This window comes from Hemitrygon akajei, unplaced genomic scaffold (genome assembly GCF_048418815.1).
Source record: "Hemitrygon akajei unplaced genomic scaffold, sHemAka1.3 Scf000092, whole genome shotgun sequence".
Classification (NCBI taxonomy): Eukaryota; Metazoa; Chordata; class Chondrichthyes; order Myliobatiformes; family Dasyatidae; genus Hemitrygon; species Hemitrygon akajei.
The window spans coordinates 758115-894193 of record NW_027331978.1 but is presented as its reverse complement, the minus strand read 5'-3'; the positions used below and the strand labels follow the sequence as shown (position 1 = coordinate 894193).

Sequence of the window (136079 nt, the reverse complement as noted above, 5' to 3'; positions counted from 1 at the left end):
AAATTCTGAAATGACTGGTTGGTTCGCACAGCTGTCAAAAGGGGTTAGAGTGAATTTTTGTATTATTTCAGGTTCTTGTCACAATCATAGAACATTTCAACACAAAAACAGGCCCTTTGGGCCATCTAGTTTGTGCTGAACTATTTAAACAGCCCACTCCCACACCTCCAGGTACCAACACAAACCTCTTAAATGTTGAAATCGAGCACGCATGCACCACTTGTGCTGGCTGCTCATTCCACAGCCGGATAACCGTCTGAGTGAAGAAGTGTCCCCTCATGTTCCCCTTAACATTTCACCTTTCACCCTTAACCCATGGCCTCTGGTTGTCGTCCCCCCCCAATCTTCATGGAAAAAGCCAGCTTGCATTAACACTATCTGTGCTTCTCTATCACAATCAAATCTCCACTCAATCTTCTGCATTCCAAGGAATAAAGTCCTGATTTGTTGAATCTTTCCTTATAACCCAAGTCCTCCAGACATGGCAACATCCTTGTGAATTTTCTCTGAAATCTCTGAACTTCTTTTACATCTTTCCTGTAGGTAGGTGACCAAAACTGCACACAATACTCCAAATTAGGCCTCACCAATGTCTTCTAGGAGTCAACATAACATCCATCTATTGTTATCAGTACTTTGGTTCATGAAGGGCAATGGGCTGAAATCATTCTTCCCATCCCTATCTACCTGTGATACCACTTTCAGTGAATTAAGGACTTGTATTCCCAGGTCCCTTTCTTCTACAACACTCCTCCATGCCCGACCAGTCACTGTGAAAGACCTCCCTTGGTAGGTCATACCAAAGTGCAACAACTCACACTGGTCTGCATTAAATTCCATTTTCCATTTCTAAAACCATTTTCCCACCTAGTCCAGATCACACTGCAAGCCATGATAGTCCTCTTGCAGTCCGCTAAACCTCCAGTCTTGTTTTCATCCACAAATTTGCTGATACAGTTAACTACACTATCATCCAGATTACTGATATAGATGACAAACAACAACAGATCCAGCACTGATCCCTGTGGCAACCACTAGTCACAGGTTTCCAGTCAGAGAGGCAACCATCTGCTACCACACTCTGGCTTCTCCCAAAGACAGTGTCTCATCCGATTTACTGTCTCATCTTGAATGCTGAGTGACTGAACCTTCTTGACCAAGCTCCCATATGAGACTTTGTCAAATGCCTTGCTAAAGTCCATGTAGACAACATCCACTGCCTTGCCTTCATCCACTTTCCTGATAACTTCCTCGAGAGACTCTATAAGATTGGCGAGAGCCATGCTGTCTATCCTTTATCAGTCCACACCTATCCAAATACTTACAGTATATACTTGGTTCCTGCACACACAGTCCAATAACTTTCCCAGTTCTGATGTCAAGCTCACCAACATATAATTTCCTAGTTTATTTTTACAGCCTTTCTAGAACAGCAGAATAATCTGTCCTCCAATCCTCCAGTACCTCACCTGTCACTAAGGATGATTTAAATATCTGTGCTTAGGCCCCAATAATTTCTGCACTTGTCTTCCGCAGGGTCCTAGTGAACAACTTGTCAGGCCCTGGGGATTGATCCACACTAATTTGCCTCAAGACAGCAAACCCCTCCACCTCTGTAATCTGTACAGGGTCCATGAAGTTGATGTGGCTTTGCCTCACTTCTATAGACTCTGTGTTCATCTCTTGAGTAAATACGGATGCAAAAAAAATCTCCCTAAGTCTATGTTATCCCTTCATATGGATTACCATTCTGATCTTCCAGAGAATTATTTTTTTCCCTTGCAATCTTTTTGCTCTGAACAAGTCTGCAGAATCCCTGAGGATTCTCCTTCACCTTGTCTGCTGGGGCAACCTCATGCCTTTATTTCTTTCATAAGTGTTCACCTGAATTTCCTGTATTTCATAAGTACCCCATTTGTTCCTATCTGCCTGTACCTGGTATGCACCTCCTTTTTATTGATCTGGGAGAGGAAAGCCAAAGGGGTGATAGATCTGCATGGTGGGAGGTGGGGGTAAAGAGGGTTAAACTAAAGTTGCAGGGGGAATGGGAGCCTGAATGGTAGTGGAGAGGTTGTGGAGACAGATGTTGTTCAGGCCTCAGACAAAGTCAGGAATGAAAAAGTTGAGCATGGTGCAGTGAATATGCTGAGCCCTGTATATTTCAATACAAGGAGCAGCGTAGGAAAGGTGGATGTGTTCAGGGCATGGATCAACACCTGGAATTAAGATACTAGGATCTGGCAACTGTGGATTGGGACAGGCTGCTTTATGTCAAAGGCGTGCTTGGTAAATGGGAGGCCTTCAAAGCGAAATTTTGAAAGTAGTAAGCGGGTATGTCAGAATAAAAGGTAAAGATAGAAACTGTAGGGAAACTTGGATTGCAAGAGATATTGAGACCCTGGTAAAACACAAAATGGAATTGCATAACAGGGATAGGCAGTCAGTTTCTTATGGAGTATAAGAAATGCAAGAGAACACATAAGAAATAAATCAGGATGGCTAAAAGAAGGCATGAGGTCGCTGTCACAGAAAAGGTGAAGGATAATCCTCAGGGATTCTAGTGATAGATTAAGAGCAAAAGGATTGCAAGGCACAAAGTTGGTCCTCTGGAAGACCGGAATGGCAATCCACGTGTGGAAACAAAGCAGATGGGGGAGATCTTAAATATTTTTCCATCTCTATTTACTCAGGAGATGGACAAAGGGTCTATGGGAGTGTGGAAAAGCGGCATTAACCATTTCAACCCTGGGGGAAAAAACACTCCTCTGGCCACTCACACGCTCAATACCCCTCATCATTTTATACACCAAAAAATGTCTCTAAATATAAACAAGGAAATTATACATTGCACAGTCTACTTTCCACGATTCAGTACATTTACATGGACAGGTGTGTAAAAAGGGCCCAAAGAATATCAGGGACAAACAGGCCCAATTCACCACAACCACAAACTGTTCCTGCTGCTACCATCCAGGAAACGGTACCACAGCAAAAGGACCAAAAGGCTCCAGGACATCATTTTCCACCAGGTCATCAGACTGATTAATTCATGCTGATATAATTGCATTTCGATGTTATATTGACTGTCCTATTTGCAAACTATCTATTATAAATTACTATAAATTACACATTGCACATTTAGATGATGTAAGGTGAATATTTCTACTCCTCATGTTTATGAAATATTTATCTAATAAAGTCAATTCAATTCACCATCTCCACTATCTGTTCTGGCATTCTGGCTCCCATTCCCCCTACAACTTATTTTAACCACATCACCCCCTCCCCTGCTCACTACCACTAGCAAGCCTTACCACTAGGATATTCCTCCCCTCTTGTTCTGTTCCTCTAACTAATGAATCTGACTTTCCTCTGCCAGGTAACACCCCCCAACAGCTTCTAAAGTGGTCCACCTGTTGTTGTGGGGGATGGCCACTAGAGTACTCTGCGATGGATATTTAACCTCATTCCCCTTCCTGACTCTCACCCAGTTTCCTGTGTCCGGCACCTTGGGTGTAACTCACCTCTCTTCATGTTATATCTATCACCCCCTCCAACTGCTGGATGATCTGGAATTCACCCATTTCAAGTTGCAGCTCATTGAAGTGCAGGGTTACAAGCTGCACATCTTGTAGGTGAGGGTATCAGGGACACTGGAGGTCTCCCCTCCTTCCCTCCAATACCCCTCTAATTTGTAATAATCTCCCCTCTAATTTGTAATAACCAGTGTGCAGATAAATCTTGTACTGTGCATTTTTTACCCAGTGACAATATGTGCACAGTGACACACTAGCAAATCACGTTCTGATCTCCTCTGGGTTCGATCCAGTTTATCTGCACTCTCACACAACCTACGTAGCAGGCCTGTAATGGGTAATGAAGGATTTTCTCCAAAACTTTTGCACATTGTCCACAGGTGGTTTCATTGCTAAATTACGCTTTAAAAAGTCAGATTTCCAAATATCACTCCACTTCTTCCCACTTGCAAACTCTCCAGCAACTTTTGCATCACCACAATGCACGCAGGCATCACCAGTTTCTGTATTCTACATAAATATTCCCCCTGAACCCTCCCCCAATGACTGACGGTGGTGAACTCATTGAATGAAATCCCAATGAGTATGAAGGGAAGGGCAGTTCTCTGTCTCACTGGAGTCTGGCACATTTGTGATGTGAAAGCTACTTGTTTCCCAGGGCAAAGGTGTTTGATATCATTATATACCCAGAGAGAATGGGACAAAACATGTTCTCACCGGTAGAAAAGTCCAGAGCAAGAGGAGGTAGAGGAAGCAACACACACAAAATACTGGAGGAGCTCAGCAGGCCAGGCAGCATCTACGGAAAAGAGTACTAATGCCGATTTTCTCAACTGCTGATGTAAAAGATTTTGTTCCCTTTCTCCGAGTTCCTAATCCTTGCATTTAGATAGCTGGAGCTCAGCTCTGTCTGAGAGATCCATCGGTTCCCATTCCCTCATCAACCGGAAGCTCCCCGGGTCCTGAATACGGATCGTGGGGCTGAGAGAGAGGGAAGAGGGCAGGACTGTCCCGGGTTTGCTGGTCACGGTGACCGGATTTCAAAGGAATTATCCCGAAGTCGGTGTTTAAGATAAAAACACGGAGAAACGCTCTTACCTGCAACCGACATTTTCAAGGCCTTCAGTGTACTGCGCGCATGCATGAAACTCAGGGACGTCCTCAGCCTGACGCCTGCGCATTTCATCGGTGCTTCAGCGCCGGCAAAATTCTTAATGCATGGCCCTCTGGGTAATCACGGTGCCATTAACCATTTCTGCAAGCACCGGTTCAATGTCCATACCTCATTTTTTTTATAGTGTGTATAGAAAAACCTGCAGCTGTTTTAACGCAGAAAGCGGCTCCTATAAGCAATATACTCAATATCAATGAGTATCTAATGCCAAAGTAAAATGCAGATATAAAACACAGGAGATTCTGCAGTTGCTGGAAATACAGAGACGCACACACACAAAACGCTGGAGGAACTCTGCAATTCAGAGAGCAACTAAGCAGCGGAGTACACAGGCTAGGCATGCTGAAGGGGCTCTGCCTAAACGTTTTCTATTTATTCCTCTCCAAAATTTCTGCCTGATCTGTTGATTTCCACCTGTGTTTTGCAGAAATTAACCACCTTTTTTTTCGATCAACCAGTTTCCAAATGCTTCTAATCTTTCACTTTTGACCACATCCTGCTGGTCTTATTCATCCTCCTCCTCTGGACCCCATCTCTCTCTGGAGCCCCTGACTCAGGCTGGCAAATCTTCAGTTTCTGACTCTGCACCATCGAAGATTCACTCGCTAGTCTGCTGTCAGACTTTAGAGGTGCATTGTGTTACGAGACCGCAGGTTCGTTTACTGTGAGTGTCGCTTTAAGTGCCTGAGTGAGGCGGGGCTGTGACATCAGACACACGGAGAGAGAGAGAGAGAACGTCACAACCACAGTGAGCTCATCGTCTTATTCAGCCCGGAGAAAATCATGCAGGAAATTCATGCAGGTGTATAAGATGATGAGAGGCATTGGTCGTGTGGATAGCCAGAGGCTTTTTCCCCAGGGCTGAAACAGCTAACACGAGGGGGAATAGGTTTAAGCTGCTTGGAAGTAGGTACAGAGGAGATGTCAGAGCTAAGATTTTTAAGCAAAGAGTGGTGTGTGTGTGGAATGCACCGCCAGTGACGGTGGTAGAGGCGGATACAATAGGGTCTTTTAAGTGACTCTCAGATAGGTACATGGAGCTTAGGAAAATAGGTGGCTATGTGGCAGGGTAATTCTAAGCAGCTTCTAGAGTAAGATACATGGTCGGCACAGCAATGTGGGACAAAGCATCTGTAATGTGTTGTGAATTTATATGTTTCCATGAAATTCACGGGAAATCTCCTATCCCATGGAGTGGTGACTATTTGCAACCTGTCATCTCAGGGAGAGTGAGAGGGGAATGGCAGGGGTAGATTTTCATATTACTGATATGGAACAGAAACATGGGCAGGAACCAGATGGGCTGAGTGGCCTTTCTAGTGTACATTGTGAGTGTGGTAGAGACAGTTAGTACCTGAGACACAGGACTTGATACAGAATTGATTTATCTTTCACAGATCCACAATATTAAACACCAGTCTAGTTTAAGGCTAACATCAGCAGAACGGACTCCTCCAATGCTCAGTCCTGGGTGTGCTGAGCAGCCGCAAGAACTGCAGAATCTGACAGTAACAGTCCCTTATGAACCTGCAGCTGCCTTCAGTCACCATGATGGTTAAACTTTTAACACGGAGATGATTTGAACTTCCTCCCTGATGTTGGAGCACTCAGACCGAAGATGTAGGGGAGAAGGAAAAAAGAGATAATAAAGTTGTTTGCACCATTAGGGATAAACAGAGAGAAAGGGGTGGAAAGTTTCTTGAATGCATCTATTTTAATGCTAGGAGCAAGGTAAGAAAGGTAGATGAGCTTAGAGTATGGATTGATAATTGGAAATATGATGTTGTATCTATTAGTGAAACATGGTTGCAGGAGGGGTGTGATTGGCAAATAAATATTCCTGGATTTCGTTGCTTCTGGTGTGATAGAATCAGAAGGGCAAGAGGGGGAGGTATTGCAATGCTTGTCCGAGAAAATATTACAGCGGTGCTTTGAAAGGATAGATTACAGGGCTGATTTCGGGAGCCTATTTGGGTGGAATTGAGGAATGGGAAAGGTATAGTAACACTTATAGGGGTATATTATAAACCACCTAATTGGGAGCGAGAATTGGAGGAGCAAATTTGTAAGGAGATAGCAGATATTTGTAGTAAGCACAAGGTTGTGATTGTGGGAGATTTTAATTTTCCACTCATAGAAACATAGAAAATCGGTGCAGGAAAAGGCCATTAGGCCCTTCAAGCCTGCACCGGCATTCAGTATGATAATGCCTGATCATCCAACTCAGAACCCTGTACCTGCTTTCTCTCCATACCCCTGATCCCTTTAGCCACGAGGGCCATATCTAACTCCCTCTTAAATATAGCCAATGAACTGGCCTCAACTGCTTCCTGTGGCAGAGAATTCCACAGATTCTCCACTCTCTGTGTGAAGAAGTTTTTCCTCATCTATGTCCTAAAAGGCTTCCCCTTTATCCTTAAACTGTGACCCCTCGTTCTGGACTTCCCCAACATCGGAAACAATCTTCCTGCATCTAGCCTGTCCAATCCCTTTAGAATTTTATACATTTCAATAACATCCCCCCTCAATCTTCTAAATTCCAGTGAGTGTAAACCTAGTCAACCCAGTCTTTCTTCATATGAAAGTCCTGCCATCCCAGGAATCAATCTGTTGAACCTTCTTTGTACTCCCTCTATGGCAAGAATGTCTTTACTCAGATTAGGGGACCAAAACTGCATACAGTACTCCGGCTGTGGTCTCACCAGGGCCTTGTACAACAGCAGTAGAACCTCCCTGCTCCTGTACTCAAATCCTCTTGCTACGAATGCCAACATACCATTTGCCTTTTTCGTTGCCTGCTGTACCTGCATGCCCACTTTCAATGACTGGTGTACAATAACTCCCAGGTCTCATTGCGCCTCCCCTTTTCCTAATCGGCCATTCAGATAATAATCTGTTTTCCTGTTCTTGCAACCAAAGTGAATAACCTCACATTTATCCACATTAAATTGCATCTGCCATGAACTTGCCTACTCACCTAAACTATCCAAGTCACCCTGCATCCTCTTAGCATCCTCAAAGCTAACACTGCCGCCCAGCTTCGTGTCATCCACAAACTTGGAGATGCTGCATTTAATTCCCTCGTCTAAATCATTAATATATATTGTAAACAACTGGGGCCCCAGCACTGAGCCTTGCAGTACCCCACTAGTGACTGCCTGCCAATCTGAAAAGGTCCCGCTTATTCCCACTCTTTGCTTCCTGTTTACCAACCAATTCTCTATCCACCTCAATACCATACCCCCAATACTGTGTGCTTTAAGTTTCCACACTAATCTCCTGTGTGGGACCTTGTCAAAAGACTTTTGAAAATCCAAATATACCACATCCACTTGTTCTCCCCTATCCATTCTACTAGTTACATCCTCAAAAAATTCTATAAGATTCGCCAGACATGATTTTCCTTTCACAAATCCATGCTGACGTTGTCCGATTATTTCACCTCTTTCCAAATGTGCTGTTATCACATCTTTCACAACCAACTCTAGCATTTTCCCCACCACCGATGTCAGGCTAACCGGTCTATAATTCCCCGGTTTCTCTCTCCCTCATTTTTAAAAAAAGTGAGGTCACATTAGCCACCCTCCAATCCTCAGGAACTAATCCAGAATCTAAGGAGTTTTGAAAAATTATCACTAATACATCCACTATTTCTTGGGCTAATTTCTTAAGCACTCTGGGATGCAGACCATCTTGCCCTGGGGATTTATCTCCCTTTAATCCCTTCAATTTACCTAACACCACTTCCCTACTAACATGTATTTCCCTCAGTTCCTCCATCTCACTAGACCCTCGGTCCTCTACTATTTCCGGAAGGTTATTTATGTCCTCCTTAGTGAAGACAGAACTGAAGTAGTTATTGAATTGGTCTGCCATGTCCTTGTTCCCTATGACCAATTCACCTGTTTCTAACTGTAAGGGACCTACATTTGTCTTAACCAATCTTTTTCTTTTCACTTATCTATAAAAGCTTTTACAGTCAGTTTTTATGTTCCCTGCCAGCTTTCTCTCATAACCTTTTTTCCCTTTCCTAATTAATCCCATTGTCCACCTCTGCTGGACTCTGAATTTCTCCCAGTCCTCAGGTGTGCCACTTTTTCTGGCTAATTTGTATGTTTCTTCTTTGGACTTGATACTATCTTTAGTTTCCCCGTCAGCCACGGGTGCACTACCTTCCCTGGTTTATTCTTTTGCCAAACTGGGATGAACACTTGTTGTAGTTCATCCATGCAATCTTTAAATGCTTGCCATTGCATATGAATGTTGAGGAACCAACTGGAGAGCAGGCCATTCCACATTGGGTATTGAGCAAAGAGGAAGTGTTAGTTAGCAATCTTGTCGTGCGAGGCCCCTTGGGTAAGAGTGACCATAATATGGTGGAATTCTTCATTAAGGAGAGCGACATAGTTAATTCAGAAACAAAGGTTCTGAACTAAAAGAAGGGTAACTTTGAAAGTATGAGACGTGAATTAGCTAAGATAGACTGGCAAATGATACTTAAAGAGTTGACGGTGGATTTGCAATGGCAAGCATTTAAAGATCGCATAGATGAACTACAATTGTTCATCCCAGTTTGGCAAAAGAATAAACCAGAGAAGGTAGTGAACCCGTGGCTGACAAGGGAAATTAGGGATAGTATCAAGTCCAAAGAAGAAACATATAAATTAGCAAAAAAAAGCAGCACACCTGAGGACTGGGAGAAATTCAGAGACCAGCAGAGGAGGACAAAGGGCTGAATTAGGAAAGGGAAAAAAGATTATGAGGGAAAGCTGGCAGGGAACATAAAAACTGACTGTAAGAGCTTTTACAGACATGTGAAAAGAAAAAGATTGGTCAAGACAAATGTAAGTCAAGACAAAAGCCAGAAACAGGTGAATTGATCATAGGGAACAAAGACATGGCAGACCAATTGAATAACTACTTTGGTTCTGTCTTCACGAAGGAGGACATAAATAACCCTCTGGAAATAGTAAGGGACCGAGGGTCTAGTGAGATGGAGGAACTGAGGGTAATACATGTTAGTAGGGAAGTGGTGTTAGGTAAATTGAAGGAATTAAAGGCAGATAAATCCCGAGGGCCAGATGGTCTGCATCCCAGAGTAGCCCAAGAAATAGTGGATGCATTAGTGATAATTTTTCAAAACTCCTTAGATTTTGGATTAGTTCCTGAGGATTGGAGGGTGGCTAATGTAACCCTACTTTTTAAAAACGGAGGGGGAGAAAAACCGGGGAATTATAGACCGGTTAGTCTGTCGTCGGTGTTGGGGAAAATGCTAGAGTCGGTTATCAAAGATGTGATAACAGCACATTTGGAAAGAGGTGAAATCATCGGACAAAGTCAGCATGGATTTGTGAAAGGAAATATGGACTTCAGCAAGGCCTTTGACAAAGTTCCACATGGAAGGTTAGTTAAGAAGATTCAGTCGTTAGGTATTAGTGCTGGAGTAATAAAATGGATTCAACAGTGGCTAGATGGGAGATGCCAGAGAGTAGTGGTGGATAATTGTTTATCGGGATGGAGGCCGGTGACTAGCGGGGTGCCTCAGGGATCTGTTTTGGGCCCAATGTTGTTTGTAATATACATAAATGATCTGGATGATGGGGTGGTAAATTGGATTAGTAAGTATGCTGATGATACTAAGGTAGGAGGTGTTGTGGATAATGAGGTGGGTTTTCAAAGCTTGCAGGGAGATTTATGCCGGTTAGAAGAATGGGCTGAACGTTGGCAGATGGAGTTTAATGCTGAGAAGTGTGAGGTTCTACATTTTGGCAGGAATAATCCAAATAGAACATACAGGGTAAATGGTAGGGCATTGAGGAATGCAGTGGAACAGAGAGATCTAGGAATAACAGTGCATAGTTCCCTGAAGGTGGAGTCTCATGTAGATAGGGTGGTGAAGAAGGCTTTTGGAACGCTGGCCTTTATAAATCAGAGCATTGAGTACAGAAGTTGGGATGTAATGTTAAAATTGTACAAGGCATTGGTAAGGCCAAATTTGGAATATTGTGTACAGTTCTGGTCACCGAATTATAGGAAAGATATCAATAAATTAGAGAGAGTGCAGAGACGATTTACTAGGATGTTACCAGGGTTTCAGCACTTAAGTTACAGAGAAAGGTTGAACAAGTTAGGTCTCTATTCATTGGAGCGTAGAAGGTTGAGGGGGGATTTGATCGAGGTATTTAAAATGTTGAGAGGGATAGATAGAGTTGACGTGAATAGGCTGTTTCCATTGAGAGTAGGGGAGATTCAAACGAGAGGACATGATTTGAGAGTTAGGGGGCAAAAGTTTAAGGGAAACACGAGGGGGTATTTCTTTACTCAGAGAGTGATAGCTGTGTGGAATGAGCTTCCTGTAGAAGTAGTAGAGGCCAGATCAGTTGTGTCATTTAAGGTAAAATTGGATAGGTATATGGATAGGAAAGGAGTGGAGGGTTATGGGCTGAGTGCGGGTAGGTGGGACTAGGTGAGATTAAGAGTTCGGCACGGACTAGGAGGGCCGGAATGGCCTGTTTCCGTGCTGTGATTGTTATATGGTTATATGGAAAGTCATGTCTGACGAATCTTATAGAATTTTTTGAAGATGTAACCAGTAGAGTGGATAGGGGAGAGCCAGTAGATGTGGTATATTTAGATTTTCAAAAGGCTTTTGACAAGGTCCCACACAGGAGATTAGTGTGTAAACTTAAAGCACACAGTATTGGGGGTATGGTATTGATGTGGATAGAGAATTGGTTGGCAGACAGGAAGCAAAGAGTGGGAGTAAACGGGACCTTTTCAGAATGGCAGGCAGTGACTAGTGGGGTACCGCAAGACTCAGTGCTGGGACCACAGCTGTTTACAATATATATTAATGATTTAATGAGGGAATTAAATGTAGCATCTCCAAGTTTGCGGATGACACGAAGCTGGGCAGCGGTGTTAGCTGTGAGGAGGATGCTAAGAGGATGCAGGGTGACTTGGATAGGTTAGGTGAGTGGGCAAATTCATGGCAGATGCAATTTAATGTGGATAAATATGAGGTTATCCATTTTGGTTGCAAGAACAGGAAAAGGGGAGGTGCAACGAGACCTGGGTGTCATTGTACACCAGTCATTGAAGGGAGGCATGCAGGTACAGCAGGTGGTGAAAAAGGCGAAAGGTATGCCAGCATTCATAGCAAAAATATTTGAGTACAGGAGCAGGGAGGTTCCTCTGCAGTTGTACAAGGCCTTGGTGAGACCGCACCTAGAGTATTGTGTGCAGTTTTGGTCCCCTAATCTGAGGAAAGACATTCTTGCCATAGAGGGAGTACAAAGAAGGTTCAACAGATTGATTCCTAGGATGGCAGGACTTTCATATGAAGAAAGACTGGATCGACAAGGCTTATACTCACTGGAATTTAGAAGATTGATGGGGGATCTTATTGAAACGTATAAAATTCTGAAGGGATTGGACAGGCTAGATGCAGGAAGATTGTTTCCGATGTTGGGAGAGTCCAGAACGAGGGGGTCACAGTTTAAGGATAAAGGGGAAGACTTTTAGGACCAAGATGAGGAAAAACCTCTTCACACAGAGAGTGGAGAATCTGTGGAATTCTCTGCCACAGGAAACAGTTGAGGCCAGTTCATTGGCTATATTTAAGAAGGAGTTAGATATGGCCCTTGTGGCTAAAGGGATCGGGGGTATGGAGAGAAAGCAGATACAGGATTCTGAGTTGGATGATCAGCCACGATCATACTGAATGGCGGTGCAGGCTCGAAGGGCCGAATGGCCTACTCCTGCACCTATTTTCTATGTTTCTGTCCACCGTCAACCCTTTAAATATCATTTGCCAGTCTGTCTTAGCTAATTCACGTCTCATATCTTCAAAGTTGCCCTTCTTTAAGTTCAGAACATTTGGTTCTGAATTAACTATGTCACTCTCCATCTTAATGAAGAATTCCACCATATTATGGTCACTCTTACACAAGGGGCCTCACATGACAAGATTATTAACTAACCCTTCCTCATTGCTCAATACCCAGTCTAGAATGGCCTGCTCTCTAGTTGGTTCCTCGACATGTTGGTTCAGAAAACCATCCCGCACACATTCTAAGAAATCCTCTTCCTCAGCACCCGTACCAATTTGGTTCACCCAATCTATATGTAGATTGAAATCACCCATTATAACTGCTGTTCCTTTTTTGCACGCATTTCTAATTTCCTGTTTAATGCCATCCACAACTTCACTACTACTCTTAGGTGGCCTGTACACAAATCCCACCAGCATTTTATGCCCCTTAGTGTTATGCAGCTCTCCCCATATCGATTCCACATCCTCCAGGCTAATGTCCTTCCTTTCTATTGCGTTAATCTCTTCTCTAACCAGCAACGCTACCCCACCTCCTTTTCTTTCCTGTTTATCCCTCCTGAATATTGAATATCCCTGGATGTTGAGCTCCTATCCTTGGTCACCCTGGAGCCTTGTCTCTGTGATTCCAACTATATCATATTCATTAATAACTATCTGCACATTCAATTCATCCACCTTATTACGAATGCTCCTTGCATTGACACACAAAGCCTTCAGGCTTGTTTTTACAACACTCTTAGCCCTTATACAATTATGTTGAAAAGTGGCCCTTTTTGATTTTTGTCCCTGGATTTGACTGCCTGCCACTTTTACTTTTCACCTTACTACTTTTTGCTTCTACTCTCATTTTGCACCCCTCTGTCTCTCTGCACTTGTTCCCATCCCCCTGCCACATTAGTTTAAATCCTCCTGAACAGCAGTAGCAAACGCTCCCCCAGGACTAGGAGGAGGGACAGCCCTCAGTGATTCCTGTGTATGCTCCCTGGAAGCCTCAAGAAATGATGATGATCATGAATCAGGCCCCAGATAGAAAAGAAAAACCAGCTCAGTTTGCTCAGTGTGTCCACAGTACTACACAAATGTTTAATGTGACTCCACAAGATTTATTCGGTCTCTGCTGCATGATTCTCTCAGCTGATGAAGGGCAGAAATGGAAGGCAGAATTGAGATACCAAACCTATCAGGAGTTACAGGTGGGAAACCATAATGAGAATGAACAGACAGACCAGATCATTCAAGCCTTGGAAAGGGCTCTCCAGCAACCTGTGAACATCACTAAAGTACCTGAATGCAAAACTAAGCCTGGGGAATCGGGACCAGACTATTGGGAGCGATTTGTGGCCTGCTACGGCACCTTCGCAGGAGACCAAGCCTTTAATGATGGGAATCTGTCCCCCCAGTTCAATGCCCTACTGCTCCAATGCTTACAAACTAAGTTAGCCAACATGATTAAAACAAATAAAATGGATTGGCCAGAGAATGACCGAAATCGAATGCGACGAGCTTTGACATATCATTAGGACCCAACTTTCGAATCTCGATCAAACCTGAAGGGAGCTAATATTAAAGGTGAATATGCTCAGCGGGAAGAAGGACGCGAGCGGGTTATATCTGAGGAACAGAAATGGGAACAAAAACCTGCCAAGGGACAGGTGGGGACAACAACCCGTTTAGAAACTGATGAGAAGATGCTTCCAACCATGAGTGCCAACCCTCAGGAAGAGCCCAATGTAATATTGCAAGTTGCTGGAAATCCAGTTCCGTTTATGATTGATATGAGGGCAACCACAACACTCTCGATCAGGAAATAGTATCGGAAAAGGAATTCCAGCTATCAGACGCTACAATCACTCTATTTGTGTTCGAAGGCACGGAACGTACGTATTCACGTACCCAGCCACTGCAGGTGGAATTCCAGGGGAAGCAGTGTGAGGTTTCATTTACTGTCACCACCAGTTGGAGTTGTAATCTCATAGGGAGAGACTTGCTCTGTCCGTTGGAAGTCGAGATTCTATGCACGGACAAGGATAGCACGCTGGAACTGCGAACAACTGATAGCTTCCTCTGACCACCCAGTGGTGGGCACTTTATCTGGACTCCAGTACATTTGAACCCCTTCTGCCAGCGGCCGACTCTCATGTGACTCTGTGCTATGACCCTACGTGGTGCTCAACTGAGGAAAGCTAATATTATGCACCCCTCAGGGGACAGAAATTCCCAGTCATGGTGATTGGAGAGGTTAAAGGAAGAGACGGTATTGCATTTCTTGCTGAAGTTCCAGATTTCTTTTGGCGAAGGACAGGATTGGTGGTTCCCCATACCACCTTCAGGGTTTGCCCTGGGTTCAAGCCAAAGAGCCCAGGGCTCCTTGCCTACACCCTGACGAAACAGGCCTCCAGCACCGAGGGAGACTGGCAAGACTTTGCCGTGGGCCAACTCCGATACTGGAAGGAGTCTGAGGTGAAAACAGGACATCTGGTAAGACATTCCCTTAATAGTGACCGAACCCAAGACGTTGTACCCCATCTCTGGCAACTTCAGTCCATGAAGTCAGCCCTCCTGTCTGGATCACTGTGAAAGAAGGACAGACTCTCCCATCCATTCTGCAATACTCCCTCTAGCCTGTCCGGATCACTGTGAAAGAAGGACAGACTCTACCATCCATTCTGCAATACCCCCTCTAGCCCGTCCGGATCACTGTGAAAGAAGGACAGACTCTCCCATCCATTCTGCAATACCCCCTCGAGCCCGTCCGGATCACTGTGAAAGAAGGACAGACTCTCCCATCCATTCTGCAATACCCCCTCGAGCCTGTCCGGATCACTGTGAAAGAAGGACAGACTCTCCCATCCATTCTGCAATACCCCCTCTAGCCCGTCCGGATCACTGTGAAAGAAGGACAGACTCTCCCATCCTTTCCACAATACCCCCTCTAGCCTGTCTGGATCACTGTGAAAGATGGACAGACTCTCCCATCCATTCTGCAATACCCGCTCTAGCCCGTCCGGATCACTGTGAAAGAAGGGCAGACTCTCCCATCCATTCTGTAATACCCCCTCTAGCCTGAGGCAACGTTTTATGAGGATGGAAACTCTTTTGTGGATCCAGCAGGAAAACGATATCCTGGCTATGCGATAGTGACGGACAGTGAAGTAATTGAGCAGGCATCTTTTGAAGCAGCTGTCTCCACCCAGAAGGCTGAGCTGTTTGCTCTGACTCGTGCCTGTATCCCAGCAACAGACTAAAGTGGGAACATTTACACAGACTCCCGTTATGCATTTGGAATGGTACATGACTACGGGGCTCTCTGGGAACGTGGGGATTCCTGACTTCCTCTGGCCACCCCATTAGTAATGTCACCTTTGTAAAGAACTTACACACCACTCTACAGCCACCTCGAGTTTTGTTCTTCTCAGGGGGGACGCCTCTGAGGAGGAGTGAAAACTGTGGTCCCAGATGGGGTGCCAGAAAGACCCCAACCTAGGTTTTTGGATCACCCCAGTGGGACAGGTTTGGGTTCCTACACAGTTTTTACCAATATTGGTTGATTATATACATAATTGTACACACCTGGGAAAGGAGGGAATGGTTGGTATCCTGTACCCTGCACACCGGGTATGACTCCCTTGACAGGTGGATCTTTTTCGTGTCTACAAGTTGATTTTATTGAGTTGCCTAGAGTACATTGCTATAGATACTGCTTAGTTATTATAGATGTGTTTAGTAGATGGATTGAAGCTATTCCAACTACCATTAATACTGCTGTGACTGTTGTGAAGGAATTATTAAGGGAAATAATTCCCAGGTACAAGCCAGAGATGCTGAGTTCAACAATGGCTCACACTTTATGGTGAAAGTAAATGAAGGAGTATGTAACAAAGTAGCTATCAAGCAACAATTCCACTGTGTACACCACCCACGGGCTGCTGGCAGAGTGGAAAATGCCAACGGCACTCTGAAGAGTAAACTGGCCAGACTAACAGCAGAGACTGGACTCACTTGGTTGAAGGTCCGACCATTAGCCCGATTCCACATGAGGGTTACCCCTCAGGAGAAAACAGGGCTGTCACCAGCTGAAATCATTTCTGGATGGCCCATGAGGACACCCTGGGAACAAAGTCTCAGGATTAAAGGCAAAGTGAATAAGAATAAGGAACCTTGGTTCTCGATGGATATTGGAACTCTGACAAAGAAGAGAGAGATGTATGACATGTATAAGAAACAGGGAGCAAAGAAGGTACTTGAGGAGTATAAAAAGTGCAAACAAATACCTAAGGAAGAAATCAGGAGGGCTGAAAGAAGACATGAGGTAGCATTGGCAGTCAAGGTGAAGGATAGTAAGAGCTTCCACAGGTATAGTAATAGCAAAAGAATAGTTATGGGATAAAATTGGTCCTCTTGAAGATCAGAGCAGTTGGCTATGTATGGAACCAAAAGAAATTGGGGAGACGTTAAATGTTTTTTTTGCGTCAGAATTTACTAAGGAAACTGGCATAGAGTCAATGGAAATGAGGCAAACAAGTATTGAGGTCATGGAACCTATACAGATAGAAGAGGAGGAGGTGCTTGCTACCTTGAGGCGAGTAGATAAATCTCCAGGACCTGACAGGGTATTCCCTCGGACCTTGAAGGAGACAAGTGTTGAAATTGCAGGGGCCCTGGCAGATATATTTAAATGTCGTTATCTATGGGTGAGGTGCCAGATGATTGGAGGATAGCGCATGGGATGTTAGTTAGGAAGCTTCAGTCACTAGGTATACATGGTGAGGTAGTAAATTTGATTGGGAATTGAGAATGGGAGAAGTCAGAGAGTGGTAGTGGATGATTGCTTCTCTGAGTGGAGGCCTGTGACTAGTGGTGTGCCACAGGGATCAGTGCTGGGTCCATTGTTATTTGTCATCTATATCAATGATCTGGATGATAATTTGGTAAATTGGATCAGCAAATTTGTTGATGATACAAAGATTGGAGGTGAGGTGGACAGTGAGGAAGGTTTTCAAAGCTTGCAGAGGGATCTGGACCAGCTGGAAAAATGGGCTGAAAAATGGCAGATGTAGTTTAATACAGACAAGTGTGAGGTGTTGCACTTCGGAAGGAAAAACCAAGGTAGAACATACAAGGTAAATGGCAGGGAACTGAGGAGTGCACTAGAACAGAGGGATCTAGGAATACTGATAGAAAATTCCCTAAAAGTGGCATCACAGGTAGATAGGGTAGTAAAGAGAGCTTTTGGTTCATTGGCCTTTATAAATCAAAGTACTGATTATAAGAGTTGGAATGTTATGGTGAGGTTGTATAAGGTATTAGTGAGGCCAAATTTGGAGTATTGTGTGCAGTTTTGGTCACCAAATTACAGGAAGGATATTAATAAGGTTGAAAGAGTGCACAGAAGGTTTACAAGGATGTTGCCGGGACTTAAGAAACTGAGTTACAGAGAAAGGTGGAATAGGTTGGAACTTCATTCTTAGGAGTGTAGAAGAATGAGGGGAGACTTGATAGAGGTATATAAAATTATGATGGGTATAGACAGAGTGAATGCAAGCAGGCTTTTTCCACTGAGGCTAGGGGAGAGAAAAAAAAACCCAGAGGACATGGGTTAAGGGTGAAGGACAAAAAGTTTAAAGGGAATATTGCGGGGGGGAAGCTTCTTCACAACTGGGTCTGACTGGTACTGGCATAACTGGTTCTTCTGGGCACATTCAGTCTCACTCCCAACTATTTCCTACCTTCCTTTGTACAGGTATGTAATGTCTAAAGGACCAGTGTTTGAGTAAATGAGACCCACCAAACTTTCTCCTGACTGACTCACTGGAATCTCTGAGTCAGATGGGTTCTCTCCAGTTGATGCTCTCAATCCTCGGGCTGGTTCACTTGTTGCTGATCCCTCGTCTTCAGTCGTGCTTTGCCTCCAGTTGGGGTTTTTCTTCCAATAAACCTCTCAGCGCAGGTCTAACTTTAACCAGAGAGATAATGAAGCACATTAACAATGAAAAGGAGAACCAAACATTTCTGCTTAATGTTACTAAGAACAAAACTCACTGAAATTTAAACACTGAAGGCAGATGTAATGACCTCAGTAAACAATATTTTATTGTCCCTCACATGTCACAAAACGATATGGGATAAGAAGGAGCCATCATTCAGTCAGGAACAGAATTATGTGATTCAATCCATCTGGTCTGCCCACCACTCAACCACTCAACCAGGGCTGATTTTTATTCCAACATCATATTCCTGCCTTCCTCCTGTAACCCTGAAGCTACTCAGCAATCATCAGGATATTAATCTTCACAAATATACCCAAATGGCAGCCTCAAACAAATTCTGCGGCAACAAATTCCACATATCAGACATCTTTTTTTAAAAAAAATTTTTATTAGTTTTTCAAAACATTTTACAAAATTAAAAACCCCAAATCCCAATGAGGAGCATTAATACAGTGCAATATTAAGCATACAATAACAATATGCTACAAAGGAAGAGACTTTAACAAAAAAGCACCTAAATTAAAGACAAGTGAGCTTAGTGTCCTCCCCAAGCCCCACAACACAAGGAAAAAACAACAACAACACCAGACCAACCACCACACAGTATAAAGAGTATAAGTCCGGACAGTCAAACTCCCAGACTGTGAATACACTTAGCAACAGAGGATAATAATGCCTGCTACCAGAAAAAAAAGAGGGAGCTGAAAGCAAGGGACCAAAAAGAAGAAAAAAAAAGAAAAAAAAACCCTAGTCAAGAGGAAGGTTATGAAAGTACTCGATAAAAGGTCCCCAGACCTTATGGAACTTTAGATCCGAATTAAGAACTGAATAATGAATTTTTTCGAGGTCGAAGCAGGCTATAATGTCGTTAAGCCATTGATATCAGACATCTTTTGGCCAAAAGAAAATGTTCATCTCAGTTTTAAAGGGAAGCATCTTTATTCTGAGACCGTGCTGTCAGATCACAGACTCTCTGTCTAATAGAAACATCCACTCCATGTCCACTGTATCCAGGCTTTTCAACATTTGGTAGGTTTACTTAACCATACATCCCCCCACCACCCCCACCGCCCCTCTGAACTCCATTGAGCACAGGTCCAGAACCATCAAATGCTCCTCACACATGACGCCGATCATTCCTGAGATTATTCTTGTAAGCCTTGTTAGCAACAACTGCACTGAACACATTTCCAGGAATAACAGTCAAATCGCTTCCAGGATAATTTACAGGGAAAAGTTGCACTTCCTTTACTGTTATACTATCACTCCATTTCCAGGTTAAAACAGGTCTATTTCAGGAAATTTGTGTACAGATCCTCTCTTGAACGTACTGGACCGGCCGCCGTCGCTGGGCTATGAACGTGCAGGAGTAATGTGTGGCTAAATGCCTTGCTGAAGGACACAACAGGCTGCGGGGAGCTGAGGCTCGAACCATTCTCCCCCTAGACTTCCCAGTCCCTCGGTAAAGATGGCAGTGAAATCAAAGATCCCCACAACCTGGGACGTTCTCCTTTCTCACCCACCCCAGTCCGGGAGAAGACAACAGCCATAAAGCTCCAGGACAAATGTGAGGAGCCTCAGGAAGTGAGGCGAGTTCGGGGAAGTTAATGGTACTCAGTGGGCAAAATCACACCATGTGATCTGCGTCACAAAGCGGAGGGCGGGGCGAATCTGCGGCACACAGCCTCACGTGACCTGTCGGCGGGACTACTATTTCAATTCTGCGGAAACAGACAGCCTGGGCTCCTGGTTTGGATCGTTCAATGCAGATTAAGTGAAGTCGACACATTTCTGACGAGCCCAGATAGTTGGGAAACAAATGAATTCCTGGCCCACCGTTCAGGGCTCACGGCCAACCTCGGATCTCCCCGCTCGGGAGCGGTCTCAATACTTACCGATGGGAAAGTGATATCTTCGGCCCGCAGACAGTGATCCCGACGGAAGAGACGAAAGTCTTTCACGAACACACAGCCGACCCACTTCCGCTCTGAGCGGAGAGGAAAACACCGTCCACCCGGAGACTGTGACCGTGCGCGAAGAGATGTTACATCATCTGGAGGCGGGGCCTCGGAAACAGACGCGCAGATGCTGCCCATCTGCAGTTAAATGGGAGGGGCAAACGGGATCACGTGTCATTATTGGTGACACAGCCCCTCCCCTCCCCCACCCAAGCAGAGACTCCAGCTACTCATTAGTCTGTAGAAAGAAGCAAACTTGCCGCTCACATCTCCTCTCACCTTAAATGTATTAGACATTTCAACCCCCAGGAAAAATATATCGTCTGTCCACTCTATCTATTCCTCTCGTAATCTTATAAACGTCCATCCAGTCTCACCCCAGCCTGCGCCGCTCTGGAGAAAACAACACAAGTTTGTCCAGCCTCTCGTTATAGCTCATGCCCTCTAATCCAAGCAGTGTCCTGGTAAACCTCTTCTGCGCCCTCTCCAAAGCCCCGACATCCTTCCGAGAATGGGGGCGACCAGAACTGTATGAAACACTCCAGATGTGGTCTAACTAGTTTTATAAAACTCTGTTACGAAGTGTAACGTTTTAGAAACGAACCAGCAGTAATGGAGTTCGCACTGGAGTTTGGTTTTGATGGTTAAAACCATTCTCTTTATTAGGATCTACTTATAGTAACTTAATGAAATAAAGGAAAGTTAACAGTGTTATGTGTATATATGTGTAAATATAATTCCCAAACTATCGAGCGTGAGGGAACAAAGCTCAGAGTCTTGAGATGGTAAAGTAGGAATGTTCAGTAATCCACGGAATAAATGATGGGAGAGAGATATTTGTAATCCAGGGTGAAACGTAGAGAAAAGGCCGTTACTTCAAAATAACCGCCGACGACGTTCTTATCCGTTGAATCCGTCACAAACGAGTTATCAGCGAAAGTGACCTGTCACAGGAATACCGTCTTCCAGGGGTTACCACACAGCATACCCAGGCAAGGGTTAACACAAGATATTCCACAATCCACTCCTATGGATTATACGAAGTTACAGCCACACACGTTCGTTGTGGTTCCGTGTACTGATGATCAACCCACTCTTGTGGGCAGAGGAGAGTTCCAAGCCTCAGCTGCGACTAACTGAAGCGATCAGCTTTTCCAGTCTCTCTCTTTCTCTCTTTAGACTGGCTGACTGCCTGTCTGCAGATCGCTCTCTCTCTCTTATGGTTCAGTCCACAGTCAGCGCTGTCAGCCTGTGACTGACGTCATAGTCCCGCCTCCTTGGAGTCTGAGATTTCTCTGATCATCGACACTGTTCAGGGTTTTGCATTTAACAGTGTACTGTCTCATACATTCGACCTACCGAGCTGCCAAGATGATCATCACTAATCAAATCTCACTGAGATTTCTCAGGTCCTGTTGAATTTATTGCCAAGTGCACAAGTACGATTCTCTGTCAGTAACAATCTATAAATATGTTTTACGTCATTAACAATATATAAAATACATTGTGTCATGATCAATATTAAAATGTGCATTTTGTGTCAACAACAGACTTGGAAATGTTGAATTTGATACCTGTCTCCATTCCTTCTCTAATCCACAACCAGCTCCTGTGTTTTTGTCACAATGTGGGAGAGGTAGTTTTCTTGACCCCACTGTGTCGGGGTGATGACTTCTTCTCTGTCGGCTGTCTCGTTATTATTTGAGATTAGGCCAGTCCGTGTAGTGTCGTCAGCAAATTTAATTAGCAGATTGGAGCTGTGGGTGGCGACACAAGTCATGGGTGCAGGGAGTAAAGTAAGGGGCAAGAAGCCAACCCTTTGGGGTATGTGTGCTGAGGGTCAGTGAGAGAGAGAGGTGCGCGAGCCCATACTTACCACCTGCCGGCGATCTGACAGGAAGTCCAGGATTCAGCTACACAAGGCAGGGTGAAGGCCGGGGTCTCTGAGCTTTTTGTCGATACTTCACGCCTTCGTATGGCTACTGCTCTGTCCATGACTGCAAGGAACTGCAGAGAACATCTGAGAAACAAGCCTCCCCTCCATGGACTCTTCCTATACTTCCCCTCCCTCGGAAAAGCAGGTCATGTACTCAAAGATCCTCACAGCCTGGACATTCTTGCTGCAAACCCGCTCCCCCATCGTGGAAGAGATACAAAAGCCTTACCCGGCTCAAGGACGGCTTCCTGTCTGTGGTTATAAGCCAAATGAATGATAAAATGGACTCGACCTCACAATGTAACTCGACGTGACCCTGCACCATATGTCTATCTGCACTGCGCTATCTCTGCAGCTATAATGCTTTGTTACATGTTGTTTTGTCATTTTTATTTTTAGAATCTTTTTTACTAGTACATAATCTTCTACAGCTATAGAATGAAACAAGACTTCAATAGATTAATATGTATAAAATTAATGAAGCTGAAGAAAAAACTAATCGTAAAATATGAATATGGAAAATATATATAGGAAAAAGAAGGAAAAAGGAACCCCATCTAACTAGGGGGGAAACCCACTAACTACAAAAAAGGGGAAAAACCCATTAAGAATCAACCCCCCTGAGCAATACGTTTAACCATCATCTAAATATAAAAATAGAATCATTAACCGCCATTTCATATTTATAAAAAAATAAAATTGGAAGGAAACCATATAGCATAATTCAAATTAAATGATAATATTTGGGGAAAAAAACCCATCTTCTCTCAAAATCGAATCGAGGATCAAAACTTCTACTTCTAATTTTTTCAAACTAAGACATAACATTCCTTGAGAAAACCATTCAATTAATGTAGGGGAAGAAATATCTTTCCATTTTAATAAAATAGCCCTTCTTGTCAGTAGCGTAACAAATCCAATTACTTGTTGATCTGAAGATGAAATACCCTGAATCTGATATGGAGCTATTCCAAATAGAACAGTCAACCTATTAGATAGTAAATTAATATTCAGAGCTTTAGAACTTGTTGAAAATAAAGACTTCCAAAACGATTTTAATGATGAACATGACCAGAACATATGTGACAATGCAGCTACTTCAGTTTTATATATATCACAGCATTTGTCTGTACTAGAAATATTTTAGATGGTTAATAATATTTATAATTATTGTTAAATAATAACGGTGAACAATTTTAAATTGAATTGGCACATATAGAAGAAGAATTTCTGTTTTTCAAAACTCGAAGCCAATCTTCATTAACAAAGGTCATATTAAGTTCTCTCTCCCAATCTTGTTTAATCTTTAGTGATAGGTTCGCTTTTTGTAACAAAAATAAGTTATACATTCTGCTAATGGAAACTTTCTCGAAGGGATTCAATTTCAAAATGGTATCGAACAAATCAGATTCTTGTAAATATGGAAACTTAGGTAAACATTGTTTAAAAAATGTCGAAACTGAACATATTGCAAAAAATGTGTATGAGTGAGAGAAAATTTGTTAATTAACTCTTCAAAGGTCATCAATCGACCATCACAAAATAAATCTGTAAAAGAATGGATCCCTTTATTTTTCCATAGGAGAAAAATGGGGACAGTTGTTGAAGGTTTAAATGAAATGTTTCGATACAAAAAACTGGACAACTAAATTGTTTCAAATTTAAAAAAAATTACGAAACTGAACCCAAATCGGTAGGGCTTGTTTAATAAACGGGTAAGGATATAAATTTGGAATTTTAAAGAGCTGTAAAGGTAATGGAGCTCCTAATATTGAAGTTAAATGAAATTGTTTAACAGCTTTTAATTCCAAATCAACCCATAATGTTTTTTGGTTCTTATCAAGCCAATATAACCAAAAACATAATTCTCTAATATTCACAGCCCAATAAAACAGTCTTAAATTAGAAAGTGCAAGTCCAGCATCTTTTTTTAGGTTTTTGTAAAAGATACTTATTAATTCTTGGTCTCTTATTGTTCCAAATAAAGGAAGACATAAGAGAGTCAATTTGATTGAAATTTTTTATAGTTAAAAAGATATGTATACCAAACAAGGCAGTAAGGGGATTTGGGTCAAATTGGACCCTAAAAAGTTGTGAAAAGATATGGAATACTTCCCTCCAAAACTTTTCATTTGTAGGGCAAAACCAAAACATATGAATTAAAGAGGCATCCGCAGAGTTGCATTTATTACAAAGTGGAGAAACATTCAGATAAAAACTGGACAGCTTCTGTTTAGAAATGTAAGCTCTATGAACCACTTTAAATTGTCGAAGAGAATGACGAGCACAGAAAGATGATTTATTAACCCGTTTAAGAATTTTATTCCATCTATCATCAGAAATCTGACAATTTAGGTCATCCACCCAAGCTTTTTTTATTTCATCTAAACAGTCTTGTCTAGAATCAATCATCAAGTTATAGATACCGGTAATAGAACCATTAACAAAAGGTGTTAAATTTAAAATATGGAAATATGGAAACTTAGGTAAATATTGCTGTTAAAAATGTCCAAACTGAACATATTGCTGAAAATGTGTATGAGCAAGAGAAAATTTGTTAAATAACTCTTCAAAGGTCATCAGTCGACAATCACAAAATAAATCTGTAAAAGATTGGATCCCTTTATTTTCCATAGGAGAAAAATAGGGTCAGTTGTTGAAGGTTTAGATGAAAAGTTTCGATATGAAAAACTAGACAACTTAAATTGTTTAATTTTTTTTTTAAAAACGAAACTGAACACAAATCCGTAGGGATTGTTTAATAACCGGGTAAAGAGTTAAATTTGGAATTTTACTGAGCTGTATAGGTAATGGAGCTCCTAAAATTGAAGTTAAATAAAGTTGTTTAACAGCTTTTAATTCCAAATCAACCCATAATGATTTTTGGTTCTTACCAAGCCAATATAACCAAAAACATAATTGTCTAATACTCACAGCCCAATTAAATTCACAGTCTTAAATTAGGAAGTGCAAGTCCACCATCTTTTTTAGATTTGTGTAAATGATACTTATTAATTCTTGGTCTCTTATTGTTCCAAATAAAGGAAGAAATAAGAGTGTCAATTTGATCGATTTTTTTTTAGTTAAAAAGATATGTATATTTTCGAAAATATATAAAGATCTAGGTAAAATCATCATTTTCACAGCATGAATACCACCTATTAAAGAAAAAGTAAGTGGATTCCATCTAGAAAATAGTTGTTTCATGGAGTCCATTAAAGGAACTACGTTCGCTTTATAGAGATCTTTATATTTTTTAGTAATTATAATAGCTAGATATCTAAAAGTATTAACAATTCTAAAAGGAATACCATCATATATACTAACATGGACATTTAATGGAAACAATTCGCTTTTATTCAAGTTAAGTTTATATCCTGAAAATGTACCAAAATATTGAAGTGCTTCCAAAACATTAGGAATTGATTCCTCAAGACTTGAAATAAAAACCAAAAGATCATTTGCATAAAGAGAAATCTTATGTATGGTTCCATTCATAGAGATACCATGAATACTTTTAGCTTCACGGAGTGTTATAGCTAAAGGCTCCAATACAAGATTAAACAGTAAAGGGCTTAAAAGACATCCCTGTCTAGTGCCACGAGAAAGTGAGAAAAAAGAAGAGCTGCAGTTATTAGTAATGACAAGCTCAAGGGCGGCTTTCTGTCTGTGTTTATAAGCCAAATGAATGATAAAATGGACTCGACCTCACAATATAACTGGACGTGACCCTGCACCATATGTCTATCTGCACTGCACTTTCTCTGCAGCCATAATGCTTTGTTACAGTTATTGTTCTGTCGTATATCAGCTCAATGTACTGTTGTAATGTATCGATCTGTGTGGATGGTACGTCAGGCAAAGTTATCACTGTAGCTCAGTACATGATGATAATAAACAAATTCCCCATTTTAATTGTGTGGAAATATTAGACAGACTGAGTTACTGCTCTGGAACCACCGAAGGAAACTGAACTGTTTTCATTTCTGTACTGAACTGAACTGTTGTCCAGCCCTTCGTTATAGCTCGTGCTCTCTAATCCAGGCAGTGTCCTGGGAAACCTCTTCTGCGCCCTCTCCAAAGCCCCGCCATCCTTCCGAGAATGGGGGCGACCAGAACTGTATGAAACACTCCAGATGTGGGCTAACTAGTTTTATAAAACTGTGTTACGAACTGAAACGTTTTAGAAACGAACCAGCAGCAATAGAGTTCACACTGGAGTCTGGTTTTGATGGTTAAAACACTCTGTTTATTAGTATCTACTTATAATATAGTAACTTAACGAAATAAAGGAAAGTTAGCAGTGTTAAGTGTATATATGTGTAAATGTAATTCCCAGACTATCGAGCCTGAGGGAACAAAGCTTAGAGTCTTGAGATGGTAAAGTAGGAAAGTTCAGTAATCCACGGAATAAATGATGGGAGAGAGATATTTGTAATCCAGGGTGAAACATAGAGAAAAGGCCGTTACTTCAAAATAACCGTCGACGAAGTTCTTATCCGTTGAATTTGTCCACATACGAGTTATCAGCGAAAGTGACCTGTCACAGGAATACCGTCTTCCAGGGGTTACCACACAACATACCCAGGCAAGGGTTAACACAAGATATTCCACATTCCACTCCTATGGATTATACGAAGTGACAGCCACACACATTCGTTGTGGATCCATGTACCGATGATCAACCCACTCTTGTGGGCATAGCAGAGTTCCAAGCCTCAGCTGCGACTAACTGAAGGGATCAGCTTTTCCAGTCTCTCTCTCTCTCTATAGACTGGCCCACTGCCTGTCTGCAGATCGCTCTCTCTCTTATGGTTCAGTCCACAGTCAGCGCTGTCAGCCTGTGACTGACGTCATAGTCCAGCCTCCTCACGCCGCCGCTCTTAAAGAAACAGTCACAGTACGACCGCAGGCTCGTAACAGCCGCAACACAACTTCCCGACTTTTGAACTCAATGCATCAACTAATAAAGACAACCATGCCATTTGCCTTCTTTAACCACCCGATCAATCTGTGCAGTCTCTTTCAGGGAGCGATGAACCTGGAGGCTAAGATCCCTCTGATCATCAACACTGTTCAGGGTTTTGCATTTAACAGTGTACTGTCTCATACATTCGACCTACCGAGCTGCCAAGATGATCATCACTAATCAAAGCTCACTGAGATTTCTCAGGTCCTGTTGAATTTATTGCCAAGTGCACAAGTACGGGAAGGTACAGGTACAGAGAAACATTGACTTGTGGCAGCATCACAGGCAAGTACATTCAGTTAACTCACAGAACACAAATTATAAGATTCTCTGTCAGTAACAATCTATAAATATGTTTTATGTGATTAACGATATTTAAAATACATTGTGTCATGATCAATATTAAAATGTGCATTTGTGTCAATAACAGACTTGGAAATGTTGAATTTGGTCCCTGTCTCCATTCCTTCTGTAATCCACAACCAGCTCCTGTGTTTTTGTCACAATGAGGGAGAGGTTGTTTTTTTGACACCACTGTGTCGGGGTGATGACTTCTTCTCTGTCGGCTGCCTCGTTATTATTTGAGATTCGGCCGATCAATGGAGTGTTGTCAGCAAATCTAATTAGCAGATTGGAACCCGCCACTGCAGCCCCACAGTGCGCTATGTACTGATTGCAAAGCTACGAAATTGCATGTGAATAGCCTCCCCTCCCCCAACTCCACTCTTTCTTTCTGCCTCAGCAGCAGACTGGGACATCTTACATCTCGCCGCCTCCGTCAGGACATTAAACTGTGAACAACTGTGGTCAGGGACTGATCTCTGGGGTACTCCAAACGCTACCTCCTTCCAGTCTGAAAACGACCCACTCATCCAGACACACACTACCGGCAGTTTATCATCTCCAACGAAAAAGCCTAATCACCTACTCCTGAGGTTCAATACCATTGCCGACTCTGAGTTTACCACCGTCAAATGCCAGGAGGGACATAATAATCAGAAAGTCTTTTGTCACAGCCGTGTAAGTAAAATGTGATCTCAGTAGGTGTGTGGCGCATGCTCAGAATGCGAAGGAGACAGACAAACTGAGCCAAGTCACAGACTGATGAAGGGGAGGAATGATCCATTTTGATACAGAGAGGGAAGCAGAGAGTTTGATGTTGTGCCTGATTCCGGAACTGTGGCCAGTTAGAAGATGAAGTCTTGTCCCCCCAAATTATTTTGAGTTGTGACAGTGTTTTTCACAGAAGACACCATAGAAGCTAAAATTATCTGAACTGAAATGTTGTCCTTCACCCACTGACGTGGTTTTTAAACTTTTAACAGTTTAGAAAAGTCAAAGGATTTGAGTATGGGAATCACAAACACGTTAGTTGCTTTGTGATTGCTCGTTAGTTCCGCTGTATCTGTCAGTTCACCAGCGCTTGAATGCCGCCGATCCTTGAATGTGGAGGCGGAGATGCTGGAGAAGACAGCACCCCACTCGCTACAAGGAGAACCCGATCACGTGTCCATGTCCGTGATCTGATTGGATTAATCGCCATGACGTTATAGCAGTGAGATGTCATTCACTGGCTCTCATTTTGGAAGGGATTCAGTCGGCCATCGCAGATACACCAACAGCTTCGCACTGGGAAGCGGCCGATCACCTGCTCCATTTGTGCGAAGAGACTCATTCAGTTAACCCACCTTGTGATGCTCCGGTGAGTTCACAATAAATAGAGGCCACATTTCTGTCCGGAGTGAGCAAAGAGTTTTATTCAATCATCCCAGCTGCTGCAACACCAGCAACTTCACATCAGGGAGGAAGTTCAAATCAGCTCCGTGTTAAATGTTTAACCATCACGGTGACTGAAGGCAGCTGCAGGTTCATGAGGGACTGTTACTGTCAGATTCTGCAGTTCTTGCGGCTGCTCATCGCACCCAGGACTGAACCCTGGTCACTGAGCATTGGAGGAGTCTGTTCTGCTGATGTTAGCCTTAAACTAGACTGGCGTTTAATATTGTGGAGCTGTGAAAGATAAATCAGTTCTGTATCAAATCCCGTGTCTCAGGTACTTACTGTCTCTACCGCTCTCACATTGTACACTAGAGAGACCACTCGGCCCATCTGGTCCCTGCCCAAGTTTCTGTTTCCCTCTCACTCGCCTCTGTGGGATAGGAGATTTCCCTTGAATTTCATAAAATCACAGAAATCTATAACATATTTCCGATGCTTTGGCACAGAATGTTGTGCCGACCATGTAACTTACTCTAGAAACTGCTTAGAATTACCCTACCGCATAGCCACCTATTTTCCTAAGCCCCATGTACCTATCTAAGAGTCTCTTAAAAGACCCTATTGTATCCGCCTCTACCACCATCGCTGGCGGTGCATTCCACACACACACCACTCTTTGCTTAAACAAAATTAGCTCTGACATCTCCTCTGTACTGACTTCCAAGCAACTTAAACCTATTCCCCGTCATGTTAGTCGTTTCTGCCCCGGGAAAAAGCCTCTGGCTATCCACAGGACCAATGCCTCTCATCATCTTATACACCTGCATGAATTCCCTGCATGATTTTCTCCAGGCTGAATTAGACGATGAGCTCACTGTGGTTTTGACGTTCTTCAGGGCTCTGGACGAAGTTGGTTAAACTCCTTCTTCCCTGCTCTTTTCAACATTTTGGGTCATTTTCACCAATTTTAAAGGACTGTGCCTCAGACAGCTGGGTTGTTGCAATTGTTACGTACCAGCAGCAACAGATCACTAACGGAGTCTGGTTTCGATGTTAAACCACTATCTTTATTAGTATCTACTCCAAATATAAAAGATTAAACGAAATAAACAGAAGTTAACAGTGTTGTGCGTAGATATAGCTCCCAAACTATCAAGCTTGGGAAACAATGCTTAAAGTCTTATGATGGTAAAGTAGAAAAGTTCAGTGATCCACGGAATAAGTGAGTGAGAGGAGAGATTTGTAAATCCACACGAACATGTAGAGAGAAAGCAATTACGAAGAATTCCACACACATTCCACGCTGGGTAAACGAAATAACAGCCGCCGAAGATCTTATCCGTCGATTAGTTCCGAAATCCACTTAGAAATATCACCAGGTGACAGTGACAGGAATATCGTCTTCAAGTGATTACCACAGAACACCCCGATTCCAGGTAAGGGCCAACAAAAGTGATACCACAGGATACTCCAGCAAATCCACACGTATGGATGATACGAAGTGACAGTCACACATCCGTTGTGCACTGCGTGTCGATGATCAGATCAACCCAACCATTTGGGCATGGAAGAGTTGCAGCCTATAGCAGTCACACGCTGAAGTTCCAACAGCTTGTCTCCCTCTCCCGCTCCCGCTCCCTCAGGCTGCCGCAGCTTGTGTCTGACGTCACAGCCCCGCCTCACTCAGCCACTTAAAGCGACACTCACAGTAAACGAACCTGCGGTCTCGTAACACAATGCACCTCTAACGTCTGACAGCAGACTAGCGAGTGAATCTTCGATGGTGCAGAGTCAGAAACCGAAGAGTTGCCAGCCTGAGTCAGGGCTTTGGGGCTCCAGTGACAGATGGGGTCTAGAGTTTACGAGGAGGAGGAGGAATCAGACCAGCAGGATATGACTACAAAAGAAACATCAGAAACATTTGGAAACTGGTTGACTTGAAAAAAAGGTGGTTAATTTCTGCAAAATACTAGTGGAAATCAACAGATGAGGCAGAAAATGTGAAGAGGAATAAATAGACAATGTTTAGGCCGAGCCCCTTCAGCATGCCTAGACTGTGTACTCCTCTGCTTAGTTGCTGCCTGAACTGCAGAGTTCCTCCAGCATTTTGTGTGTGTGCGTCTTTGTATTTCCAACAACTGCAGAATCTCCTGTGTTTTTTAACTGCATTTTACTTTGGCATTAGATACACGTTGGTATTGAGTATATTGTTTATGGGAGCCGCTTTCTGCGTTAAAACAGCTGCTGATTTTTCTATACACACGAAAAAAAAATGAGGTATGGACAATGAACCGGTGCTTGCAGAAATGTTTAATGGCACCCTAATTACCCATAATGCGTTGCGTTAAAAATTTCGCCGGCACAAAAGCACCGATGAAATGCGCAGGCGTCAGGCTGATGACGTTCCCGAGTATCACGCATGCGCGCAGTACCCTGCAGGCCTTGAAAATGTCGGGCGCAGGTAAGATCGATTCTCTCCGATTTTATATTAAACACCGACTTCAGGACGATTCCTGTGAAATCCAGTCACGGTGGCCAGCAATCCCGGAACAGTCCTGCTCTCTTCCCTCTCTCTCAGACCCACGATCCGTACACGGGCCCCGGGGAGCTACCGGCTGATGAGGGAATGGGAACCGATGGATCTCTCAGACAGAGCTGAGCTCCAGCTATCTAAATGCAAGGATTAGGAACTCAGAGGAAGGGAACAAAATCTTTTACATCAGCCGTAGAGAAGATTACCTTTGTTCTACCTCCAATCAGTAACAAGAGAAAATCTGCAGATGCTGGAAATCCAAGCAACACACACAAAATGCCGGCGGAACTCAGCATTAGTACTCTTTTCCATAGATGCTGCCTGGCCTGCTGAGTTCCTCCAGTATTTTGTGTGTGTGTTGTTTGTTGTACCTCCTCCTGTTCTGAACTTTTCTACAGGTGAGAACATGTTTTGACCCATTCTTTCTGGGTACATGATAATATCAAAAACCTTTGCCCTTGGCAACAAGTAACTTTCACATCACAAATGTGCCAGATTCCAGTGAGACAGACTACTGCCCTTCCCTTCATATACATTGGCATTGCATTCACTGAGTTCACCACCGTCAGTCACCTGGAGAGGGTTCAGGGGAAATATTTATGTACAACACAGAAACTGCTGTTACCTGTCTGTATTGTGGTGATGCAAAAGTTGCTGGAGAATTTGCAAATGGGAAGAAGTGGAGTGAAATTTGGAAATCTGACTTTTTAAAGCATCATTTAGCAAACAAGTCACATATGGACAGTGTGCAAAAGCTCTGGCGAGAAAATCCTTCATAACCCGCTATAGGCCTGCTACATAGGTTGTGTGAGAGTGCAGATGAACTCGATAGAACCTAGAGGAGATCAAAGTTTTTATCGACAGTGATTTGCTAGCTGTGAAAATGAATACCTCTCTATATAAAATTCACTGTGCATATGTTGTCACTGGGTAAAAAAAATACACAGTACATGGTTTATGTGCACACTTGTCATTACAAATTGGAGGTGTCATTGGTGGGAAGGTGGGGAGACCTCCGGTGTCCCTGATGCCCTCACCTACAAGATGTGCATTCAGCTGCAGCTTGTAACCCGGCACTTTAAGGAGTTGGAACTTGAAATGGATGAATTCTGGATCATCCAGGAGTTGGAGGGGGTGATAGATATGACATGAAGAGAGGTGAGTTACACACAAGGTACAGGACACAGGGAACTGGGTGAGAGTCAGGAAGGGAAATGAGGTTAAATAGCCATCACAGAGTACTCTTGTTGCTATCCCACACAACAACAGGTGGAACACTTTAGAAAGTATTGGGGTGGATTACCTGGCAGAGGAAAGTCAAAGGAGTGATAGGGGATTCATTAGTTAGGGGAACAGAACAGGAAGGGGACTAATATCCTAGTGGTAAGGCTGCGAGAGCAAGTGTGGTGGAGGGGGGGTGCTGATGTGGTTAAAATGATTTGTAGGAGGAATGGGAGCCAGAATGACAGGACAGATAGTGGAGAGGGTGATTTGAATTGAATTGACCTTCTTACATACATATACATGAGGAGTAGAAGTCTTTACGTTACATCTCCATCTAAATGTGCAATGTGTTATTTATAGTCATTTATAATAAATAGTTTGTGCCTAGAACAGTCAGTATAACATAGATATGCAATTGTATTAGCATGAATTAATCAGTCTGAGGGCCTGGTAGAAGATGATGTCCTGGAGCCTGTTGGTCCTTTTGCTGTGGTACCGTTTCCTGGATGGTGGCAGTAGGAACAGTTTGTGGTTGTGGTGAATTGGGTCCCCAATATCTTTTGGGCCCTTTTTCCACACCTGTCTCTGTAAATGTCCTGAATAGTGGGAAGTTCACATCTACAGATGCGCTGGGCTGTCCACACCACTCTCTGCAGAGTCCTGCAATTGAGGGAAGTACAGTTCCCATACCAGGCAGTGATGCAGCCAGTCAGGATGCTCTCAATTGTGTCCCTGTAGAAAGTCCTCAGGATTTTGGGCCCCATTCCCAACCTCTTCAATTATCTGAGGTGAAAGAGGTGCTGCTGTGCTCTTTTCACAACACAGTCGGTATGTACAGACCATGTGAGATGCTTGGTGATGTTTATGCCGAGGATCTTAAAGCTGTTCACCCTCTCAGCCCCAGATCCTTTGATGTCAACAGGGGTTAGCCTGTCTCCATTCCTCCTGCAGTCCGCAATCAGCTCCTTTGTTTTTGTGACAATGAGGGAGAGTTTGTTTTCTTTACACCAGTCAGATCTTGTTCAGACCTCAGATAGAGTCAGCAATCAAATGGTTGAGCATGGTGCAATGAATGTGCTGAGCTGTGTATATCACAATGCACGAAGCATCATAGGAAAGCCCGATGAGCTCAGGACAGGGAATTATGATATTGTAGACATTATAGAAGCTTGTTTACACCCAACAGTCTGAGGGATTTAGAGATATTTGTAGAGAGATTGCAGACCATGCCAAGAAACAAAGGATGTTCCAGTAAGTGATTTTAACTTTCCATTTATTGACTGGGACTCCCATACTGTAAAAGGATTAGATGAGGTAAAGTTTGTCAAATGTGCCCTTAATCAGTACGTAGAATTCCTGATGTAGAAGTGTGCAATAAGCTGTTAGGAAATGATCCAGGGTGGTGACAGAATTTGTGATCATAATGCCATGAGATTCAAAGTAAATATGGAAAAAGAGAGGTCTGGACCACGGGTTGAGATTCTAAATTGGAGAAAGGTCAATTTTGATAGTATCAAAAAGGATCTGACAAGTGTGGTTTGGGACAGGTTGTCTCCTGGCAAAGGAGTACCTGTAAGTGGGAGGCCTTCAGAGGTGAATTTTTGAGGATGTAGAGTTTGTATGTGCCTGCCAAAATGAAAGTTGAAAGGTAACTGGTCCAGGAAACCTTGCTTTTGAAGAGAAATTGAAGCCTCGTATATTTTGTTCCTCTAAATGCCTCAGACTGTTGGGTGCTACTGAGACCCATTAATGACTACAAGTCATGGTTCCTTGCACTGAGCTCATCTGACTTTTTTTGTTGTCTTCTTTTGGTTTCTCAAAGCTTCCGAATAGTTTTTGTTCTTTTGTTTGCCCTCTCTTTGACATTTATGTTGGTTTTGGCTTCTCATTTTAGCCACAGTTGTGTCCTCCTGTCTTTCTAATGCTTCCACTTCTGTAGCATCACTCAGGTCCCAAATTGCTCCAGAAACTCCAGCCACTGCTGCTTAATTGTCACTCCTACCCTTTCCCTTCCAAACAAGTTTGGCCAACTTCTCTGCCATAGAAACATGGAGAAGTTCAGTAAAGAAACAGGCTATTTGTCCCATCTAGTCAATGCCAAAAAAGCATTTAAACTTGCAGTGCGATCTGGACCAGCTGGCAAAATGGTTTGAGAAATGGAAAAAGGAATTTAATGCAGACAAGTGTGAGTTGTTGCACTTTGGTCTGATTTACCAAGGGAGGTCTTTCACAGTGACTGGTCGGGCACGGAGGAGTGTTGTAGAATAAAGGGACCTCTTGTAGAAGAAAGTCCTTAATTTACTGAAAGTGGTATCACAGTTAGATAGAGATGGAAGGTAAGATTTTAGCCCAATGGCCTTCATGAACAAAAGTACTGACAACAATAGATGGATGTTATGTTGACTTATAGAAGATATTGGTGAGGCCTAATTTGGAGTACTAAGTGCAGTTTTGGTCACCAACCTACAGGAAAGATGTAAGGACTTAGAAAGAGTTCAGAGAAAATTCACAAGGATGTTGCCAGGTCTGGAGTACTTGGGTTATAAGGAAAGATTGAACAGGTCAGGTCTTTATTCCTTGGACTGTAGGAGATTGAGGGGAGATTTGATTGTGATAGAGGGGCATAGATAGTGTAAATGCAAGCTGGCTTTTACCACTGAGATGGGGTGGGAGTACAACCAGAGGCCATGGGTTAAGGGTGAAAGGTGAAATGCTAAGGTGAACATGAGGGGAAACTTCTTCACACAAACGGTCATCCGGGTGTGGAATGAGCAGCAAGCACAAGTGGTGCATGCAAGCTCGATTTCAACATTTCAGAGGTTCATGTAGGTACCTGCATGGTAGGGGTATGGGAGTGGGCAGGTTAAATAGTTCAGCACAGACTAGATGGCCCAAAGGGCATGTTTCTGTGTTGTAATTTTCTACAAGAATGTGAAATACTATAAAAAATCACTCTGTCTTTTTAACAGCTGTGCGGACCAACCATTCACCTCAACAGGAATTTTTTATATGGCATTAAATCTGTGGCACTTTAAGTTAATAATACATAAAAGAAAATTCCAGATGCACATCAAGAAAGGCGAATTGCGTGAGACTGTTTCAGTTACTGTGGGGCCAGGCACCCATGCAGCTCAGCAGGAACAGGGAATAATAACAATGGAGAGAGTCCAACTCAGCCAAGGTACAAATTGCAGATGGCAGAAATGCCCCATTCTTATAGAGACAGGAAGAGCATCGGGGAATTGATGGTCATTCCAGATACCAGCAATCTGCCCAGTCAGAAGATGATTTCTCTGCACAACTTGGATAGAACCTCACTGTAATAGTGTGATACCAGTTCAAACCTTGGCAACTCAAGTAATCTCATCTGAAATGTTGTCCTAAACCCATTGATGGATTTCGTAAATCTTTTTACAGGTTCAAAACAAGAAGGAGTTTGTCTCCAGGAAGTTCAAACACGGCACACCAGTTTTGTTGTCTCTGTCCAGATATTTAAGAAGTGGAGCAAGGGATTCAATCGACCATCCTTCCTGCTCAGACTGTGGGGAGGGATTCACTCGGTCATTTGACCAACTGGCAACCCGTCATTTTATACAGGAGAAAGGCTGTTCACCTGCTCAAACAGTGGGAATGGATTCACTCGGTTATCACAATTGAAGGTACATCAGCAAGTTCACACTAGGCAAGGCCATTCACCTGTTCTGTGTGTGAGAAAGGATTCAGTCATTCTTCCCACCTGTGGACACACCAGTCAGTTCACTCTGGGCAAAGGCTGGTGATCTGCTGAATTTCTGGGAAAGGATTCACTCAGTCATCTGACCTAATGGCACACCAGTGGGTTCACACTGGGGAGAGGCCGTTCACCTGCTCAGAATGGGGGATAGGATTCACTGACTCTTCCACCTTACAGAGTCATCAGCGAGTTCACACTGGGGAGAAGCCGTTCACCTGCTCAGAATGTGGGAAGGGATTCACTCAGTCATCCAGCCTACGGAGACATCAGCGAGTTCACACTGGGGAGAAGCCGTTCACCTGCTTAGAATGTGGGAAGAGATTCACTCAGTCATCCCACCTACGGAGACATCAGCGAGTTCACACTGGTGAGAAGTCGTTCACTGGCTCAGAATGTGGGAAGAAATTCACTGAGTCATCCACCTTACTGGTACATCAGCGAGTTCACACTGGGGAGAAGCCATTCACCTGCTCAGAATGTGGGAAGGGATTTACTCAGTCATCCAGCCTACGGAGACATCAGCGAGTTCACACTGGGGAGAAGCCGTTCACCTGCTCAGAATGTGGGAAGGGATTCACTCAGTCATCCCACCTGCATATTCATCAGCGAGTTCACACTGGGGAGAAGCCATTCACCTGCTCAGAATGTGGGAAGAGATTCACTCATTCATCCAATCTACATAGTCATCAGCGAGTTCACACTGGGGAGAAGCCGTTCACCTGCTCAGAATGTGGGAAAGGATTCACTGAGTCATCCACCTTACTGGTACACCAGCGAGTTCACACTGGGGAGAAGCCGTTCACCTGCTCAGAATGTGGGAAAGGATTCACTCAGTCATCCCACCTGCATATTCATCAGCGAGTTCACACTGGGGAGAGGCCATTCACCTGCTCAGAGTGTGGGAAGGGATTCATTCGGTCATCCCAACTACTGGCACACCAGCAAGTTCACACGGGGGAGTGGCCTTTCACCTGCTCAGAATGTGGGAATGGATTCACTGACTCTTCCACCTTACAGAGTCATCAGCGAGTTCACACTGGGGAGAAGCCGTTCACCTGCTCAGAATGTGGGAAGGGATTCACTCAGTCATCCAGCCTACAGAGACATCAGCGAGTTCACACTGGGGAGAAGCCGTTCACCTGCTCAGAATGTGGGAAGAGATTCACTCAGTCATCCCACCTACGGAGACATCAGCGAGTTCACACTGGGGAGAAGCCGTTCACCGGCTCAGAATGTGGGAAGGGATTCAGTCAGTCATCCCACCTACTGGAACACCAGTCAGTTCACACTGGGGAGAAGCCGTTCACCTGCTCAGAATGTGGGAAAGGATTCACTGAGTCATCCACCTTACTGGTACACCAGCGAGTTCACACTGGGGAGAAGCCATTCACGTGCTCAGAATGTGGGAGGAGATTCACTCATTCATCCAATCTACATAGTCATCAGCGAGTTCACACTGGGGAGAAGCCATTCACCTGCTCAGAATGTGGGAAGAGATTCACTCGGTCATCCCACCTACTGGCACACCAGTCAGTTCACACTGGGGAGAGGCTGTTCACCTGCTCAGACTGTGGAAAGGGATTCACTCAGTCATCCCAACTACTGGAACACAAGTCAGTTCATATTGGGGAGTGGCCATTGTTATGAATCCCTAGGTTTCGTTTGATATGGACTGTCATTTTAAGAGAGATTAAGAAGGTGAATCAGTCTGACTTGCTGCTTGTTTACATTGCTCGCAGCTTGTTTAGTTTTAACTGAGGACACAGACACTCAGAGTCAGATGGAGACGGATGAAAAATGGAAGGATTGAAAGCAGGGAACTAGTGGCCAAAGGTCACTGTTTAGAACTTTCCTTTGCCAACAAGGGTGGGTTAATGATCCATTCACCGTACATCGAATGTATGGTTGTCACCTCATTTAACCCATAGGAGTGGATCTGATTTGGGATATCCTGTCGAGACCACTTATGTGTTAACCCTTGCCTGGGTGTGATGTGGTCATTCATTTGAAGATGATACCCTTCATGACAAGTCACTTTCGGTGATAATTCGTATGTAGATTTGTAAAGATCACAGATAAAATCTACAGCAACTGTTTTCTCATTTTAACACTATGGAACCTGGAGAACAGACAGACAGACAGATGTACTTTATTGATCCTGAGGGAAATTGAGTTTCGTTACAGTCGCACCAACCAAGAATATTGTAGAAATATAGCAATATAAAACCATCAATAATTAAATAATAATAAGTTAATCTTTGCAAGTGGAAATAAGTCCAGGACCAGCCTATTGGCTCAGGGTGTCTGACACTCTGAGGGAAGATTAGAAAAGTTTGATGGCCACAGGCAGGAATGACTTCCTGTGATGCTCAGTGTTAGATCTCGGTGGAATGAGTCTCTGGCTGAATGTACTCCTGTGCCTAACTAGTACATTATGGATTGGATGGGATTCATTGTCCAAGATGGCATGCAACTTGGACAGCATTATCTTTTCCGACACCACCGTCGGAGAGTTCAGTTCCACCCCCACAACATCACTGGCCTTACGAATGAGTTTGTTGATTCTGTTGGTGTCTGCTACCCTCAGCCTGCTGCCCCAGCACACAACAGCAAACATGATAGCGCTGGTCACCACAGCCTCGTAGAACATCCTCAGCATCGTCTGGTAGATGTCAAAGGACCTCAGTCTCCTCAGGAAATAGAAACGGCTCTAACCCTTCTTGTAAACAGCCTGAGTGTTCTTTGAGCAGTCCAGTTTATTGTCAATTCGTATCCCCAGGTATTTGTAATCTTCCACCATGTCCACACTGACCCCTTGGATGGAAACAGGGGTCACTGGTGCCTTAGCCCTCCTCAGGTCCACCACCAGCTCCTTAGTCTTTTTCACATTAAGCTGCAGATGATTCTGCTCGTACCATGTGACAAGATTTCCACCATAGCTCTGTACTCAGCCTCATCTCCCTTGCTGTTTGACATAACTGCCTTCTCTCGACATTTACCCTGAATTACAAATAACTCTCTCATCACCTATTTTGTGGATGAACTGAACTTTCATACTTTACCATCTGAAGACTCCAAGCCTTATTTTCCCCGAGCTCAATAGTTTGGGAGTTATATTTACACACATATATACACATAACACTGTTAATCTTTGTTTAACTTGTTTAAGTAAACCTAGTGAGCTTGAGCTCCAGTACAAGTGAGAAAAATTAAAGCTGGAGTCTGCGGAAAGGCAGAGGCAGTTTGAGGCTAGAGAGGCAGAAAAACAGACAGAAAATTGTCTCAAAGTGTAATAAAGGGGAAGGCTTAGCATGCCTATTCTGCTTTGACAGTTGCTGAAGCAGCTGATTATTTATTTATTTATGCTGACCCAATCATCACCACTGGGCTATAAACGTGCAGGAGCAGTGTGTGGTTCAGTGCTTTGCTCAAGGACACACACACTGCCTTGGCTGAGGCTCAAAATCATGACCTTCAGATCGCTAGTTCAACACTTTAACCAGCTGGCCACGCACCACACATTATGACCTAGTGAAGCAGGCTGTGCTCAAAGCTTATGAGTTGGTCCCAGAAGCATACAGGCAAAAGTTTAGAAATTTGAAGACATCTGTGAACCAGACTTATATGGAATTTGCTTATGAGAAATTTGTGTGTATTGCCCACTGGTGCACATATAAAAATGTAAATGATGATTTTAACAGCTTGAAAGAGTTGGTTTTAATTGAAGAATTCAAAAAGTGCGTCCCTGATTACATAAAGACGTATTTAGATGGAAATGATGCTGCCACTATGCAGGAGTCTGCTAGATCAGCAGATCAGTTTGCTTTAACTCATAAGGTTATGTTTACCCTGAATAAGAGTTTCGAAAAGAGTAGCAGGGATAACCAGGGTAAACCAGAAATTAATGCTGGGATTTGTCACACTTGTCAAGTTTTGACTAAACCTAATCAGGTCATCCCAGTGCCCCACTCCGGCCTATACCTGCATTCGGTGAACCCTTTTCCAAAGTTATAGTGGATTGTGTTGGCTCATTGCCAAAGACTAAAGCTGGCCATCAGTATCTGCTAACTATTATGTGTACTGCATCCAGATTCCCAGAGGCAATGCCTCTCAGAAATATTAAAGCTAAAAATGTGTCGAAGGCTCTTAACAATTTTTTTTTTACTTTATTCGATTTGCCTCAAGAAATCCAGTCTGATCAAGGAAGTAATTTTAAATCTGGATTATTCCAGCGGGTAGTTTATGAACTGGGAGCAAAACAAATTACATCGTCTACATACCATCCAGAATCACAAGGGGCTTTAGAAAGATTTCACTCTACCCCCAAAACAATGATTAAGACATACTGTGTTGAAAATGGAAACGACTAGGATGAAGGAATACATTTGCTTTTGTTCACAGTAAGAGAGTCGGTTCAGGAATCATTGGGCTTTACTCCATTTGAACTTGTATTTGGTCGCAGAGTGAGGTGAGCTTTGACCTTGTAAAAGGAGCGGTGGATTGATGGGGATGTACATGTTAACTTGTCAGACTATGTTTTAAAGTTCAAAAATAAACTACACCAATTCTGTAGTCTAGCGAGACAAAACTTAAAGATTTCTCAAAACAAAATGAAGTGTTAGTTTGATAAGCAGGGTTGCGAAAGAAAATACCGGGTGAGGGATATGTTGACGAATCCACTTCAGGTGAAATTCAATAGACCGTATGAAATAGTCTCTCAATTTAATGATGTGAATTATGTTATTACAACACACGACCGAAGTAAACTAACACAGCTGGTACACATAAATATGATAAAGCCTTATTTTGACAATCAGGCACGATATGTGTGTGTTGTTGTCAAAATATATGAATCTGGCAACCCTGAGAATGAAACAATTGACTCGTCAGAGACTTTTCACAAGCCAAACGTGGTCCCAGTTAGACTAATGAACTCCGTTGTTCCAGAAAATATTGATCTGCAGCCAAAGCAACAACAACAGCTGAAGAAATTAATTCGGAAGTTTAAAGATTTATTTGGGGAGGAAGCATTAAGAAGAGGGACGCCTCACGTCTTAATAAGCTGGTAAGGAAGGCGGGCTCTGTCGTGGGCAAAGTACTGGAGAGTTTAACATCGGTAGCTGAGCGCAGGGCGCTGAGTAGGCTACGGTCAATTATGGAAAACTCTGAACATCCTCTACATAGCACCATCCAGAGACAGAGAAGCAGTTTCAGCGACAGGTTACTATCGATGCAATGCTCCTCAGACAGGATGAAGAGGTCAATACTCCCCAATGCCATTAGGCTTTACAATTCTACCGCCAGGACTTAAGAACTTTTTAAAAGCTATTAATGCTTTTTGAGATAGTGATTTAGATGCATATCATATTTTTTTTTACTGAGTTAAGTATTGTATGTAATTAGTTTTGCTACAACAAGTGTATGGGACATTGGAAAAAAAATTGAATTTCCCCATGGGGATGAATAAAGTATCTATCTATCTATCTATCTATCTATCTATCTATCTATCTATCTATCTATCTATCTATCTATCTATCTATCTATCTATCTATCTATCTATCTATCTATCTATCTATCTATCTATCTATCTAACCACGGTCTCAGTACATGACACAGATATTGGTCAAGCCAAACTGATTAAACAACACTCATATCGCATGTACGTAGAAAATGTAAATTGGCTGAACAATTGATGTAAGTGTGGAAACAGATTCAGTAGGTCTTAGAGGCACTGATTATGGGAAGGTAAATGCAGTAGCAAAAACAAATGCCTATCCGATCGCTAGGATAGATGATTGCATCGATAAGGTTGGAATAGCTAATTTCTTACAAAGATTGATCTGTTGATGGGGTATTGGTGTGTTCCATTGACGGACAGAGGTAGAGAAATTTCTGCATTTGTGACACCATCTGGGTTGTATGAATACAATGTTTTACCTTTTGGAAAGAAAAATGCTCCAGGAACATTCCAGAGAATGATTGATTTTGAATTTCGAGGGTTAGAACACACAGATGCCTATATTGATGACTGAGTCACAGGGAGTGATACTTGGGAAGAGCATATCTCTGCAGTAGAGAAGCTGTTTGACAGGCTTTCCCAGGGCAGCCTTACAGTTAACTTGGCTAAGAGTGAATTTGGCCATGCCACTGTGACCTGTCTTGGCTATGTTGTAGGTCAATGCAAGTTGGCTCCTGTTCGGGCAAAAGTCCAAGCAATTTCTCAAGTTCCTATTCTGACTGCTAAGAAGGCTCTTAGAAGGTTTCTGGGAATGAATGGATATTATCGTAAGTTCTGTAAGAACTTTGCTGCTGTCGCTCTTCCTCTGACTAATCTCCTGAAGAAGGGTGAAAAGTTTGTCTGGACTGAACCTTGTCAGGAGGCATTTGATCGATTGAAAGTTATTATTTGAGATTAGGCCAATCAATGTAGTATTCTCAGCAAATTTAATTAGCAGATTGGAGCTGTGGGTGGCAACACGAGTCATGGGTGCACAGAAAGTAAATGACAGGGCCAAAGAGACAACCCTGTGGGTTGTGTGTCCTGTGGGTCAGCGAGACAGAGGAGATGGAGCCCACTGTTACCACCTGCCGGCGATCGGACAGGAAGTCCAGGATCCAGCTGCACAAGGCAGGGTGAAGGCCGAGGTCTCTGAGCTCCTTGTCGATACTTCATGCCTTTGTATGGCTACTGCTCTGCCCATGACTGCAAGGAACTGTAGAGAACATCAGAGAAACAAGCCTCCACTCCATGGACTCTTCCTACACTTCCCCTCCCTCGGAAAAGCAGGCCATGTACACAACGAACCACATAACCTGGACATACTTGCTGCAAATCCGCTCCCACATTGGCAGAGAGATACAAAAGCCTTAAAGGTGTACCTGGTGTACAACCAGGCTGAAGGATGGCTTCCTGTCTGTGGTTATAAGCCAAATGAATGATAAAATGGACTCGGCCTCACAATGTAACTCAACGTGACCCTGCACCATATGTCTATCTGAACTGTACTTTCTCTGCAGCCATAATGCTTTGTTACAGTTATTTTTTTTGTTGAATATGAGCTCAATATACTGTTGTAATGTATCGATCTGTGTGGATGGTACATCAGGCAAGATTTTCACTGTAGCTCAGTACGTGATGATAACAAACAAATTCCCCACTTTAATTGTGTGGAAATATTAGACAGACTGAGCTTCTGCTCCGGAACCACAGAAGGAAACTGTACTGTTGTCATTTCTATGGAAAGCAAATATATGGAAAATGCTTCAATCTCGCATTACGATCTGCGGTAACTGGGATCAGGTGACCGGTGGTGGGTCTCCCATATCAAGATCAGAATCAAGTTTAATAGCACCGGCATATGTCATGAAATTCGTTGTCCCTGCGGTAGCAGTAGAACCTAATTCTTAACAAAAGATTTTAACAATTGTGATTTAAAATAAATATATATATACATATATATATAGTACAAAAATAGAAAAAAATAAAAATGTAATAACGTATTCTAATTGTGTAAATGTAATAAACTATTTTAATTGTGAGGAACTATGTGATCCGGATCTCACTTCGTTGTCTGAAGGGGACAAAGGTGAAGCTACATGTACACATAGAGCAGTGACCCGCAAATGCTGCAGATCTGCAGAAAAACGTGAACAGGAAACGGGATCAGGTGACGGGTGGAGGGACTCCCACCTGAACCGGTGACTCTGCTCCTCTCCCCTCACACACTGCCCGACCCATCCGCCGCATTCCCCACATTATTCCATATTTACACCAGATACATGTCTACTTTTCCACACCATATCTACCCCGATCCCTTTTCCTCCACCCTCAGGTCACAGAGTCACAGGCTCGATTCCCATCCCCTTTTTCAGAGACTGGGATCCCTGGTTCAACCGGTAATGATGTTGTGCATTTCAATGTGTTCACCTCTCAGTCCTCGACTCTCTAAATGACATTTAGAGTTATCACATTTGATCTTTCTTCAGGTTATGACCCCACCTCTCGAGAGATCAGTCAGGTGAATCTTCATTGCACTCTCTATAACAAATACTCTCTAACCTCTTTGTTCATCCTCTATGGAATTAATTTCCACCTTCTGCAGCCCCGTGTTGCCCCCACCATTCACCTCCCACCCCTGTCACTATTTTCACCTTCCACCTCCCCCCTCACCTGGATCCACCTCTCACTCCCCAGCTCTTGCCCCATCCTCACCCCTCACCTCTTTTCTCTGACTATTTCCCGTCCACTCTCAGTCCAGAGGGAGGATCTCGGCCCGAAATGTTGACGGTCCATTTCCCTCCACAGATGCTGCCCGACCCACTGAGTTCCTCCGGCAGTTTGTTCTTTGGTCTGTATAAACCGTGTTAGTATGGGGAGCGGGATTTTACACCATATTGCAGGGTTAGGGTTAATGGACTTTTCAGTGAGACAACAACATTAATCACGGGTTTCATCACTGAATCCAGTGTTGTGAGATGTAAAGTCCCCTGTTATGTGTCCGGCTGTGCCGTGTTGTTGGTGGAGTGGGCAGCGTGGTGTTTGTCTCGATTCGGGTCACAACACCAGAATTGCCAGCGGGGTCCACACACAGTGTATTAGTCAACAGAAAACCTCTCGTCCCTGCAGTCTTTGTCTCCTGGTAAACTCAACACCCTGACAGTGTGGACCATAGATACCCCTTCCTCTCAGAGTCAGGGGATCATTCAGACAGCTGAATGCTGAGAGGAATTATATTTATTGGTCATTAAAGTTCACCCAGATTCGTTTGGACGGATTTGATGTGGAGTTCGGGGTGTCACAGTGAAAGGGCCGGACGGCCGAACTCTCTCCGTTGTCCAAACATCCTTCTAGGTGAGGCGACACTTCACCTGTGAATCTTCCGGGGTCGCCCGTTGTGTCCGCTGCTCCCGATGCGGCCGCCTCCACACTGGTGACACCGGCTGCTCCGCAGTTGTGCGGGGTAGGGGTGTTTTTAACGGGTGTCGATATTTTTCTACCCTTTTGTGCGGGAGGGGTGGGTTTTGGGGGTTGATGATCGGGATGCCGTCCTTTTTGATGCGGGAGGTGGGGAGGGAGTTTCATTTTTTTTTCTCTCTGAACGACTTTCATACTCTTTCTTAGTTTCGTGGTTCTCTGGAGAAGAAAAAAGAACTCAGCGTTATTTATGAATACCTGCTTTGATAATAACTTAACCTTTGAACTATCCACTCCGAGCGGGACTTCCCGATGTCCAAACATTTCAATTCCAATTCCAATTCCCGTTCCGACGTGTCATCCCATCCCTTGCCAAGATGAGGCGACCCTCAGGATCCAGGATCAGCAACTTATATTCCGTCTGGGTGCCCCCACCCAACCTGATGGCATGAATATCAATTTCCCCTTCCGGTGAACAAATTTACCTCACACCCCTCCCTCCCACTCCCTCTCATCCTGTCTGTCTTTGTACGTCCTCTCACCTGCTTATCACTTCACTCTGGGTCCACTGCTGCATTCCTTTCTCAATATATTGAAGTGTACCTGTCAGTGTCGATACTCAAATATCCTCACACGTCAGGTGTTACATGGTTCGAACTTTGTACATCCTGTTTAGTGTTTAAATATATAAAAAGTTAAAGAAGCTTGAATCTTTACATAAATTATTATCACAACTATACGAATAGAAAATATTGTATTTTGGAAGTGACAAATGTTAACGGGAGGAGAGCAACCATCTGGGAGATTTGGAAATGCATTTAATCTCGTTCATTGCCTCACTAAATTACTCTTTTTCCTATCAACACAAAGAGAACAAGAGCCTCTTTTCAATCAACTACAGTTAGTGGAGCGAGGCCAAGGATTTAATCAGCCACTAATTATATGGAATGACGTAAAACTAGCTTGTAGCCTAGAATTTTTTTTTTCCATTTGGCTCCCAAAACAAAACTAAATTTATCCAGGTGTAGAAGAGGATCTTGGATGATTACCTTGAATATTTCATCAAAATCAGGCCGAAGATGAGCGAGCAGTGAATTTTTCTTTCATTATTTTCGACGCTTAAACATAGCTTTCGATGTTCATTCCGTGCTTAATATAGCTCCTTCCTGGTATCCAATGGTACAAATTGGAAAGAGCGGAAAAATGCTTGCATTTGTGTACAGGTATTTCCTAGCTTCCTTGGACAACGGGTCGAGCGAGAAGGAATTTCACAAATACCTAAATTAAAAACAGTCACAGCTCCAGGATTTCACCAAAAACGATCAAATATCCTAATGTTATTAGTGGTATTTGTCCCCACCAGCCAACACCCCCGCTTCCGTAAAATTCCCTCTATTTAATATCCGGGGTTGTTAAATTCCGTACTTGCTTATTTTGACTTTTTTACAGAGGTGTCGGCGGGGCTCTCCGGTGAGCTCTGGTAGCACTGCAGCCCTGAATGTATGAGACAGTACAGTGTTAAATGCAAAACCCTGAACAGTGTCGATGATCAGAGGGATCTTAGACTCCAAGTTCATCTCTCCCTGAAAGAGACTGCACAGATTGATCGGGTCGATAAGAAGGCAAATGGCACGGTTGTCTTTATTAGTTGAAGCACTGAGTTCAAAAGTCATGAAGTTGTGTTGCAGCTTTGTAAAACTAGTTAGACCACATCTGGAGTGTTTCATACAGTTCTGGTCGCCCCCATTCTCGGAAGGATGTCGGGGCTTTGGAGAGGGCGCAGAAGAGGTTTACCAGGACACTGCCTGGATTAGAGGGCATGAGCTATAACAAGAGGCTGGACAAACTTGTGTTGTTTTCTCCAGAGCGGCGCAGGCTGGGGTGAGACTGGATGGACGTTTTTCAGATTACGAGAGGAATAGATAGAGTGGACAGACGATATATTTTTCCAGGGTTTTGAAATGTCGAATACATTTAAGGTGAGAGGAGGTGTGAGGGGCGTCTGTTTATTTCCACAGAATGCTGGGGAGCTGGAGTCTATGCCTGGGATGTTAGACCCCACCGGTCACGTGATCCCATTTGCCCCTCCCATTTAACCGCAGATGTAACGATCTCTTTGTGCATGTTCACAATCTCCAGATGGGCGGTCACGCATCCTCCATGTTGTGTTGGGAAATCTGATGTTGGCCAGCGAGTCCCGTTAACTTCCCCCGAACTCGCCTCGTTTCCTGAGGCTCCTCACATTTGTCATGGAGCGTTATGGCTGTTGTGTCTTCTCCCGGACTGGGGTGGGTGATAAAGGAGAACGTCCCAGGTTGTGGGGATCTTTGATTTCACTGCCTGCTTTACCGAGGGACTGGGAAGTCTAGGGGGGAGAATGGTTTCTGTGATGTGCTGATCTGGATCCAAAGGTCTCTACAGATCCTGACAGTCACGGGCAGAGTAGTTACCATGCAAAGCGTGAAGTGTCCGGAATGGAAACTTCCTGTGGTGTGTTGATAAAATTTTGGTGAGGGTCAAAGTATATCTGGCAAAGTTCTTGTTATTTTTGCTAATTCTGTCATTTTAGAATCTTTTGTACAATAGTATGTACTATTCATTCAGTACCTATGTGTTGCTGGAGGACCATCAGTGATCGTCCTTGATCCCTTCTCCCAACTGGTTCCATCTGCTCATCTTGTTCAACCTCTGTCCAGTCTCCTCACACCCCCCAACCCCGCTTCAGTGATATACATCAACCATCTGGGTCATCCTCAGTCCGCCTTGTATCCCACTTCCTCAATGTTATATATCAGCAAAATGATGATGATGAGAGGCATTAATCGTGTAGATAGTCAGCGGCTTTTCCTCAGGGCTAAAATGGCTGCCACAGAGGGCACTGGTTTAATGTGCTTGGGAGCAGGTACAGAGGAGATGTCCTGGGTAAGTTTTTTACTCAGAGTTGTGAGTGTGTGGAATGTGCTGCAGGCTGCTGGCGGATACGATAGGGTCTTTTACGAGACTACTGGATAGGTACATGGAGCTTAGAAAAATAGAGGGCTATGGGTAACCCTCGTAAATTCTAATTTAGGGACATGCTCAGCACAATTTTGTGGGCCGAAGGGCCTGTATTATGCTGTAGGTTTTCTATGTTTATTTTTTTCTTTTACCCCATTTTTGTGGAATCAACAACCAGAGAGGACTGGTTTAAGGTGAGAGAGGATTGAGTTAATAGTGATCCCAGGGGAAAACTATTAATCCACTCTCCCTTCCGTTTCATTGTTTAACTAACACGATGAGTGCACTCTCAGGTTGGAGGAGCAACAACTCATATTACATCCGGGTAGTTTACACCTCAATGGTATGAACATCGATATCTTTAACTTCTATCTCCACGTTTTCATTTCATCAACCCACATGCCAGTCTCTTCCATTCTGTCTCTTCACTTCTCTCTTCTCCACTGAGGATCGTCTCCCTCTGGTTTCCCTTTACTTTCCCATTGTCCGCTCTCCTCTCCTATCAGATTCCTCCTTTTCAGTCCTTTGCATTTTCCACCAACCACCTCACAGCGTCTCACTTCATCTCCCACCTCCCCCACCCACTCACCTTCACTCTTATCTGGCTTCACCTATCACCTACCAGCTTGGACTCTTTCCACTCCCCACACCATCTTATTCTGGCTCCTCCCCACTTCCAGTCCTGATGAAGGGTCTCAGCAGGAAATCTCTCTTTGGCTTTACCCCCTCTATAGAAGCTACCAGACCTCCTGACTTCCTCCAACATTTTGTGTCTGTTACTCTGCATCTCCAACATCTGCAGAATCTCATTGGGACAGAGAGCAGAATGCAGAGACTACATCGGGTCTCAGTAATGTCGAGGAGGCCACACCTGGAAAACTGAAAACAGTAGATGACCCCAACAAGCACGATGTTGAAAAGTTGCCTCATATGGAAGGACTGTTTAGGACCCTGACTAGTGGTGAGGAGAGTGGTTTGGGGCATCTCTGGCACTTCATCCACTTGCAGTTGGCTTCCAGCCCCTACACCCCTTCTTATCGCTGTAAACCTCTCCCTTTTGTGGACAACACTGCCACTTGGTGGTGATTTACCACAATAACAGGACCCCCTGATTTGTGGACTCCATTGTCACCAGGTGGCGCTCTGTCGCAATAACGCTGAGAGACAGAAATGTGACGCTGCAGCCTGCTGAAATGTTTCTTCAAGATTCAGGGTTGTTTAATTCCATTTCCAGCAGACACGTGTAAATGAGGTCGACATAATTATTACTCCGGCTCCAATACAGCACAAAAACACAATAGTAACAACATATATCCACAGCTTATATACTGTGCATGGATTGATTGTATGTTCATAAAGTGACGCTCGGCATAGGATGCCTGCATATAAGATGACAGACAGGAAATGATAAAGTAGAGGTGTTTGGTGTTGTGGAAGTATGGGTAAGTGGGCAGAGATATTTATCAGCCTTACTGCTTGGGAAAAGGAGCTGTCCCAGAGGCTGGTAGTCCTGGTGAGGACGCTGCGTATCTACCCCCGATGGGAGTGAGACAAATAGTCCATGAGTGTGATGGGTGAAGGTAGATTGTGAAAATTAGGTTGGTGCTTGATCTCAAGAGAGGGAATTTGGAAAATACCAATGAGATGCCTTTTAGATCATCTTGGAATTGTGTAGCCGGCTGGTGGCGTAGTGGCATCAGTGGCGGGAGGTCCTGAGTTTGAATCCAGCCGGCACCCATCTGTGCTGGGTTAAGAGCTGGTGATCTCTTTAAAAAAAATCTCACCCGGCAGAAGGCAAATACAACAATGGCAAGCCTTTGCTGTAACTAGCCTAGCACACGATTTCCCAATACGTCAGAGGAAATCGCCTGCTAAGTTGAAAATTCCGGATGTGACCTACCTTCCCTTTGCAATTGTGCCCACTAGGGAAAAGTTAATTCTGGAATGAACCAAATTTGATTGGGGAGCTTTTGGTAAAGGGAGCATGTGGATACAGTGATAATAACATGACTGAATTCACCCTTCACTTTGAGAGGGGAAAGGTAAAACAAGATGCATCATTATTAGTGGAGTGAGGGGAACTACGGAGGCACTGGAGAAGAGCTTAGCAAAGTTGATTGGAAGGGGACACTAGCAGGGATGATGGCAGAATAGCAATGGCTGGAGTTGCTCCACTTGACAGCCTCAGGATTGAAGAGAAACAAATCATGTTCCACCTACGTAGCTCCAACCTGAAGGCATGAATATCGATTTCTCCTTCCAGTAAAAAAAATCACAGCCCATTGCCTTTCCTTCTACTTACTCCCGAATAACGTAACTTTACACATTCTGACCACTGACATTTGAGACTTTCATATTCCTGCCAGTGCCTTCCACAGATAAGAGTGAGTACAATACTTATTCAGTTCATCAGCCATCACCTTTCACCCTCACCCCATTATTCCCTCTCCAGCATCATTCTCCAGTGGTTTGATATCCATTTCTGTCTCTCTTTTACACAATATGTACCTGAAATTAAAAATGGTATCCTCTTTAATATTACTGGCTAGCTAATCTATTCCTTCTTAATGGTTTTGGTTGCATTCTGTTCATTTTTAGAACTTTCCAATTCTCTAACTGCCTAGTAATTTTTGTTCTGTGCCCTCTTTGGTCTTTATGTTGTCTTTGGTTTCTCTTAGCAGCTACGGTTTTGTCACCTTACCTTTAGAATACTACTTCCTCTTTGTGATGTGTATATCCCGTCACTTCCAGATTGCTTCCAGAAATTCCAGCCATTGCTGCTCTGTTTTCATCCCTGCCCGTGTTCTTTCCAAATCAATTTTGACCAATTTTTCTCTCAGGCCTCTCTAATTCTCTTTTTATTCATATCTGACTTTAGTTTCTCCTTCTCTAATGTCGGGGTGAATTTGATCAGATTAAGATCACTTGTCCCGAAGGGTTCCTTGAACTCATGTGACCTAATTAATTCCGGTTCATTACAACACCCAATCCAGAATAGCTGATCCCCAAGTGGGCTCAACCACGAGCTGCTCTAAAAAAAAAGCATCTTGTAGGCATTCTAGGAATTCCTCCTCTTGAGACCAACACCATCCTGATTTTCCTAATCACCTGCATGGCAATCCCCCATGACTATTGTAACATTGCCCGTTTGGCACTCATTTTCTATCTCTCATTGTAATTTGTGGACCATATACTTACTACTGTTTTGGGGTCACTATACAATTCCCATCAAGGATTTTTTTGTACATTTGCTGTTCCTTAATTCTACCCACAGATTCCACACTGCCCAACCCTATGCCACCTTTTATCTAATGATTTTATTTAATATTTTACCAACAGAGCCACATAACCCCACGGCCGGCTTGTTATTTCACTAAACATATAAATATCTGGGAAACAGGAAGACCTGCAGATGCAAGAAATCGAGAGAAATTCACACAAAGTGCTGGAGAAGCTCAGCAGGTCAGGCAGCATCTATGGATGGGAATCAACATTTCCGGCCATGACCCTTCACCGGGACTCTTGATAACCACGTATCTGGAAAATCAACAAGCAAAAGCAACAGAAAGTAGTGCAATATAGGGAAAACCTTTGACAAAATTTATTTCAAGGCTTTAAAAAACTGCCAAACAGAGCTCAATAGTTAACAAATACAACAAAGGCAATAAACACTTCCATCAATACCGACATTGACTTTTTTAACTGAAAATATCTTAGTCCCATTTCAATCAGTAAAATTTACAAAGATAAGTAAGAACTGAAATGACAAGATTAGAAAAGACTATTTACACTCAAACCCACTGAGATTAACACTACCTTGGACAGAAGGAGGAAGAGCACATGAGAAAAAAATCACATAAGACCATAAGACAAAGGAGCAGATTCGGCCATTTGGCCCATCGAGTCTGCTCCACCATTTCATCATGAGTGGATCCAATCTGCCCTTTAGTCCCATTCCCCCACCTTCTCACCATAACCTTTGATGACTTGACTACTCAGATACCTATCAATCTCTGCCTTAAACACACCCAATGACTTGGCCTCCACTGCTGCCCGTGGCAACAAATTCCACAGATTCACCACCCTCTGACTCAAAAATTCTCTTCGCATCTCTGTTCTGAATGGGCGCCCTGTAAACCTTAAGTCATGCCCTCTTGTATTAGACTCCCTCAGTCACTCTTGAAATTGCATTCATCAACGGGGATGGACAAATATCCAGCCTACAGGTTATTGAGACTTTCCCCCCAGTGTGAACCCAGTCGTGTGTTACAAGGTTAGATGACTGAGTGAATGCCTTCCCATATTCACAGCAGTTGAACGGCCTCTCCACAGGGGAACACAATGATGCAGCCTTGGTGGAGAGGGTTGAGAGAATCTCTTCCCAATGTTTGAGCGGACGATCGGCCTCTAAGTGGTGTGAACTCCCTGGTGTTTTAATAGATGACATGATCGTGTGAATGCCTTCCCACATTCACAGGTCTACGGCTTCTCCCGAGTAGAACTCACTTGTGTGCCAGCAGATTAGATGACAGAGTGAATCCCTTCTCACAATCTGAGCGGGTGAAATCCCTCTCTGCAGTGTGAACTGACTGGTGAGTCACTAGGTGAGATGATTTGGTGACTCCCTTTCCACAGTCTGAGTAGGTGAACAGCTTCTCCCCAGTGTGAACCCGCTGGTGACTCTGTAGGTTAGATGACTGAGTGAATCTCTTCCCACAGTCTGAGCAGGTGAACAGCTTCTCCCCAGTGTGAACTTGCTGGTGTCTCTGTAGGTTAGATGACTGAGTGAATCTCTTCCCACAGACTGAACAGGTGAAGTCCCTCACTGCAGTGTGAACTGACTGGTGAGTCAGTAGGTGAGATGATGTGGAGAATCTCTTCCCACAGTCTGAGCCACACAACCCCATCAGTTCCAATATCCAGATCACTGACAAACCATGTGAGAAGTAGCGGACCGTATACTGACCCCTGAAGACCACAAGTCACTGCTGGCCAACCAGAAAAGGCCCCTTTTATTCCCACTTGCTGCCTCTTGGCTGTCAGCCATTCCTCTATCCATGCCAGTATTACTTCGGATTTTTATCCTGTTAAGCAGTTTCATGTGTGACACCTTATCAGATGCCTTCTGAAAATCCAAGTAAATGATATCCACCGCCTCTCGTTTGTCCATCCTGCTTATGACTTCCTCGAAGATCTGTAACAGACTTGTCAGGCAAGATTTCCCTGTACAGAACCTATGCTGGCTTTGACTTATTATATCATTAGTCTCCTAGTACCCCCAAAACTTCATCTGTTATCAAGTGATTCTTGACGTGTCATGACCGATGCATCTGTTATCTCTCCAGCAACCTCTCTCAGGACTCTGGGATGTAGTCCATCTGGTCCAGGTGACTTATCCACTTTAAGAACCTGAGTTGGCCTAGCACGTTTTCCTTTGTAATAGCAATGGCACTCACTCCTGCTCCCTGACACTCACGGATCTCTGGCACACTGGTAGTGTCTTCCACAGACAAGACGGATGCAAAGTACCTATCAAATTCATCTACCATCTCTTCCCCATTTGTACCCCATGAGCATCATTTTCCAGTGGTCCAATATCAACTCTCGCCTCCCTTTCGTATATTTTATAACTGGTTTATATTATTGTATAGTTTGTTGTCATATTTCACCTTTCCGCTTACAGCTTTTATTTTAAATTTGCCTGTTGTTGGATGTTAAAAGGTACCCAATTATCCAACCTACTACTCACTTTTGCTACCTTATATGCTTTTATACAGTCCTTAACTTCCTTTGTCAGCCACGACAGCCTAGCCCCGCTGTTTGAGAACTACGTCTGTGGGACATATCTATCCTGCACATTATGAACTATTCCCAGAAACGTCAGCCATTTATGCTCTGGCGTCTTCTCCACCTGCATCCTCCAATCCACCTGGTGAATCACCTTTCTCACGCCTCTGTAATTCCCTTTCATTCCTTTGTGATACTACACATGTGACCTGTGCTTCTCCCTCACAAATTGCAGTAGGAATTCAATCATATTATGATCACTGCCTTCTAATGGTTCATTTACATTAACCTCCATAATAAGATCTGGGTTATTACACAACACCCAATGTAAGATAGCAGTTCCCCGAGTAGGCTCAACCATCAGCTGCTCTAAAAAGCCATTTCGTTTGCATTCAATACATCCCCTCTTTTGCGATCTCACGCCAATCTGACTTTCCCAATCCTCCTGCAGATTGAAGTCACCCACTACAGCTGTGTCATTAAATTTATTACATAAATGCCAAACATTCAGCTGTACCTGGGGCAGAAGTGAGGATACATGCTTTTACCAAGGAGAGAAGGTTTTTTTGAAGCTGAAAGGCCTGAAGGTTGATAAGACACCGCAGAGTTCAGAAAGAGGTAGCTGAAGAGATTGTGAAGGCATTAGAGTCATAAAACACTACAACACAGGAAAATGCCATTCGGCCAGTCTAGTCCGTGCTAAAGCATTAATCTTCCGAGTTCCAACAACTTCCACCTGGACCATAGCCCTCCATATGCTTCTCATCCAGTGACCTAAGCAAACTTCTCTTAAAGATGACAATCGTCCCTGCCACTTGCTCTGGCAGCTCGGTGCACACTCTCCCCGCCTCTGAATGAAGAAGTTCCCCCCTTTGTTTTCTCTTCAAGTGATGAGTAATGATCTATCAGAAATCACTAGATTTTGGAACGGTTCTGGTGGACCAGAAATTTGCAAATGTCACTCCACTCTTTAAGAAGAGAGGGGGCACAAGAAAGAAAATTATTGGACAGTTAGTCTGACCTTAGTGGTCAGGAAGATGTTATAGTGTACTAAGAGTGTGTTTTTTTGGGTACTGTAATTGGGGAAACATGATGAAGTAGGCCAAAGTCAGCCGGATTGTTTCGAGGAAATCTTGACTGACAAATCTCTTGGAATACTTTGCGGAAATAACAGGCAAGATAGATAAAGCAGAGGCAGTGTATGTTGTTTGCTTGGATTTTCAGATGATCTTCAACAAGGTACCCCATGCAAGGCTTATTGAGAAAGTAAGGAAGCACGGGATCCAAGGGCACATTGCTTTGTGCATCCAGAACTGGCTCGCCCACAGAAGACAAAGAGTGGTTGTAGACTGGTCATATTCTGCATGGAGGTCGGTGATCAGTGGTCTGCCTCAGGGATCGGTTCTGGGTCCCCTACCCTTAGTGACTTTTATAAATGACCTGGATGAGGAAGTGGAGGTACGGGTTAGTAAATTTGCTGATGACACAAAGGTTGGGTTAGGTTGCAGGGGGATATTGATCGTCTGCAAACCTGGGCTGAGAAGTGGCAAATGGAGTTCAACCCAAAGAAGTGTGATGTGGTTCATTTGCTTCGGTCAAATATGATAGAATATAGCAGTGTGGAGGAACAGAGGGATCTTGGGGACGGAGTCCATAGGAGACTCAAAGCTGCTATGTAGGTTGACTCTGTGGTTAAGAAGCCATACTGTGCATTGGCCTTAATCAACCGCAGGCTTGAGTTTAAAAGCCGAGATGTAATGTTGCAGATATATAGGACTTTGGTCAGACCCCACTTGGAGTACTGTGCTCAGTTCTGGTCGCCAAACTACAGGAAGGATGTGGAAGCCATAGAAAGGGTGCTGAGGAGATTTACGAGGATGTTGTTTGGATAGGGGAGCATGCCTTTTGAGAATAGGTTGAGAGAACACAGTCTTTTCTCCTTGGAGTGATGATGAGAGGTGACCTGATAGAGGTGTTCAAGAAAATTAGAGACATTGATCGTGTGGATAGTTAGAGGCTTTTTCCCAGGGCTGAAATTGCTAGCACGAAAGGACATAGTTTGAAGATGCTTGGAAGTAGGTACAGAGGAGATGTCAGGGGTAAGTTTTTTTACACAGAGAATGGTGAGTGCTTGGAATGGGCTGCCGGCAATGGTGGTGGAGGCGGACACGATAGGGTCTTTTAAGAGACACCTGGATAGGTGGATAGGTACACGGAGCTGAGAAAAATAGAGAACTGTAGGTAACCCTTGGCATTTCTAGAGCAAGGACATGTTCGGCATCGCTTTGTGAGCCAAAGGGCCTGTAACGTGCTGCAGGTTTTCTATGTTTCTAAGGTGCTGCACGTGAGGCTGCTGAACAGGATCACAGCTCATGGAATTACAGGAAAGAAACTTGTACTGACAAGGGAGAAAGAGTCAGAATAATGTGGGCAATTCTGTTTTGCTGTCGGTAACTAATGCTGTTCTGCAGGGGTCAGTATTGAGACCGCATCGTTTCATGTTAAATCTGAATGATATGGATGATGGAATTGATACCTTGGTGACGAACATTGCAGTTGATACAAAGATAGGTAAGGGACAGGTAGTTTAGAGCAAAGCGGGAGTCTGCAGAAGGACTTCGATAGGTCTGGAGAATGCCAGCAAAGTAGCAGTTGAAATACAGTGTATGCAAGTCATGTATATTTGGTAGAAGTAATTGGCGTAGAAAAAAAAGATGGGAGAAACTTGAAAAAATTAGAGGTGCATAAGTGCTTGTGAGTCCTTGAGCAAGAGGCGCTAAAGGTTTGCTTGCAGATGGAGTTGATTAAGGATGACAACTGCAATGTTAGCAATATAAGAGCAAGGATGCGATACTATAGCTTTATAACGCATTGGGCAGATCACTGTTGGTGTATGGTGAGCAGATTCTGACCTGTACTTCCGACTTATTATCTGAGCAAAGGATCTGCTTGTATTGGAATGAGTCCGGAGAAGTTTCAAAGAATGATTCCAAGAAGACCAAGAGTGGATGACCTGGATGAGGAAGTACGCGGGAAGGGATTCACTCAGTCATCCAACCAACAGAAATTTATCAATATCCACTGCTGCTGATTTCCACACACAAATAAATCAAAAGGGATATGCCCAATGAAATAGATAATTAATCGATCAATAGCCCCCAAACAACACGGCCCAGCCCGGCACATAACAGGGGACTTTACATCTCACAACACTGGATTCAGTAATGAAACCCGTGATAAATGTTGTTGTCCCTCTGAAATCATAAGAAACGCACATTAAGGTACATTTAAATGCGAGCGCATCCCACAGGTGACATCACACAGACCCCCCTCGTGCCTGACGTCACGCATGGGCTTCCCACCCCGGGATCTGCCCTTACGTGCACAGCGTCTTACGTCATCCATGCGCTGCTGAGCTCGGGCTTTATCAGTTTAATAGCTGGGCTAATAATCGCGTGACCAGCCCTCCCCCACCGCTGTCAACAGAGGATTCAGGAGCTGCGCTATTCCCATTGGTGCAAAGCGATGTCAATCACTTGTTACCACCAGTCGCAGAGGTGGACAAGTCCAGAGGGCGTTATCCCCGCTGAGTTCGCCTCCGGCTCCGGCCTCAAACTCCACATCACAGCGGAGTAAATGTCCGTTTTTTGATTTATTTCCATTTCCCTCCAAGGGAAGTTGGGGCTTTTGTGAAGCGTCTTCTGCGGCCGGAGTCTGATGTGTCGCCGAGAGGTTGCAGGAGACCGCTCGGCCCGTCGGTATGATGCTAGTTCCCTGGGGAGGGAGCGGAGGGATTTTATTGAAAGGAAAACGATGGTGTGAGAGGGGGCGGACAGGATGTTTGTCCCGGTGGAAATCTGTGGAAATGTCTGAGCCCACACTGGTGGCGAGCAGAGGGATTCATGTTGGGGGGGGGGGGGGAACACCGGCAGACAGTTGACCTGCAAGTGGGGCCAATGACATGGGTAGGAGGTGAGTGGTTGGGGCAACACGGGGCTGCGGAAGATGGACATTTTTTGCACAGAGGATTAACAAAGTGGTTAGAGAGTATTTGTTATAGAGAGTGCAATGAAGTTTCAATAGACTGATCCCTGAAATGGTTGGGTCATCATATAAAGAAAAATCAAATGTGATAACCCTTTCAGTTAGAGAATCGAGGACGGAGAGGTGAACACATTGAAATGCACATCATTACCGGTTGAAACAGGGATCCCAGTCTCTGAAAAAGGGGGTGGATGCCTGTATTTTATAGTAAAACCCCTATTGGTTTACCTTTACCTCCTCTCCCAGTTTTATGCTTGCCCTGGTCCTTCACACCCCCTTACCTGCTTAAGATTCAGCCCAGTAGCAACAGTCAGCAATTCATTCTTTTTGGCTTTTTCTGATGCCTCAGGGGTTGGCACTTCTAGAAATTTATAAATGTCCATTGCTGCTGATTTCCACACACAAATAAATCAAAAGGGATTTCCCCAATCAAATCGATAATTCATCGATTAATAGCCCCCAAATTTGTTCATATCCCAGACGCACGCCCCAAATTTTTTATGAACCATCATGCTTTAGAAACAAGCCAGCAGCAATAGACTACACCTGGAGTCTGGTTTTGATGTTAAATCTATCTTTATTAGAATCTACTTGTAATCTTGCAACTTAAACAAGATAAACAGAAGTTAACAGTGTTAAGTTTATAAATGTGTGTAAATATAACTCCCAAACTATTGAGCTTGGGGGAAACAAGGCTTGGAGTCTTGAGATGGTAAAGTATGAAAGTTCAGTTCAACCACAGAATAGGTGATGAGAGAGAGATTTGTAATCCAGGGTAAATGGCGAGAGCATGCAAATATGTAGAATTCCACAGGTTCTACGGTGGTAAAACGAGAGAACAGTCGCTGTAGATTTTATCCATCATTGTTCCAAATCCACATACAAATTCTCACCGAAAGTGACTTGTCATAAGGTGTATCGTCTTCAAGTGAACTACCACACCACAACCAGGCAAGGGTTAACACATAAGGGGTCTCCACAGGATACACCAAATCAGATCCACTCCTATGGATCAAACAAGGTGACAACCACACATTCGATGTACGGTGAATCGATAATTAACCCACCCTTGTGGGCAAAGGAAAGTTCCAAACAGTGACCCTTGGCCACTAGTTCCCTGGTTTCAATCCTTCCATTTTTCCTCCTTCATCTCTATCTGTCTCTGAGTGTCTGTGTCCTCGGTTAAAACTAAACAAGCTGCGAGTGATGTAAACAAGCTGCAAGTCAGACTGATTCACCTTCTTAATCTCTCTCTCTTAAAATGACAGTCCACAGCAAACGAAACCCAGGGATTCATAACAACGGCCAGTCCCCACTGTGAACTGACTCATATGCCAGTAGTTGTGATGACTGAGTGAATCCTATCCCACAGTCTAAGCAGGTGAATGGCTTCTCCCCAGTGTGAACTCGCTGATGATTCTGTAGGTTGGATGACTGAGTGAATCCCTTCCCACAGACTGAGCAGGTGAATGGCCTCTCCCCAGTGTGAACTCGCTGATGATTCTGTAGGTTGGATGACTGAGTGAATCCCTTCCCACAGACTGAGCAGGTGAATGGCCTCTCCCCAGTGTGAACTCGCTGGTGTCTCTGTAGGTGGGATGACAGTATGAATCCCTTCCCACAGACTGAGCAGGTGAATGGCTTCTCCCCAGTGTGAACTAGCTGATGTACCAGTAGGTTGGCTGACTGAGTGAAGCCCTTCCCACAGTCTGAGCAGGTGAATGGCCTCTCCCCAGTGTGAACTCGCTGATGTACCAGTAGGCTGGATGACTGAGTGAATCCCTTCCCACATTCTGAGCAGGTGAATGGCTTCTCCCCAGTGTGAACTCGCTGATGACTCTGTAGGTGGGATGACAGTATGAATCCCTTCCCACATTCTGAGCATGTGAATGGCTTCTCCCCAGTGTGAACTCGCAGATGTACCAGTAGGTTGGATGACTGAGTGAAGCCCTTCCCACAGTCTGGGCAGGTGAATGGCCTCTCCCCAGTGTGAACTCGCTGATGTACCAGTAGGTTGGATGACCGGGTGAATCCCTTCCCACAGACTGAGCAGGTGAATGGCTTCTCCCCAGTGTGAACTCGCTGATGAATCTGTAGGTTGGATGACTGAGTGAATCCCTTCCCACAGACTGAGCAGGTGAATGGCCTCTCCCCAGTGTGAACTCGCTGATGTTCCAGTAGGGTGGATGACTGAGTGAATCCCTTCCCGTAGACTGTGCAGGTGAATGGCTGCCCCCTGGTGTGAACACGTTGTTGTGCCATTAGGTCAGATGACCGAGAAAATCGCTTCCCCGAAATTCAGCAGATGACCAGCCTCTGCCCAGTGTAGTGTGATCTGACTGGTGTGTCCACAGGTGGGAAGACAGACTGAATCCTTTCTCACACACAGAACAGATGAATGGCCTTGCCCAGTGTGATCTTGCTGATGTACCTTCAGTTGAAATGACCGAGTGAATCCATTCCCACTGTCTGAGCAGGTGAACGGCCTTTCTCCTGTGTAAAATGCCGGGCTTGCTAGTTGTTCAAATGACCAAGTGAATCCCTCCCCACAGTCTGAGCAGGAAGGATGGCAATTGAATCCCTCGCTCCACTTCTTAAATATCCAGACAGAGACATCAAAACTGGCGTGCCGTGTTTGAGATTCCTGGAGACGAATTCCTTCTCATTTTTAACCTGTAAAAGATTTACAAAATCCATCAATGGATGTAGGACAACATTTCAAATGAGATTACTTGAGTTGCCAAGGTTTGATTTGGTATCGCACTGTTACAGTGAAGTTAAACCCAAGTTGGAAGAGAAATCATCTCCTGACTGGGCAGAGTGCTGGTATCTGGAATGACCATCAATCCCCATATGTGTTTCAAGTTCCAACTCCTTAAAGTGCAGGGTTACAAGCTGCAGCTGGATGCATTTCTTGTAAGTGAGGGCATCAGGGACACTACAGGTCTCCCCATCTTCCCTCCAATACCCCCTCTAATTTGTAATAACCAGTGTGTACATAAGTCTTGCACTGTGCATTTTTTTTTACCCAGTGACAAGATGTGCACAGTGATTTTTTTATAGAGAGGTATTCATTTTCACAGTGAGCAAATCACTGTCAACAGGAACTTTGATCTCCTCTGGGTTCGATCCAGTTCATCTGCACACTCACACAACCTATGTAGCTGGCCTGTAATGAGTAATGAAGGATTTTCTCACCAAGGTTTTTGCATATTGTCCATATGTGGTTTACTTGTTAAGTTATGCTTTAAAATGTCAGATTTCCAAATATCACTTCACTTCTTCCCACTTGCAAATTCTCCAGCAACTTTTGCAACACCAGAATACACACAAGTATCACCAGTTTCTATATTCCCCTGAAGCCTCCCCCAATGACTGACAGTGGTGAACTCAGTGATGGCAATTCCAATGAATATGAAGGGAAGGGCAGTAGTCTGTCTCACTGGAGTCTGGCACATGTGTAATGTGAAAGCTATTTGCTGCCCAGGGCAAAGGTGTTTGATATCATTATGTACTCAGAGAGAATGGGTCAAAACATGCTCTCACGGGTAGAAAAGTCCAGAACAAGAGGAGGTAGAACAAGCAACAGACACAAAATGCTGGAGAAACTCAGCAGGCCAGGCAGCATCTATGGAAAAGAGTACTAATGCTGAATTTCGCCGGCATTTTGTGAGTGTGTTGCTTGGATTTCCAGCATCTTCAGATTTTCTCTTATTAGTGATTGGAGGTAGAACAAAGGTGATTTTCTCAACTGGTGATGTAAAAGATTTTGTTCCCTTTCTCTCAGTTCCTAATCCTTGCCTTTATTATAGCTGGAGCTCAGCTCTGTCTGAAAGATCCATCGGTTCCCATTCACTCTGCAGCCGGAAGCTCCCCAGGGCCCGTGTACGGATCGTGGTGCTGAGAGACAGGGACGAGAGCAGGACTGTCCCGGGATTGTTGGCCACGGTGTCCGGATTTCACAGGAATTGTTGTGAATTCAGTGTTTAAGATAAAAACACGGAGAATCGTTCTTACCAGCACCTGACATTTTCAAGGCCTTCTGTGTACTGCGCGCATGCGTGATACTTGGGGACGTCCTCAGCCTGACGCCGGCGCATTTCATCGGCACTTCAGCACCAGCAAAATTCTTAACGCATGGCCCTATGGGTAATCACGGTGCCATTAACCATTTCCGCAAGCACCGGTTCAATGTCCATACCTCATTCTTTTCGTGTGTATAGAAAAAAATTTGCAGCCGTTTTAACGCAGAAAGCGGCTCCCATAAGCCATATACTCAATATCAACGTGTATCTAATGCCAAAGTAAAATGCAGATATAAAACACAGGAGATTCTGCAGTTGCTGGAAATACAGACACACACACACAAAACGCTGGAGGAACTCTGCAATTCAGAGAGCAACTAAGAAGCAGTGTATACAGGCTAGGCATGCAGAAGGGGCTCGGCCTAAATATTGTCTTTTTATTCCTCTCCACATTTGCTGCGTGAAATTAACCACCTTTTTTTCGGTCAACCAGTTTACAAATGTTTCTGACCTTTCTTTTGTAGCCACATCCTGCTGGTCTGATTCCTCCTCCTCCTGGTAAACTCTGGACCCCATCTCTCTCTGGAGCCCCAAAGCCCTGACTCAGGCTGGCAACACTTTGGTTTCTGATTCTGCACCATCGAAGTTTCACTCGCTGGTCTGCTGTCAGACTTTAGAGGTGCATTGTGTTACGAGACCGCAGGTTCGCTTACTGTGAGTGTCGCTTTAAGTGCCTGAGTGAGGCGGGGCTGTCACGTCAAAAACAAGGGGGGGGAGGGGAGGGGAGGGGAGAGAGAGAGAGAGAGAGAGAGAGAGAGAGAGAGAGAGAGAGAGAGAGAGAGAGAGAGAGAGAGAGAGAGAGAGAGAGAGAGAGAGAGAGAGAGAACGTCAAAACCACAGTGAGCTCATCGTCTTATTCACCCTGCAGAACATCATACAGGTGTATAAGATGATGAGAGGCATTGGTCGTGTGGATTGCCAGAGGCTTTTTCCCAGGGCTGAAACGGCTAACACGAGGGGGAATAGGTTTAAGCTGCTTGGAAGTAGGTACAGAGGAGATGTCAGAGCTAACTTTTTTAAGCAAAGAGTGGTGTGTGTGTGGAATGAATTGCCAGCGACGTTGGTAGAGGCGGATACAGTAGGGTCTTTTGAGAGACTCTCAGATAGGTACATGGAGCTTAGGAAAATAGGTGGCTATGTGGTAGAGTAATTCTAAGCAGCTTCTAGAGTAAGATACATGGGCCGCACAGCAAAGTGGGACAAAGCATCTGTAATGTGTTGTGCATTTATATGTTTCCATGAAATTCACAGGAAATCTCCTATCCCACGGAGTGGTGACTAGTTGCAACCTGTCATCTCCGGGAGAGTGAGAGGGGAATGGCAGGGATAGATTTTGATATACGGATATGGAACAGAAACATGGGCAGGAACCAGATGGGCTGAGTGGCCTTTCTAGTGTACATTGTGAGTGTGGTAGAGACAGTAAGTACCTGAGACACGGGATTTGATACAGAACTGATTTATCGTTCACAGATCCACAATATTAAATGCCAGTCTAGTTTAAGACTAACATCAGCAGAACAGACTCCTCCAAGGCTCAGTGACCAGGGTTCAGTCCTGGGTGCGATGAGCAGCCGCAAGAACTGCAGAATCTGACAGTAACAGTCCCTCATGAATCTGCAGCTGCCTTCAGTCACCGTGATGGTTAAACATTTAACACAGAGCTGATTGGAACTTCCTCCCTGATGTAGGAGCACGCAGACCGAAGATGTAGGGGAGAAGGGAAAAAAATAGATAATAAAGTTGTTTGCACCATTAGGGATAAACAGAGAAGAAGAGGTGGAAAGTTTCTTGAATGCATCTATTTTAATGCTAGGAGCATTGTAAGAAAGGTGGATGAGCTTAGAGTATGGATTGATAACTGGAAATATGATGTTGCATCTATTAGTGAAACATGGTTGCAGGAGGGGTGTGATTGGCAACTAAATATTCCTGGATTTCGTTGCTTCTGGTGTGATAGAATCAGAAGGGCAAGAGGGGAAGGTATTGCAATGCTTGTCCGAGAAAATATTACAGCGGTGCTTTGACAGGATAGAGTACAGGGCTCATTTAGGGAGCCTATTTGGGTGGAATTGAGGAATGGGGAAGGTATAGTAACACTTATAGGGGTGTATTATAAACCACCTAATTGGGAGCGAGAATTGGAGGAGCAAATTTGTAAGGAGATAGCAGATATTTGTAGTAAGCACAATGTTGTGATTGTGGGAGATTTTAATTTTCCACACATAGAAACATAGAAAATAGGTGCAGGAGTAGGCCATTAGGCCCTTCAAGCCTGCACCGCCATTCAGTATGATCATGGCTGATCATCCAACTCAGAACTCTGTACCTGCTTTCTCTCCATACCCCCGATCCCTTTAGCCACAAGGGCCATATCTAACTCCCTCTTAAATATAGCCAATGAACCGGCCTCAACTGTTTCCTGTGGCAGAGAATTCCACAGGTTCACCACTCTGTGTGTGAAGAAGTTTTTCCTCATCTTGGTCCTAAAAGGCTTCGCCTTTATCCTTAAACTGTGACCCCTCGTTCTGGACTCCCCCAGCATCGGAAACAATCTTCCTGCATCTAGCCTGTCCAATCCCTTTAGAATTTTATACGTTTCAATAAGATCCCCCCTCAATCTTCTAAATTCCAGCGAGTATAAGCCTAGTCGATCCAGTCTTTCTTCATATGAAAGTCCTGCCATCCCAGGAATTAATCTGTTGAACCTTCTTTGTACTCCCTCTATGGCAAGAATGTCTTTCCTCAGATTAGGGAACCAAAACTGCAAACAGTACGCCAGCTGTGGCCTCACCACGGCCTTGTACAACAGCAGTAGAACCACCATGCTCCTGTACTCAAATCCTCTTGCTACGAATGCCAACATACCATTTGCTTTTTTCACTGCCTGCTGTACCTGCATGCCCACTTTCAATGACTGGTATACAATGACAGCCAGGTCTCGTTGCACCTCCCCTTTTCCTAATCGGCCATTCAAATAATAATCTGTTTTCCTGTTCTTGCAACCAAAGTGAATAACCTTACATTTATCCACATTAAATTGCATCTGCCATGAATTTGCCTACTCACCTAACCTATCCAAGTCACCCTGCATCCTCTTAGCTTCCTCACAGCTAACACTGCCGCCCAGCTTCGTGTCATCCGCAAACTTGGAGACACTGCATTTAATTCCCTCGTCTAAATCATTAATATATATTGTAAACAACTGGGTTCCCAGCACTGAGCCTTGCGGTACCCCACTGGTGACTGCCTGCCAATCTGAAAAGGTCCTGTTTACTCCCACTCTTTGCTTCCTGTTTGCCAACCAATTCTCTATCCACATCAATACCATACCCCCAATACCGTGTGCTTTAAGTTTGCACACTAATCTCCTGTGTGGGACCTTGACAAAAGCCTTTTGAAAATCCAAATATACCACATCCACTTGTTCTCCCCTATCCATTCTACTAGTTACATCCTCAAAAGATTCTGTAAGATTCGCCAGACATGATTTTCCTTTCACAAATCCATGCTGATGTTGTCCGATTATTTCACCTCTTTCCAAATGTGCTGTTATCACATCTTTCACAACCAACTCTAGCATTTTCCCCACCACCGATGTCAGGCTAACCAGTCTATAATTCCCCGGTTTCTCAATCCCTCCTTTTTAAAAAAAGTGAGGTTACATTAGCCACCCTCCAATCCTCAGGAACTAATCCAGAATCTAAGGAGTTTTGAAAAATTATCACTAATGCATCCACTATTTCTTGGGCTACTCTGGGATGCAGACCATCTGGCCCTGGGGATTTATCTGCCTTTCATCCCTTCAATTTACCTAACACCACTTCCCTACTAACATGTAATACCCTCAGTTCCTCCATCTCACTAGACCCTCGGTCCTCTACTATTTCCGGAAGATTATTTATGTCCTCCTTAGTGAAGACAGTCGTTATTCAATTGGTCTGCCATGTCCTTGTTCCCTATGATCAATTCACCTGTTTCTAACTGTAAGTGACCTATATTTGTCTTAACCAATTTTTTTCTTTTCACTTATCTATAAAAGCTTTTACAGTCAGTTTTTATGTTCCCTGCCAGCTTTCTCTCATAATCTTTTTTCCCTTTCCTAATTAATCCCATTGTCCTCCTCTGCTGGACTCTGAATTTCTCCCAGTCCTCAGTTGTGCCACTTATTCTGGCTAATTTGTATGTTTCTTCTTTTGACTTGATACTATCCCTAATTTCCCTTGTCAGACACGGGTGCACTACCTTTCCTGGTTTATTCTTTTGCCAAACTGGGGTGAACACTTGTTGTAGTTCATCCATGCAATCTTAAAATACTTGCCATTGCATAGGAATGTTGAGGAACTAACCAGAGAGCAGGCCATTCTACATTGGGTATTGAGCAATGAGGAAGGGTTAGTTAGCAATCTTGTCGTGCGAGGCCCCTTGGGTAAGAGTGACCATAATATGGTGGAATTCTTCATTAAGATGGAGAGTGACATAGTTAATTCAGAAACAAAGGTTCTGAACTTAAAGAAGGGTAACTTTGAAGGTATGAGATGTGAATTAGCTAAGATAGACTGGCAAATGATACTTAAAGGGTTGACGGTGGATTTGCAATGGCAAGCACTTATAGATCACATGGATGAACTACAAAAATTGTTCATCCCAGTTTGGCAAAAGAATAAACCAGGGAAGGTAGTGCACCCGTGGCTGACAAGGGAAATTAGGGATAGTATCAAGTCCAAAGAAGAAACATATAAATTAGCAAAAAAAGCGGCACACCTGAGGACTGGGAGAAATTCAGAGACCAGCAGAGGAGTTCAAAGGGCTTAATTAGGAAAGGGAATAAAGATTATGAGAGAAAGCTGGCAGGGAACATAAAAACTGACTGTAAAAGCTTTTACAGATATGGGAATAGAAAAAGATTGGTCAAGACAAATATAAGGACCTTTACAGTCAGAAACAGGTGAATTGATCAAAGACATGGCAGACAAATTGAATAACTGCTTTGGTTCTGTTTAAGGAGGACTTAAATAATCCTCCGGAAATAGTAAGGGACCGAGGGTCTAGTGAGATGGAGGAATTGAGGTAAATACATGTTAGTAGGGAAGTGGTGTTAGGTAAATTGAAGGGATTAAAGGCAATTAAATCCACAGGGCCAAATAGTCTGCATCCCAGTGTAGCCCAAGAAATAGTGGATGCATTAGATAAATAGATAGATAGATAGATAGATAGATAGATAGATAGATAGATAGATAGATAGATAGATAGATAGATAGATTGATAGATAGATAGATAGATAGATAGATAGATAGATAGATAGATAGATAGATAGATAGATAGATAGATAGATAGATAGATAGATAGATAGATAGATAGATACTTTATTCATCCCCATGGGGAAATTCAACATTTTTTTCCAATGTCCCATACACTTGTTGTAGCAAAACTAATTACATACAATACTTAACTCAGTAAAAATATGATATGCATCTAGATCACTCTCTCAAAAAGCATTAATAATAGCTTTTGAAAAGTTCTTAAGTAGTTTACTTAAATACATTAAATACAATCAACCCCGGCACTTTAACATATCTTACTCCTGGCGGTTGAATTGTAAAGCCTAATGGCATTGGGGAGTATTGACCTCTTCATCCTGTCTGAGGAGCATTGCATCGATAGCAACCTGTCGCTGAAACTGCTTCTCTGTCTCTGGATGGTGCTATGTAGAGGATGTTCAGGGTTTTCCATAATTGACCGTAGCCTACTCAGCGCCCTTCGCTCAGCTACCGATGTTATACTCTCCAGTACTTTGCCCACGACAGAGCCCGCCTTCCTTACCAGCTTATTAAGACGTGAGGCGTCCCTCTTCTTAATGCTGCCTCCCCAACACGCCACCACAAAGAAGAGGGTGCTCTCCACAACTGACCTATAGAACATCTTCAGCATCTCACTACAGACATTGAATGACGCCAACCTTCTAAGGAAGTACAGTCGACTCTGTGCCTTCCTGCACAAGGCACTCCAGTTGGCAGTCCAGTCTAGCTTCTCGTCTAACTGTACTCCCAGATACTTGTAGGTCTTAACCTGCTCCACACATTCTCCATTAATGATCACTGGCTCCATATGAGGCCTATATCTCCTAAAGTCCACCACCATCTCCTTGGTCTTGGTGATATTGAGACGCAGGTAGTTTGAGTTGCACCATAACACAAAGTCCTGTATCAGTTTCCTATACTCCTCCTCCTGTCCATTCCTGACACACCCCACTATGGCCGTGTCATCAGCGAACTTCTGCACATGGCAGGACTCCGAGTTGTATTGGAAGTCTGATGTGTACAGGGTGAACAGGACCGGAGAGAGCACGGTCCCCTGCGGCGCTCCTATGCTGCTGACCACCGTGTCAGACCTACAGTCTCCCAACCGCACATACTGAGGTCTATCTGTCTAGTAGACCACTATCCAATCCACCATGTGAGAGTCTACTCCCATCTCCGTTAGTTTGTGCCTTAAGATCTTGGGCTGGATGGTGTTAAAGGCACTAGAGAAGTCCAGGAATGTAATCCTCACAGCACCACTGACCCCATCTAGGTGAGAGAGGGATTTGTGCAGCAAATACGTGATAGCATCCTCCACTCCCACCTTCTCCTTATACGCAAACTGAAGAGGATCCCGGGCGTGCCTGGTTTGTGGCCTCAGATTAGTGATAATTTTTCAAAACTCCTTAGATTCTGGATTGGTTCCTGAGGATTGGAGGGTGGCTAATGTAACCCCACTTTTTAAAAAATGAGGGAGAGAGAAACTGGGGTATTATAGACCGGTTAGTCTGATGTCAGTTGTGGGGAAAATGCTGGAGTTGGTTATCAAAGATTTGATAACAGCACATTTGGAAAGAGGTGAAATCATCGGACAAAGTCAGCATGGATTTGTGAAAGGAAAGTCTTGTCTGACGAATCTGTTAAGTACCCGTGAGACGTGACAGTGGTACCCTTGTCACGTGACTGGGGTTGAAGTTATACTGGACTTGAGGTAATGGTGGAGTGATGTCATTTTCCCGCCAGTAGAGGTCATGTGTCAGGTTTTTTTTTACAGGGTATAAAAGGAAGACCCACCCTGTCAGGTGGGGCAGTTCGTGGCTAGATTTGCCAAGATGACTTCATGTCACTGCGTGATTTAATGTGATGACGCAGTTTAGTTGAAAAATGAAGTTTTATCTAATGCCTAAAGTTTAAAAGGTCATTGCCAGCGATTTCTTTGCTGGTGGAGAGTGAAGATAAGAATTTGGAAGATAAAGATCGAGGAGAATCGATTTTCGACGGTGGAAAGTTCGACCTTGTGTGATCCTCATTCGGAAGGATTTTGTTGACTGTTCTCGTGTTAATCTCCGCTGGGATAGCGGGAGATTGAGAATAGTGTGGAAGGAAGGTCAGTGCCTTTAAGCCGTTATATTTCATAAAATTCTTCGTGGGAAAGTTCGACGCCGGGGATAGAAGGACAACGACGTGGAAGAGAATTTAAATCGCCTTAAAAAGTCTCTCCTTTTAAATGGACTGTGAGCTTTTGAACTTTCGGCATACCGCTTTAAAGAACTATTTTTTTTTCAATACCGCTTTAAGAACTGTTTGAACTGCAACGCTATTAAGAACTGTGAATCTGCCGCACAGCAGCTGAATTCCGGTTAAGCTAATGTTTGTTTACTTTTGGGGGTTTTGTTTTCAGTGTTTAATAAACGTGTTATTTGTTATAAAAACCCTTGCCTAACTCATATATATTTATTGTTGCCTGAATACGTAACATAAATATGGGGGCTGCGTCCGGGATTGGATCGTTTGAGTTTAAATGCTTGTTAACTTTTGAATCGGTGTTTTGGTAACGGGGAATGCTCGATTCTGTTGTTTGATTGGCTTGTGAGTGGTATTCGGCAACGATGAATATTGATGAGTTTCTGGATTTGCCAGCCACGGATTTGTTAGCGAAGGCGAAAAAAACTGAAGTATCTGAGATTGCTAATAGATTGCAACTTAAAAGTATTTTGAAGACTACATCAAAGGTTGTAATACAGAGAAAAATCGCATCACACTTTGTGGCTTCGGGTGATTTTGATGAATCGATTTTAGAATCGTTTCCAATAAGTAATCTGGAGATACAGTTGCAAATTGAACAAATGAAGTTGGATCAAAGTAAAGCAGAATTGGAGCTTTATAAATTGGAAGCTGAACAGAAAGAGAGAGAGTTTGAATATGCAATGGCGAATTTAAGGTCTGGGAATCAGTCTTCTGATTCTAAAAAACCGTTTGTTGCTAGCCAAGAAATTAAATTGGTCCCTCCGTTTAGTGAAACAGAAGTGGAAAGATATTTTCAACATTTTGAAACTATTGCTCGGATATCAGACTGGCCGAAAGATAAATGGTCAGTGTTGTTACAGAGTGTAATAAAAGCCAAAGCACAGCAAGTTTACACAGCTTTAACTGCTGCGCAAGCATTAGATTATGATATTGTGAAAACAAATATTCTCAAAGCGTACGAATTAGTCCCAGAAGATTATAGGGAAAGATTCAGGAGTTTGAAAAAGTCTGTGGAAAAGACTTATGTGGAATTTGCCTATGATAAAGCTATGTGTTTTGAGAGATGGGTTTCTTCTAAAAATGTAAATGGGGACTATGATACATTGAGAGAGCTGATTTTAATGGAGGAATTTAAAAAAAGCATTCCTGTTGAAGTAAGGACCTACTTAAATGAGAGGGATACTGATAAATTGCAGGACTGTGCTAGATTAGCTGATGAGTATGTTTTAATCCATAAGAATAAATTTCCTCAGGGTAGAATTTTTAAGAGGAAAAATAATATGGAGACTCAAGGTAAATCAGAAATTAAATCAGAGGTTAATGAGAGAGGTAAGGAGGAAGGAAAACCTGTGAAGGAAAGACAGTTTGGTCTTATTTGTAACTATTGTAAGAAGCCTGGCCATGTAATAGCTAACTGTTTCAAATTGAAAAAGAAAGAGAAGGAAGCAGTTCCAGATGCTTGTGTGCAACATACTGAAGCACCTGTAAAGTTACAGGGTTTGGTAAACACAAATGAGGATTTGTTAGAGTCTGACCAAGTTAGAAAGGGATATGATCATTTTATAACTGAAGATCCTTGAAAGAAGGATCTACTCTGGTGCCAATAAAAATCCTTAGGGATACTGGAGCTTCTCAATCACTGATGTTAGACAATATTTTGAAGTTTAATGAAGAGAGTGATACTGGTGAGGTGAATTACATAAGAGGTGTTGGAAGTGCTTTTATGCCTGTACATTTACATAAAGTAAATTTAAAGTCAGGGTAGTTACAGGATTTGTTAAAGTAGGATTACAGCATAGCTTACCTGTGAAGGGTATTTCTTTCTTGTTAGGTAATGACTTGGCAGGTGGAGAAGTTTTTCCTGAAGTGCATTTGACAATGGAGTCAGAGGAACCAGAGATGAATTCTAACACAGATTCTTCCTGTGTTGTGACTAGAGCTATGGCTAAAAAAATTGATGTGCAGAATGAGGTTGTTACTCATGACTGTTCAACTCAGGATTCGAGTTTTGAGGATGTGTCAGAGACTTTCTTACCTTCGTTGTTTGAACAAGATTCTGGGAGTAAGTCTGACTATGAAGATTTATCTCTGTCTCGGAAGGAGATGATAGCAGAGCAGAATAGATATCCTGAGATTATAAAATTAAGGGAACAAGCTTTACTAGGTAGTGAAATTGAGAAGGTGTCAGTAGGATATTACTTGGAAAAAGGAGTGTTGATGAGGAAGTGGAGGTCGCCTACAATTCCTGCAAGTAAGGAATGGAATGTTGTTTATCAGGTGGTTGTTCCTAAAGTTTATCGGAATGAGATTTTGACTTTAACTCATAGTGTGCCTTTAGGTGGACATCAAGGGGTAAGGAAAACAGTGGACAAGATTTTAAAACATTTTTACTGGCCTGGTCTAAGAAAAGATGTGGCGATGTTTTGTAAGACGTGCCATACTTGTCAAATTGTGGGTAAACCAAATCAGGTTACACCAGTAGCTCCATTACAACCTATTCCAGCATTCGGTGAACCGTTTTCTAAAGTTATTGTAGATTGTGTTGGTCCATTACCAAAGACAAAAACTGGTTATCAGTATTTGTTGACTATCATGTGCACTTCGTCTAGGTTTCCAGAGGCAGTACCACTTAGGAATATAAAAGCTAAAACTGTGACGAAGGCTCTTATAAAATTCTTTACTTATTTTGGATTGCCTAAGGAAATACAAACTGATCAAGGCAGTAATTTTATGTCTGGATTGTTTCAACAGATAGTTTAGAAATTGGGAGCTAAGCAAATCACTTCGTCTGCATACCATCCAGAATCGCAAGGTGCCTTGGAGAGGTTTCATTCTACCCTCAAGAATATGATTAGGACATATTGTATGGAAAATGAAAGTGACTGGGATGAGAGTATAAATTACTTTTATTTGCAGTAAGGGAATCGGTACAGGAATCTTTAGGTTTTAGTCCATTTGAACTTGTGTTTGGGCATAGAGTTAGAGGACCTTTAGCTTTATTGAAAGAACAGTGGATTAGTAAGGAGGTACACACTAATTTGTTGGACTATGTTTTGAAATTTAAGGACAGGTTACATAAAGCTTGTAGCTTAGCCAAGGAAAATTTAAAGTTGGCTCAGGAGAAAATGAAAACTTGGTATGATAAAGAAGCTAGGATGAGGATGTTTAAGCCTGGAGATAAGGTGTTGGTTCTTTTCCCAGTGCAGACAAATCCTTTACAAGCTAGATTTCATGGTCCTTATGAAATTGTGTCTAGAATCAATGATGTGGATTACGTAATAAAAACTCCAGATCGTAGAAGGTCAACACAACTTTGCCACATAAATATGATTAAACCATATTTTGGGAAACAATCTGATACTGTGACTGTTGTGGTTAGTGAGAATGAGTTTGATTTAACTGGGAACATGATAGATGGTTCATCTGACTTTCATTCTAAATCTAACATTGTTTCTGTTAGGTTACCTAATTCGACCATTCTGGAAAATATGGATGAGAAATTAGCACATTTACAGCTAGAGCGGAAACATCAGATGAAGGAATTGATTTTTAAGTATAAGGATTTGTTTCCAGATGTTCCGAGAAGGACTACTATAGCTTCACATGATGTAGATGTTGGAGATGCCAAACCTATTAAACAACATCCATATAGGATGAACATGGGAAAATGTGAACTTGCTGAGAAAGAAATTGAATACATGTTAGAGAATGATATTATTAGACATTCTAACTCGAATTGGAGTTCGCCATGTGTTATGGTGCCAAAACCTGATGGTAGTATTAGGTTTTGTATGGACTATAGGAAGGTGAATGCTGTAACGAAAACAGATGCATATCCAATTCCTAGAGTAGATGATTGTGTAGATAAGGTTGGAAAAGCAAAGTTCCTTACAAAGATTGATTTATTGAAAGGGTATTGGTGTGTTCCATTAACGGACAGAGGTAGAGAGATTTCTGCATTTGTAACTCCATCTGGGTTATATGAGTATAATGTTCTTCCATTTGGGATGAAGAATGCCCCAGGTACTTTCCAGAGGATGATTAATTCTGTGATTCAGGGATTGAAACATACTGATGCTTATATTGATGATTTAGTGACAGGAAATTATACTTGGGAAGCACACATAATTGCGGTGGAGAAATTGTTTGAAAAGCTTTCAAAAGCTAACTTGACTATTAATTTAGCCAAGAGTGAATTTGCACATGCCACTGTGACTTACCTTGGTTATTTTGTAGGTCAAGGTAAGGTAGCTCCTGTTCAGGCAAAAGTTCAGGCAATTTTAGAGATTCCCACTCCGACGGGAAAAAAAACTCTCAGAAGATTTTTGGGAATGGTAGGATATTATCGAAAATTTTGTAAGAATTTTGCTAATGTTGCCCTTCCATTAACTAACCTTCTGCAGAAGAATGTGAAGTTTGTGTGGACAGTGCCTTGTCAGGAAGCATTTGAAAAATTGAAAACAATGATATGTCAACAACCTGTGCTTAAGGCACCTGACTTTGGAAAACCTTTTTCATTAGCTGTAGATGCTAGTGATGAGGCTGCGGGAGCAGTATTGATGCAAAGGAATGAGGGTGATGAGGTTGATCATCCAGTAGCATACTTTTCTAAGAAATTTAATAAGTATCAAAGAAACTATTCAACAATAGAGAAAGAATTGTTATCTCTTGTTTTAGCTTTGGAATATTTTGAGGTATATGTTGGTACAACTCAAAAACCACTTATTGTTTACACTGAACATAATCCGTTAGTTTTTCTGAGTAAGATGAAAAACAAAAACAGAAGATTATTAAATTGGGGTTTGATGTTACAAGAGTACAATATTGTGATAACTCACGTTAAAGGTAAAGATAATGTGGTTGCAGATTGTCTATCTCGATGTTGAATGTACAATGGAATTTTTTTTTGGAGTGGTTTTTTTAATTGTAACACTCCTACTGTATTGTATATTGTGTATGTTATTTAATTTATACATTTGTTTTTCTTGTAAGTAATTGTTAAAATTTTTGTTCTTGTAAGACCAAAAATGTATTTTTTTGGAGGGAGGTGTTACGTACCCGTGACACGTGACAGTGGTACCCTTGTCACGTGACTGGGGTTGAAGTTATACTGGACTTGAGGTAATGGTCTTGTGATGGTGGAGTGATGTCATTTTCCCGCCAGTAGAGGTCATGTGGCAGGTTTTTTTTACAGGGTATAAAAGGAAGACCCACCCTGTCAGGTGGGGCAGTTTGTGGCTGGATTTGCCAAGATGACTTCATGTCACTGCGTGATTTAATGTGATGACGCAGTTTAGTTGAAAAATGAAGTTTTATCTAATGCCTAAAGTTTAAAAGGTCATTGCCAGCGGTTTCTTTGCTGGTGGAGAGTGAAGATAAGAATTTGGAAGATAAAGATCGAGGAGAATCGATTTTCGACAGTGGAAAGTTCGACCTTGTGTGATCCTCATTCGGAATGATTTTGTTGACTTTTCTCGTGTTAATCTCCACTGGGATAGCGGGAGATTGAGAATAGTGTGGAAGGAAGGTCAGTGCCTTTAAGCCATTATATTTCATAAAATTCTTCGTGGGAAAGTTCGACGCCGGGGATAGAAGGACAACGACGTGGAAGAGAATTTAAATCGCCTTAAAAAGTCTCTCCTTTTAAATGGACTGTGAGCTTTTGAACTTTCGGCATACCGCTTTAAAGAACTGTTTTTTTTCAATACCGCTTTAAGAACTGTTTGAACTGCAACGCTATTAAGAACTGTGAATCTGCCGCACAGCAGCTGAATTCCGGTTAAGCTAATGTTTGTTTACTTTTGGGGGGTTTGTTTTCAGTGTTTAATAAACGTGTTATTTGTTATAAAAACCCTTGCCTAACTCATATATATTTATTGTTGCCTGAATACGTAACAAATCTTATAGAATTTTTTGAAGATGTAACTAGTAGAGTGGATAGGGGAGAGCCAGTAGATGTGGTATATTTAGATTTTCAAAAGGCTATTGACAAGGTCCCACACAGGAGATTAGTGTGTAAACTTAAACACATGGTATTGGGGGTATGGTATTGATGTGAATAGAGAATTGGTTGGCAGACAGGAAGCAAAGAGTGGGAGTAAACGGGACCTTTTCTGAATGGCAGGCAGTGACTAGTAGGGTACCGCAAGGCTCAGTGCTGGCACATCAGTTGTTTACAATATATATTAATGATTTAGATGAGGAGATATATGACAGAAGAAAAACGAAGACAACTTGTTAATAAAAAACTACAATATAATACACTCCAGACATATCGTACAGAAAAAGTAATTATGAGAACTAAACAGAAATATTACAAATTAGGTGAAAGATCACATAAAATTCTTGCTTGGCAGTTGAAAACAGAACAGGCTTCTAAAACAATAAATGCAATTAGAACAAGTGTAAATAAGATTACTTATAAACCTTTAGAAATTAATGAAACTTTAAAAAAAAATTTTACTGAACTATATCAATCAGAATCACAAAATAAGATTGCTGAGATAGATAATTTTTTATCACAAATAACCCTTCCAAAATTAAATTTGGAAGAACAGAAATGATTAGATAGGCCCTTTATATTAAAAGAGGTTGAAGAAGCTTTAGGATCACTTCAGAGTAATAAATCTCCAGGAGAAGATGGTTTTCCTCCTGAATTTTATAAAAAATTTAAAGATTTATTAATTCCTCCTTTTATGGAATTAATATACCAAGTGGAAAGAATGCATAAACTCCCACAATCTTTTTTAACAGCGATCATAACTGTATTGCCAAAAAAAGATAGGGATCCTTTAAAACCAACATCATATAGGCCTATTTCTTTGTTGAATACAGATTATAAAATAATCGCAAAAATTTTATCTAATGGAATATCTAAATATTTACCAAAATTAATACATATGGATCAAACAGGTTCTATTAAAAACAGACAATCAATGGATAATATAACCCGGTTACTTTGTATAATTCATTTGGCACAAAAAAGAGAGGAAATGAGTGTGGCAGTTGCTTTGGATGCAGAAAAAGCATTTGATAGATTGGAATGGGATTTTTTATTTAAGGTATTGGAAAAATATGAGTTAGAAAAATCTTTTATACAATGGATTAAAACCTTAAATACTAATCCTCAAGCTAAAGTAGCTACAAATGGTCAGATTTCAACACCATTTTGCTTAACGAGGTCAACAGGACGAGGCTGCCCATTATCACCTGCTTTATTTGTATTGGCAATAGAACCATTAGCTGAATTAATTAGAACAGATTCAGACATTGGGGGCTTTAGAGTTAATCAAGAAGAATATAAGATTAATTTATTTGCTGATGATGTTTTGATTTATTTAACAAACCCATTGCAATCTTTGCAAAGATTATCTTTTAGATTGGAAGAATATGGGAAAGTATCAGGGTATAAAGTACATAAGAACGTAAGAGATAGGAGCAGGAGTAGGCCAATCAGCCCCTCAAGCCTGCTCCGCCATTCAACAAGATCATGGCTGATCCAATCTTAACTCTAGTTTTCACCGAATCCCACAAGGCAACAGTGCCAATCAACAGGGCACCATGCCGCCCATTTTATTTTATTATTCATCCCGCCCAAACCCATGTGATCACCCGGGGAAAAAAAAACAAGTTGCCAATTGAGGAGAAAAAATCTGGAAAATTCCTCTCCGACCCATCCAGGCTATCGAAAACTGGTCCAAGAGATCACATGGCTGATCTAAACCTAGCCTCATGTCCACTTACCTGCTCGCTCACCATATCCCCTAATGCCATTTTTATCCAGGAAAATGTCTATCTCCGTTTTGAATTTATTGAGTGTAGTAGCTTCCACAGCTCTCTGGGGCAGTAAATTCCACAGCCCCACTACCCTCTGAGTGAAGAAATTTCTCCGCATCTCAGTCCTGGAACGGCATCCCCTTATTTTAAGATTATGCTCCCTAGTCCTAGTTTCACCCATCATTGGGAACATTCTCCCCACATCAAGCCCCTTCACAATCTTATATGTTTCAATAAGATCGCCTCTCATTCTTCGGAACTCCAATGAGTAGAGTCCCAATCTACTTAACCTCTCATCATACATCAACCCACCCATCCCCGGAATTAACCTAGTGAACCTTCTCTGCACTGCCTCGAGAGCCAGTATGTCCTTTCTTAAATATGGACACCAGAACTGCACGCAGTACTCCAGGTGTCGTCTCACCAATACCCGGTACAACTGCAGTAAGACCTCCCTGTTCTTATACTCCATCCCACTAGCAATAAAAGCCAGCATTCCATTGGCCTTCTTGACCACCTGCTGCACTTGCATACTAACTTTTTGTGTTTCCTGCACCAAGACCCCCAGATCCCTTTGCACAGAAGCACTTTCCAGTTTCTCTCCATTTAGATAATAACTTGCTCTATTATTTTTCCTGCCAAAGTGCAAGACCTCACACTTGTCAGTATTATATTTCATCTGCCAAATGTCTGCCCAATCACTCAGCCTATCTATGTCCCCCTGCAGGGTTTCAATGTCCTCCGCACTCATTACACTCCCTCCCATCTTTGTGTCATCAGCAAACTTTGATACGTTGCACTTAGTCCCTTTCTCCAAATCATTAATATAGATTGTAAAGAGTTGGGGTTCCAACACCGACCCCTGCGGAACACCACTAGTCACCAACTGCCAGTCTGAGAATAAACCATTTATCCCAACTCTCTGTTTTCTGTTAGAAAGCCAATCCTCCACCCATGCCAGAGTATTATCCCCAATCCCATGATTTTTTACTTTAAGTAATAATCTTTGGTGTGGCAACTTGTCAAATGCCTTTTGGAAGTCCAAATACACCACATCCACTGGTTCCCCTTTATCTACCCTATATGTTATGTCCTCAAAGAACTCCAACAAATTTGTCAAACATGACTTCCCTTTTGTAAAGCCATGCTGACTTTGTCCTATTAAGCTATGTTTATCCAAATGCCTTGTTACTGTTTCCTTAATTATTGATTCCAACATTTTGCCAACCACAGATGTTAGGCTAACTGGCCTATAATTCCCAGCCTTCTGACTATTGCCCTTTTTAAATAAAAGAGTTACATTAGCATTTTTCCAATCTGCCGGGCCATTGCCGAGTCCAGCAAGTTTTGAAAAATTATCACTAATGCATCCACAATCCCGAACGCCACTTCCCTTAAGACCCTAGGATGCAAGCCATCTGGTCCAGGGGATTTATCCACCTTCAGTCCCATTAATTTATCAAGTACCATTTCCTTGGTGATTTGAATCATAGTTAGCTTCTCTCCCCTTCGAGCCCCCTGTTTATCGAGTGTTGGGATAATTTGAGTGTCCTCTACTGTAAAAACTGATACAAAATATTTGTTCAGCGTTTCCACCATCTCCATGTCCCCTACCATTAATTTCCCGGTCTCATCTTCTAGGGGACCAACATTTACTTTAGCCAGCATTTTTCTTTTTATGTAACTATAAAAACTCTTACTATCTGCTTTTATGTTTATCGCCAATTTACTTTCATAATCTATCTTCCCCTTCTTAATCAATCTTTTTGTTATTTGCTGCTGATCTTTAAAAGCTTCTCGATCTTCAATCTTCCCACTAGATTTAGATAGATAGGTAGATAGATAGATACTTTATTCATCCCCATGGGGAAATTCAACATTTTTTCCAATGTCCCATACACTTGTTGTAGCAAAGAAAAACTAATTACATACATACTTAACTCAGTAATAATATGATATGCATCTAAATCACTACTCCAAAAAGCATTAATAAAAAAGTTCTTAAGTCCTGGCAGTTGAATTGTAAAGCCTAATGGCATTGGGGAGTATTGACCTCTTCATCCTGTCTGAGGAGCATTGCATCAATAGTAACCTGTCGCTGAAACTGCTTCTCTGTCTCTGGATGGTACTATGCAGAGGATGTTCAGGGTTTTCCATAATTGACCGTAGCCTACTCAGCGCCCTTCGCTCAGCTACCGATGTTAAACTCTCCAGTACTTTGCCCACGACAGAGCCCGCCTTCTTAACCAGCTTATTCAGATGTGAGGCGTCCTTCTTCTTAATGCTTCCTCCCCAACACGCCACCACAAAGAAGAGGGCGCTCTCAACAACTGACCTATAGAACATCTTCAGCATCTCACTGCAGACATTGAATGACGCCAACCTTCTAAGGAAGTACAGTCGACTCTGTGCCTTCCTGCACAAGGCATCTGTGTTGGCAGTCTAGTCTAGCTTTTCGTCTAACTGTACTCCCAGATACTTGTAGGCCTTAACCTGCTCCACACATTCTCCATTAATGATCACTGGCTCCATATGAGGCCTAGATCTCCTAAAGTCCACCACCATCTCCTTGGTCTTGGTGATATTGAGACGCAGGTAGTTTGAGTTGCACCATATCACAAAGTCCTGTATCAGTTTCCTATACTCCTCCTCCTGTCCATTCCTGACACACCCCACTATGGCCGTGTCATCAGCGAACTTCTGCACATGGCAGGACTCCGAGTTATATTGGAAGTCTGATGTGTACAGGGTGAACAGGACCGGAGAGAGTACGGTTCTCTGTGGCGCTCCCGTGCTACTGACCACCGTGTCAGACCTACAGTCTCCCAACCGCACATACTGAGGTCTCTCTGTCAAGTAGTCCACTATCCAATCCACCATGTGAGAGTCTACTCCCATCTCCGTTAGTTTGTGCTTTAAGATCTTGGGCTGGATGGTGTTAAAGTCACTAGAGAAGTCCAGGAATGTAATCCTCACAGCACAACTGACCCCATCTAGGTGAGAGAGGGATTTGTGCAACAAATACGTGATAGCATCCTCCACTCCCACCTTCTCCTTATATGCAAACTGAAGCGTATATGCAAACTTTAGCCACCTTATATAACTTTCTTTTTAGTTGTATACTTTGCTTTATTTCTTTACTTAGCCACGGATAACTATTTTTTCTTTTACACACTTTTTTCTTCAGTGGAATATATTTTTCTTGATAGTTGTAAAATAACTCCTTAAATATACACCACTGATCAAGTACCGATCTACCCTTTAATCTATTTTCCCAATCCATCTTAAGCAATTCCGCTCTCATACCATCATTGTCTCCTTTATTTAAGCTCAGTACGCTTGTTTGAGATCCAACCCTCTCATCCTCTAATTGAATATGGAATTCGACCATGCTATGGTCACTCATTCCAAGAGGATCCTTTACTAGGACATTTTTTTATTAGTCCTGTCTCATTACACAGGATCAGATCTAAGACTGCTTGCCCCCTTGTCGGCTCAGTAACGTATTGTTCAAGGAACCCATCCTGAATACACTCAATAAACTCTTCTTCAAGGCTGCTGTGGCCCACTTGATTAGTCCAGTCAATATGAAAGATAAAATCCCCCATAATTATAGCTGTTCCCTTATTACAAGCCCCAACTATTTCCTGATTTATGCTCCGACCAACTGAGTTACAGCTGTTTGGAGGCCTATAGACTACTCCCACCACTGCTCTTTTCCCTTTACTATTTCTTATTTCTACCCAAATTGTTTCGTTATCCTGATCCTTTGAGCCAATATCATTTCGCTTTATTGCAGTGATTTCTTGCTTTATTAACATAGCCACCCCACCTCCTTTTCCTTCTTGCCTGTCTCTCCTAATTGTCGAATACCGTTGTATGTTTAATTCCCAGTCCTGGTCACCCTGCAGCCATGTTTCCGTAATTGCCACAATATCATAACCATACATAATTATTTGTACTGTCAACTCATCAATTTTATTCCTAATACTACGTGCATTCAAATAAAGGACTTTCAAATATGTTTGACACTTATTTCCTACCTTTTCCTTTTGTACAACTTTACACTTATCTCCGTACATTCTTTCCCCTCCTGACACACTCTGTCTTTTTATTCCTCCACTTTTACCTACATCTATTACCTTCTCCATTGTCTTTTTAATTATTTGCTCTCTAGAATCCTCCCCCCCCCCCCACTAGTTAGTTTAAAGACCTCTCTGCAGCCCTAGTTATATGATTCACCAGGACACTAATCCCAGCCTGGTTCAGGTGAAGCCCGTCCCTCCGGAACAGTTCTCTCCTGTCCCAGTACTGGTGCCAGTGTCCCAAGAAGCAAAACCCACTTCTCCCACACCAGTCTTTGAGCCACGCATTTAACTCCCTAATTTTATTTAACCTAGCCAAATTTGCTGGTGGCTCAGGTAGTAATCCAGAGATTATTACCCCTGAGGTTCTGTTTTTTAATTTGACCCCTAGCTGCTCATATTCCTGTAACAGAACCTTCTTCCTTGTCCTATCTATGTCATTGGTACCGATGTGTATTAAGCCAACTGGATCCTCCCCCTCCCACTGCAAGTTTCTCTCCAGCCCAGAAGAGATGTCCTAAACCCTGGCTCCAGGCTGGCAACATAGCCTTCGGGACTCTCGCTCTCGGTTGCAGAGAACCCTATCTATCCCCCTGACGATACTGTCCCCTATTACTACAACATTTCTATTGACTCCCCCCTCTGGAATGGCCCCCCACTCCATGGTGCTATGGGCAGGTTGCTCATCCTCCCCACAGTCCCCGCTCCTGCCCTCACAGGGAGTTAAAGCCTCGAATCTGTTGGACAAGAGCAAGGCCTGCATCTCTTCCAGCCCTACCTCCTGGATTCCCCTACTTGCCTCACTCATAGCCACACCATCCTGTGCTTGACTGCAATCTACATTAGTTAATCTATTAGGTGTGGCTATCTCCTGGTACACAGAGTCCAGGTAACTCTCCCCCTCCCTGATGTGTCGCAGTGTCTGAAGCTCGGACTGCAGCTCATCAATATGAAGCTGGATTTCCTCGAGCAACAAACACTTGCTGCAAATGTAGTCGCCGTGTCCCTCAATGGGGTCCACCGGTTCCCACATCTCGCAACAGTAACACATCACCTGCTCCATGCTATATAGTTAATTTAATGTACTAGTATTAGTTATGCAAGAACCCTTTGCCCCAATACAGCTAACTATCACACTATTTAACAATACTTTTAAAGTCATAAGTGTAAAAGGAAGCAGGACTACTTACCAATACTTACCAAGCAACTAGCTGTGAGAGCTCTGCAGCTCCGGTCTTCCTCGCCTCGCCCGGTTCTGCCGAAGCCCGTTGAGCCAAAGCCCTTAGGCCTCCACTCTACTCCCGGCTCACTCCACTGCCCGCAACGACGCTGCCCGCTGTATCGGGCTATGTTCCTTTTAAATCTCCCGCACTTCACTGCCTGACGTCACACGCCTGCGCAGTCCCGCCTCTCTCAACTCAGATGAAAACCGGTAAAATTCAAAATGGCTTCCACCTCACTCTTCCTCCGATTCTCAGAAGTCCTTCTCCGAAAATCTGAAAGGAGTGAAATTTTACCCCTTACCAAAGGAAATTATAATCAATGTCGATTAGTAACTCAATTTCGATGGTCAATAAACGGGATAAAATATTTAGGTATTAGAGTTGATAATAATGTAAAAAATTTATATAAACAAAATTATTTGCCATTATTAAAAAAAAGAGGATCTTGATAAATGGATGATGTTACCAATAACATTAATAGGTAGAGTTAATGCTGTAAAAATGAATATATTTCCTAGATTGCAATATTTATTTCAAACTTTACCAATACAATTACCTCAGAAGTTTTTTCAAGAACTGAATAAATATGTAAGGAAATTTCTTTGGAAAGGAAAGATGTCAAGAATATCATTGGAAAAATTGACATGTAAATTTGATTTAGGAGGGTTACAACTTCCAAATTTTAAGAATTATTATAAAGCAAATCAACTTAGATTTATTGCGTCTTTTTTTGATGAAGAAAAACCGGCATGGATTAGAATAGAATTAGATAAGATAGGAGAAAATATACCAGAAGATTATATATGTAAATGGGAATCTAAATGGATACGGGAAAAAAAGAATCTCCTATATTAAGACACTTGATTGATTTATGGAATAAGGTAACTATGGACGATGAGATAAAGAAATCTTTATTAGCAAAAAGAACTTTAATTCAAAATAGGCTTATTCCTTTTAGAATAGATAATAAACTTTTACATAATTGGTTCCAAAATGGGATTAAATATATAGGTGATTGTTTTGAAGGAGGTATATTGATGTTGTTTGATCAATTAAAAAATAGATATAAAATATCAAATAACACTCTGTTCTGTTATTTTCAATTAAAGGCTTATTTACGAGAAAAGCTGGGTCAAACAACGTTGATGCCAAAATCTAGTGAAATAGAAATATTAATTCGAAAAGGTAAAATTAAAAAAATTACATCTTGTATGTATAATTTGATTCAAAAACAGACAATTAAATCAGGAATTCATAAATCAAGACAAAAATGGGAATTTGATTTGAATGTTAAAATTGATGGAAAAAACTGGTCAAGATTATGTTCTGATAGTATGAGAAATACAATAAATGTTCGACTTAGATTAATACAATATAATTTTTTACATCAATTATATATAACACCACAAAAAATAAATAGGTTAAATTCAAATATGTCTGACCAATATTTTCGATGTAATCAAGAAATTGGTACTTTTTTACATTCTACTTGGTCTTGTTTTAAAATTCAACCATTTTGGATAAATCTAAGACTTTTATTGGAACAAATTACTGGAGTACAACTCCCACATAGTCCAGTATTATTTTTATTAGGAGACATTGAAGGGACATACCGAAACTTAAATTGAATAAGTATCAGAAAAAATTTATAAAAATTGCATTGGCAGTAGCCAAAAAAGTTATCGCAGTTACTTGGAAATCTGATTTATATTTAACTATGGATTGTTGAATTAATGAAATACATAGTTGTATTCCACTTGAAAAAATTACATACAATCTAAGAAATGAATATGATATATTTTTGAAAATTTGGCTCCCATACCTACAAAAGATAGGATTAAATATATAGGTCCTTTGAAGATAAAATTATAAAGTAATTGGGGAAAGTAAAAATAAATATTAAAATTATTTTGAACTCCATGGAGCATGTGGGGATCCTCCGATATCCAGGCAAACTTTCTCTTTTTTTTTCTCTCTTTAGATAAGGTTTAAGGGGGGAGGGGGGAGGGTTAATATTATTTTTCTCACTATTTATCATCACATTTATTCTTTGTAATTTTCTAAAAATTAATAAATAAATATTTTTAAAAAAGAAGCATTTGAAAAATTGAAAACTATGATATGTCAACAGCCTGTGCTAAAGGCACCTGACTTTGAAAAACCTTTTTCATTAGCTGTAGATGCTAGTGATGAGGCTGCAGGAGCAGTATTAATGCAAAGTAATGAGAGTGATGAGGTTGATCATCCAGTAGCTTACTTTTCTAAGAAATTTAATAAGCATCAAAGAAACCATTTGACAATAGAGAAGGAATTGTTATCTCGTTTTTTGGTTGAAAGGTGGAGTTTTAATTAATGCCTAAAGTTTAAAAGGTCATCGACAGCTTTATAATACTGCCATTTAAAAATCAGTGGAGAGTGAAGATCGGAGTTCGGGAGCTAAAAGATCAAGAAAAGTCGACTTCGACGGTGAAACAGGTTCGACCTTGTTTGATCCACATTCAGAAAGAATTCGTTGGCTGTCCCCATGTTAATCCCTGCGAAATATAGCAGAGAGGATTGGGCACAGTTTTATAAAGGAAAGGTCAGTGCCTTTAAGCCGTTTCATTTTCATCTTCGTAAATTCTCCGGGAAAAGTATAGTTCGACTGGGTACCACAACAACACGACGTGAAAGAGAATTGAAATTGTCTAAAAAGTCTCTCCATTAATGGACTGTAAGCATTTTGAACTTTTGCAGTACTACTTTGAAGAACTGTTTTTGCAACATCGTTTTAAGAACTGTTTATGCTGCCGCACAGCAGCTGATTTCCAGTTACGTTAGCGGTTTGTCTACTTTTGGGAGTTTGTTTTTCAGTGTTTAATAAATGCTTTATTTGTTATATAAAAAAATGATTTAGACCAGGGAATTAAATGCAGCATCTCCAAGTTTGCGGATGACACGAAGCTGGGCGACGGTGTTAGCTATGAGGAGGATGCTAAGAGGATGGAGGGTGACTTGGATAGGTTAGGTGAGTGGGCAAATTCATGGCAGATGCAATTTAATATGGATAAATATGAGGTTATCCATTTTGGTTGCAAGAACAGGAAAACAGATTATTATCTGAACGGTGGCCGATTAGGAAAAGGGGAGGTGCAACGAGACCTGGGTGTCATTGTACACCAGTCATTGAAGGGAGGCATGCAGGTACAGCAGGTGGTGAAAAAGGCGAAAGGTATGCTGGCATTCATAGCAAAAGGATTTGAGTACAGGAGCAGGGAGGTTCTACTGCAGTTGTACAAGGCCTTGGTGAGACCGCACCTAGAGTATTGTGTGCAGTTTTGGTCCCCTAATCTGAGGAAAGTCATTCTTGCCAGAGAGGGAGTACAAAGAAGGTTCACCAGATTGATTCCTGGGATGACAGGACTTTCATATGAAGAAAGACTGGATCGACTAGGCTTATACTCACTGGAATTTTGAAGATTGATGGGGGATCTTATTGAAACGATTACAATTCTAAAGGGATTGGACAGACTAGATGCAGGAAGATTGTTTCCGATGTTGGAGAAGTCCAGAACGAGGGGTCACAGTTTAAGGTTAAAGGGGAAGACTTTTCGGACCGAGATGAGGAAAAACTTCTTCACACAGAGAGTGGAGAATCTGTGGAATTCTCTGCTACAGGAAACAGTTGAGGCCAGTTCATTGGCTATATTTGGATATGGCCCTTGTGGCTAAAGGGATTGGGGGTATGGAGAGAAAGCAGGTACAGGGTTCTGAGTTGGATGATCAGCCATGATCATACTGAATGGCGATGCAGGCTCGAAGGGCCGAATGGCCTACTCCTGCACCTATTTTCTATGTTTCTATCCACTGTCAACCCTTTAAATATCATTTGCCAGTCTGTCTTAGCTAATTCACATCTCATATCTTCAAAGTTGCCCTTCTTTAAGTTCAGAACATTTGGTTCTGAATTAACTATATCACTCTCCATCTTAATGAAGTATTCCACCATATTATGGTTTCTCTTACACAAGGGGCCTCACATGACAAGATTGCTAATTAACCCTTCCTCATTGCTCAATACCCAGTCTAGAATGGCCTGTTCTCTAGTTGGTTCCTCGACATGTTGGTTCAGAAAACCATCCCGCACACATTCTAAGAAAACCTCTTCCTCTGCACCCTTACCAATTTGGTTCACCCAATCTATATGTAGATTGAAGTCACACATTACAACTGCTCCTTCTTTTTTGCACGCATTTCTAATTTCCTGTTTAATGCCATCCCCAACTTCACTACTACTGTTAGGTGGCCTGTACACAACTCCCACCAGCGTTTTATGCCCCTTAGTGTTACGCAGCTTTACCCATATCGATTCCAAATCCTCCAGGCTAATGTCCTTCCTTTCTATTGCGTTAATCTCTTCTCTAACCAGCAACGCTACCCCACCTCCTTTTCTTTCCTGTCTATCCCGCCTTAATGTTGAATATCCCTGGATGTTGAGCTCCCATCCTTGGTCACCCTGGAGCCATGTCTCTGTGATCCCAACTATATCATATTCATTAATAACTATCTGCACATTCAATTCATCCACCTTATTACGAATGTTCCTTGCATTGGCACACAAAGCCTTCAGGCTTGTTTTTACAACACTCTTAGCCCTTATACAATTATGTTGAAAAGTGGCCCTTTTTGATTTTTGCCCTGGATTTGACTGCCTGCCACTTATACTTTTCACCTTACTACTTTTTGCTTCTACTCTCATTTTGCACCCCTCTGTCTCTCTGCACTTGTTCCTATCCCCCTGCCACATTAGTTTCAATCCTCCTGAACAACAGTAGCAAACGCTCCCCCTAGGATTAGGAGGAGGGACAGCCCTCAGTGATTCCTGTGTATGCACCCTGGAAGCCTCAAGAAATGATAATGATCATGAATCAGGCCCCAGATAGAAAAGAAAAACCAGCACAGTTTGCTCAGTGTGTCCACAGTACTACACAAAAGTTTAATGTGACTCCGCAAGATTTATTTGGTCTCTGCTGCATGATTCTCTCAGCTGATGAGGGGTGGAAATTGAAGGCAGAATTGAGATACCAAACCTATCAGCAGTCACAGGCGGGAAAACATAATGAGAATGAACAGATGGACCAAATCATTCAAGCTTTGGAAAGGGCTCTCCAGCAACCTGTAAACATCACTAAAGTACCTGAATGCAAACATAAGGCTGGGAAATCAGGACCAGACTATTGAGAGCGATTTGTGGCCTGCTACGGCACCTTCGCAGGAGACCAAGCAAATCTGTCCCCCCCAGTTTAATGCCCTACTGCTCCAATGCTTACCAACTAAGTTAGCCAACATGATTAAAACAAATAATATGGATTGGACTGACAATGACCGAAATCAAATGTGACGAGCTTTGACATATCATTAGGACCCAACTTTCGAATCTCGATCAACCCCGAAGGGAACTAATATTAAAGCTGAATATGCTCAGCGGGAAGAAGGACGCGAGCGGGCTATATCTGAGGAACAGAAATGGGAGAAAAAATCTAGCACAGGACAGGTAGGGACAACAACCCGTTTGGAAACTGACAAGAAGATGCTTCCAACCATGAGTGCCAACCCTCAGGAAGAGCCCAATGTAATATTACAAGTTGCTGGAAATCCAGTTCCGTTTATGATTGATATGAGGCAACCACAACCACTCTCGATCAGGAACTAGTATTGGAAAAGGGATTCCAGCTATCAGACATTATAATCACTCTGTCAGGGTTCGAAGGCACGGAACGTACGTATTCACGTACCCAGCCACTGCAGGTGGAATTCCAGGGGTGCCAGTGTGAGGTTTCATTTACAGTCACCACCAGATTGGGGGGGGGGGGGGGGGTGTGTAATCTAGCAGGGAGAGACTTGCTCTGTCTGTTGGAAGTCGAGATTCTTTGCACAGACAATGCTGTCACCCTTGACAGGTGAACAACCGACAGCTTCTCCAGTTTCCGACCCCAAGTGGAGGGCACTTAATTTAGACTCCACTCCTTCTGCCAGCAGCCGACCCTCATGTGACTCTGTGCTTTGACCCTACGGGGTGCGCCACTGAGGAAAGCCAATATTATGCACCCCTCGATGGACAGAAGTTCCCAGTCACGGTGATTAGACAGGTTAAAGGAAGAGACGGTATTGCATTACTGGCCGAATTTCCGGATTTCCTTTGGCGACAGACAGAACTGGTGGTTCCCCATACCACTGTTAGTGTTTGCCCTGGGTTCAAGCCAAAGAGCCCAGGGTTCCTGGCCTACACCCTAACGAAATAAGCCTCCAGCACCGAGGGAGACTGGCAAGACTTGGCCGCGGGTCTAGTCTAATACGGGAAGGAGTCTGAGGTGAAGATGGGATATCTGGTAAGACAACCTTTTAATAGTGTTCAATCCCAAGATGCTGTATCCCATCTCTGTGTAATTTCAGGCCAAGAAATCTGTCGCACCAACTGTCCCCCTGTCTGGATCACAACAGAAGAAGGACAGACTCTCCCATCCATTTAGCAATATCCCCTCAATCCCGAGGCAACGTTTTATGAGGAAGGAAGCTCCTTTGTGGATCCAGCAGGAAAACGATATCCTGGCTATGCGATAGTGATGGACAGTGAAGTAATTGAGCAAGCCTCTTTTGAAGCAGCTGTCTCTGCCCAGAAGGCTGAGCTGTTTGCTCTGACTCGTGCCTGTATCCCAGCAACAGACTAAAGTGGGAACGTTTACACAGACTCCCGTTATGCATTTGGAATTGTACATGACTACGGGACTCTCTGGGAACATGGGGATTCCTGACTTCCTCTGGCCACCCCATTAGTAATGCCACCTTTGTAAACAACTTACTCACCGCTCTACAGCTACCTCGAGTTTTGTTCTTCTCAGGGGGATGCCTCTGAGGAGGAGTGAAAACTGTGGTCCCAGATGGGGGTGCCAGAAGGACCACGACCTAGGTTTTTGGATCACCAAAGTGGGACAGGTTTGTGTTCCTACACAGTTTTTACCAATACTGGTCGATTATATACATAATTGTACACACCTGGGAAAGGAGGGAATGGTTGGTAACCTGTACCCTGCACACCGGGTACGACTCCCTTGCCAGGTGGACCTTTTTGTGTCTACAAGTTGATTTTATTGAATTGCCTAGAGTACATTGCTATAGATACTGCTTAGGTATTATAGATGTGTTTAGTAGATGGGTTGAAGCTGTTCCAACTACCAATAATACTGTTATGACTGTTGTGAAGGTATTATTACGGGAAATACTTCCCGGGTACGGCCTGGCAGAGATGCTGAGCTCTGACAATGACCTACACTTCGTGATGAAAGTAAACAAAGGCATACGTAACGAACTAGCTATCAAGCAACAATTCCACTGTGTACACCACCCTCGGGCCGCTGGCACAGTGGAGAGAGCCAATGGCACTCTGAAGAGTAAATTGGCCAAACTAACAGTGGAGACTGGACTCGGTTGAAGGTCCTACCGTCACCCAGTTCCATATGAGGGTTACCCCACAGGGGAAAACAGGGTTGTCACCAGCTGAAATCATTTATGGATGGCCCATGATGACACCCTTGGGACTAAGACCTAGTGTAACATTGCTCCCAGAAAGTCTACCAGCAAAATTGGATATTCATACCCGAGGGGAAGACATGGGGACATATATATAACAACTAACCAAAATTTTCCAAGCATGCATTCACAGGTACGACAGGCTTACAAGGAAGAGAACTACTCTGCAGAGGGGAACCTGGGATATTTTTTTCCTGACAAACAACTGGGATTGAGGGAATCTTGGACCTCGGTGGAGAGGACCATATTAGGTGTGCCGACCGCTCCTGTGGCTGTGAAACTGAAGGGGCAATCTCGGTGGATACATCATTAGGTGCCAAACATGTTACTGAAGGAACTGTGTAGAAGGTCACTCTCGGACTAATGGAAAATGTATTGGTTGTTAGTGGTGTTCATGTTTATGTCTTTGAGAGGGCTCACCCCAGCATCCGGGGGCCCCCATGTTAACACATTTCTGTCTTTCTGTCATACCTATGCCAAACAGGTAGAACTAGGGGCCTGCTGGGTTTGTGCTGAAATTCCACAGCATGGTAAAACTATGGTTCCAATGTCAGTAATCCCGCTCAACCAGAGTGAGGAACTCTCAGCCTGGGCTTTCTCAAATAACATCCGGGGAAGTGAGATGAGGACCTGTGGTCCAGTCATAGATGACTGTGGCTGTCAGTGTTTTGAGGAATGGTGTCTCAGGCCCCCACCAAACGGAACTTCCAATACTGGGAAACATGCATCCTGGCCATACTTGCAGGTGCCCAGCAGCAGAGAGGAACAACTGAGACTGATTGATTTTGGATGATTACTTTTCTCTCCTATGGAGTAGCTGGGAATTCATGAGAGATAATCAATTTGGATACAGCACTTGAGGAGCTGGCCACAATACTGCAGGGGCCCTGACAGAAACACAGGCCCAAGTAACAGAAATATCCACTGAAATTATTGCAATATGACAAACAGTCCTACAGAATTGTATGGCTTTAGATTTTATCCTAGCTGAGAAAGGGGGAACCTGTGCTATTATTGACACAGAATGTTGAACCTATATCCCTGATGAATCTGCTAACATTACATCCCTCTCCGAGCACACTGCAAAGGAGATTGACAGCATCAAGAAAGTAGGGCAGGATTTACACGGGTTCACCGAAGGATCGAAACGGTGATCTTGAAGGCCTGTTTGGTAATATGTGGGGCATGATACTGCATTATGGCCTAATAGTTGTACATATCTTTGTTATAATTACTGTTGTACACTGTCATTACCCACTGAGAAGTCAAAGCTGTACTCGGTTGCTTTCTCTGTAAAAAGTTACTGCTTTGTTGATCATGTAATGATCTAAAAGATGGAATGATAAAGTATGTAAAAGGGTTAACACTTCATTAAACAATAGCAGCCTGTTTTTCTGAAAGAAATTGCTGATGATCAACAGATGTGCTAAGCCATGCTGAGCCATGTTTCTTCTTGAGGGTAGCTAGCTAGGGTTTCAGGATGCTTATCTCCATGTGCACTCATGCGAAGAGATAGGACAGCTTCAGTCTGTTCTGTGTCTGGAAGCCATTATGACTGTTCTGTAACTTGTCTATAGGGGCGGTTCATGTAGTAAATATCTTTGGCTCCAACCTGTGTTGCGTGGGGAGTATCTGGATGGATATATCTGTGGTGTAAGGGGAATTGTTAGTCAGTTAGTGGATTGGGTGGGGACAGTCATCGACTGTGTCTGTCTGAGTGACCAACTGAGTAAGCCTCAGGTGCTTGGAACAAAGCATTTGTACTTATACGGTCTCTGAGTGACTCTCTCCAGATTCGACTTCCACAGAATAGGAGTGGTTTTAAAGGGCTGGAAGCTGGAAGCTCATTACCAGACCTGGAGTGATTGCAACTGGGTCTGACAGAGGCATAAATGGTTCTTCTGGGCACATTCAGTCTCGCTCCAACTATATCCCACCTTCCCTTATACAGGTATGTAATGTCTAAAGGATCAGAGTTTGAGTAAATGAGACTCACCAAACTTTCTCCTGACTGAATAAATGGAATCTCCGAGTCTCTTGAGGCAGAGCTGTTCTCTCCAGTTAATGCTTTCAGTCCTCAGGCTGTTTCACTTGTTGCTGTTCCCTCGTCTTCAGCCGTGGTTTGCTTCTAGTTGGGCTTTTTCTTCCAATAAACCTCTCACCGCAGGTCTAACTTTAACCAGAGAGATAATGAAGCACAATAACAATAAAAAGGAGAACCAAACATTTCTGGTTAATGTTACTAAGAACAAAACGTTGAAGGCTGATATAATGATCTCAGTAAACATTTTTTTATTGTCATTCACACATCACAAAATGATACGGGATAAGGAGGAGCCATCATTCAGTCAGGAACAGAATTAGATGATTCGATCCATCTGGTCTGCCCCACCATTTAACCACAGCTGATTTTCATTCCAACACCATATTCCTGCCTTCCTCCTGTAACCCTGAGCTACTCAGCAATCAGGAATATGTTAATCGCTGTCATAAATATACCCAAATGGCAGCTTCAACCAGCCTCTGTGGCAACAAATTCCACAGATCAGACATCTTCTGGCCAAAAAATTCTTCTCCTCTCAGTTTTAAAGGGAAGCTTCTTTATTCCGAGACTGTGCTGTCAGATCACAGTCTAATGGAAACATCCTCTCCATGTCCACTGTATCCAGGCTTTTCAGCAGTTGGTAGGTTTACTTAACCATACATCCCTCCACCACCCCCACCGTCCCTCTAAACTCCATTGAGCACAGGTCCAGAGCCATCAAATGCTCCTCATACATAACGCCGAACATTCCTGAGATTATTTTTGTAAACCTTGTTCGCAGCAACTGTACTGAACACATTTCTAGGAATAACAAACTAATTGGTACCAGGGTAATTTGCAGGGGAAAGTTGTGGTTACTTTACTGTTCTACTATCACAGAGTGAGCCATTTCCATGTCCATATTAAAACCGGTACATTTCAGGAAACATAAACCAATCCAGAGTGAATGTAATAAAAAGAAATTGGAATTACCAAACTGCTCAGCATGTAAGGAACACCTGTGGGGAGAGGAACAATATTTACAATTCAGGTTAAAAACATTTTGTCACGATGACTTCATTTTCAGTTTTTAATGCAGATCTCCAGCAACTTGAGATTCTGCCCGATTTCCACCATTTTATCCAGATCCGACTTCCACAAAATGCAAGTGATTTTAAAGGGCTGGGCTGCTGGAAGCACATTACCAGACCTGCAGTGATTGCAACTGTGTCTGACAGAGGCATAAATGGTTCTTCTGGGCACATTCAGTCTCACCAACTATTTCCCACCTTCTATTGTACAGGTATGTAATGTATAAAGGACCAGTGTTTGAGTAAATGAGACTCACCAAACTTCCTCCTCACTGACTCACTGGGAACTCCAAGTCAGCTGATTCAGAGGTGTTCTCTCCAGTTGATGCTCTCAGTCCTCGGGCTAGTTCACTTGTTGCTATTCCCACATCTTTAGCCATGGTTTGCTTGCAGTTGGGGTTTTTCTTCCAATAAACCTCTCACTGCAGGTCTAACATTAACCAGAGAGATAATGAAGCACATTAACAATGAAAAGGAGAACCAAACATTTCTGCTTAATGTTACTAAGAACAAAACTCACTGAAATTTAAACGTTGAAGCCAAATATAATCATCTCTGTGAACAATCTTTTATTGTCCCTCACACATCACAAAACAATATGGGATAAGAAGGAGCCATCATTCTGTCATGGCAATACATAAGACACAGGAACAGGATTTGGTGATTTGATCCATCTGGGCTATAAACGTGCAGGAGCAATGTGTGGTTAAATGCCATGCTCAAGGATACAACGCACTGCCTGGCCTGAGGCTCGAACTCATAACCTTCAGATTGCTTAACCACTCGGCCATGTGCACATCACAGAAACCACTCTCCCCCCTAGACTTCCCAGTCCCTCGGTAAAGCAGGCAGTGAAATCAAAGATCCCCACAACCTGGAACGTTCTCCTTTCTCACCCAACCCAGTCCGGGAGAAGACACAACAGCCAGAAAGCTCCAGGACGAATGTGAGGAGCCTTAGGAAATGAGGCGAGTTCAGGGAAGTTCATGAACTCAGTGGCGAAAATCACACTATGTGATCTTGCATCACAAAGCGGAGGGCGGGGCAGATCTGCGGCACACAGCCTCACATGACCTATGGCGGGACTTCCATTTCAACTCTGCGGAAATAGACAGCCTGGGCTCCTGGTTTGAATCGTTCAATGCAGGTTAAGTGAAGTCCACACATTTTTGACAAGCCCAGATAATCGGAAAATAAATGAGTAATTAGTGATCATTTCAGGGCTCACGGCCAACAATGGATCTCCCTGCTCGGGACTGGTCTCAATACTCAACAATGGGAACGCAATATCTTCGGCCCGCAGACAGTGATCCAGATCCCTGGCTCCCCCACCCAGAAGATGAGGACCCTTTCCCAATCCCACAGATGAAGTACTTCAGCACTGAGCGGAAATGAAAACACCGCCCAGCCGGAGACAAGAGAGCATGCGCCAAGTGAGTGCCTCAGAAACAGATGGGCAGATGCTGCCCATCTGTTGTTAAATGGGAGGGGCAAATGTGATCATGTGACCAGTGGGGTCTCCCACCACTCTGTGGAAAGAAGCAAACCTGCTGCTCAGATCTCCTCTCACCTGAAATGTATCAAGACATTTCAAGCCCCAGGAAAAATGTATCATCAGTCCACTCAGAATCACAATCAGGTTTATTATGAATGGCGTGTGTCAGAAAATTTGTTAACTGTGCAGCAGCAGTTCAATGCAATACATAATATAGAACAAAAAAACCCTAATTAAAATAATAAAAATAACTAAATCAATTACATTATACATATATCTGGGGCCCTTACTCTTCATGATTTTTATGAATGACCTGGATGAGGAAGTGGAGGGATGGGTTAGTAAATTTGCTGATGACACAAAGGTTGGGGGAGTTGTGGATAGGGTGGAGAGCTGTCAGAGGTTTCAGCGGGACATCGATAGGATGCAAAAATGAGCTAAGAAGTGACAAATGGAGTTCAACCAGCATAAGTGTGAAGTGGTTCATTTTGTTAGGTCAAACATGATGGCAGAATATAGTACGTATTAATGGTAAGACTCTTGGCAGTGTGGAGGATCAGAGGGATCTTGGGTTCCCAGTCCATAGGACATTCAAAGCTGCTACGCAGGTTGACTCTGTGGTTAAGAAGGCATATGGTGCATTGACCTTCCTCAATCGCGGGATTAAATTTAGGAGCCGAGAGGTAATGTTGCAGCTATATCTGATGCTGGTCACACCCCAATTTGCTCAATCTGGTTGCCTCACTACATGAAGCATGTGGAAACCATAGAAAGGTTGCAGAGATTTACACAGATGTTACCTGGTTTGGGGAGCATGCCTTTTTAAAATTGTTTGAGTGAACTCGGCCTTTTCTACTTGGAGCAACGGAGGATGAGAGGTGACATGATAGAGGTGTATAAGATGGTGAGAGGCATTGATCGTGTGGATAGTCAGAGACTTTTTCCCAGGTCTGAAATGGTTATGACAAGACAGCACGGGTTTAAGGTGCTCGTGTGTAGTTGCAGAGGAAATGATAGGGATAAGTTTTTTACTCAGAGAGTGGTGAGTGTGTGGAATTGGCTACCAGCAACGGTGGTGGAGGTGGGTATGATAGTGTCTTTTGGATAGGTACCTAGAGACACTGGAGAAAAATAAAGATAAACTAGCTTAGAAAAATAGAGGGCTATGGGTAACCATAGTAATTCCGAAGGTAGGGACATGTTGGCACAACTTAGTGGGCCGAAGGGCTTGTATTGTGCTGTAGGTTTTCTATGTTTCTGTTGTTATGAGTGATGAACAGACCTGATGGACAATGGGGTGCAGAGTTAACCATTCCCAACCCCCCTCCTGAGAACTACGAACTATTGCTGTTGTTATGCTGCTCATGAAAGAGAGAGATAAAGCCCAGGCAAGAACATCTGCTACAGATAAGAGGGGGAGAGAGACTGTTGATTTACTGTATCATGACTCTTCCTGGATTATTTACCTTCCACTACAAGGACTTCACTTTGCTCCTTAACATTCCTCAGGAGATAGCAGTAGTGGCCTGATTTGATGGACACGGTCATTCAGAGTTGATGGATAGCTGAGACCCCGTGAGTGGGGATAAAAGGCAGGTCTGGAGAGACACCCTTCAGACACCACCTTCGGAGACCGAACCAGAAGATCGGTCAGTAAAGCTCACAGTGTTACAGCAGGGCCAGTGGGGACTTGTGTGTGTGTCCACTCATGCCAGAGTGATGAGTCCACCACAGAAGAATGGTCTAGCTGAAGGAGGGAGGGGTCATAACTGAATGGCCATAACGATATGATGGATTAAGAAAGCCACAAAAGGTTTGCCTGCCGCAGATGTTACTGTTACATCTCGCTAGCTCTCACTCTCTCTCCAACGATTTCAATACAACAGCCATAACCACCTCAGCATTTATGAACTGAACTCTATACTTTCCTATGACAATTCATTTAACCCTAGACATCGATAGAGCTAGTTTATTATTTATTATTATTATTCCTACCCTTTTAGGTTTATTACTGCTAACTTGTTTTATATGTATATTTGCATTTTTGATAGTGTATTGTGTAGTTTACTAATAAACACCTTTAGTTTGGTACCACCAGACTCCAACGTATTCTTCTTTCTCTGCTGGTCAGACACCCAGTTACGGGGTACGTAACACTGTGAATAAATTAAAAATCGTGCAACAAACAGAAATACTATATATTGTAAATGTGAGGTAGTGTTCAAGGGTTCAATATCCATTTAGCAATCGGATGGCAGAGGGGAAGAAACTGTTCCTGAATCACTGACTGTGAGCGTTCAGACTTCTGTACCTCCTTACCTGCTGGTAACATTGAGAAAACCACATTCCCTGGGTGCTGGAGGTACTTGATTAAGGATGCTGCCTTTCTGAGACATGGCTTCTAATCCTCTGGTAATCTTATAAACGTCTATCCAGTCTCGCCCCAGCCGGCAAGGCTCCGGAAAAACAACACAAGTTTGTCCAACCTCCTGTTATAGCTCAGGCCCTCTAATCCAGGCAGTATCCTGGTAAACCTCTTCTGCGCCCTCTCCAAAGCCCCGACATCCTTCCGAGAATGAGGGCGACCAGAACTGTATGAAACACTCCAGATGTGGTCTAACTAGTTTTATAAAGCTGCAACACAAATTCCCGACTTTTGAACTCAATGCTTCAACTAATAAAGACAACCATGCCATTTGCCTTCTTAACCATCCGATCAATCTGTGCAGTCTCTTTCAGGGAGCGATGAACTTGGAGTCTAAGATCCCTCTGATCATCAACACTGTTCAGGGTTTTGCATTTAACAGTGTACTGTCTCATACATTCGACCTACCGAGCTGCCAAGATGATCATCACTAATCAAATCTCACTGAGATTTCTCAGGACCTGTTGAATTTATTGCCAAGTGCACAAGTACGGGAAGGTACAGGGACAAAGAAACACTGACTTGTGGCAGCATCACAGGCAAGTACATTCAGATAACACACGGAACACAAATTATACAATTCTCTGTCAGTAACAATACAGAAATATGTTTTACTTCATCCTGCTAATAGGACCAGAACACCAGGGGCTGAGCGGCGGCTCATCTCAGACGGTTCGGTGTGAAGGTCTCACAACCCGGACCGACCCCGGCAGATTCTGTGAAGGAAGCGAGGCGAGGCCGCCAGTTCGGGAAAGTTCATCCCCTCCCCCTTCAGGTTTCACCGATCACCCTGTGTTTCTCTCTTCCCTCCCCACCCCCATCTTTTATTCTCCCGTCCTGCCGAAGGGTTTCGGCCGGTAATGTCGACTGTATTCTTCCCCTAGATGCTGCCCGGCCTGATGAGTTCCTCCAGCATTTTGTGCGCGTTGCTCGAATTTCCAGCAACTGCAGATTTTCTTTTGTTTGAGTTCGGGAAAGTTAAGTCACTGCTCAACGTCAGACCTCCCCGCTCGGGACCGGCTTCAATACTCACCGAAGGGAAATTGTTGGTGTTGCCCCGCAGAGAATAATCCGTCTCCGGCTCGCCGTCCAAGGGGGCGAGGACCCCCTCCGGATTCTGATCCCGAACCCGGACCCACCGCTGACCCACTTCCACAAAGAACGAAAAAAACATCACAGCCTTGCTCGGGCATGTGAGCATGCGCACTGTGCTTCATGCGGCACAGGCGGTGGGCGGGGCCACGGAAACAACCCCGCAAATGCTGCCTATCTGCAGTAAAACATGATCACGTGACGCTGGAGGGTCTCCCATGTGACCGGTGACTGTTCCTCGCCCTTCACATACTGCCCTACCCACTGCCGCATTTCCCAAATTATTTCATTATTTCCGTATATCATTTCCATACGTATTTAGATTTTCCCTCGATATCTTCCCCGATCCCTGTCCCTCCAGCCCCAGGTCACAGAGTTCTCAGAGTTATAGTTTTGATTCACTTCCCATCCCGACACACAATTCAGACCCACACAGAAAATGAGCAGGTTTCTTTTAAATCCGTCAACACACACAAAATGCTGGTGGAAAGCAGCAGGTCAGGCAGCATCTATAGGGAGAAGCACTGTCGACGCTTCGGGCCGAGACCCTTCGTCAGTCCTGAAACGTTCCGAAACGTGGACAGCGCTTCTCCCTATAGATGCTGCCTAACCTGCTGCGTTCCACCGGTATTTTGTGTGTGTTGCTTGAATTTCCAGCATCTGCAAATTTCCTGGTGTTTGTCATTTAAATCAGTCTATGTTTATAAACACTCATTTCTATTCACATTCCTCTGGCCTCACTGGACAGGAACACTGAAACATTAAGTGAGAAACAACAGGAGGAGGCCATTCGGCCTCTTTAACCATCAGCAAGATGGAGGCTACTCTCCCATCTCAGCCACATGCTTTTGCCGATCCTCATTTTCTCGATCCCTTGGGTCTCCACGCATCTGCCAGCCTCTGTTTTATGTGAGGACGATCACCGAGTCTTCACCGCCCTCTGTGGTGGGGATTTACAGACATTCACCACCCTCGGCGTGGAGACATTTCCCCTCAACTCAGTCCCGACATTTTCACTGCCATTATATTTGACTTACTAAAATGAACCACTTCACACATACCTGGGCTGAACTCCATCTGCCACTTCTCAGCCCTGTTCTGCATCCTATCAATGTTCCGCAGTAAACTCTGACAGCCATCCACACTATCCACAAAACATTTAACCTTTGTGTCATCAGCAAACTTACCAACCCATCCCTCCACTTCCTCATCCAGGTCATTTATAAAAAACACAAAGATTAAGGGTCCCAGAACAGATCCCTGAGGCACTCCACTGGTCACCGGCCTCCATGCAGAATATGACCCATCTACAACCACTCTTTGCCTTCAGAGGGCAAGCCAGTTCTGGATCCACAAAGCAATGTCCCCTTGGATCCCATGCCTCCTTACTTTCTCAATAAGCCTTACATGGGTTACCTTATCAAATGCCTTGCTGAAATCCATATACACTACATCTACTGCTCTTTCTTCATCAATGTGTTTAGTCACATCATCAAAAAATTCAATCGGACTCGTAAGGCACGACCTGTCCTTCACAAAGTCATGCTGACTATTACTAATCACATTATACCTCTCCAAATGTTCATATCCATAGCGACTTATCCAACTTGATGCTTTCCAAAAGCTGCAGCACATCCTCTTTCTTAATATCTACATGCTCAAGCTTTTCAGTCTGCTGCAAGTCATCAGTACAATCAGTAAGATCCTTTTCCATAGTGAATACTGAAGTAAAGTATTCATTAAGTACCTCTGCTATTTCCTCCGGTTCAATACACACATTCCCACTGTCATACTTGATATTTCAGGGTGAAAGGTGAAATATTTTTTGGGAATCTGAAGGGGGATTCTTCACTCAGAGGTTGGTGCGAGTGTGGAATGAGCTGCCAATGGAAGTGGTGGATGTGGGTTCGAGTTAGACACTAAAGAGAAATTTGGGTGAGGACATGGATGGGAAGTGTATGCAGGTTGTTGGCAGTAAAAACAAAAACGGGTCCGTATTGACTAGAAGGGCTGAAAAGCCTGTTCCAGTGCTGCTGGGCTCTGTGACTCTAATAATATTCTGATTTGTAATTTCCACAGTCATGTGCTTTGCTGCTAATTACCGAAACCAGTAATTTACAGAATGGGTGTAGAGGCTGCCCAGTGACTGTTCCTGTGATCAAAGTCACTGGGACGTCTCATCATTGAGCAGATAATGTCTTCTCCATTCTCCTTCACTCAGTCCGTCACTCAACACCTTCCATGTTTACAGGAAATCACAGAACTCACAGAGAAGGAAACCGTGACAGAGGATTCCCCGCTTTTCCTCAGACCTGGTGATGGGGAAAGGCTCCCAGTCCCAGAAGGTGATGTGGGAATCAGGAATGAGTTGGCAAAGTTGGACAAAATGCTGAAAGGATTTCTGCAGCTCGATACGGTAAAACAACGCACCGAACTGAAAATAGCATTGAAATATTGCTGACATAACAAAGTACGTCAACAAAGTTCAGCCCATCATGTTGAGCCCAACCAAATAAATTAGCAACCAAATGGCCTCTAAACTGATTCCTTGTGCCTGCACAATGTCCATCTCCCTCCATGTTCTTCACATTTATGTGCCTGTCTCAGCGTCTCTTAAAAGTCTCTAATATATCTGCCTCTACCATCACCCCAGGCATTCCAGACACCCACCAATCTCTGTGTGAATGAACTTGCCTCACATCTTCTTTGAACTTACCCCCTCTCAGATTAACTGATAAAAACAATCATAATAAACATGCGATTGTACTGGAGTGAGTGTCATGGTCCGGTCCGTGAAATCCGCATTCCGGTTTACGGTCCGGTTCATCGATCCTCATTCCGGGATTTTCTGTTTTCCCTGGGTCCAGTAGCTGCCTAAATTGAGGCACCTGATTCTCGTTTTGGGCTGGCTCCATAAATCGTTTCGGGATTCAGCTTCAGTCTGCTGTACTGTTCTCTCCTTTCTTCCTGTTCCCGCACTTCTGAATCCCTGGCAGTTAGTTCGGCAGCTTATCTCAACAGTTATTTTAATCCATTTTATAAAAGATACCCCTAATCCATATTTTTCCAATACCTTAAATAAAAAATCCCATTCCAATCTATCAAATGCTTTTTCTGCATCTAAAGCAACTGCCACACTCATTTCCTCCCTCTTTTGAGCCAAATGAATTATACTAAATAACCGAGTTACATTATCTGCCGATTGTCTATTTTTAATAAATCCTATTTGATCCATATGTATTAATTTTGATAAGTATTTAGATAGTCTGTTAGATAATATTTTTGCTATTATTTTATAATCAGTGTTTAACAAAGAAATAGGTCTATATGATGTTGGCTTTAAAACATCTCTGTCTTTTTTTGGCAATACTATTAAAATAGCTGTCGAAAAAGATTCTGGAAGTTTATGAGTTCTTTCCGCTTTATGTATTAACTCCATAAAAGGAGGAATTAATAAATCTTTAAACTTTTTATAAAATTCAGGTTGAAAACAATCTTCTCCTGGAGATTTATTGCTTTGAAATGATCCCAGAGCTTCTTCAACCTCTTTTAATGTAAAAGGCATATCTAATCCCTTCTGTTCTTCCGTATTTAATTTTGGAAGAGTTATTTGTGATAAAAACCTTTCTATCTTGACATTATCATTTTGTGATTCTGATTCATACAATTCAGAATAAAAATTCTTGAAAGTTTCATTAATTTCTAAAGGTTTATAAGTAATTTTATTTACTCTTGTTCGAATTGCATTTATCGTTTTAGAAGTCTGGTCTGTTTTTAACTGCCATGCAAGGACCTTATGTCATCTTTCACCTAGTTCATAATATCTCTAAAGTAGTAACAAATGGTCAAATTTCAACACCATTTCAGTTAACAAGGGCAAGGTTGCCCATTATCACCTGCTTTATTTGTGTTGGCGATAGAACCATTAGCTGAATTAATTAGAATGGACCCAGATATTAAGGGTTTCAGAGTTAATCAGGAAGAATACAAAATTATCTTATTTGCTGATGATGTTCTGCTTTATTTAACAAACCCATTGCACTCGTTGCGTAAATTATCCTATAGATTTGAAGAATATGGGAAAATATCAGGTTACAAAATAAATTGGGATAAAAGTGAAATTTTACCTCTTACTAAAGGCGATTATAGTCAATGTCGATTAATAACTCAATTTAGATGGCCGGCAAATGGTATAAAATATTTAGGTATAAGAGTTGATAATGATATAAAGAACTTATACAAATTAAATTACTTACCATTATTGAAAAAAATTCAAGAAGATCTTGATAAATGGATGATATTACCAATAATATTAGTAGGTAGAGTAAATACCGTGAAAATGAATATATTCCCTAAACTACAATACTTATTTCAATCACTACCAATACAATTACCCCAGAAGTTTTTTCAAGAGTTAAATAAATATGTGAGGAAGTTTCTTTGGAAAGGTAAGATGTCAAGAATATCGTTGGAAAAATTGACATGGAAACTTGATCTAGGAGGGTTACAACTTCCAAATTTTAAGAATTATTATAATGCAAATCAACTTAGATTTATTGCATCTTTTTTTGAGAAAGATAGACCGGCATGGATTAGAATAGAACTAGATAAAATAGGAGAAAATACACCTGAAGATTTTATATATAAATGGGAATCTAAATGGATACGGGAAAAGAAAGAATCTCCTATAATAAAACATTTGATTGACTAATGGAATAAGATAAATGTTGATGATGAGACAAAGAAATCTTTATTAGCAAAGAGATCTTTAATTCAAGATAGGCTTATTCCTTTTACAATCGATGATCAACTTTTATATAATTGGTTTCAAAAAGGGATTAGATATATAAGAGATTGTTTTGAAGGAGGTATATTAATGTCATTTGATCAATTAAGGAATAAATATAAAGTATCAAACAACACTCTTTTTTGTTACTTCCAATTAAGGGCTTATTTAAGAGAAAAATTAGGTCAAACAATGTTATTGCCGAAATCTAAATAAAATAGAAACTTTAATTCAAAAAGGAAAAACTAAAAATTTTATTTCTTGTATGTATAGCTTGATTCAAAAACAGACATTTAAACAAGGAGTCCATAAGTCAAGACAAAAATGGGAAAGTGACTTGAATATTAAAATTGAAGAAACAACTTGGTCAAGACTATGTTTTGATAGTATGACAAATACAATAAATGTCCGGTTAAGATTAGTGCAATATAATTTGTTACATCAATTATATATTACACCACAAAAAATAAATAAATTAAACCCGAATTTATCTGATTAGTGTTTCCAATGTAACCAAGAAATTGGTACTTTTTTACATTCTACTTGGTCTTGTTCTAAAATTCAACCTTTTTGAATAAATTTAAGAGTCTTATTGGACCAAATTATTGGAACACAACTTCCACATAATCCAATATTATTTTTATTAGGCGATATTGAAGGGATAAAATCGAAACCCAAATTGAATAAATATCAGAAAGAATTTATGAAAATGGAATGGCAGTAGCCAAAAAGGCTATTGCATTTACTTGGAAATCGGATGCATACTTAAGTATAGATCGTTGGAAGAATGAAATTTCCAGCTGTATTCCACTTGAAAAAATTACTTATAATCTAAGCGATAAATATGAAACATTTTTGAACATTTGGCGCCCTTATTTACAAAAGACAGGATTAAATATATAGGTGCTCTGAAGATAAAATAATTGGCTATTTGGGGAAAGAAAGAAATATATATAATAAAGTTAATACGAACTCCGTGAAGCATGTGGGGATCTTCTGATATCCAGGCACTCTTTCTTTCTTTCTCTTTCTTTCTTTCTTCCTTCCTTCCTTCCTTCCTTCCTTCCTTCCTTCCTTCCTTCCTTCCTTCCTTCCTTTCTTTCTTTCTTTCTTTCTTTCTTTCTTTCTTTCTTACTTTCTTTCTTTTTCTATAGGGATGATAGGGGGAGGGGCTAAGGGGAGGGGGAAGAGTATTTTTTTTCTTCTTTCTGTAATTATCTGAAAATTCAATAAAAAAAGTTTTAAAAAAACAGTTATTTTGGCACTAACCTTCGTCAGTTTCCTTCGCCTGCTACCTTGCCTGTAACCTCGCCTGCGTCCTTGCCTGTATCGCCGTCAAGTTCAACCGCCCGAGTGAGACTGGAGCCTCGCCATTCCAAGATATGGAGGTATCTATTGCTGAGTTTGGATCTGTCTCTTTGTGTCCCTGTGTTAACTGTCCGTCAAGGAAAGAGTCCCGGCCTTAGGAGGGGTCCTGACTCTGTATAGATCCCCGGCCGTAAGTCCTGTTCCCAAGGAGGGGTCCTGCTTCAGTGTTCTGTGTAGAACCCCGGCTCTCAGACCTGTTCCCAGGGAGGGATAGCGGCTCTGTGACCCTGTATTCCAACACCAAGGCTCTGTGTTCCAAGATCAAGGCAGGGCGCCATGTTCCAGCCCCGTCCAAGTCCGAGCTTCGTGTCCTCATCCAGTTCTGGTGCCTCACTGAGCCCAGCAGTACCTCGCCCAGCCTGGTGCTGGAGATTCCTCGTCCAGCCCTAGCCACGTCCAAGATCCTGGTCTAGTCCAAGCCACGTCCCTGTGATCCCAGTGTTATCTTGTGTCTAGTCTGTTCCTAGTCCCGAATCCTCGACTGGATCCAGGTTCCGAGCCCGAGTCAATATCCATGTTCCGGGTCCCTGTCCAGTCTCTGGCTCGGAGTCCTAGTCCAGACATCTAGTTCCAAGTTCCTCATCCAGGTCCTGCTTTCACAGTCTGAGTCCTAGCCCAGGCTCGGTGTGCTTGTCTCGTCCAGGGCCTGTATCCATGTCCAGCGTCCTTTCCTCCTGACTTCCCTTGCATTCTGGATAATCTTAGCCCTGCTCCCAGTACTTCAGTGTCTGTGTCTTGCATTTGGATCCACTACCAGCGCCAACCCCCCACCCTCCCGCTGGAAACATACATAAACCAGCCCGTGGCGTTCCTAACTGTGATTTCCTCAATATAACGAACATTACCGAGAATCTGGAATCTGCAGCGTTCGCGGTTATAGAGCTACTGACTTGTTAAGTGATCTTTATATGAGGGTGGAGGTAGAGATAGAATGCTACCTCCCTCCATTGCTGAGGAATGGAAGGAGAATGAGGTGCTGAGAAAGTTGTGTGTGGAAAGTGGAGAGCGGGTAGCTGCAAATGAAAGTGAGTGTGTGGAGAGATGGTGGGGAAGAGAGAGGAGGAGAAAGAGAGACCATAAGACATTGGAGTAGAATGAGGCCATCTGGCCTATCGAGTCTGCTCCGCCATTTAAACATGACTAAACCTTTTCCTCTCCTCCTCAATCCCAGTTCCCGCTCTTCTCCCTGTAATGTTCATTGTCATGTCTAATCAAGAACTTGTCAATCTCTGCCTTAAACATACCCAATGATCTGGCCACCACCGCTGCATGTGGCAACGAATTCCACACATTCAACATACTTTGGCTAGGGAATTTTTTCCGGATCTGTTTTGAAAGGGCGCCCCTCTATCCTGAGGCTGTGCTCTCTTGTCCTAGACTGTCCCACGATGGAAAACATCCTTTCCACACCCACTCTGTCCAGGCCTTTCAACATTCGAAAGGTTTCAATGAGATTCCCCCTCATCCTTCTGAATTCCAGCGAGTACAGACCCAGAGCCATGTAACGCTCCTCGTGTGATAACCCTTTCATTCCTGGAATCATCCTTGTGAACCTCCTCTGGACCCTCTCCAATGGCAGGACATCTTTTCTAAGATGACGGTCTCAAAACTGTTCAAAATCCTCAAGGTGAGGCCTCACCAGTGCCTTAAGGCCTCAGCATCTGATCCTTGCTCTTGTATGCTGGACCTCTTGAAATGAATGCTAACATGGCATTTGCCTTCCTCACCACCGACTGAGCCTGTAAGATAACCTTCATGGTGTTCTGCACAAGGACTCCATATCCCTCTGCATCTTAGTTTCCTGGAATTTCTCCCCGTTTAGAAAATTGTCCGCAGGTTTATTTCTGCTACCAAATTGCATGTCCATGCATTTTCCCAAAATTGTATTTCATTTGCCACTTTCTTGCCCATTCTCCTAATCTAAGTCCTTCTTCATCCTACCTGTTTCCTCAACACTACTGCCCTTCCCCCAACCTTCGCATCATCTGAAAACTTGGCAACAAAACAATCTATTTCATCATCTAAATCATTTATATAAAGCATAAAAAGAAGCGGTCCCATTACTGACCCCTGAGGAACTAGTGACTGGCAAACAACCAGAAAAGGGTCCTTTTTATTTTAACTCCCTGCGTCCTACCAATCAGCCAATGGTCTAACCATTTTAGTGACTTTCCTGTAGTACCATGGACTCTTAACTTGGTAAGCAGTTCATGTGTGTGCACCTGATCAAAGGGCTTCTGAAGTTCCAAATGTACAACATCCAATTCATCACCTTTATCTAATCTACTTGTAATCTCCTTCGAGAATTCCGAAAGAGTCGTCAGGCAGGATTGTCCCTGAAGGAAACCATGCTGACTTTGTATTATCTTGTCCTGTGTCACCAGGTACTCCATCACCTCATCCTTAACAATTGACTCTAATATCTTCCCAACAACTAGTCTATAGTTGCCTTTCTGCTGCCTTCCTCCTTAAAGAGTGTAGTGGCATCTGCAATTTTCCAGTCCTCCGACACCATGCCGGAGTCCAATGAATTTTGAAAGGTAATTTCTAATGCCAGCAGAATCTCTGACGCTACTTCTTCCAGCACCCCAGGGTGCAGTTCATCTGGTCCCGCTGACTTATGTACCTTTAGGTCTTTCAGCAGTTTGAGCACCGTCTCTCTTGTCATAGTAACTGCACCCACTTCTCTTCCTTCACACACTACAACATCAGGCGTGTAGTTAGTGTCTTCCACAGTGAAGAATGATGCAAAATGCTGATTTAGTTTCATCAGCCATCTCCTTGTTCCCCCTTTGTTATTTCTCCTGCCTCATTTTCCACTTCAATTTCTCTTTTATTTTTAACATACTTGAAAGAAAAACTTTTATATTCCACTTTGATATTATTTCTCAGCTTGCTTTCATATTTCATCTTTTCCCTTCTAATGATTTTAGTTGCTCGCACTCGTGTTGCGATCACATTTTCCAAAGGTTCTTCTACTTTAAACTCCCTAATCGCCTCCCGTTCATTATATAGCACCCAATCCAGTACAGCTGATTCCGTAGTAGGCTCAACGACAAACTGCTCTGAAAGGCTATCCCTCTGGCATTCAACAAACTCACTACCTTGAGATCCATTCCCAAACTGATTTTCCCAAATGCCCTTCGTGCTAAAATGTCCCATGACTACCATAACATTGCCCTTTTGACTTGCCTTTTCTATTACCTGTTGTAACCTGTGGTCCACCTCCCGGCCACTGTTAGAGGCCTCTATATAACTACCATCAGCGTCTTTTTACACTTGCTGTTTCTTAACTCAACCCACAAAGATTCAAAATCTTCCGATCATTTGTAACATCTTCCTACTGATCTGATGCTATTCTTTACCAGTAGAGCCACACTACCCACTCCGCCTACATTCCTATCCCTCTTGTATAACCTGTAACCTTGGGCATTCAGCTCCCAACTGTAATCATCCTTCAGCCACAATTCAGTGATGGCCGCATCAGTGTTGAGAGTGGACAGTCACGGGGGATATAGAGAGGGGGATTTAGAGATGGTTGGAGCAAGGGGAGAGAGCTGGAGAGTGAGGAGAACGAGGTAGAGAGAAAGGGATAGAGGGCTAAAAGAAAGGGAGTGGGAGGGTCCTTTACGGAGACTGGGATGGAATGGCGGAATGGGTGGGGGAGGCGGTGTGGTGGGCTACAGAAAAGGGTGAGGGAGGATGGGTGGGCAGGGTACCGAGGTGGTGTGGGTGAGCGATATGGGCGGCGAGGAAGGAGAGATGAGGGAAAATGGCGTCAAGAGGAAGGGGATGGGGAGACGAGTTTACAGCAAAATGAGTGAATGTGTGCAGTGCGGGGTTGGTAAACTGACCGAGTTCGTAGAAAGGAGGGTTCAGTGTTTTGGGTGTCGAGGAGAGTGGAGCGATTTGGAAGGGAAGAGGGAGAGGCCGGAAGAAGAGTCCACTGTGACGGGGAGCGGCAGTGAGGAGTCATGGATGAGTGAGAGGCGGTGCGTCTGGTCAGAATGATTAAACTATTATCTATTAAACTATTAAACTATTTATCCACAGTGGCGAATATGTTAGTCATGGTTGAGATTGTGGCCCTCGTCTCGGAATCCCACTGCGAAACTTTTACCGCACATGGTCCCGGTTCTGCGATCCGACGCTAGGGTGGGGTAGGGGGGAGTTGTGGGGTGAGGCGGGGGTTGGGGGTATTGCGATTTCCACGCACTGCTCCCGATCACTGTGTCGAATCCGTCAGATCATGCCCTCCCATCTATGTACTTAACCAAGTTTCTCACACAGAAATTGTTAAGACTTCGGACAAAGTCAGGAATTAAAACAGGTTGGGTATGTTGCGACTAACGTGAACTGCGTATATTTCAATGCAAAACGGTATTGAAGGAAAGGGGGATGAGCTCAAGTCGTGGATCAACACAAGGAATTACGATATGGTAGCCATTAGTAAGACTTGGCTGCAAGAAGGGTTGGATTGGCAGCTTGATATTCCGGGGTTCCCTCCTTTTGGACGCGACAAAACGATGGCAATTAAAGGGGCAACTGTGACGTTACTAGTATCGGGAATATGTCACGCCACCACTTTGTCAGTACAGACTGGGGAACTCGTCTGGTGAGGCTTTATCTGCGGGATTAAGAGGATAAATTTTTAGAGAGACCGCACCCTCTTGCAAGAAACATAATCTGTTACAGGAGGTGATTTAACTTTCCAGGAATGGACTGCGATACCCGCACGGTAAAATAATTAGATGTGCTGGAGTTTTAAGCTATCCGAAATATTCTGAGAAGTGTGATTGGGATATGCTGTTTTCTGTCAAAGGTGAACCTGATACGTGGGAGACTATCAAAGGTGAAATTTTGAGTGTTCAAAGCTTGTGTGTGCATGTCGGAACAGAAGGTACTGTAAGTATAGCCCGTTCTTTTTGGGAACCTTGGTTTTCAGGAGAAATTGTGGCCATGGTGAAGAATATAGATGGAGGATCATAGCACGTGTAGGGAGCGAGGAATTTGTGAAGTATAAGAAATTGCAAGAGGACACTTAAGAAAGATACATGGAGGGCTAAGAAAAAGCACGAGTTTGTCCCAGCAGAAAAGGTGAAGTACAATCCCAAGGGATTGTACATAAATTATAAAAGAAACGGAATTAGAAGGCACAAAATTGATCTTCTGGATTACCGAAGGGTAATCTATGTGGAATCAGAAAAATGAGGAAGATCTGAAATGGAGTCTATGATGCAAAGCAGAGTGAGTTCAATGTCTCCGCGCAGATTATAGAAGAGGACGTGTTTGCAGACATGATGCAAGTTAGGATGGAAGTCCCCAGCGACTTACAAAATGTTTCCTCCGACCTTGAGGGATGCAGATATACTTAAGCTGTGTTTACCGGCAGGTAAGGTACCGAAGGATTGGAAGATGGCTAAGGTTGTCCCGCTCTTTAAGAAAGGTTCAAAAGATAACAAGGAAACTTAAGGCCTCTGTACCTGACATGGTAGTGAGAAGGCAAGTTAGTGGATGATGTCGGTCTGGACTTTAGCAAGGCATTTGACAAGGTCCCGCACAGAAGGCTGCTCAGGAAGGTTCAGTCGCTGGGCTTTCAAGCATAGATTGGAAACAGATGTACTCAGGGAAACGTAAGGAAGTAATCTGGCAAATGTTCTGGGGAAATTTCTTTGGGGTTCTGAGTAGGATTATCTTTGCATCATCGGTGAGGACGGGAGAGGTTCTGGAAGATTGCGGATGTTGTTCCCTTTTTCAAGAAAGGGAGTGGGAATAACCCTTCGGAAATAATGGGACAGTGAGTCTTAATTCAGTTGGTGGTAAGTTGATGGAGAAAATCCCGAAAGGCAGGGTTTATGAACCTTTGGAGAGGCATAATATGATTAGAAATAGTCAACATGGCTTTGTGAAAGGCAGGTCGTGCCTCTGAGCCTGATTGAATTGTTTGAGGATGTGACAAAACGGTTTGATGAAGGCAGAGTCGTAGGTGTAGGGTATATGGATTTTAGCAAGGTGCCCCATGCAAGGCTGATTGAGAACGTAAGGAGGCATGGGATCAAAAGGGATATTGCTTAGTGGATCCAGAACTGGCTTGCCTGCAGAAGGCAAAATGTGGTTGTAGACGGGTCATATTCTGCATGGAAGTCGGTGACCAGTGGTGTGCCTCAGCGATCTGCTCTGGGACCCCTACTTTTTGTGATTTTTATAAATGACGTGGATGATGAAATGGAGGGATGGGTTAGTAGATTTGCAGAGACACGAAGGTCGGGGGTGTTGTGGATAGTGTGGAGGGCTGTCAGAGATTACAATGGGTCATTGATATGATGTAAAACTGGGCTGAGAAGTGGCAGATGGAGTTCAACACAAGTAAGTGTGATGTGCCTGGCCTGCTGTGTTCAACCAGCATCGTGTGTGTATTGCTTGAATATACAGATTTTCTCGTGTAAGTGTGAGGTGGTTCAGCTTGGCAGGTCAAATACGAAGGCAGAATATAGCATTCATGGTAAGACTCTTGGCAGTGTGGAGGATCAGAGGGATCCTGGAGGCCGGGGTCCATAGGACGCTCAAAGATGCCCAGAAGGTTGATTCTGTGGTTAAGAAGGCATACGGCGCATTGGCCTTCATTAATCTTAGCATTGAGTTTAAGAGCCGAGAGGTAACGCTGCCTGGTCGCCTCACTACAGGAAGGACGTGGAAACCATAGAAAGGATGCACAGGAGATTTACAAAGATGTTGCCTGGATTTGGGAGCATGTCTTATGAGAATAGGTTGAGTGAACTCGGCCTTTTCTCCTTCGAGTGATGGAAGATCAGAGATGACCTGATAGAGGTGTACAAGATAATGAGAGTTATTGATCGTGTGGATAGTCAGAGGCTTTTGACCAGGGCTGAAATGCGTAGTGCGAGAGGGCACAGTTTTACGGTGCCTCGAAGTAGGTACAGAGGAGATGTCAGGGGTAATATATATTTATTTTTTTACGCAGAGATTGTTGAGTGCGTGGAATAAGCTGACGGTGGCAATGTTGGAGGTGGAAACGATAGGGACTTTAAAGAGACTCCTGGATGTAGGTTAGAAAAATAGAGGGCTATGTGTAAAGCCGATGTAGTTCTAAGGCAGTGACATGTTCCGCACAGCTTTGTGGGCCGAAGGTACGGTGCTGTATGTTTCCTCTGTTTCCATGTTTCTTACTGTATCGCTGTTTTCTGCAGGCGTTAAGCTGTTGATGGTTACATTGACATGCCACACCGGCTCAACAAAGTGAAATGAAAGTTGAATGGAGTTACTCCTCTTACTGCAATCCAGTCATATTACCTGGGGCCCTGTGGACAACGTTACCACTGTGACCGACATATTGGCCTTAATGGCAAATGAATTGTAGCTTACAAAAAGGAGGGTGCCGCGAAAGTTCGACGAGAAAGTGCAGAGGGTATATGGTTTCGTTTTCTTTTCCACCCTGTTTAATTTCATCCATATATTCAACATAATTTATATTTTTATTATTATTAAGGAATGCAATGCATTGTTTCTGCAAACGAACATATCTCACTACATTTGCTAATGACACTGTGCTTGATTTAAAATCTGATTTTAAAATGCTGTTCCGACATTGCAGGTTGTACAAGACAGGTTCACCAGCCGGAAGTCCGGTATGTTCGCTCAAGACGGTGCTCATTCAGAGTCTGAACACAACCCGAATGTCAGTCCCGAATACTAAACTAAATGCGAAAGTGGACGAATTCTCACCCACATACTGGACCTGATCACTAATTCCAATGCAGGGCTTGATCAGTATACCTGGTGTAGACCATGAACACTCATCCTGGTCCCCAAGGCAACCTCATAGCAGGGGTTTGTCAACCTCAGAATTTAGAAGAATTGTAGTTATGATCTTTCCCAAATAGTGCCTATGATAGGTTCTTGACCAGGTCAATGCTAAATATTATCCGAGCGTAGGGAGTGCAAAGGAGATGTGCCAGATAACGCTTTATCACTGTGATTGCTCGGTACCTGGGCGGGTGATGGAAGCAGATGCCTTATTGTTGTCTAAGAGGTATACAGATCGTGTGCAGGTAGATGATTCGTGAGTAATTTGGCAACATGGCCAGTACGATCTGTTCCTGCACTGTACTGCTCTGTGTACAATTCTAAATTGTTTCTGCAAGTGGGAGAGTCACGAATAAAACGACATAATCAGCAAATAAATGGTCCATCTTTAAGAAAGCGGGTAAGTAGAAATGTCTTCTCTCAGGGGGAGTGAATCTCTGTACATCTGTTTATCTGTACAGATGTACATCCACACCTCAGGCTCGCTTCTGTCTAGGGGGAGCAGCCTTCTGCCCCGTCAAACTGGGCAACCAGATTGTGTAAATATTGTGTGATGTCCCCACTCGGCCATATAACAGACAGTACACCATATGCGATTAAAGGATTACACTTTATAGATATTACTGGTACTAAATAGTTACCAACAATACAGTATATATAAATAAATAAATATAAAATAAAGGAGCCGAAACGTATCAGAGTTCAGTCAGTTTAGTGCACAGCGTTGGAGCTCAACCATCGAACCTTCGACCTCTCGTTGCTCTCCTCCGACCTCCCGTCTTCACACCTGGACCACCCGCAGTGGTCAACCGAGCAGTGGCTCCAGCACCCGTCCGCCTTCATCTCCTCTTCCCGCCGACAACCTGGCCTCGGACCCCCGCTCGGGGTCCGTTCCGTCACCCAGCTTACAGCATCGCATCCTCTCTCCCTCACCCCCTCGCGCCGACTCCCCAAAAGCCCGCCAACACTAGCTTACAGACCGAGAAGAGAGAGTAACATTAATGTCAATTGGTTAACAAATGAATACAATTCTCGTTATCAGTAAATTTTAACCCAAACAAGCTTCCAGCACTCTCTCATAACAAAACAAAGAAGCCATTTTGATTAACATACGGAATAACAAAGAAAAAGAAGAAACCCCCCCTTACACCAATAAGGAACCCCCTTTACACTTCCCCCCCAACAAATAAAAGTCGTGTCCTCATGACTTCTAAATAACTCGCCAACTCTTCCTGCCAACACACACCCTAACCCAGGCATAAACCGTGACATTGCATCCCAAACAGTAGACCTCACTCCCTGTTCCTCAGGCGCTACATAGGTCAACTTCTCTGGGAGTTTCTCAACCCTTCGAGACCTCCGTACCCCCTCCCCGAAACCATCCAGGCTCGGACACAACCGGCGATACCTCGGCTCCGCTCGCCAACTCCTCTCTCAATCTCTCACTCATGCCCCCACTGCAACTCTGATCCCCCTGCTGTCCACGGCTAACCCTCCCCACTACACCTGACTCAGTGGTAGAAGGGCAAAGGTCTCTTCCTCAATCGAGGGGAAGTTGGCAAACGGCAGCATGTACCACACATCCAGCGCATCATCCTTCGAATCCGTATTCTTCCTCACTTCTGCGATCGGTAGCTCCTGTTTGATCTTCTCCAAACGGAAGCACGTGGCCTGCACTGCTCCCCCATCCTCTTCAGCCTCCCGCAATCGAGATATCAGCTTCCTCTCTGGCTCCTCCAACTCCCGCCACAGTCTCAACAATTCTGTATTCACTGCACTTATCTCCAGCTTTTCCTTCCTGATGACTTCTTCAAGGTCAAACTTCAGGGTTTCCACTTCATTTGGACTGTCGATGGTCATCTTCAGGTTCCCTTCAAACTTCCGCTTCCCTCTTCCAAGATCTGTGCGCAATTGCTTCACCTCCTCAAACTCCCCTCTCCGGGCTCTCGGTTTGCTGTTACTCTTAATCAGATAACTTTCTTGGTCTTCCAACTGATTCCGGATCACTTTCTCCGGTTTCTGATGAGAATTCGGCCTCTCCATCTCCACATCAAACTTGATTCCGTAGAGACAGTCACTCACGAGCTGCGACCTTCGCCAGACCTGACACGTGTCCAGAGAAAGCTTTAGCTCTTTAGTTCTCAGTCGCTCCTGCAACAGTCTCGCTTCACATTCTCCCGAGGCAAATCCAAATGTCAGGAGAACATCCACATACGCCAAAACTCCAGACACCTCCACATCCCCCATGGTCTTCCACATGCCCCGCGGGAAGGCTGCAAGGGCTCCGGATATGCCTTCTGGCATCTTTTCGTACCGGAAGAATCCTAGGGGACCTATAAAGGCCGTCTTCTCCTTGTCGGCCTCACTCATCGGGATCTAGCAACATTCGCTCCTCAGATCCAGCACCTTAAACCACTTCGCACCACTCAGACAGGCCATCGTCTCTTCGGCCCTCAGGGCCGTATTCTGGTCACTGACGGTGCGCCTCTTCAGCGCACTATACTCCACACTCACGCTGCCTACGTCTCCCACGGCCTCAGGGCCCAGTCGCCGCGACCTCTCTCTCTCACCGAGGTATCTTCAGCGGTCAACTCCCCTCCCTCGTGGTATTTCGGAGCGTCCACTAAGAGGGTCTCACCCTCAGATACTTGCCTCTGGCCGCACCACCACCGGCTCTCGTTTGAATTCGGTACCGGCCCGTGGCTATTACACAAGTCCTCCCAAGCAGCTCGAAACTCTGGGTTTAATAAATAATAATAGACAGTACACCATATGCGATTAAATGATAACACTTTATAGATATTACTAGAACTATGTGATTAATAATGATACAATATATATAAAGGAAAATAAAATAAAGAAAAGGCGCCAAGACTTATCAAAGTCCAAACCACTTCGTGTACAACCGTTGGAGCTCAATTAACAAAGTCTTCTGGCCACTAATTGATCCCCTCCGAACTCCTCGACTCGTAGCTCAGGACCACTCGAAGTGATCAACCAAGCACATCTATCTTCGTCTTCTCTCCTCGCCGAACATCCTGGCCTCGGACCCCCACTCGGGGTCCGTTCCTCACCCAGTTTACAGCATCGCGTCCTCTCTCTCTGTCACCCCCTCGCGGCGATCTCCCCAAAAGCCCGCCAACAATAGCTTACAGACCCAGAAGAGAGAATAACATTAATTCCAATTGGTTAACAAATGAATACAATTCCCGTTATCAGTAAATTTAACTCAAACAAGCTTCCAGCACTCTTTTATAACAAAACTAAGAAGCCATTTGATTAACATACGCAGTAACAAAAAAGAAAAATAAACACTCACAAAGAAGAAACCCTCTTATACTAATAAGAAACCCCCTCTACACAACGTTCTCATGGATGCTGCCCGACCTGCTGAGTTCCTCCAGTGTGTTGTACGTGTTGCCTTTCCCAGCGTTTGAATGCCACCGATCCTTGAATGTGGAGTTGGAGATGCGGGAGAAGACAGCGCCCCACTGGCGTTTAATATTGTGGATCTGTGAAAGATAAATCAATTCTGTATCAAATCCCATGTCGCAGGTACTTACTGTCACTGCCAAACTCACAATGTACACCAGAAAGGCCACTCGGTCTATCTGCTCTCTGCCCATGTTTCTGTTCCATATCCGTATTTTAAAAATTATCTCTCACTCTCCCTGTTGCAACTTGTCACCACTCCGTGGGAGAAGAGATTTCCCTTGAATTTCTTAGAATCAGCGAAATCTGCAGCAAATTACAGGCCCTTCGGCCCACAGCAACCAACTCTAGAAAATGCCTAGAATTACCCTACGACAGAACCCTCTATTTTCCTAAGCTCCATGTACCTCTCTAAGATTTTCTTAAAAGACTCAATTGTACCCGTCTGTACCACCGTCGCTGGCAGTGCAGTCCACACACCCACCACCATCTGTATAAAAAAATATATCTCTGAAACCTCCATTGAACTACTTCCAAGCACCTTAACTATGCCCCCCACGTGTTATCCATCTCAGCCCTGGGGGGAAAAAGCCTCTGACTTTTCACACGATCAATGCCTCTCATCATCTTATACACCTGCATGAATTTCCTGCATGATTTTCCCCAGGCTAATTAACACGATGAGCTCGCTGAGTATTTGACCTTCCCCAGGGCTCTGGACTAAGGTGGTTAAACTCCTATTTCCCTGCTCTTTTCAAATTTTGTGTCATTTTCACCAATTTCAAAGGACTGTGCCTCAGACAGCTGGGTTGCTGCAATGCACCTCTAAAGCCTGACAGCAGACTATCGAGTGAATCTTCAGTGGAGCAGAGTCAGAAACCAAAGAGCACCAATCAGGGCTTTGGGGCTCTGGAAAGAGATGGGGTCTGGAGGTTATGAGCATTAGGAGGAAGGGGAACCAGATCAGCAGGATGTGGCTATGAATGAAAGATGAGAAACATTTGGAAACTGGTTAATTGAAAAACAAAATGGTTAATTTCTACAAAACATTGCAGTAATCAGCAGGTCAGGCAGCAAATGTGGAGAGGAATAAATGGGCAGCATTTAATCCGAGCCCCTTCAGCATGTCTAGACTGTGTATTCCTCTGCTTAGTTGCTGCCTGAACTGCAGAGCTCCTTCAGTATTGTGTGTGTGTGCGTCTTTGTGTTTCCAGCAACTGCAGAATCTCTTTTGTTTCACATCTGCATTTGTAAGGGGAGTGAACTTTGGCATTAGATACAACGAAATGCCTGTTGATATTGAGTATATCGTTTATGGGAGTCGCTTTCTGCGTTAAGAAAGCTGCTGAGTTTTCTACACACAAAAAAAACTGAGATATGGACATGAAACCGAAGCTTGCAGAACTTTTTAATGGCACCGTGACTACCCATAAAGCCGCGCGATTAAAATTTCGCTGTTGTTTGAAGCACCGATCAAATGCGCAGGCGCAGGGTTGCTGCCGTCTCCGATAACTACGCATGCGCGCAGTATACAAAATGTCGGGAGGAGCGGAAAGGTAAGGGCTTTTTCGACTCTAATTGAGTGACAATTGCTGTGAGAACCGGAGACTGTGGCCCGCAAACTCGGCACAGACCAGGTCTTTTTCCTCTCTCTCAGCCCCACGATCCGTACGCGGGCCCCGGGGAGCTTCCGGCTAATCAGGGAATGGGAGCAGATAGATCTCACAAACAGAGCTGAGCTCGAGCAATCTGAATGCAAGGAATAGGAACTCGGAAAAAGAGAACAAAATCTTTCTATCAGCTGTTGAGAAAATCACCTTTGTTCTGCCTCCAACCGCAGCAAGAGAAAACCGCAGCTGCTGGAAATCCGGAGGAATTTCACACAAAATGCCGGAGGAACTCAGCATTAGTACTCTTTCCCATAGACGCTGCCCGGCCTGCTGAGTTCCTCCAGCATTTTGTGTGTGTTGCTTGTTCTGGAGTTTTCTACACGTAAGGATATGTTTTGACCTATTCTGTCTGGGTACATAATGATATCAAACAACTTTGCCCTGGGCAACAAGTAGCTTTCAGATCACAAATGTGCCAGACTCCAATGAGACAGACTACTTGCCCTTCCCTTCATATTCATTGGCATCACCAAGTTCATCACCGTCAGTCACCTGAGGGAGGGTTCAGGGGAAATATGTATGTCCAATACAGAAACTGGTGTTACCTGTGTGTATTGTGGTGATGCAAAAATTGCTGGAGAATTTGCAAGTGGAAAGAAGGGGAGTGATATTTGGAAGTCCGACTTTTTAAAGCATCATTTAGCAAGAAAATTGCATACAGTGACATGCAAAAATTTGGGCACCTTTCTGTTCCTGTGAATAGCTAAGCGAGTAAAACAAAGACCTGATTTCCAAAAGGCATAAAGTTAAAGATGACACACTCTTTAATATTTTAAGCAAGATTACTCTTTTGTATCCATCATTTACAGTTTCAAAATAATAAAAAAGGAAAAGGGCCTGAAGTGAAAGTTTGGGCACCCTGCATGCTCAGTACTTAGTAGCAACCCCTTTGGCAAGTATCACAGCTTCTAAATGCTTTCTGTAGCCAGCTAAGAGTCTTTCAATTCTTGTTTGGGGATTTTTGCCCATTCTTCCTTGCAAAAGGCTTCTAGTTCTGTGAGATTCTTGGGCCGTCTTGCATGCACTGCTCTTTTGAGGTCTATCCACAGATTTTCGATGATGTTTCGGTCGGGGGGACTGTGAGGTCCATGGCAAAATGTTCAGCTTGCGCTTCCTGAGGTAGTCCATTGTGGATTTTGAAGTGCGTTTAGGATCATTATCCTGTTGCAGAAGCCATCCTCTTTTAATTTTCAGCTTTTTTACAGACGATGTGATGTTTGCTTCCAGAATTTGCTAGTATTTAATTGAATTCATTCTTCCCTCTACCAGTGAAATGTTCCCCGTGCCACTGGCTGCAACACAAGCCCAAAGCATGATCAATCCACCCCCGTGCTTAACAGTTGGAGAGGTGTTCTTTTCATGAAATTCTGCACCCTTTTTTCTCCAAACATACCTTTGCTCATTGCAGCCAAACAGTTCTTTTTTAACTTCATCAGTCCAGAGGACTTGTTTCCAAAATGCATAAGGCTTGTTTAGATGTTCCTTTGCAAATATCTGAAGCTGAATTTTGTGGCGAGGGCACAGGAAAGGTTTTCTTCTGATGTTTCTTCCATGAAAGTCATAGGTGTCCCTGCCTAGCACTCAAGCGTAGGTATCCCTGCGTAGGTGTCCCTGCGCAGTAGAACAGTGCACCACCACTTCAGAGTCGGCTAAATATTCCTGAAGGTCTTTTGCAGTCAAACGGGGGTTTTGATTTCCCTTTCTGGTAATCCTACGAGCAGTTCTCTCTGAAGGATTTCTTGGTCTTCCAGACCTCAACTTGACCTCCACCATTCCTGTTAACTGCCATTTCTTAATTACATTACGAACTAAGGAAATGGCTACCTGAAAATGCTTTGCTGTCTTCTTATAGCCTTCTCCTGCTTCGTGGGCATCATGTATTTTAATTTTCAGAGTGCTAGGCAGGGACTTAGAGGAGCCCATGGCTCTGATTGTTGGGATGAGGTTTGTGGAGTCAGGGTATTTATAGAGCTTTGAAATTTGCAACATCTGGCTTTTCCTAATGAAGACTGTGAACATGCCATTGTTCTAACAAGCTAATTAAGGTCTGAGACCTTGGTAAAAGTTATCTGAGAGCTCAAATCTCTTGGGGTTCCCAAACTTTTGCATGGTGCTCCTTTCCTTTTTTTTCCACTCTGAAATTGTAAAAACAAAAGTAATACTCTAATCTTGCTTAAAATGTTGAAAATAATGTTTCATCTTTAACTTCATGACTTTTAGAGGTCAGTTCATCTTCTCAGGACTTTATTCCTTGGAATGTCGAAGATTGAGGGGCGATTTGATTGTGAAAGAGGGGCATAGATGGTGTAAATTAATTTTGCAATCTTTTTTATTGATTTCCAAATAAAGAATATACAAATCAGAAGAGGAGTTTAACAAGTAGATAATATAAAAGACATATAAACAGCAATAGTAAAAACAAAAATTATATAATATCAAAATCAAATAAGTAAAATATTATGCTGTTATATATACAATGGTAAAAAAAAACTACAACTCCTCATAATAATCAGAAAAAAAGGATTGGAGATTTTATTGATAAGGAAAAAAAACCCACTAACTAAACTGAAACAAAAAACAAAAAAAAAGAAAGAGAAAAAAAAGGAAAGAAAAAGAAAGATTGGGCAGTCCAATTGAGGATAAAATTAAAGAAAACAGAGAGAGAGAACAAAAAACACATCCTTCCAGTCATCTCCAAACCATCATGGATAAGGATTTTCCCCAAAGAGAATTTAAAAAATAAATAAATAAAAATAAATTAAATCATGTGAAAATATTGAATAAAAGGTCGCCAGACTTGTTCAAAATTAAAGGATGTATCAAATGTTCGGCTTCTAATTTTCTCCAAGCTTAGACATGACATAATGGAGGAGAGCCAATAGAAAACAGTTGGTGGGTTAGATTCTTTCCAATGTAGCAAAATAGCTCTCCTAGCTAGTAAAGTTCAAAAAGCTATCACATGTTGGGTGGAAGCAATCCCAAAAATTGCTGTAAGTGGATTAGGTTGAACATCCATATCTATAACTTTAGATAATATTCCAAACACATCCCTCCAAAAATTGTTTAAACTTACACATGACCAAAACATATGAGTTAAAGTAGCCATTTCTGTGTTACATCTGTCACAAATAGGGCTTATATTCGGAAATATATGCGCCAATTTATCTTTGGACATATCTATGTACTATCTTAAACTGAATTAAGATATGTCGTGCGCAGATAAATGAACTATTGACTAAATCATAAATTTTACTCCATTGATTATTTGAAAGTGAATATTGAAGTTCTACTTCCCAGGGACGTTGAACCCTATCATTAGGCGACATGCGAGCATTCATTAACTGTGTATAAATGATAGCTATTAATCGTTTTTGAAAAGGTTTAAACTGAAAAATAACATAAGCCAAATTTGAAGAGCAGGCCAAGGGGTAATTCGGTAAAAAATCGCGTAAGAAATTCCTAACCTGTAAATACCTGAAAAAATGTGTATTAGAGATATCATATTTATCCATTAACTGTGAGAAAGACATTAAACAGTCTTGTAAAAACAAATCTAAAAAAGTTTTAATTCCCTTAATTTTCCATGTTAAAAACGCCTTATCTAAAGTTGATGGTATAAAAAAGAAATTAGAATAAATATTACTAGGAAGTAAAGAATCATTTAATTTAAAAAATCTACGAAATTGAAACCAAATTTTTAAAGTATGTTTAAGAATAGGGTTAAGAGCTTGTCTACCTATTCTGGAGAACAAAAACGGAAGAGGAGCTCCTAATAAAGAAGCTAACGAAAACCCCATTACTGAATTTTCCTCCAACTGTAACCATGAAGGGTGATCTTGGTCGTCTGTATCATAAATCCAAAAAGTAATATAACTAATATTAATTGCCCAATAATAAAATCTAAAGTTTGGTAAAGCCAGTCCTCCATCTTTTTTGATTTTTGTAATGAAAGTTTATTTACTCTAGAGCTTTTATTATTCCAAACCTAAGATAAAATCAAAGAATCTATTTTATCAAAAAATGTTTTTGGAACAAAAGAGGCAACTGCTTGAAATATATATAAAAATTTCATTAGAATAACCATTTTTATAGCATTTATTCGACCTGTCAATGACATCAACATAGGTGACCATTTAGAAAGCGCCTGTTGAGTATTTTCAACTAAAGTGAAGGTGTAAATTCAAGCTGGCTTTTACCACTGATTGATGTGGGACTACAACCAGTGGCCATGGGTTAAGCGTGAAAGGTGAAATGTTAAGGGGAACATGAGGGGAAACTTCTTCACACAGACGGTCATCCGGGTGTGGAATGAACAGCCATCATGAGTGGTGCATGTGAGCTCAATTTCAATATTTAAGAGGTTTGTATAGGTACCTGGATGGTAGGGATATGGGAGTGGGCAATTTAAATAGTTCAGCACAAACTAGATGGCCCAAAGGGCCTGTTTCTGTGTTGTACTTTTCTACAAGAACCTGAAATATTACAAAAATTCACTCTAAGATCTTTTAACAGCTGTGTGGACCAACCATTCATTTTAGCAGGAATTTTTTATATGGCTTTAAAATTGTGGCACTTTAAGTTAATAATACATAAAAGAAGATCCCAGCTGCATGTCAAAAAAGATTGTTTGCGTGAGACTGTTTCAGTTACTATGGGGCCAGGCACCCATGCAGCTCAGCAGGAACAGGGAATAATACCAATGGAGAGAGTCAAACTGAGCCAAGGCACAAATTGGAGACAGCAGAAATGCCCCATTCTTTTAGAGACAGGAAGAGCATCAGGGAATTGATGGTCTTTCCAGATACCAGCACTCTGCCCAGTCAGGAGATGATTTCTCTGTCCAACTTGGGTAGAACCTCACTGTAACAGTGTGATACAGATCAAACCTTGGCAACTCAAGTAATCTCATCTGTAATGTTGTCCTACACCCATTGATGGATTTTATAAATCTTTTTACAGGTTAAAAATGAGAAGGAATTTGTCTCCAGGAATCTCAAACATGGCATGCCAGTTTTGTTGTCTCTGCCTAGATGTTTAAGAAATGGGGCAAGGGATTCAATTGACCGTTCTTCATTTGACCAACCGTCATTTTACACAGGAGAAAGGCTGTTCACCTGCTCAGACAGTGGGAGTGGATTCACTCAGTTATCACAATTGAAGGTACATCAACAAGTTCACATTGGCCAAGGCCATTCATCTGTTCTGTGTGTGAGAAAGGATTCAGTTGGTCTTCCCTCCTGTGGACACACCAGTCAGTTCACACCACACTGGGCAGAGGTTGGCCATCTGCTGAACTTCTGGGAAAGGATTCACTCAGTCATCTGACCTAATGGCTCACCAGCGAGTTCACACCAGGGAGCGGCTGTACACCTGCTCAGTCTGTGAGAAGAGATTCACTCACTCTTCCACGCTATGGAAACATCAGCGAGTTCACACTGGGGAGAAGCCGTACACCTGTTCAGTCTGTGGGAAGGGATTCACTGAGTCATCCACCCTACTGGTACATCAGCGAGTTCACACTGGGGAGAGGCCATTCACCTGCTCAGTCTGTGAGAAGAGATTCACTCGGTTATCCCACCTCCAGAGTCATCAGCGAGTTCACACTGGGGAGAAGCCGTTCACCTGCTCAGAATGTGGGAAGAGATTCACTGAGTTATCCAACCTACAGAGTCATCAGCGAGTTCACACTGGGGAGAAGCCGTTCACCTGCTCAGAATGTGGGAAGAGATTCACTGAGTTATCCAACCTACAAAGTCATCAGCGAGTTCACACTGGGGAGAGGCCGTACTCCTGCTCAGAATGTGGGAAAGGATTCACTGAGTTATCCACCCTACAGAGACATCAGCAAGTTCACACTGGGGAGAAGCCATTCACTTGCTCAGTCTGTGGGAAGAGATTCACTCAGTTATCCACCCTACAGAGTCACCAGCGAGTTCACACTGGGGAGAAACCGTTCACCTGCTCAGAATGTGGGAAGAGATTCACTCAGTCATCCACCCTACAGAGACACCAGCGAGTTCACACTGGGGAGAAGCCGTTCACCTGTTCATTCTGTGGGAAAAGATTCACTGATTCATCCACCCTACAGAGACACCAGCAAATTCATACTGGGGAGAAGCCGTTCACCTGCTCAGTCTGTGGGAAGGGATTCACTCAGTCATCCACCCTACAGAGTCACCAGCGAGTTCACACTGGGGAGAGGCCGTTCACCTGCTCAGTCTGTAGGAAGAGATTCACTCATTTATCCAGCCTACAGAGACATCTGCAAATTCACACTGGGGAGAAGCCGTTCACCTGCACAGTCTGTGGGAAGGGATTCACTCAGTCATCCACCCTACAGAGTCACCAGCGAGTTCACACTGGGGAGAAACCGTTCACCTGCTCAGACTGTGGGAAGGGATTCATTTATTTATCCAGCCTACAGAGACATCAGCGAGTTCACACCGAGGAGAAGCCGTTCACCTGCTCAGAATGTGGGATAGCATTCACTCAGTCATCCCAACTACTGGCACACCAGTCAGTTCACACTGGGGAGTGGCCATTGTTATGAATCGCTAGGTTTCATTTGCTGTAGGCTGTCATTTTGAGAGAGATATTAAGGTGATTCAGTCTGATTTGCAGCTTGTTTAGTTTTAAGCGAGGACACAGACACTCAAGAGTCAGACGGAGATGAAAGAGGTAAAATGGAAGGATGAAAACCAGGGAACTAATGGCCAAGGATCACTGTTTGGAACTTTCCTATGCCCACAAGGGTGGATTAATCATCGATTCACCGTACATCGAATGTGTGGTTGTCACCTCGTTTGATCCATAGGAGTGGATCTGATTTGGGGTATCCTGTGAAGACTGCTGATGTGTTAACCCTTGCCTGGGTGTGGTGTGGTAATTCACTTGAAGATGATACCCCTTGTGACAAGTCACTTTGTGTGATAATTAGTATGTGAGATTTTGGAATGACGACAGATAAAATCTACAGCGACTGTTCTCTCATTTTACCACCATGGAACCTGAGGAATTTGACATAATTGCCTTCTCTCAACATTTACCCTGGATTACAAATATCTCTCTCATCACCTATTCTGTGGATAATCTGAACTTGCCTACTTTACCATCTCAAGACTCTAAGCCTTGATTCCCCCGAGCTCAATAGTTTGGGCAACACACACAAAATGCTGGTGGAACACAGCAGGCCAGGCAGCATCTATAAGGAGAAGCACTGTCGACGTTTCAGGCCGAGTCCCTTCATCAGGACTAACTGAAAGGAAAGATAGTAAGAGATTTGAAAGTAGGAGGGGGAGGGGGAAATGTGAAAGATAGAAGACCGGAGGGGGTGGGGTGAAGCTGAGAGCCGGAAAGGTGATTGGCAAAAGGGATACAAAACTGGAGAAGGGAGGCCTAGGGAGAAAGAAAGGGGGAGGGGGGCACCAGAGGGAGATGGAGAACAGGCAGAGTGATGGGCATAGAAAGAGGGAACAAAATATCTAAATATATCACGGATGGAGTGAGAAGGTGAGGAGTGGTGTTAACGGAAGTTAGAAAAGTCAATTCACGCCATCAGGTTGGAGGCTACCGGTAGATAAGGTGTTGTTCCTCCAACCTGAGTGTGGCTTCATCTTGACAGTAGAGGAGGCCATGGCCTATTCTGCTTTGATAGTTGATGAAGCAGCTGATTATGACATAGTGAAACAGGCTGTGCTCAAAGCTTACGAGTTGGTCCCAGAATCACACAGGAAAAAATTTGGAAATTTGTGAATCAGACTTATCTGGCATTTGCTTCTCAGAAGTCTGTGTGTTTTGACCACTGGTGCATGTATAAAAATATAAATGATGATTTTACAGATAGAAAGAGTTGGTTTTAATTGAAGAATTCGAAAGGTGCGTCCCTGATGACATAAAGACATATTTAAATGAAAAGGATGCTGCCACTTTGCAGGAGTCTGCTAGATTAGCAGATGAGTTTGCTTTAACTCCTAAGGTTAAGTTTATCCCGAATGAGAGCTTCCAAAAGAGTAGCAGGGATAACCAGGGCAAACCAGAAATTAAAGTTTGGACTAGTGATAAGAGTAAGGATGAAGGGAAGCAGTTGAAGGAGAAATATTCTGGTCTTACTTGTTACTGTTGTAGGAAAGCTGGTTATGTGATGGCTAATTGTTCTGTCCTGAAGAAGAAAAAGGAAAAGGAGGCAGTCCCAAATGCCTGTGTTCAGTATGTTGAAGCACCTGTAAACCCACAGGGTTCTGAACATTCTGTTGAGGCTCAGTTAAGGTCTGAGTTAAGAAAGGATTCGAACATTTTATGTCAGATGGGATTGTATTAGTAAATGAATGGTCAACCCCGGTACCAGTGAAAATTCTTCGAGTTACTGGGGCTCCTCAGTTACTCGTTCTAGGAGGCTGTGGTGGCCAGTGCTATAATATTTGCTGTTGTGTGCTGGGGCAGCAGGCTAGGGTAGCAGTATCAACAAACTCATAAGGCCAGTGATGTTGTGGGGGTGGAACTGGACTCTCTGACGGTGGTGTCTGAAAAGAGGATGCTGTCCGAGTTGCATGCCATCTTGGACAATGACTCCCATCCACTCCATAATGTACTGGTTAGGCACAGGAGTTCATTCAGCCAGAGACTCATTCCACCGAGATGTAACACTGAGCGTCCTAGGAAGTCATTCCTACCTCTGGCCATCAAACTTTACAACTCCTCCCTCGGAGTGTCAGTCACCCAGAGCCAATAGGCTGGTCATGGACTTATTTCCACTTGCATGATTAACTTATTATTATTTAATTATTTATGGTTTTATATTGCTATATTTCTTCACTATTCTTGGTTGGTGCGGCTGTAACCAAACCCAATTTCCCTCGGGATCAATAAAGTATGTCTGTCTGTCTGTACGTTAGACAGCGTTCTAAAGTTTGGTGATGAGACTGACACTGCTGAGGTAAATCTTATTAAAGGCATTGGGGGCGGCATGGTTTCCGTGCCATTGCACAAGGTAACTTTACTGTCAGGATTGGTTTCGGGACCTGTTAAGATCAGATTATGCTCCAGTTTACCGGTGGGAGATATTACGTTGCTGTTAGGGAATGACCTGGCAGATGGTAAAGTTGTTCCTGCAGTGCAGTTGACAACTAACCCAACCACTGACGACCCACAGATGGATTTTAACATTTATCCTTCCTGCACAGTAACTTGAAGTATGGCTAAACAGTCTGCTGACGCAGACGGTTCTGTGCAGCATGATTCTGATACCCATGATAGCCAAAATCGGGATGCAGGTTATGAAGACCAGTCAGGGACTTTTCTGCCTTCATTGTTTCAACAGGATTCAGGTAGTAAGTCTGATGAGAAAGATTTATCCCTGTCTAGGAAGGAGTTTATAGCAGAACAGAACGAAGACCCTGATATTGAAGCTTTAAAAGAAACAGCTCTCTCAGATGATGAGATTAAGAAAGTGCCAGTAGGGTATTATCTCAAGGATGGAGTGCTAATGAGGAAGTGGAAGCCACCTGCTGTACCTTCGAGTGAGGAATGGGCAATTGTTCACCAAGTTGTAGTTCCTAAAGTTTATAGGACTGAAATTTTAACTTTGGCCCACAGTATACCCTTACGTCGACATTTTGGAGTGAATAAAACTAAACAGGATTATCAAAAAAATGTTACTGGCCTAATTTGAGGACAGATGTTGTGACCTTTCGCAGAACCTATCACACTTGTTAAGTTGTGGGTAAACCTAATCAGGTCACCCCAGTGGCCCCACTGCAGTCTAAACCTGCATTTGGTGAGTCCTCTTCAAAATTTATAGTGGATTGTGCTGGCCCTTTGCCAAAGACTAAAGCTGGCCATCAGTATCTGCTAACTATTATGTGTACTGCATCCAGATTCCCAGAGGCAATACCTCTCAGAAATAATAAAGTTAAAACTGGCGAAGGCTCTTACCAAGTTTTTTTTTTACTTTATTTGGTTTGCCGAATGAAATCCAGTCTGATCAAGGAAGTAATTTTACATCTGGGTTATTCCAGCAGGTAGTTTATGAACTGGGAACTAAACAAATTACAACATTTGCATACCATCCAGAATCACAAGGGGCTTTGGAAAGATTTCATTCTGCCCTCAAAACAATGATTAAGACATATTGTGTTGAAAATGGAAAAGACTGGAATGAAGGAATACATTTGCTTTTGTTCACAGTAAGAGAGTTGGTACAATAATCACTGGGATTTACTCCATTTGAACTTGTATTTGGTTGTAGAGTGAGGGGACCTTTGTCCTTGTTAAAGGAACAATGGATTGATGGGGATGTACCTGTTAAATTGTTAGACTATGTTTAGATCTGGATCTGTTGTTGTTTGTCATCTATATCTGTAATCTGGATGATAGTGTGGTTAACTGGATCAGCAAATTTGAGGATGACAACAAGACTGGGGGTTTAGCGGACTCCGAGAAGACTATCATGGCTTGCAGTGTGATCTGGACCAGATGGGAAAATGGTTTTAGAAATGGAAAATGGAATTTAATGCAGACCAGTGTGAGTTGTTGCACTTTGGTATGACCTACCAAGGGAGGTCTTTCACAGTGATTGGTCGGGCACGGAGGAGTGTTGTGGAAGAAAGGGACCTGGGAATACAAGTCCTTAATTCACTGAAAGTGGTAGATAGGGATGGAAAGAATGATTTCAGCCCATTGCCTTTAATGAACCAAAGTACTGATAACAATAGATGGATGTTATGTTGACTTCTAGAAGACATTGGTGAGGCCTAATTTGAAGTATTGTGTGCAGTTTTGGTCACCTACCTACAGGAAAGATGTAAAAGAAGTTCAGAGATTTCAGAGAAAATTCACAAGGATGTTGCCATGTCTGGAGGACTTGGGTTATAAGGAAAGATTGAACAAATCAGGACTTTATTCCTTGGAATGCAGAAGATTGAGGGGAGATTTGATTCTGATATGGAGGCACAGATAGTGTTAATGCAAACTGGCTTTTTCCACGATGATTGGGTGGGATGACAACCAGAGGCCATGGGTTAAGGGTGAAAGGTGAAATGTTAAGGGGAACATGAGGGAAACTTCTTCACACAGACAGTTATCCGGCTGTGGAATGAGCAGCCAGCACAAGTGGTGCATGCGCGCTCGATTTCACCATTTAAGAGGTTTATGTTGGTACCTGGATGGTAGAGGTGTGGGAGTGGGCTGTTTAAATAGTTCAGCACAAACTAGATGGCCCAAAGGGCCTGTTTCTGTGTTGAAATTTTCTATGATTGTGACAAGAACCTGAAATAATACAAACATTCACTCTAACCCCTTTTGACAGCTGTGTGAACCAACCAGTCATTTCAGCAGGAATTTTTCATATGGCGTTAAAACTGTGGCACTTAAATTAAATACGGAAGAACAGAAGGGATTAGGTATGCCTTTTACAGTGAAGGAGGTTGAAGAAGCTCTGGGATCACTTCAAAGTAATAAATCTCCAGGAGAAGATGGTTTTCCACCTGAATTTTATAAAAAGTTTAAAGATTTATTAATTTCTCCCTTTATGGAGTTAATACATCAAGTGGAAAGAACGCATAGACTTCCAGAATCTTTTTCAACAGCTATTTTAATAGTATTGCCAAAAAAAGATAGAGACCTTTTAAAGCCAGCATCATATAGACCTATTTCTTTATTAAATACTGATTATAAAATTTGAAAACAATAAAAAAAGTTTTTAAAAAAAATCTTATCTAATAGATTATCTAAAAGCTTATCAAAATTAGTGCATATGGATCAAACAGGATTTATCAAAAATAGACAATTGGCAGATAATGTAACCCGGTTAATTAGTATAATCCATTTAGCGCAAAAGAGGGAGGAAACGAGTGTGGCAGTTGCTTTAGATGCAGAAAAAGCATTTGAAAGATTGGAATGGGATTTTTTATTTAAGATATTGGAAAAATATGGATTAGGAACATCATTTATAAAATGGATTAAAACCTTAAATACTAATCCCAAAGCTAAAGTAGTGACAAATGGTCAAATTTCGACACCATTTCAGTTAACAAGATCAACTAGGCAAGGTTGACCATTATCACCTGCTTTGTTTGTGTTGGCAATAGAGCCATTAGCTGAATTAATTAGAATGGACCCAGATATTAAGGGTTTCAGAGTTAATCAGGAAGAATACAAGATTAATTTATTTGCTGATGATGTTCTACTTTATTTAACAGATCCATTACATTCATTATGTAAATTATCTTATAGATTAGAAGAATATGGGAAAATATCAGGTTATAAAGTAAATTGGGATGAAAGTGAAATTTTACCTCTTACTAATGGAGATTATATTCAATGTCGATTAATAACTCAATTTAGATGGCCGGCAAATGGTATAAAATATTTAGGTATAAGAGTTGATAATGATATAAAAAACTTATACAATAAATTATTCACCACTTTTGAAAAAAATTCAGGAAGATCTTGATAAATGGATGGCATTACCAATAACATTAGTAGGTAGAGTAAATACTATAAAAATGAATATATTCCCGAGACTACAATATTTATTTCAATCATTACCAATACAATTACCCCAGAAGTTTTTTCAAGAGTTAAACAAATATGTGAGGAGGTTTCTCTGGAAAGGTAAGATGTCAAGAATATCGTTGGAAAAATTGACATGGAAATTTGATCTAGGAGGGTTACAACTTCCAAATTTTAAGAATTATTATAAAGCAAATCAACTTAGATTTATTGCATCTTTTTTTTGAGAAAGATAAACCGGCATGGATTAGAATAGAACTAGATAAAATAGGAGAAAACGTACCAGAAGATTTTATATATAAATGGGAATCTAAATGGATATGGGAAAAGAAAGAAGCTTCTATATTAAAACATTTGATTAATTTATGGAATAAGATAAATGTTGATGATGAGACAAAAAAATCTTTATAAGCAAAGAGATCTTTAATTCAAAATAGACTTATTCCTTTTCCAATGGACAATCAACTTTTATATAATTGGTTTCAAAAAGGGATTAGATACATAGGAGATTGTTTTGAAGGAGGTATATTAATGTCATTCGATCAATTAAAGAATAAATATAAAGTATCAAGAAACACTTTATTTTGTTACTTTCAACTAAGGGCTTATATAAGAGAAAATCTAGGTTAAACAATGTTATTGCCGAAATCTAATGAAATAGAAATTTTAATTCAAAAAGGAAATACTAAAAAATTTATATCTTGTATGTATAATTTGATTCAAAACCAGGCAATTAAACAAGGAGTCCATAAGTCAAGACAAAAATGGGAAAGTGATTTGAATATTAAAATTGAAGAAACAAATTGGTCAAGAATATATCTTGATAGTATGACAAATACAAAAAATGTTCGGTTAAGATTAGTGCAATATAACTTTCTACATCAATTATATATTACACCACAAAAAATAAATAAATTAAATCCAAGTTTATCTGATCAGTGTTTCAGATGTAACCAAGAAACTGGTACATTTTTACATTCTACATGGTCTTGTTCTATAATTCAACATTTTTGGACAAATTTAAGAATTTTACTGGAACAAATTACGGGAATACAACTTCCTCATAATCCAATATTACTTTTATGAGGTGATATTGAAGGGATAAAACCGAAACTCAAACTAAATATATATCAGAAAGAATTCATAAAAATTGCACTGGCAGTAGCCAAAAAGGCTATTGCAGTTACTTGGAAATCAGATACATATTTAAGTATAGATTGTTGGAAGAAAGAAATCTATGGCTGTATTCCATTAGAGAAAATTACTTATAATTTAAGAGATAAATATGAAACATTTTTGAAAATTTGGTGCCCTTATTTACAAAAGACAGGACTAAATGTATAGGTGCTCTGAAGATGAAACAATTGGTTACTTGGGGAAAGAAATAAATATACATACTAAAGTTATTAAGAACTCCATGGAGCATGTGGAGATCTTCCAACAACCAGGCACTTTCTTTTTCTTTCTTTCTAACTTTCTCTTCTTTTGATATAGGGAAGTTAGAGGGGAGGGGGGAAGGGATATATACATTTTTTTCCACACTTGTAATTACTTAAAAACACAATTAAATATTTTTTTTTAAAAAAAACTGTGGCACTTTAAGTTAATAATACATAAAAAGAAGATCCCAGCTGCACATCAAGAAAAACTATTTGTGCGAGAGTGTTTCAGTTACTGTGGGGCGAGGAACCCATGCAGCTCAGTGGGAACAGGGAATAATACCAATGGAGAGAGTGAAACTGAGCCAGGAGACGGCAGAAATGCCCCATTCTTATAGAGACAGGAAGAGCATCAGGGATTTGATGGTCATTCCAGATACCAGCACTCTGCCCAGTCAGGAGATGATTTCTCTGTCCAACTTTCGTTGAACCTCACTGTAACAGTGTGATACCAGATCACACCTTGACAACTCAAGTGATCTCATCTGAAATGTTGAACTACACCCATTGATGGATTTTATAAATCTTTTTACAGGTTAAAAATGAGAAGGAATTTGTCTCCAGGAAGCTCAAACATGGCACGCCAGTTTTGTTGTCTCTGTCGAGATATTTAAGAAGTGGAGCAAGGGATCCAATTGACCATCCTTCCTGCTGAGACTGTGGGGAAGGATTCACTCGGTCATTTGACCAACTGGCACGCCTGTAATTTACACAGGAGAAAGGCCTTTCACCTGCTCAGACAGTGGGAATGGATTCACTCGGTTATCACAATTGAAGGTACATCAGCAAACTCACACTGGGCAAGGCCATTCACCTGTTCTGTGTGTGGGAAGGGGTTCAGTCGGTCTTCCCACCTGTGGACACACCAATCAGTTCACACCACACTGGGCAGAGGCTGGTCATCTGCTGAATTTCTGGGAAAGGATTCACTCAGTCATCTGACCTAATGGCTCACCAGCGGGTTCACATTGGGGAGAAGCCATTCACCTGCTCAGTCTGTGGGAAGGGATTCACTCATTTATCCCAACTACAGAGTCACCAGCGAGTTCACACTGGGGAGAGGCCATTCACCTGCTCAGAATGTGGAAAGGGATTCACTCAGTTATCCCACCTACAGAGTCACCAGCAAGTTCACACTGGGGAGAAAGCGTTCACCTGCTCAGAATGTGGGAAGAGATTCACTCGCTCATCCACCCTACAGAGACACTGGCGAGTTCACACTGGGGAGAAGCTATTCACCTGCTCAGTCTGTGGGAAAGGATTCACTCAGTCATCTGCCCTACTGGTACATCAGCGAGTTCACACTGGGGAGAAGCCGTTCACCTGCTCAGTCTGTGGGAAGAGATTCACTAATTCATCCAGCCTACAGAGACATCAGCGAGATCACACTGGGGAGAAGCCGTTCACCTGCTCAGTCTGTGGGAAAAGATTCACTAATTTATCCAGCCTACAGAGACATCAGCGAGTTCACACTGGGGAGAAGCCATTCACTTGCTCAGAATGTGGGAAGAGATACGCTGACTCTTCCGCCCTAAAGAGTCATCAGCGAGTTCACACTGGGGAGAGGCCGTTCACCTGCTCAGTCTGTGGGAAGCGATTCACTCATTCATCTCACCTACAGAGTCATCAGCGAGTTCACACTGGGGAGAGGCCGTTCACTTGCTCAGTCTGTGGGAAGGGATTCACTCGGTTAGCTAACCTACAGAGACACCAGCGAGTTTACACTGGGGAGAAGCCGTTCACCTGCTCAGTTTGTGGGAAGGGATTCACTCATACATCCCACCTACAGAATCACCTGCGAGTTCACACTGGGGAGAGGCCGTTCACCTGCTCAGTCTGTGGGAAGAGATTCATTCATTTATCCCAACTACAGAGTCACCAGCGAGTTCACACTGGGGAGAAAGCATTCACCTGCTCAGAATGTGGGAAGAGATTCCCTCGCTCATCCACCCTACAGAGACACCAGCGAGTTCACATTGGGGAGAAGCCATTCACCTGCTCAGTCTGTGGGAAAGGATTCACTCAGTCATCTACCCTATTGGTACATCAGCGAGTTCACACTGGGCAGAGGCCGTTCACCTGCTCAGTCTGTGGGAAAGGATTCACTCAGTCATCTACCCTACTGGTACATCAGCGAGTTCACACTGGGGAGAAGCCGTTCACCTGCTCATTCTGTGGGAAGGGATTCACTCAGTCATCTACCCTACTGGTACATAAGCGAGTTCATACTGGGGAGAGGCCGTTCACCTGCTCAGTCTGTGGGAAGGGATTCACTCAGTCATTCACCCTACGGAGACACCAGCGAGTTCACACTAGAGAGAGGCCGTTCACCTGCTGAGAATGTGGGAAAGGATTCACTCAGTCATCCCACCTACTGGCACACCAGTCAGTTCACAATGGGGAGTGGCCATTGTTATGAATCCCTAGGTTTTGTTTGCTGTAGATTGTCATTTTAAGAGAGAGAGATTAAGAAGGTGAATCAGACTGACTTGCAGCTTGTTTACATCGTGTGCAGCTTGTTTAGTTTTAACCGAGGACACAGACACTCAGAGTCAAACGGAGACGAAGGAGGAAAAATGGAAGAATCGAAACCAGGGAACTAGTGGCCAAGGGTCATTGTTTGGAACTTTCCTTTGCCCACAAGGGTGGCCTAATTATCGATTCACCGTACATCGAATGTGTGGTTGTCACCTCATTTGACCCATAGGAGTGGATCTGATTTGGGGTATCCTGTGGAGACCACTTATGTGTTAACCATTGCCTGGCTGTGGTGTGGTAATTCATTAAGATGATACCAATTATGATAAGTCACTTCGGGTGATAATTAGTATGTGGATTTGGAAGGATGACAGATAAACTCTACAGCGACTGTTGGTCTCATTTTACCACCATGGAACCTGTGGAATACGACATAATTGCCTTCTCTCAACATTTACCCTGGATTACAAATATCTCTCTCTCATCACCTATTCTGTGGTTGAACAGAACTTTCATACTTTACCATCTCAAGACTCCAAGCCTTGTTTCCCCCAAGCTCAATAGTTTGGGAGTTATATTTATACACATATCACTCTCGAGGAAATCTGCAGATGCTGGAAATTCAAACAACACACACAAAATTTATTTATTTATGCTGCCCCAATCATCGCCACTGGGCTATAAATGTGCAGGAGCAGTGTGTGGTTCAGTGCTTTGCTCAAGGACACACACGCTGCCTCAGCTGAGGCTCGAACTTATGACTTTCAGATCGCTAGTTAAACACCTTAACCACATGGTCACGCGCTACACATTATGACATAGTGAAACAGGCTGTGCTCAAAGCTTACGAGTTGGTCCCAGAAGCAGACAGGCAAAAGTTTAGAAATTTGAAGAAATCTGTGAACCAGACATAAGGAATTTGCTTATGAGAAATTTGTGTGCATTGACCGCTGGTGCACATCTGAACATGTAAATGATGATTTTAACAGCTTGAAAGAGTTGGTTTTAATTGAAGAATTCAGAGGGTGCGTCCCTGATGACATAAAGACGTATTTAGATGGAAATGATGCTGCCACTATGCAGGAATCTGCTAGATTAGCAGATCAGTTTGCTTTAACTCATGAAGTTATGTTTACCCTGAATAAGAGTTTCCAAAAGGCACTTGTCAAGTTGTGGGTAAACCTAATGAGCTCACCCCAGTGGCCTGTACCTGCATTCGGTGAACCCTTTTCCAAAGTTATAGTGGATTGTGTTGGCCCATTGCCAAAGACTAAAGCTGGCCATCAGTACCTGCTAATTATTATGTGTACTGCATCCAGATTCCCAGAGGCAATACCTCTCAGAAATATTAAAGCTAAAACTGTGGCGAAGGCTCTTACCAAAATTTTCAGTTTATTCGAATTGCCTAAAGAAATCCAGTCTGATCAAGGATGTAATTTTACATCTGGATTATTCCAGCAGGTAGTTTCTGAACTGGGAGCAAAACAAATTGCATCATCTGCGTACCATACAGAATCACAAGGGGCTTTAGAAAGATTTCATTCTACCCTCAAAACAATGATTAAGACATATTGTGTTGAAAATGGAAAAGACTGGGATGAAGGAATACATTTGCTTTTGTCCAGATGAAGGAATACATTTGCTTTTGTCCACAGAAAGAGAGTCAGTACAGGAATCACTGGGCTTTACTCCATTTGAACTTGTATTTGGTCACAGAGGGACCTTTGACCTTGTTAAAAGGAACGGTGGATTGATGGGGATGTACAAGTTAACTCGTTAGACTATGTTTTGAAGTTCAAAAATAAACTACACCAAGCCTGTA

At 42.8% G+C, this 136079-nt stretch overlaps 2 protein-coding genes across 11 annotated transcripts; one reads left to right on the top strand and one right to left on the bottom strand.

Annotated features, from left to right (window-relative positions):
- The first annotated feature begins 31515 nt into the window (after nucleotides 1–31515).
- On the top strand, nucleotides 31516–134563 carry LOC140722873 (uncharacterized). Its single transcript, XM_073037510.1, has 4 exons — nucleotides 31516–31574; nucleotides 35840–38223; nucleotides 123127–124341; nucleotides 132813–134563. The coding sequence occupies exons 2-4, from the start codon at nucleotides 36694–36696 to the stop codon at nucleotides 134115–134117; spliced, it is 4050 nt and encodes a 1349-aa protein (XP_072893611.1). The 5' UTR covers nucleotides 31516–31574; nucleotides 35840–36693; the 3' UTR covers nucleotides 134118–134563.
- LOC140722898 (uncharacterized) lies at nucleotides 45412–98803 on the bottom strand. 10 transcript variants are annotated; one of them, XM_073037532.1, is made up of 6 exons: nucleotides 98695–98803; nucleotides 93999–94171; nucleotides 92624–92800; nucleotides 83039–83334; nucleotides 62882–63119; nucleotides 58903–61018 (listed from the first exon to the last, which is right to left on the bottom strand). In XM_073037532.1, the coding sequence occupies exon 6, from the start codon at nucleotides 60605–60607 to the stop codon at nucleotides 59639–59641; it is 969 nt and encodes a 322-aa protein (XP_072893633.1). In that variant the 5' UTR covers nucleotides 60608–61018; nucleotides 62882–63119; nucleotides 83039–83334; nucleotides 92624–92800; nucleotides 93999–94171; nucleotides 98695–98803; the 3' UTR covers nucleotides 58903–59638. The 10 variants fall into 10 exon arrangements, 7 of the variants coding, with proteins under 7 accessions (XP_072893633.1, XP_072893634.1, XP_072893632.1 ...); XR_012097765.1 differs by lacking the exons at nucleotides 58903–61018; nucleotides 62882–63119; nucleotides 83039–83334 and adding exons at nucleotides 45412–45736; nucleotides 46060–46185; XM_073037533.1 differs by lacking the exon at nucleotides 62882–63119 and having other exon boundaries at nucleotides 83039–83357.
- Nucleotides 134564–136079: the final 1516 nt, after the last annotated feature.

Excerpts from the sequence above, each read along its gene's own strand:
- LOC140722898 (XM_073037533.1), bottom strand. The coding sequence starts at position 60,607 with ATGGCACAACAACGTGTTCACACCAGGGGGCAGCCATTCACCTGCACA.
- LOC140722873 (XM_073037510.1), top strand. The coding sequence starts at position 36,694 with ATGGCACACCAGTGGGTTCACACTGGGGAGAGGCCGTTCACCTGCTCA. Across the intron at positions 38,224-123,126 it reads TACTGGAACACAAGTCAGTT|ACTTCTGGGAAAGGATTCAC; the intron begins CATATTGGGGAG and ends GCCATCTGCTGA. Across the intron at positions 124,342-132,812 it reads CTCAGTCATCCCAACTACTG|AGTCACCAGCGAGTTCACAC; the intron begins GCACACCAGTCA and ends TCCCAACTACAG.